Source organism: Acinonyx jubatus, chromosome D3, assembly GCF_027475565.1.
Source record: "Acinonyx jubatus isolate Ajub_Pintada_27869175 chromosome D3, VMU_Ajub_asm_v1.0, whole genome shotgun sequence".
Lineage (NCBI taxonomy): Eukaryota > Metazoa > Chordata > Mammalia > Carnivora > Felidae > Acinonyx > Acinonyx jubatus.
This window is the reverse complement of record NC_069392.1, coordinates 49,966,274-50,110,452: the sequence shown is the minus strand read 5'-3', so window position 1 is coordinate 50,110,452 and position 144,179 is coordinate 49,966,274.

Below are 144,179 nucleotides of genomic sequence, written 5' to 3'. Positions count from 1 at the left end.
TCAAAGTCGGAGGCTTAACCAACTGAGCCACCCAGGTGGCCATAAATGTTTTATATATTGTTTTATATCTATCTATCTATCTATCTATCTATCTATCTATCATCTATCTACATCTGAATGAATATTGCTACCTGCAAGGTCACCAAACTATCGTATGTTTAATATATTTTTAGTTGAGTCCTTTGGGCCTTTCAAATGAAAAACAATCAGATCCCTAGGAAATAGTGAAAACTTTGCCTGCTGCTTTCTAATATTTGTAACTTTTTTTGTTTAATTAATTGATGAATTCCTCCAGAGCAATGTAAATATCAGTTGCATGACATGTCATTTTTCTTTTCCTTTTCCTCCTTTTTTCTCTTCCTTTTCCTCCTTTTTTCTCTGCCTCTTTTACTTTATTGATTTAATAGGACTGTGTCAAGTACATTACTATTAAATAAAGATAAGAGCTTTTGCTTTCATGTAATTGTGTTTGTGTTTTCATATGTGAATATATGTATTTATGATAGATTTCAGCTTTGATCTGGACTCAAAGATGAATTATTTAATTTTATTTAAATATTTAATGGCTAATATAAATTCCTTAATACTAAATTATTTTTTTGTGTTTATTATTTTAATGTCCAGCGATTTTATTTATTGGCATTTATCTTAGATTTTTTGTATTGCTAAAATTGCTCTTGGTCTTTGTTTTTTGTTTGTTTTTTATAATCAGACCTTTAGCAGTTTGCTGTTTTAGCTTAGAAAGCAAAGTCTGAAAAAAAGGATTAAAATGCTGACACTTTAATTGGTAAGTGTATGTCCAATAGGAGTGAGGGAGTGAAGATAAATAGGCAAAAATATGTGACATGATGTCATGGATTATTGTTGGCCACTTCTTGGTGACAAACTAGGCAGAGACATGACAAGTAGCTTGGTCATATGTATTAGTTTGCTAGGATTACCATAACAAAATAGCACAGACTGAGTGGTTTAAATAATAGAAACATTTTCTCTCAATTCTGGAGGATAGTCATCCAAGATGACTATCAGATGATGTTGGTAGATTTGATTTCTTCTGGGGTCTCTTTCTTTGACTTGCAGATAGCCACCTCCTTACTGTGTTCTCAAAATGGCCTCTTCTCTGTGTATGCTCATCCCTGGTGTCTTTGTGTGTGTCGAAATTACCTCTTATAAGGATATCAGTCAGACTGGATTAGGGCCAACCCTAACAGCCTCATTTTGGTGTTATCATCTCTTTAAAGGCCCTATCTCCAAATTCAGTCACATTCTGAGGGAGATGGGGGTTAGGTCTTCAACACTGGAATATGGAGGGACACAGTTAAGTCCATAACACCATGCAAAGGAAATTTCATCTAAATAGTCTACAGAGAGAAGAATGGAAAAAGCATTTTTTAAAAATTAAAACCCCCTCATTTTTCATGGACCAAAATCCATCCCATATGAACCTACCTCTCCCAAATTGTGCCCTTTCATAGAAAAGGCAAGAGGATGACAGTCACAGGAATAGGCTTAGAGTGTGGGACCAGCTGGCTAAAAAACCTGGGGCTTCAATTTGTATTCTAGCCCAACCAGGAGTATCAGAAAACACTGTAGAAGTAGTGCAGTTTAGAATCTGAGGAGGATTTGTCTCTACATTGTTTTATGATTATGCTGACTTTGTGAAGGGAATTGGGAATCTTTCATTTTCTCTCTGAATTAAATTGTACCAGGATTATTTGTTCAATGAATTTGAAATTGTTCACTTGAGAAATCATGTTGATTGTGACATTTTAGAGAAGAACATTTTTTTGTCAACATTCTCTATTTGTTTTTAAAGAATCATCTATTTAAGGTTTTATAATTCTTCTGAAACCAATTTTAATAATGTATAGATTCCTAAACTTTTCCATTGCATTCATTTTCAAGTATATTTATATTGTTTTGTCATAAATTATACCTCAAAAGAGTAATAATTTCTTATTTATCTTTGAGTGTTTCCACTTTCTTGGGCTAATGTCTTTTAATCTATCATCTATCATTATTAATTCTGTTGTTTTTTATCTTTTCAATTCATTAACTTCTGCTTTTAAAAAAAACATGTATTATTCCCTTTTTAAACCTCTGTTTTAGTTGTTTTTAGCAAAAACAGACATAAACAAATGAAACGAAATAATAAAATCTTACTAACTTTTACCTTTGTCTCTTATTTGTTTGCATTAGCTAGTGTTTGGCATTGTTCCTTTTACTTGAGAACTTTGAGTCGCTGCTTTTAAATGTATAGCTATTATGCAAATACCTGTATTTTCAATTTGAGTGACTCTTGTTTTTATGATACTTAGTTCAAGGCTTTAAATGTATTGATGTTTATTATAATCAAAATGTTTGGTCTAGAATCTGCCACTTCATTTTATGAAATTGAGTATAATTCTACATACAATAAAACTAAAATATCTGAATTTCTTGCTTCAATGAGTTTTGAAAATTGTATGCATCCATGTACCCACAACTCAGAATCAGAGATAGAAATTATTCCAGACCCTTTTCCAAACCTGCAGTAGCAACCATGTTCTTACTTGTAACATCAAGTCTTGCTCCTGTCATGAAAGTGAAATCACATAGTATGCATTTTTTGTTTGTATTCTTTTAGTCTATATGTTTCTGAAATATATCCACCGTGGTATGTATATGAGTAGATTGTTTAATTTAGTAGTTGAATAGCATTGTGCTATATAAATATACCTAACTTTGTCCTTTCTCCTGTTGATAGGCATTTAATTAGGCTGAACCTAACCCTTAGCTTCAGAATGTGACTGTATTTGGGGACAGGACCTTTGAAAAGATGACTAAATTAACATGAGGTCACATGAGTGGGCTTTAACCCAATCTGACTGCTATCTTTTTTTTTTAAGTTTATTTGTTTATTTTGAAAGAGAGAGGAGCGGAGGAGAGGCAGAGAGAGAATCCCAAGCAGGCCTCACACAGTCAGTGCACACACGGGACTCAATCCCATGAACTGTGAGATCATGACCTGAGCTGAAATCAAGAGTCAGACACTTAAGTAACTGAACCACCCAGGTGCCCCTGACTACTGTCTTATAAGAAGTTTGGACATACAAGAAATATGATGGGTGCATATGCACAGAGGAAAGACCATATGTAGATACCATGAGAAGACAGCCATCTGAACGTCAAGGAGAGAGGCCTCAGAAGAAACCAAACCTGCTGACTCTTTGATCTTGGACTTTAGTCTCCAGAACTAAGAGAAAATAAATTTATTTTGTTTAAGTCAGTCTGTAGTATTTTCTTTATGGCAGTCATAGCAAGCTAACACCTGGATCAAGCTGCTTGACACCTTGTTTTGTTTTTTTGTTTGTTTGTTTGTTTGTTTGGACATATTCTTTTATCTTGAGTGAATACCTTGAATTGAGTTAGGTTTATGTCTAATTAAAAAAAATTGCCAGACTTTTTCCAAAATGGTTGTATAATTTTTCACTCCCATCAGTAATGTATGAAAGTTCCAGTTGTTCTACATTCCTGCTGATGTTTGGTGTCTGTTTCATTTTACATACCTTCCCAATGATTTCAGACTTCCAACTTTTATTATAAAGCTTTAGAAATAGTTGTACCAAGACATCATATGATATTTAATACTATTTTATTACCTACAATCTATTTAAAACTTTGTAATATTTGTTATTTAATATTACTTCAAAGATTTTTTTAGCCTTTTAAATTTTAATAAATTCAGTGATCACTGCTACATTTTTATAGTACAACTCATCATTACTAGACTGATTTTGAGGTCCCCCTTGGTTAGCTGGAATAATGAGTTGGAAATTATGTTAATTATTTTTTGGAAGAATATATAAGTGGCATATCTCTGCTCTATTATGTGTCAAGACTATTTTCTTAATGTATCGCAGAAATCACTCCATTCTTTTTGATACAAAATATTATTGGGGGTGGGGGGCAGGAACTAAAAAATATCACCTACCACATACACATGCACACACAAAAATCAGCTATTTTTTTTTCTTAGATACTTATTCTTTCTTTATGACTTGCATAGGATGATTTAGTTGCATACTTTAGTAATTTAGCAATATATACTCTTTAATTGTAATTTGTCGTATTTTTCTTTAATTTTTGTGTAGTATATTGGAGTGAGGGGGAGCACAGAACTCAAGATAAAATCAATCTATACATGGTGTTTCAAAACGTATTGAATTGGATCATGATTCTCACCCTGAGAATTGTTAGCAAATACTTTGTTCCTTTTCTTTATTTTTGTAATTTTTTTTCCCCTTTGGAAGTAGTAAGTTTTATTTCCCTTTATTTAATTGTACTTCCCTAGAAAATGTCAACTTTCTCTCGATAAAATACCAAATGTTGCATCTCTGATAGTAAAAACCAAAGCCAGAAAACACATATCAAGAATATGTATATTTACTTTTACTTAAAAAAATCAAGTTTAAGGGCACCTGGGTTGTTCAGTTGGTTAAGTGTCTGACTCTTACCTTCTGCTCAGGTCATAAGCTCATGGTTCATGAATTCAAGCCCCACATTGGGCTCTGCGCTGACAGTGTGGCACCTGCTTGAGATTCTCTCTCTGCTTCTCTCTCTGCCCTTCCCTGCTTGTGCTCTTTCTGTCTCTCAAAATAAATAAGTTAATAAATTTAAACAATTTTTAAAATCAAGTTTAGTATTTTGGCTATGTTGGTTAGTTTTATCTTTCAAACTTATTAAGAGATCTAGTTTGATGGGGAACCTGAGTGGTTCAGTTGGTGAAGCGTCTGACTCTTGATTTCAGCTCTGGTCATGATCCTAGAGTCATGAGATCAGGCTCCAAGTCCATGCTGGATGTGGAGCCTGCTTAAGATTCTTTCTCTCTTTCCCTCTGGCCTTCCCCACTCCTCGCTCTCACTCTCTCTCTCTCTCTCTCTGAAAGGAAGAAAGAGAAAGAAAGAAAGAAAGAAAAAAAGAAAGAAAGAAAGAAAGAGAAAGAAATTTAGTTTGAAATTCACCAAAACCTATTTCTCACTAAGGATAGTGAAAAAGAGCAAAAGCTTGCAATTTTTGAGACCTCAATTTAGTAATAACCTCTCAATACCTTATATTTATCACAGACTCCTCCTCACTCTTCCTTCTTGTTGAAAGAGCTTTAGTATTTTAGATACAAAATATGTAAAAAAAATACAATCTAAATATAAGGTACATGTAGAAACATTTAGATGGAGGGGGCTAACTGTGCATAAGTTCTATGAATACAATTTTTTCATAATTGTTGTAATCCTAGACTATTCTCTCAAGTACAGCAGGGATAATAGCCAAATTGGCTTAGGTATGTGTAAAAGATGCATTATTCATGATAAAAACTATGGAAGGTCAAAAATTCATCAGTTAAGAAGGGGGCAAAAAATAGTTATAGGTGGAACAATAAGTTTTCAATATAAGAACAAGAACAACATAATTTTTCTTGGCAGCATTTGGTATTTTAGCAGATTTCTGGCTCATAGTTGTATATCTTGCCACTCAGTTTCAACTTAAAAGGAATTGTAATTGATCCAAAAACAAGAGACAAATGTTGATAGTGTAATATTGATATTGATTTTTTTTTAAATAGAGAAAATGATTATAAAGTTTTCTTGACACTGGATCAAAAAGGCTGATGCTGAATTCTTCAATTCTTAGCACATATCTACTCCATGTCTTTAATCACACAGCATATATTACCACCTGAGAAAAGGTTATTTCAAATTAAAAAAAAAAACTGCCAGAATCATAAGTATGTATTTATATGAATACAACATAAGGCATGCATTTTTCTTTGCAAAGAGAAACATTAATGAAAACATTGATAAAACTATTAAATTCTACTGTCAAGTAAGTAGTGATTTCAAATTAGAAAAAAAATTTATGACTCCCACAACTCTTTTCTTTTTTCATTGTTTCTCTTGACTATTGCTAGTAATAATCAAATTACTCGTGTTACCAGATAACCATCTTTCCTAACAACCTCTTTTATGATGCTAGTTATTTTTAGAATCAAATAACAATTCCAAATAATATCATTTTTCAATATCTTATTTGAGATCTTTTCTAGTGTGGTAAATGTCATTTTAAACTTAATCTCACCTAATATACTACAATTCTCTAATAATTTTTAATTGTTTGATTTATTTTGATTTCCCACAGGTATATGCTTTTCCCTTATGACTTCAGAAATAAGCCAATGTACCTTGTTCTGGTCCTTAAATGTTCTGAGACTGCTTAGAAATCCTTAATTATAGAATGGATGGAAAATAAATTTCATGGGCTTAGTTACCTTTCCTCTCTTGTTTGTCACAACATCCCCAGTTCCTAGAATAGTGACTACCACATGGTTAATGTTCACTAAATATTTGTGGAATAAATAAATGACTGTGTGAACTCATATAGAGCAGAATACATTATTTTCATTCTAAATGTATGGGCAATTTAAGCCAGTCTCTTATAAAAGGATCCTCATTAGTTTTAAAATATTTTGATAATCAGGAATGCTTATTTATGAGTCACTCCAAAGTCAGCTTGTGGGCACATTTCCTCCTCTAAAGAGGAATGAGTAATAGCCACGTCCTCTCTAATGGCATGTAAGGTGGCCTCCTCACTGCATTATCTTACTCTTTTTAGTTGTTCTGCATTCGTATAAAACTCATTGGCAGTAACTTAGAGCAATCTGAGGAGTTGAATGCAAACCTGAGTCATGCAATTCTTTTCACATCCTGTATTTTTTTAAAATGCCGCTGGCTCTTTCTTCTCTTAAATTTCAAATGAGATTGAGTCCACTAGTATTAGTGAACTACAAAACTTAATTCAGCAATGCTAAAAAATCTATCGTAATGTCAAATAACTGAAACCTGTTGAGCTTTTTTCAAGAGTTAGAGTTATAATGTACTAGGCAAGGCAATGTTTATTCCAAAATAAATAATTTTCATTCCCTATACTCCATATGTATCTGATATAACTAAAAAACAGTGTTTGTTATGGTAAAGATCACATTGCACAAAAAGTGATAAAATTAGTAATATTAAACATGTCATTCAGTTTACATATGGATTTGGTATAGAAACTTTAACATTGATGAAAATTAAATAGTCGCTTTATTTTTCTTAACTGCTACTGGTCAGAGTGTGCCCGGAAAATATGTATTACTTTCAAACTCCATAAATTCACTTGAACAGAGATAGGAAGATAAGGATTGTTATAAATTCCCAAGAAATTTTTTTAGCTAACAATGAGCAAATTAGACTTTTTGCTACTACTGCTTTTCCTACTGATTTCAATTATCTCTAAGCAGATCCTATAAAGCACAAAGAGCCCTGTGGAAAAATAAACATCCAAAAATAGAAAGTGTATGAATGTGCAACAAGATCTGCACAAAGACCACAGGGGAGCATACACCTGCCAAAGGCCTAGATACAGCTGTGAGGTGGTGTCCATGTAATAAGAAAGGCATTGGTAATGGTGATGAGTTCTCCCTAGGAGAAATGAGCATGAAGTTAATGGCAGATGAGGGAAGACATTCATTCTTGAGGAGATTGAGAGAACAAAATGAGGGAGAGAGGCATCATTTGAATAATAAGTGGGATTTTAAAACTTTTTTGTTGGAAGCCTTAAAGGAGTAGTTACATCAAGGCAATTCTTGTCTTCTTCTATTTGCTAGTTGTGTGAGCTTGAGCAAGTTACTAATTCTGTCTAAAATTATTTCTTGTAATCATGACATCATTTATATTAAATTTTTAGAATTACTTGCTACATAATTAATGCTTAATAAACATTTAATAATTGTCATTCCTTTTGCTTTGAGCCATTCCTTTTCAATCAACTGACTGTCCAAGGCTTATTGGGAGCTTTATTGGAAGAAGAAAATATTTCCTCCTGACATATTAGACATATTTATTTGAATGAGTGATATTGTCATATTTTTAGAGCTCCGTAAAATGTTCTCATTTCTCCTTTGTTTATTGCCAGGTAATGGCTAATCACCCCATACAAAGTATTATGTGAAGTAAGGTATGAGATGTTCACACATGAAACAAAAGAACTTCTGTCTTGAAAAAGAGATAAAACATTAACGCACATATATGGTAAAACATGACATAAATGAGCTATAGAGTGCTATGGCAATATGTAGGAGAAGAAGATAACTTTGGGCTAGGAAGACAAAATGGGTTACTCAAGGAAGTTATTTAGGAAAACATTGCTGAATAACAGGAACTATTATAGGTAGACTTGGGACAGCAGATTTTCTAAGTGGAAGGATGACTATGAAAAAATACATATATAGGAGAAAAATAAAAAAAGCTCTCATACTATAAGAAACTTAGCTTTATTTGCTCACAGGAGGTCAATGGCTATAAAGAGATTATAGTGGAATATGGAATGGTGGCAGGGAGACAAAATGAGAAACTGATCAGGAGGCTACTTCATTAATCTATATCAACATGAAGTGACGGATTAGTGCCTGACAGGAATTTAAAAAGAGAAGAAATTTGCAAGAGAAACTGGAGGTGTAATTTGGTAAGATTTGACTACAAACAAAAGTATATGCAAAGTCAAAAGGTTTTTGATGATGCCAAGGATTTATTTCAGAATAACTGGAAGAAACCTTATTTAATTCTGTATTGGTCAACTTAACTTTTTAATCATACCTGTCATGAAAACCTCTGAATACATGTAATAGACATCCAGCTGCATGGATAAATACTTGAATCCTACTTTCTCCAATATATTGGCATTTCAATATACCTGAAGGCCAGGAAATATCAAGTTTCCTTTTCTCTGGACCATATATTAAAAACTGTAGCTTAACTTTTCTATAGCAAGATAAGTAAAGAAAAACAAATCTCTTAGAAAACCTTCAAAGTTATACTGAAGCAATATATTGCTATTTTAATTGAAAATTATACATTTATCTGGTTTTTAATTGACTCAAAGAACTTGTGTATATCATTATGGCATGACATATATTATCCCATTTTGCATTATTGATAATACTAAAATTCACATCTAATTAACATATGCCATTTGAATCCTGCATTAAGACTACCACTTAAATATCACAGTTATACAGAGAAAACATATTGGAGGATAAGACCCATGACAAATATAATACTATAACAGCCTTGCCTTTAATTTACGGAACTGCTTCAACTTCAAGAAGTGAAAAATTATTGAGTAATGATAGAAAAAATCCATTCCATATATTAACTCTTTGTATCCCTCTTATCTCTCAGAGACAAATTGTCTTAACTAAACATAAAAAATGACTGAAAATTATCAGACTCTTCTAATCATACCTTGCAGAGTTTTACCATCCTCAATCTCTAGAGAACAGCTTAAGTTAGAGCATATTATCTCAAACTGCCTGAAGATATTTACACCTCCTCTCTGGGTCACATATCCTCTATACCTGCATACCTTATCAGAACTGTAATAGGAGGATGTTATTTGATGTTACCTGAGAATTTCTTTGCATATCTACAGAGCATGCAGGGAGAGTTTTAGATTACCATTTTTCACAAACTTGAGGATACTTACCTGTAAATATGAGAAGTGTTTGTGTTCAGAATCTTTTTCAGAATAAGAAATACAATTTTTAAAATATATATGTCCTCAGAAACCCAGTAAGATATACCAAACCCTGGCACAGCTTATCTGTTTGGGAATATTAGACATTACAATTTGATCCAACCTAGCCACTTGTTTTTGTGTTGTTTATTAATATTCATTTTTAGTTTATGTTACATAAATATTTTAAATGCTAACTTCATGTAGAGAAGGCTATGAAAATAATTACATATTTATTTATGCATCCAATATGTTTGTAGAACTACTTACAAATTTTAGATTAATGTAAAATCTGTTAGCTATTTTCATTGACAGTGTTTTTCTTACTACTTTTACTCCTATTCATTTTCCTTTAATATATTAACATTTTAAATTTAATATTTATCAATCAAACGTTAATTACCATAAATGAGTATTAGAAAATGATAAAGGTCTAGGGGGTTATGTGCATATAGTTCTTTTTTCAAATGGAAGAAAGTCATACTCATATTATGCCAGTTTACTTCTCACAGACCCCCAGACCCTTCCTGATATTTTTAAACAAATACTATAAGTTGGTCTTTAATTCAAACATATGTGGACCAAGGTTTATATGCTTATATTTGTAACTCAAAGATCTCTAGGCCATGTTACACCTTCATGAAAATGATAAAACTTGTCTTATATATGACACAAGGTGCATCTCGAATTACCTTCCTAAGAGGCTTCCAGAATAACTTATTTTTTTAAGAATTTTGGTTAATTAGGAGTGCCTGAGTGGCTCAGTTGGTTAAGCACCTGACTCTTGATTTCGGCTCAGGTCATGATCTCGAGGTTCCTGAGATTGAGCCCTGCATGGGGCTCAGTACTAGCGGCACAGAGCCTGCTTGGGATTCTCTCTCTCTCCCGCTCTCTCCCTCTGCCCCTCCCCAACTCATGCCGGCTCTCACTCTCTCAAAATAAATAAGTAAATATAGAAAAAAAAGAATTTTGGTCAGTTAGAAACTATAGTGAAATATGTATTCAATTAAGGTAACTTCTGAGAAGTCTATGTCATGTATAGAGAGTTACAGAGTTTACCCAAGGGAATCTCCCAGGACAATTCTCAAGATCATATTCTGAAAAACAAGCTCTTTGAAACTTCCCATTTCAGGGGCGCCTGGGTGGCGCAGTCGGTTAAGCGTCCGACTTCAGCCAGGTCAGGATCTCGCTGTCCTGAGTTCGAGGCCCGCGTCTGGCTCTGGGCTGATGGCTCAGAGCCTGGAGCCTGTTTCCGATTCTGTGTCTCCCTCTCTCTCTGCCCCTCCGCCGTTCATGCTCTGTCTCTCTCTGTCCCAAAAATAAATAAAAAAAACATTGAAAAAAAATTTAAAACAAAAGAAACTTCCCATTTCAATTTTTAAGAGAGACTTAAAAATAAACTACAGCCAAGAAATTGAAAATATGTTCATTTTCCTCTAAGATATATCATCACAGTTATTTGACTTCAATTTTCATGTATACGTGTATATGTGGGTGTATAGATAGGTGTATCACACAACCAGTTGCCTTTGTTATAAATTTGAGAACCATTCCAAGAATTTTGCCTTTAACAAGAAATGTAAATGAACAGTAAGTTGTGTTGTACATCCATAGACAATTCCCTATACTGGGTTTTATGTTTACCTTACTCCCAATGACAACATTCGTTAACTCATGTTACTCAATAATAAGGTGGATTACTCAATAAAGTAGATGAAATGAGTACTATTATTCATAATAAACCAGTACTGTATGTGCCAATTTGAAAATTTTATATTTAGCTCTTATAATACACAAGCAATATTTTAGTTTTCAAAAATTTTACAAAACGTCCACCTGGCTGTCACTGGGAAGATGTTTGCCAGATATGTGAACTACTGAATTTCTAATAGATAAGTTTAAATATGGTGGTCAATGATTTGGGCTCTATAAATAATATTAATATGGAATAAGAATATAGATAGCATCGATACTGAGAAATTAGAAATATACATAGATTTGTAAAGCAAAAGTAGTTGGGTAATATTAGAAAATGTAATTTTTTGCTTATAAATTATTCACATTTTCTATCTACATTGATCAATTTTACCAAGTAGTGACCACTTTGACAAAGCCAGAGAATCTATGAGAAATCTGGCCAGGAAATAAAACCCTGGTGTTATTGTCACTGGTTTATTGTCATGAAATTGATGTGCTAATGAACAAGGCAGACACAATAGAGGCCACAATAAAAGTGAAGACTAATATTTATTTAACAGTATTTTAAATTTCAGCACCCATAATTTTGCTTAACTGCTGGGCTGAGAGCACATACTGTTGTTAATTTACTGACTGTAATTCTCATTACATAATGTAGTAAGAACACAAAGAACACCCAACATATCATCAATGTCATTTATTTGTCCTAAGCAGAAATACTACTGTATGGGTAAAAAAAAAAAAGTATGCTGTAATAAAGATATTCTGAACAACAAATGGTTTCACTTTAGGTGAGAACTCTATTCCTCAGAGTCTTTTGTAATTATGGGTCATGCTGAATTCTGAACGGAATGGGGTCATTGTCTCCTCTTACACCTCCTGTTCCATCTTCTACCCCACTGAGCTAGCTTACTAGCAGAGCCTTGACTGTACTATCACACCTGTATTTCTTCCACGTCTTCTCTGTCCAAAACATTCTCATCAAACTCTTTCATCTAGTTCAGTCTTATTTGTCCTCCAGTACTCAGCATAATCTATGGCATTTATCAGAATCTGTTGCTTCTTAGATACAATTCTATCATTCTGTTTACACCTTTAGAATGCAATTAATCATAGTGCATTTTAAATAATATTTAATTTATATCATTGTTCTCAATAAGCTCTCCAAAAGGAAGAGAAAGGTTCATGTTTGTATCCTTAATAAATTTGTTGTTTAAATAAATATGTGAAGAGGTGAGTTAATCCAATATAATATTCTAGTGCCTTATGTTTCTTGATATCTTGTTTAATATAAGTATAAACACAATGATTCTTCCTAATATTTTAATGCATATATTTTTTAATAATATTCTATAGTTATTTTTATTTTGGAGGCATTTGGACTATTCCCATCATCATGTTAATTACTTTACCTGCTTTATCTAATATATTCCTTTCAACAATCCCTTAAGATGGCTATTGTTAATTATCTCCATTTTAGAAATGATAAAAGCGGGGCGCCTGGGTGGCTCAGTCGGTTAAGCGTCCGACTTCAGCCCGGTCACGATCTCGCGGTCCGTGAGTTCGAGCCCCGCGTCGGGCTCTGGGCTGATGGCTCAGAGCCTGGAGCCTGTTTCCGATTCTGTGTCTCCCTCTCTCTCTAACCCTCCGCCGTTCATGCTCTGTCTCTCTCTGTCCCAAAAATAAATAAACGTTGAAAAAAAAATTAAAAAAAAAAGAAAGAAATGATAAAAGCGAAATTTAGTTTAAAAGATTTTATTAAATATTTCAAAACATGGAGAGTGAAAGAGCGGAACTAAATTCCAGCTCTTTCTGAAAACAAAGTCTGTTAGCAACTATAAATTTAAAATATCCATTCTTCATAAAATTTCACTCAGCTTTTCCGGCAAATCTTTTGGATGCCTGGTACTTATTCTATTATTTTAATATAGCCTTGTGGTGTCAGCCCTAATGGAGATGATGTTTGTTTTAAGGCTTTTATCTCATAACACCCCAAAAGCTACAAACCTTCAAGTTACCAATGTGTCATTGCATTATAAAAGAGTTCAAAGCACAAAAGCCATGGCTTCTTTGTGCAAAAGTAAATAAAATGCAACCTTCCCCCATACTTTGTTAACTGACCCTAAGTGAGCACTGCCTAAGTTTCAGTGTGAAAGCAGTTCTTCCAGGTTCTAATTACCGCTCCTCGCTCTTTAAGTCCCAGGCAGGTTTCTAAGGAGCTGGGTCAAGTGACAAATGTCTAAAAGTGATACCAAACAACCTCTCTCAGGGTGCCTGGGTGGCTCAGTCTGTTGAGCATCTGACTTTGGCTCGTGTCATTATCTCACAGCTTGTGTTTGGGCCCTGCGTCAGGTTCTGTGCTGAGAGCTCAGAGCTTGCTTCAGATTCTGTGTCTCCATCTCTCAATCTCTCTCTCTCTCTCTCTCTCTCTCTGCCCCTCCCCCACCTGCTCTGTCTCTCTCCCTCTCTCTCAAAAATAAATAAAAATATTGAAAGAAATTAAAACAACAACAACAACAAATCTTTCTCTTACCTCGTCATCTCAAACATATCCCTTCTCACTCTGTCTCCAAAAACCTTATTGGAAGTTGTCTCATATAAATTGACTTAATCGAATTTATTAACTCTGTGCAATCTCATCAATTCACCACTTATATTTGGCAAAGCTACATTTCACCAATGATTCATCAGCTCCTAAGCTCCTAAACTACCATGGATCACATTTTGGGTACTCATTAAATATTTGTTGAATGAATGGATGAGTGCATTTCTCACTCTTGCGTGACAACACCTTTGTTCCAGTTAGGGTACTCTTTCCCTCTTCCCTTCCACCAGCGTACTCTGTCTCTTTCTGACATTAGCACACACATGCATACACATAGGTATATATACTCTCAGAAAGTGATATATGGAAAGAGAAACTGATTTTGCACTCAGAGTTATTTAAATAAATAATAAAGTGCAAATAAAGTCACTTAAATAAATAAAGTCCAGCTGCATTTTCCTAACTTCTATGATTTATGTGCCATTGTTCATTCTTTTTTGAACACATTTCTAACTTTCCCTACCATATTACATATTTTTAAAAATAATTGAAGATATATATCATATATCAGCTTTACTTTAATGCACTGTCTGATTTCCCAAAAGAATAAAAAATATCTTGAAAAATGTCTAATTTTGAAACTCACCTGAAATTTGGATTTTGTCACTGAAGAGGAATGAGGCTAATAATCAACTCTGATTAGTGATAACTCAATAATTAGAACATTAGAAAGCACAGTATATAATCATTTTCAGGAGTTGAATTGAACCAGAGTTATCAAGTGTTAAAACAAGAAGCAGTGTATTTTTGATGATGGTGGTAGATAAGGCATAAGGAAATGGAGGGGTTAAATTGAGGACTATATTGTGTTCAATAAAAAACCAAACTTCAGAAGTGGCATGAAAGACAGTGTATGTCTGAGGAAGCCAGTGGATTAGAGAGAGCAAACTGATGTCTAAGTATAGCTAAGATTCCAGTAATATCTAATTAGAGTTCAGTAGTAGAAGCTTTGAAAGGTCTGTGAGTCAAAAGTCTGAATGTTGCTATAGTATTAGTCTTAAAGTCAACATCGTTTCTTTGGGGATTGTGAGAATTTAAAAACTGTCATCTAGAGGTGCCTGGGTGGCTCAGTTGGTTGAGCACCCAACTCTTGGTTTTTGGCTCAGGTCATGATCACGGTTCGTGGGTTCAAGCCCTACATTGGGCTCTGTGCTGAGTGTGGAGCTGGTTGGGATTCTCTCTCTCTGTGGTTCCCTCACTTGCTCTCTCTTTCAAAATAAATTAATAAACTTATAAAAAATAAACTATTGGGGCGCCTGGGTGGCTCGGTCAGTTGAGCGTCTGACGTCAGCTCAGGTCATGATCTTGTGGTTTGTGAGTTCGGGCCCGTATCAGGCTCTGTCCTGACAGCTCAGGGCCTGGAGCCTGCTTCCGATTCTGTGTGCATCTTTCTCTGTGCTCCTCCCCTGTTTGCACTCTCTCTCTCGAAAATAAATAAGCTTAAATTTTTTTTTAAAAATAAACTGTCATCAACTGCTGAATTAAATTTACCATTTTATGGTCAAAATTCTCAAGATTAAGAAAACATACTACTGGTTACTTATGTTTGGTCTTTTGGTGACTGGTTTTAGATATTTTTTTCAGGCCATTTTCTGGTTCCACAAGGATAAAACGACAATAAAAATCCATATTTTGGAAGTTATGCAATATCACCTCAACATGTTGATCTAGTAATTTTTCTTGACTTTAGCTTCTTTTATCCTAGAAACGAAGCCTTGTTTAGCCTTTAGCAGCACATATTTCTACATAAAAATTAATTTTATACAATTATTTTTGTTGTACTCACTTAATATAATGACTAGTAAAAATCAACATAAAGATACAGTGGGTGATCTGTGCACCTAAACAATGGAGGCTAGACGTCTTCCTCATCCACTTCCTGAAGAACATTTCAGTATCCAAATTTCTTCTCTCTAAAAATTGCTGGCCTACCGCTAGAGTCTTTTCTTCTTGAGAAGGTTGACAGACCCGTACCAAAAAAATAACTGTTTTAGGAATCAAGTAGAACTTCTGTTTAAAATTCTCCCTTAAGCTGGGGTGCCTGGGTGGCTCAGTTGGTTGAGTGTCTGACCTCGGCTCAGGTCATGTTCTCACGGTTCGTGGGTTTGAGCCCCGCATTGGGCTTTCTGTTGTCAGCACACAGCCCAGTTTAAATCCTCTGTCTTTCTCTCTCTCTCTCTGCCCCCCTCCTTTTTGTGCTCTCTCTCTCTGTCAAATTAAAAAAAAATTAAAATTCTCCCTTAAGAGTATAATCAACTCAGCTCTAAGGATAGCTCAGGAGCTATTGAAATGGCTTAGTTCTCCACATCCATAAATTTGGAAACTCTATTAAGAAACACCTATGAGAGGGGCACCTGGGTGGCTCAGTCAGTTAAGCGTCTGACTTCAGCTCAGGTCATGATCTCATGGTCTGTGGGTTCAAGCCCCGAGTCAGGCTCTGTGCTGACAGCGTGGAGCCTGGAGCTTGATTCTAATTCTGTGTCTCTGTCTCTCTCTGCCCCTCCCTGCTTGCACTCCATTTCTCTGTCTCTCAAAAATAAATGAATATTAGAAGAAAAAAAAAGAAAAGAAAAAAGAAAACCCATGAGAACATGCAACAATCATGTTAAATCTGAATATTTCTTTAGCATGATCACCTCCCACATTATTTTAATTTTTTTAACATTTATTTATTTATTTATTTATTTATTTATTTATTTATTTATGAGAGACAGAGAACAAGCAGGGGAGGGGCAGAGAGAGAGGGAGACACAAAATCTGAAGCAGTCTCCAGCTCTGAGTTGTCAGCACAGAGACCAATGCGGGGCTCAAACCCACAAACCGTGAGATCATGACCTGAGCTGAAGTCAGACGCTTAACAGACTGAGACACCCAGGCGCCTCATCATTTTATGAATTAATATTTGGAGTGTATTGGGGAATAGAAGGTCATAGCCAAGGAAACACCTTACAATGCAGTTCAAGTTTCAGATACAAAAGGAATTTTTAATGCAAAACAGCACTTTACCCTTTGATTTTTTTTAAATTTTTTAATGTTTATTTATTTTTGAGAAACAGAAAGAGACAGAGTGTGAGCAGGGGATGGGCCAAGAGAGAAAGAGGGAGACACAGAATCTGAAGCAGGCTCCAGGCTCTGAGCTGTTAGCACAGAGCCCGATGAGGGGCTGCTCATCAACTGTGAGTTCATGACCTGAGACAAAGTCAGATGCTCAACCAACCGAGCCACCCAGGTGCCCCAACTTTGATTTGTTTTAAGTTAATATATCTAGTTCATTTTGAAATGTCACATGTAACCATATGTGTGTAGCTTATGTATGTAAAAAAACAAAACAAACATAATTATCAAGGGTTGAGACTCTGTTAGATCATTGAAGATGTGAAGAGCTCTCTTACACTATCCTATGGAAATAAGAAACAAATGATTTATAACCGCTAATCAAAGCACAAAGGTATCCTCTGAATGTATTGTGAGTTAGTTTCCTATAGTGACTGTAACACATTACCATGAGCTTAAAATGATAGAAATATATTATCTTGCACTTCTCTAGGTTAGAGTTCTAGCATGAATATCGTTGGGATAAAAATCAAGTTGTTAAATAGGTGGTTGGGATTAAGGAGTGCACTTGTTATGATGAGTACCGGATGTTGTAGGGAAGTGTTAAGTCTCCATATTGTACACCTGAAATTAATATTACACTGTATGTTAACTGTGATTTAAATAAAAACTTCAAATCGAGTTGTTGGTAGGGCTGCTTTCCTTTCTAGAGAGCACAGGGAACAATCTATACCTTTACCTTTTCCAGTTTTTAGAGGCCACCTGCATTCTTTGGCTCATGACTTCTTTTCTACAATCACATCTCCTTCTTTCACTTCTAAGGACATCTGTGAGGTGCCAGGGTGGCTTAGTTAGTTAAGCTTCTGACTTTGGCTCAGGTCATGATCTTATGGTTCGCAGGTTCAAGCCCCGTGCCTGGCTCTGTGCTGATAGCTGGGAGCCTAGAGACTGCTTCAGATTCTGTGTTTCCTTCTTTTTTCTCTGTCCCCCCGCCCCCCACCCAGCTCATGCTCTCTCTCTCTCTCTCTCTCTCTCTCTCAACAATAAATCAATATTATTTTTTAAAATAAAAAATAAGAAAAGGATACTTGTGATTATACTAGGCCCACCCAGATAACTCAATATAAATCTTTCTGTTTTAATTGAGGCATTTTAATTCCACCTGCAATCTAAATTCCCCTTTGCCATGTAATACAACAGAGTCACACATTCCAAGAATTAACACATCAGCATCTTTGGAAGTCGGTATTATTCTGACTGCCACATCTTTATATATCCTTTTTTTTTCACTTTACCTGGAAATCAAACTAGAAGTTGATGTCTAGATCATTCCACATGTTAACTCTATTATGATTTCAACTGAACAGCTGCTAATCTCTTCTAAATTAGATAAAGTGCATCTTAATTTGAAAGTTTCTCTTTCTTCCCCTAAACTGCCTATGTTTCAGTTGTGGACAAAGAGGACACAATGTTGCCTTCACAACAATTGTGTTGTAATTGAAAGGGAAACTTAAATGTATGTTCAAAAAAGAAGTAGGAAGGTCCAGATTGACGTATTTGAATCTTTTGTGACGAAAGCAAGTGATCCAAAAGGAAACTTCTCTGGTATTCTATATGTCTTATTGTAGGAATGTTATAGTTGTTGTATAAAATATATTTATATATGAAGGAGGCTTCCAAAGAGAGATAGCATTATCCTTCTTTTTAAAGAACTTTTTGGAAATCTCTTAAAGAGTGGGTTTCTTGTTTGTGTCAGTTATGAGTGTAAATATAATGTTTCCTGGAGCAGGAATAGAGTGAAGGGTTGAGTCAGAAATGCATGTCTCTGAAACATCAGAGGTTCCCATTACCTCTTCCTGTTTGGATAAGTTGTGTTGATTTAAAGGTAAAAATGAGATTTATGATTAGTGTGAAGATTGGAAAGACTATGATAAATGTACTGAATTTAAAAAATAAAGTTATCAAAAACATATGGTCATTTATTATTGCTAGATGATGAGTTCACAATTAAAAAAATTTTTTCTAGGAATTCAAGATCTTTTTCAGTCCTTTTAATCAATGATTGCTTATCAGAGTCACCAAGAAACATTTTAAGCACCACATATTTTCCCCTCCATCCTAACCCTTCTCAGAAGTTTTCTGCTACATGGAGGATGAGAGTATGGAGTACAGACATCCTTTTAAATAAAAGTGTTTCAAAGTGATTTTCATATAGAAAAACATTAAGAATCATAGGTTTACTCATTCATAAATAAATATCTAATATAATGTGAAAAGTTTTGGCAGAGAGCCTGAAGAAGGGTTGAGGTAGGAAGCGCTCAAGGACCCTATCATAGATGATCTTACACATTAAATGCTATACCACATATATTTTATTCAGTTAACAATGGAGGATCAATGATGAGTTTTAACAGATGAAACTTGTATTGGTTATTGTGTTGGTATTACTCTAAAAAACCATTTTTAAAATACCACATGCTATCATCACCATCTGAATCTCAGTGGCATCCAATGGTCCCTGATTGGACTGGGAACTAAAGTGTGGGATTTGGATATGATTTTGAAATATTTTCAAGGAAATTATATGAAACATAGTTGTGAATCTCAGGTTTACTCATATATACACTAAAGTAATTCGTAGGAAATAACTGAGGATAGGTACTTTATCAAGAAGTTTGCTAGAGCACCTCGGTGGCTCAGCTGAGCATCTGACTTCAGCTCAGGTCATGATCTCACAGTTGGTGAGTTGGAGCCTCACATCGGGCTCACTGCTGTCAGCGCAAGCCCACTTCAGATTCTCTGTCACCCTCTCTGATCTTCCGCTGCTTATGTTCTTTCTCTCAAAAATAATTAAAATAAATTCAAAGTAGTCCTCCTATTTCCAATACAGAGATTCTGATCTTTAAATCAGAATGTTAATTCAATCTCCTCTGGAAAAGTGCTTTTACCTTGTGTTAAGCTGGTTCCATATCCTGGCTCTTCTATGCCCTTCCAAGTACCGTTTAATCAGAAAAACATCACAACAGGTTTTGCTTACTAATGAAGTAAAACTACACATATTTTAAACCAATAAGAATATCATTGTATGACTCTGATAAGTAGAAAAGAAAATACAGGATAGAGGGATATGTCAATGCTTAATTGTAGAAACATCAACCCAAACACTACCAATAATACCAAGATTCTCATTAATGTCACCTCAAAAACTTGCTAAATTAGATAATTGTATTCAAAATTATTTACATACTTTTTAATCTACCTTGGTCTGTCACTACTGTACTTGGTAAACTGGCAGAAATATTTTATACTTGGTTATAAATGTAAGTGTACAAATCCTGCTAAGTCCATATATCATGGATGGTAATTAATTCATTTAACATACATTCATTTAAACAATATATTGACATATATACATGTTGTTATATGCTTCTATACACACACACACACACACACACACACACACACACCAGATAGTGTGTGTGTGTGTGTGTGTGTGTGTGTGTGTGTGAGGGGGGTGTCTGTGTAGTGGATTCAGTGGTTAACAGAACCATTAGTTTGTCCTACTAAGTCTTTTCTGAGCAAGCAGAAATAATATTTTATGTCAAATGATTAAAAGTTGTTTAAAGGATAAAATATATAGATACATTTTAGGGTAGGACAGGATCAGATAGGATATTTTAATGCTGTGTGAAGGATAAAACGTAGAGAGGCAATATCTGAAGCCAAAAACCAGTTAAAAGGCTATTTTAATAATGTCAGCAAGAAATTTTGGTAACTGGGACCGGAATGTATTAGTAGGAATGGTAAGAAAAGCTTAATTCTGCTTCTGTATGTTAAAGTCATAACTTACAAAATTTGTTCATATATGGATGCAGTATTAGAGAGAAAGAAACATACAAAGTTGACTCCAAGGTATTCAATATGAACAACTAGAAGTATGGAGTTGTAATTACTAAAATGGAGAATATAGTAAGACAAGCAGATGTGTGTGTGTGTGCGCGCGCGCGGGCGAACGCCCGCGCGTGCTAAAAGTTCAATTTGTGTTAGAAACAGACTTATACATACAGAAAATAGTCCAGTGGTTGCCAGAGGGGAGGAGAAGGGAAGATGAGCAAAATATGGAAAGGGGATTAAAAAATACAAACTTCCAATTATAAAATAAATAACACATGGGGATACAAGGTACACCATAGGAAATGTACTTAATAATATGTAACAACTTTGTATGGTGACAGATGGTAGCTAGATTTATCATGGTGATCACTTTGCAATGTATGTATGTGGTGAATCACTATGTTTTATACCTGAAATTAATACAGGTGACTCTTGAGCAATACAGGTTTGAACTGTGGGGGTCCAGTTATACATGTATTATTTTTTTTAATACAGTACAGTACTATAAATGTATTTTCTCTTCCTCATGATTTTCTTAATAATAGTTTCCTTTCTCTAGCTTACTTTATTGTAGAAAGATAGTATATAATACATATAGCATATAAAGTATGTATTAATCAACTTTATGTTATAGGAAAGAATTTTGGTCAATAGTAGGCTATTAGTAGTCAAGTTTTGGGGGTGTTAAAAGTTATATGTAGATTTCTGACTGCCAGAGAAGGGATTGGTGCCCCAACCCCAAAGTTGTTCAAAGGTCAACTATGTAATATTGCATATCAACTACACTTCAATTAAAACAAGGAAAAGTTTAGTTTTGAGCATATCACCTTGGAATGCTTTTTTATACTTCCAAGCAGTTTTGGATATAGAAGTTTGGAGTTAAGGGAAAAAAATGGGGAAACAGACAGATATTTTAAAATTATTGTCATATAGGACAGGTATTGGTTTCCTGCTAGTTTTTCATGATCTATGTGATTGGGTGAGATCATCTAAAGTGAAGAGGGAAAATAATTCAGAAAAGTGAGCCCCTGGGGTATTCTCACATTTTGAGACAGGGAGATGAAAAGAAGAAGCAAAAGAGAAGGATTTGCCAGCCAAGGAGGAAGAGAATGGAGGGAGTAGTTCCCTACGAGGCATAAAGGAAAAAGCATCTCAAGAAGTTATTGATCATCTCTGTCAAGTGCTTTGATAAATCAGGTAATATGCAGAATGTGAAATGACCATTGGCTTTAGTAGCATGGAGGTCATATTTGGTCCCAAAACAGACAAGAACTATTTCAGTGTCTTGGTGGCTTCCAAAAAAGTATGAGATAAAACGAACAATATCTTAAAATATGAACACTTGAACTGATCTTGTATCAAGTGGAAACTGTCCACGTTAGAGGGAGACAGAGGCTTTCTAGAGCAAGACCCTTGAGTAGAAAAGAGACTGTGGAATCTAGAGAACATGTGAAGGAATTGGATTTGAACAGAACTACAGAAATGTTACTCATTGTAAAGATGGCAGAGACAAAAATATGAGTTGAGAGGCTTTGTGAAGAGAAATGTTTTAATTGCTTTTATTTTTCTTTGAAATAGCAGGCATGCAATTGGTTGAGAACTGGAGGAAAGGAGAGATGTTTTAGGCTTGAAGAGATTAGAGATGTGAGATGATTTGGAATAGTAACTAGATGGTTAACAAATGAAGAGAATGTGACAATAATAAAAATTAAAAAAAACCTCAAAGCAGAAATAAATTCAGAGTCCAAATTAGGGAACTTTGTTATCCAGTTCTACTTCTTATTTCAGGTTTAACAAGTATTGTATTTTGGTTTCTCATTTTATTGCTGAAGGAGTAATACAGAAAGTAAATACTGAGGTGAATTCAGGATGGTCGTCAGAGGCAGAAGGACAGGGAAACGGCAAATGGGACTTTAGGAAAATGTAAAGAAGAATAACCAAAAAAAGGCGGTTTTAAGAATGTGGTAAGGAACAAAAAGAGGAAATACAGATAGAGAAACTTTAGATGAACAAAAGCTGCAAAAGTAAACAACAGATAAGAAAAGAAAAAGGTAAACAACAGATGTCTCATGCTATCTTCAAAGTTTAATAAGAAGCATTGGAATACTAAATAAGTCAGACAAGAACAGAGAAAGCAAATCAAAGGTATGTGCAAATACCATCAGTCTTAGGAACAATAATTTAGAAATATAGCCTATGAAGAAACTAGAATAATTTTAGAGTAGAAACTTCTAGTATATACGAAGATAGTGGTATATAGTACATAATATATAAGCGTATATATTTTATGCTGTGATTTTTCAGTGGCAGTGTTTAGAGGAAATTCAATTGCAACAACTCAACAATATCTGTGCCCATATATTTCTCTTCCTTCAACTACTTTTACTTGATTCCTGCTTTTTTTCCCTTTTTTTCAAATAAACCATCTATTTCCATCCACACATATGGTACTAAGACCGTATGGATTGTTTTTTGACAGAATGAAGTAAGTTTAAGATACGTTAATATCAAATTCAATCTTTGTGTAATATAGTGCTTCTTCAGAAGTCTCCCTGGGGTATTGACATTTGGTAAGGATATTTTGAAACAAATGTGAGCCCCGCATCTTCCTCAAGATTTCTCTAGGTTTATACATCTACTGGGGTAGACTACTACAAAGCCACACACCTAGTCCATGACACTCTGGCCCCAACAGTGTTGCCTTTATGAGATACAAATCAATACTGGTTTCTTGATGTTGTTGAGGTGTGATGTACAAAACATTAGTGGTTGGGACATTTGTAGTTTTAAATGTTTCCTAACATCACTGCCAAGGATATCTCATTACATTAGTCCACAATTGAGGAGTGCCTCTCTGGAGCTAGAGGAGGAGGGATATTTCTAAGAGTCGGCCAAAAGGCCAGTTACTAAGAAGGCTGTCTAAAAATATCATACCCCAGGGAACACAAGCTATAAAGCAAATAATGAACAGAGTTCAAGAGCTGGAAATTTAGGTCAACACAAATGCCAAACCTGGAAGATCTGTAGCAAAACTCAGGCTGACTGATAAATGGAGAGGGCAACATGGAACAAAGATGATGGATTGATGGGCTGGTGATAAACAGTGATGACTCTGGATGGCAGTCATGATTCTGTCTTCTGTCCCTTGACCTCTAATCCAGTCTGGCTTACCCATGCTCTTGAGAAAGATGAGACCCAAATACTTTAAGGACTTTTCAGGCAAGTATTTTGAAGATGACCTGCTCTGGTTCTAACTGTCACATTAAGGTGATAGAAAAACTTGGGACCTATAATGGGTTATGCCTTTAATTGCTTGTAAATGTTGTTAGATTGGATTACCTTGATATCCAGTGGTTTGAGCCTGCAACCTGCTATTCATTCCTGCTCTGTACAGACAGAGCTTGTACTATTATGTACCTATTAGCCCTTAGAAATTCACATGTAATAAAAAATTAATGGAGAAGTTGGTATATATGACCCTATTATTACAGATTTTCTTCTCTTACTACCTTGGCAAGATGTATGAGGTCCTCACTACTCTCCAATTCATGGACACTGGGAATATAAAGCAGCAAAAGATAAGCAGAATCCAAGAGTAAGGAAATCATTCTCTCTGTCTAAAATATCAGAAACAAATTTGTAGTTATTTACCTTAAAATCTCAAGTAATATAGAGTAAAGCTGCCTAGGCATAAGTAGTTTCTCCTTTCTTTCCTTTATGGAAAAAAACAGGGCATATTCAGTAAAATCTTCAGAATGTATCCTCCTATTCTATTTTGCCACAAATAGTCAGTAGCTTCCCACTTAAGAAAAGACTAAAGTGACCATGCTTCAAGCATTCAACAGAAATTATCACACTAAGCTATCTTGTTCATGTAGCTTTATCCAAAGTTAATATCCATTATGGTTGGAATGCCTTTTTAGTTATTTCATACAGTTAATCAATAGGTCACAGAGTTCCATAAAGTAGTGCAATGACTGGGCTTGGATAATCTTTTGCTTTGGGAGCAGTAGCAGGATGGTGTCATGAAGTGTTTCATCATGAACTTTCAGACTGCAAGGAGCATGGAATTATCTGATATATACATATCTATATATATCTATATATATATATATCAGAAGATAGATAGATAGATAGATAGATAGATAGATAGATATACACAAAACTTGGAGCAAATAAGCCTAACTATCCCTCCCCTTGGCAGCAGCATCAGGACTCTTTCAGAGCAAGGTAGGGGAACCGTCACAATAGTTGGCTAAATGCGGTAGTATCTGCTGGTCCCAGTGCAATGAACATTTCCAGGCAGAGAAAGGAGGTTACATCACAGAGTGCTAGGGCATTTGTGTCCAGGTGTTGCTCATCTAAGCAGCTACATGTCTGATACAAGGAAAAGCCCCCAGATGGTGAATTATAGGACTGGAATTTATCTCATTGGAATTTTGCCCCACACAATCCTAACACATGCTAGTAACCTGGCCCTCACACTATGGCAGCCAGATTCAGGAGCATTAGGTAGTTTTGAGGTAACACCATGTCTTTGTCCCGAGAATTCAACTGCCTTGGCTTACAATGTCACATAGACAAACAGATGCTATGGAAATGAAATTTCTTCTTGGAGGCACTCATGAACAATTCCTCTGAGTTATGTTTTCGAGAATTTTCAAGAGGTGATTTTCTTATTCACTAAATATCTATCCTGCTACTTTTTCTTAGTTCATCACTTGGTGTCCCTTGTACTATACTTATCCTCTGTGTACTGTCACTGTTACTACCCAAAACTTTGGGAGGTTCTGCTCCACCCCAAATTACTTTTCTCAGCCTGCCAGAAAAGTGTTTTTACCAGCAAATGCTAAAGTATCCTACAGATAGGGAAAATAACATAAACTTAATGTTATTTGGCATCTGTTTTCTTTGACTCTACCAAGGCAGAAGATTCTTTTCACAAACACTTGGAAACCAATTCAAAATATAGACTCATTGTATGATTTGTATGATTCTCCTCCCTTGTGAGGACCCCTATCCTTTCTACAAAAAAACAGTATCTTAAGTATTATTAAGTTCTCTTAAGAATCACCCTTTTGTAAAATACTTTTATTCTCTTCTCTTGTTTCTTGCAAATAAAACCTTTTTTTTTTTTTTTTTGACACACACTCCAAAATAATCCTTTGGAGACTATGGTTTTCATTGAATCTATTTATTCAAATTATTATTTTTATTTTAGTATAGTTGGCACATAATGTTACATTAGTTTCAAGTGTGCAGCATAGTGATTCAACAATCTATATATTATACTAGTCTCCCCATAAGTATATCTACCATCTGTCACCATATAATGCTGTTATACTATTATTGACTATATTCTCTATGCTGTACCTTTTAATTCCCATGACTTAATCATTCCATAACTAAAAGCCTGTAAATTCTCCACTGTCCTTCACTGAATTTAAATTTGTCACCTAATTTGCAAAAGTAAGACATCTTAAAAAATCTCTTATCTTGGGGCGCCTGGGTGGCTCAGTCGGTTGAGCATCCGACTTCGGCTCAGGTCATGATCTCATGGTTCATGGGTTCAAGCCCCGCATCGGGCTCTGTGCTGACAGCCCAGAGCCTGGAGCCTGTTTCAGATTCTGTATCTCCCTCTCTCTCTGCCCCTCCCCCACTTGCTCTCTGTCTCCATTTGTCTTAAAAATAAATAAACATTAAAAAAAAACTCTTATCCAAAACTCTTCAGGCCTGATGTGTTTCAAAATTCAGAATTTTTCATCTTCTAGAGAATTAATATGGGACCTATGCTACATATGGCTTGTACAAATACTGTAGAGAAATTCTTATAATCAAACCTAGTGGTTTTGCTCTGAAAGGGAAGAAAAGAGCAGTAAAAAGGTTCATGCCACTTTATATAAGGATTTATCACTAAGCAATTTTCCAAAAAAGATTGGTATTTGGCAGCTTTTTGTATGGCAGATGAATGAGCACTTGATTTTCCATCCAGGATCATATAACATTTCTCCATTTTTCCAAAGGGGGAAAGCCAACTTGAAAAAAAAATTAATAAATATTGTAGTGTTAACACAGTTTCATACATCTCTCATGAAGGTTGTTCTATTTGTTTACCAATTAGGCAGCAACTGTAAATGTAAATGTCTGAAAATATTTTGCGTAATTATCTGTGTTCAGTCACATTACTTGAATTCTTATTAGTTCCAATGGTATTTCAGTTGATTAGTATTCAATAGGAAAACAATACTTCCTTTTTTTAAAATTTTGTTTCATATTTTTATTCCAATATTTATTGCCATTATATGAACATCTCAAACATTGTTAAAGAATAAAAGGCAGCAATGTATGTTTTCTTTAATTTCAATTAAAATACATGTAAATACGCATGCATTATATATATATTCACATATATAACATATATTATGCAAACCTAGATATATGTGTGTATACAGCCTCAAATTAATGAAACTAATCATTGCAAAGGAGGATTGTGAAAGGTGTTTGTATATTAAGAATTGTTGATTAAATTGGATTGACATTTTGACTTATTTTGAAATACTCGAACAGCTCATTCCTTTGACCTCATGAAGTGATGAAATGCATTGTGTTATTTTATGATATTAAATTGTCTTGTAATTTTTTCATCTTGTAGTATTTTAAAAAACATTTTACCAAGGTATCTTTTCTTTTATACACTCTCTATGATTTATTAATCTTTTTGCACTCATAGTAGCCACTTATGGCCATTTATTTGTCCTATTTTTGTTTCTGGTTGATATGAACTTCACATGACAGAGTGTAAAGATGTCTTCCTTTGTACTTTGGATATTTTATACCAAAAGGGATTTTTTTCCTATGTATAAAATACCTCAACAATGCTATCATGTGATATGACACTTTTGGGGAGATAATATTTTGGTTCATTTACTGACTTCTTTCCTAATTTTTATGTTTCCAGGTTTTTCTCTTTTCTTGATACGTTTATGACATGCATGTATTCCCAAGATATAACCGTTGTGAAATCTTAAATGTATGTTCATAAAGCTGTACATAGAACATAACTTTAATTTTGTGTCTGTGGTTTTTTTAAAATTAAATTTTTTTAATAAGCGTAGAATTAGATGTGCTGGAATAAATATCATTTTGTAAGGTATATATGCATAAGAAATTATGCATATTTTATATATGTAAGATATGATTATATAATATATATAATTTATAGGCATATATGTAAGAATGATTATATTATCTAGCTATATGATTCCATATTTGAATACAACCATGAAGCAAAATAAGTTTGGCATAATGACATCATACTCTCAGACCTCACTTAACATGTTGGCTCTGTCTGTAAAATAGAAATTATTTATTCAGTAGTGATGTAAAGTTCCTTATAAAATACTGACCCCAGAGATATATTCAGGCAAAATAAGAGTTTCCTGAACTTTATATCATCTAAAAGTGTTTTCCAGGAGGTGATTATATCATCTTTTAGAAATATGTGAACTATGTGTTGGATAATGAATATTCCAAGGTTTAATACATTTGCTATAAATGATCTCCCCAAAGATAATTGCTTTAACCAAAAGGTCAATATTTGCTAAATTCACTTATCACAACAAATCTATAATATTAAATGGCAAAACCTGGGATAAGGTTACGAATATTCACAAATCAATCTCTATCTAACCAAGAAGCCAACATAATGGCTTCATGATAAGCCCCAGTTAAATACTATGAGGAATTACTTAAGTACCATGTTTCTAATACAAAGAATCTGTTCATTCAGAACAGAATCATTTTTAAAATTACACCCTACAAAATTCTTCCAGACTGAGTATATCACTAACAATCATGGAGTTAATTTTACCTGAATTTCAGATTACTCAATGGAAAATAAAAATGCGAGTTTTTAATTTTAGCATCTTTATGTGATTTTATGCCATTGCTCATATTTCTAAATAACTACCAACCTGAATTTTTATGTAGTGCCATCTGGACCTAATGATTGGATAATATATATAACAACATAGAAGACAGAGGAGATGTTAATTCTGAGAGAAGACTAGTGAAATTCAAAATTTGGCTTTATAATCTGTCACTGTGGAGTTTCCTGCATTTCTTAAGTGTATGGAATTTTCAGTACTTGGAAGGCATATCTTCTTCAGTAGAAGGTTGATGTAATATAAAGATAAATTTAATTTTAGAATGTATTCCCTGGAAGATACTAGTATGCACCAGACATAGGTATTTTTTTAATTTTATATAACTATATTTTCATCAGCTGCATACTTTAAAATTTCACCCTGATATTCATAGTGTCAACAATGGTATAGACGGAAAGTGCTATATTGGGAAACAAGAAACTCAATAAATAATGGTATGATTAGTTGTAGGTCCTTGCTCAAGATAGCTAATTTCTTTCAGTCTCCTCATTAGTAAATTATTATGTGTAATAGGGAATCATTAAGAAATTTTTCTTCTAAATTATAAATGTTGAATAGTCTTTGAACTATAAACAGTTTGATGTCTTCATAAATGAAATGACTCCCATTAATTTTCATAGCTCTTACTACTTAAAATGGGAGCTTATAGATACAAACAAGTGAAGGAAGTGTCCGTGATCATAAACCAGTGGAGAATTAGCAGATTATTTGCAAAAATGAATGATAATTTGTTATATTTCCACAAGTTATAAAAATTAAAGCCTCCCCACCGAACTTACATTAAAATAAAATTCAAATATATACAAAACTTAAGTTAACAAAAACTAGCTACAAAAGTATTAGAAAATGCAAAACAGGGGTGCCTGGGTGCCTCAGCTGGTTAAGCCTCCCACTCTTGGTTTCAGCTCAGGTCATGATCTCACAGTTTGTGAGTTCAAGCCTCACATCGACTCTGCACTGACAGTGCAGAGCTTACCTGGGATTCTCTCTCTCTCTCTCTCTCTCTCTCTCTCTCTCTGCCCCTACCTAGCTCTTGCTTGTTCTCCATCTCTCTCAAAATAAATAAGTAATTAAAAAAAAAAGAAAATGTAAAATAACAATTATAAGAGGAAGCTATTATTTGAAGTGTATTTTGTGCTAGGGAAGAGCTGCGTGAAATAATTTCACAATTGTGTGAAATGCTAAACGTTATATTGGTAGCCTGACATGAGTTTCACATGGGCAATTGGTACTTTTTTGTGTGCTTTACACTATAAAAATTGGCAAATGCACAAGTGAGGATTTTCTCAATTTTGTCTGCAGAAAGCTGATTATTTAACATTTACTAGCATCCTGCTGTATGTACTTACGCTTACAATAAGTCTAATAACTAATCTGTTAGGTGCTACAGATGAGGAAACTTAAATACAAAAACTGGAAGTGAATCGATATGTGACTGGAAAACTATTTTTTTGAAAATTAAACCCACAAATGTAAGCACAGAGTATTGGTATATCTTACTACAAAAAGAAATTGTATATAAAAAGAATTGTTATTTTTATATGGTAAAGAGCTAATACAGTTCATAAGATTAGAATTATAATAAAAATCCAGGTACAGGAAATAGGCAAGCTAAAGAGAAGAAATGTGCAAGATCAAAATATAGGAAACAAAACATTCACTGAATGTGTATGACCCCACTTTTTTCTTATATTAGCACAACATATTAAATCCAAATATTTTATATGGCAATAAGTGTATAGAGAAAACACATTTCCTTGGTGTGAAAATACTGGACACAGATGCTTTATTACTGAAAATATCCATGATTCTACAGATGGTTATTGTGTATGCAAAGAATTACCAAAGGTGCTTATTAAGATGTGGACCCCTGAACTCCATTCCCTACAGATGCTCCTTCAACTGCATGGGAGTTAAGGTTGAGCATGGTCACAGTTACCCAGATGACATTTTAACACTGACTTGGAATCTCACATGCGAGGAATGTATGTAGGCACTATTAAGATTTAAGCACTGTCAATGGATAAGCATGAAGGTGTTTGTGTTCATTTTCATACAGTAAGTGGTTCACATTTCTCAGTTTACAAATAGTGATATTTTCCTTTTTAAGTGGGTACCAGGTGCTCTATGACTAATGAAAACACTTAGTTAAATGGGGAAAAAATGTTTAACAATGTCATCAAAAGTGAAGTATTTTCTATAAACTGGAAGGTTTTAAATGAAACAAAAGATATGTGTGCACCATCAGTACTTGTGAAAAGTAACTGTGACCTTTCTGTGATTTCTCCTTAATTATACAGATCTTAAAAGAAAATAATAGATTTCAATGCAATATATCCATGTCAAAACCCTGTGCAATAAATGCATAAGTACAGGTATAGTTTAAATTAATCTTTCATGAAACAAATGAAAATCCATCATAAATTCATAAATGGCTGTCTGACTACCTTCTGCTTAAAAAAAATCACAGCCTAGATAAGTGTTCTACTCTGGATAAAAACATTATGATGCCTGGAGGGATATTTTTCTTTCATAACTTTATTTCATAAGACAGTAAACAGAAAGGGTAAAAAAGTAAGGGTCTCTGGTAAAGTCAGAGAAAGAAGCTAAGAAATCTGTGACACTTTGGAAAATACTCTGGAGTAAAGTTTTGTGGCTGGGGAACCAATTATAAGCTAGAACAAAGGAATCGTTCCACACGTAGCTACTAACAAAACTGTCACCCAGAAACGGAGATCCAGGAAAGAGATTATCCATGAAGAAATAGCATAAAGCTATATAACTATATGGAATAATTCTGAAATACAGAGAAAAGAAAAAGCAAAGGCAGAGAAAGACTGACCATAAAATTTGATCCAGCAAACAAAAAATTAAAAACACTATTAATATGATGTAACAAAGCAAAGGAGACTATTAAGGACATAGGAAGATAATGTTAATAGCACTATTTTTAGAGGATAAAAAAGGAACACAAGGAGTTTTTTGTTTTTGTTTTTGTTTTTAGTTTTGGTTTTGGTGGGGTTTTTTTTGTGTTTTTTTGGTTTTTTTTTTTTTTTTTTGTATTTTTGTTGCTGAGCTATTCTTCATGAGTGGGCAAGAGCATGACTTGGCAATGGTCAAGCCAGGAGATCTATTTTTTTCTGTAACTCTCTCACTACCTCCCTGTCACCACCACTTTAGTCTTTAAAGTTTTGAAACAAATACCAGACATTGTGTCATCTCACCTTTGTGGTGTGTGTGTGTGTGTGTGTGTGTGTGTGATCTCACCTTTGTGGTGTGTGTGTGTGTGTGTGTGTGTGTGTGTGTGTATCTATAAATAAATAAATATATTACTATGTATGTGTGTGTATGGTTAAGTCTTGTTATTTTGTTTCATTTTGCTTTAGTGTTTTAGACCTTGCTTTTTAAATTGTGTAATTTTGTTCTATTATAGGTAAAATATTTTTTATGTTTCCCAAGTTAAATCTACAAAATAATCTATTTTCTGAGAAGTGCATCTTTTCTCTCTCCCCAGGAATATTCTGCTAAAATGCAGTTCCCATTTTCTGGACTGGAGCATGACAGGTATGTGATATTTTAATATCTGTGATGTCTGATGCAGAGTTGGAAATGGTGTCCTAAACTCTGATTTTCAAATATGTTTTTTTCTCTAAATACTAAATTTATAATAGATGAGAGAAATTTCTTTCAAGTACTTATTATATGCCATTACATCTGCAAAATTATTACCTATTCATTCTTCCTAGTAGGTGATATAATTATATTTTTGTGAACAAGAAATCTGAGACTCAGGGATACAATTTTCTAAGATACTAGCAAATATCAGAGGTGGAATTTGAAGTTAGCACTATCTGACAAGGAAAGTGAGGAAGAGTTGCCTACTCTGTGCCTGGCTACATTGAGAAACACATGCAACACACACACACAAAAGGTATTTTGATATGCTAAATATTTAATTAGTGAAAAGAGAATATAAGGAAATACTATACTTGTTACCAAATTATTATATCAGAATTAAGTCATATTTTATTAAGTATGCATTTGTTTTGAGAGAGTGAGAGGGAAAGAAGAGAGAGAGAGATTGCATGAGCACAAGTGGGGGAGTGGCAGAGAGAATCCCAAGCAGGGTCTGCACTGTCAGCCTGGGGCTCAGTGCCACAAACAATGACATCATGACCTGAGCCCAAACCAAGAGTTGGATGCTTAACCAACTGAGCCACCCAGGAGCCCCAGAATTAAGCCAGATTTTAAGGTAAACTCAATGAGATCAATTATTAATTATGTATGCAGTAGCAACCAAAAACAATGGGGAATTTGAAAAGGAAAACAAATCACAATGAGGCAATGTGCAAGAAATGGTACAAAACAGGAGCAAAGGTTCAGGTTTTTGGAAAATGCATCCTTGTTATTTTTTGTTCCATCATTAAGAAGAGGGAAGGAACTCTGTTTTAAGATGGTGCATTTGGCACAGATTGAGATAGTCTGTTTTACTTCAAATGCAATAGTAACAGAAAAAAATAATTAGTAATATTTTGTCATAATTTGTCTTCTTTAGATACTTCTGTCATTTAGTTAACTGGCTACCATAATCCTCAATATCTATTAGTTTTCAATGAATTATTCAAAACTCTGTCTTCTTTCATTGACCTGTAATTTCTTTCCTTATGTATGCCTTTTACGTACATGATTGTTTTTAATGGTAATTATTCTCCCTTCTGCTACTTACCAATATTTTATTTTTTTATGAAATTTATTGTCAAATTAGTTTCCATACAACACCTGGTGCTCATCCCAACAGGTGCCCTCCTCAATGCCCATGACCCACCTTCCCTCCCTCCCACCACCATCAACCCTCAGTTTATTCTCAGTTTTTTAAGAGTCTCTTATGGTTTGGTTCTCTCCCTCTCTAACTTTCTTTTTTTCCTTCCCCTCCCCCATACAATACTTTATTTTTATTCTGTTTTTGAGGGTTGCCAGACCTTCTTGGTTTGTCTTATATTATTTTCTTTGAATTTCCACCTATTAGAGTTTTAGTTTCTTTGTTTTCATAACATGAGTGTGTGTGTGTGTGTATGTGTGTGTGTGTGTGTGTGTGTGCGTGCGCGTGCATGCAAAACAGTCCTTTCCTATTTTAAAAAAGTGTTGAGTATAGAGGCTTTGGTCCCACACTGATTAATTTCTAGTAATGATTGTTCCTTTTTTAGGTTCACTATATATCCCAATTATTTAATATAAAGTATAGGGTGAGGAATGGTTAGGGAGTGATTGAGGGAAGTAATAGCTTAAAATTTGATTTAGTATCCTAGGTTACATTTTCTCACCCTGTGCCCCCTCAGCAGTGTAGATTTCTCACTCCTGAGTGGTCAGAGGCCTTTGATAACTTTGCATGAAGCCACGTGGACTATAGATTGTTCTTGTTATAATAGTGTTCATATGCTTTCTCCTGCCTGGATCAGTAGCCATTTATGTAACTGCTTCCCTGCAGCTCTCAATCTGTCCACCAGCTACCCACAAATTGTTCTTTTAAAAAATGACGATACATCTGTGGGGTCTCATGCACCACATCTTCTCTGTTTTTAACAAATGGAGAACTAAAGTGTTGTTTTCTTGTTTTATCTTTATTTCTTTGCTTAACTAATGTGGTTACATATGTGTTCTTTTTTTTATGAGACATTTATGTTTCATCTTTCCTGAAATGACATTAGTTTCCTTCATTGTATTGATATCCTTATGATTGTAAATTTCTTCACATATCTGGTATATCAGTTTGTCATAAACATTATGGATCATTCGTATTTTATCATTTTCCCTTTAATTTCTGTGGTTTTCTGTTGCCATTATGCTTAGGAAAGAAAATTTTCACATTGAAATGCAAAAATTATTTACTATATTTAGTTTACTTCTTTAAAATTTACTTTTATATGTGTATATTTGATCTGGATGTTATTTCACATCTGTGGCAAAATGTGTCCACAATTCACACATTCTCCAAATTTATTTCAAATATCATTGCACAGAGGACTCTTTTACAGAAATCATTGCCTGTAACTGCATTTATTTCCAAATATTGTTATGGAGTTTTCTTTCTATTTTTCAGTTTCTTTTTATTTTTGGTATGCTTACAAAAAGAAACATTCAGTTTTACTGTATTACATGTTCTAGTTATCTATAAGTCTTTCAATTATAAGTTATGCCTACATAAAATGAAGTTGGAAGAACTTCCTTTTGAATTATACTTTGAAAAGTTTTAGTCTTTGGTTTATCTTGTTAGGACAGAAACTTCTATCTTTCTTCTTTCAGACCACATCTCTGTATGCAAGGTGACAAGCTTATATGCAAGGTGACTGAGTGGTAGGACAGCATATTCACCACTCCTGTCATGTTTGATTTATTTTATTTTCTATTGTTATGAAACAAACTACCCTGAAACTTTGTAGCTTAACACAATGAGTTATTATTTTCTGAAGTTCTGTGTTCAGCAATCTGGATAGTCTTCTACTAATCTTGCTGGGATCAATTATATGGCTGAATTCCTCTGATAGGACTGGGGGGTTCAATCTGGCCAAATACACGTGGTTGCACAAGCTGTCAGCTGGGCACCTCAATTCTCCATCTAGTGGCTCCTCATAGACTAGACTGGACTTTGACAACATGGTATTCTCAGAGGAAGGTGAGAGTGGAAACTATATGACCTTTTAAGGCTTAGGCTTTAAAATTAGCATGCTACTTCTGTTATGTTCTATTGGTCTAAGTAACTTACACATAAAGTTCAGAGTGAAAGGGGTTGCTGTGGTCTGAATATTTGTGCTCCCCTCCTCCAAATTTGTATGTTGAATCTAACATCTAAGTTAATGGTATTAGTAGAATGAATGAATCTAACATCTAAGTTAATGGTATTAGTAGATGGGGCCTTCGATGCTTAAGTCATGAGAGTGGAATTCTTATGAATGGTATCAGTGCCTCATAAAGGAGGCTTCAGAGACATCCCTAGCTCTGTTCACCATGTAAGGACATAGGGAGAAACACTGGCTATGTACCAGGAAGAGGTCCTTCATCCAATCATGCTGGGCAAAAAGTGATCTCAGATGTCCATCCTCCAAACCGTGAGAATTAAATTTCTGTTGTTTATAGGCTAACAAGTCTATGATAATTTGTTATAGAAGCCTGAATGGACTAGATGGGTTGGATAAACTTCACCTTTTGATGGAAACAATGGCAATGCCACAGTGCAAAGAGACATGACCTAACAAGGCATGATATCAGAGGTCATTAATGTATCATAAGGCAAAATTAGAAAATTTTCTACTAAGCTTAGTCATCATAACACAAAATTATGACTTTTATATTATGTCATATCATTTTTTTCTGGATTTAGTAATCCTCTCACTCTGACAAAAGAGGCTGGGTTTATGATTTTAATTTTCAGAAATACTTCAAAGATGAAATCAGCCCATATTGTCAATGAGAAAGGGGCTAAGGGTGAACAGTAAATCACTCTATGTCATTCCTATTCAGTCCTATGACAAATTAGATTAATATTGTAACCATTTACTAAATGATTATTTAGTGCCGTGTTCTCAGATAAGCACTTAAAATAATTATCTCTTTTAAAATTTGCAGTATCCCTGTGAGATCTGTATTATTTCCCTTCCTTTGCATTGAGAAATATCAGACCTGGAAATTGATATAGCATCTACTGGTGATGATTTTGTAGTTATTAAATGTAGGACTCTGCTTCAATCTCAGGTGTCTGTGATTACAAAGGCTGTGCTGTTAAAGGGATTGCTTTAGTCACCAAATTATGTTAATATTAAAATTTCAATTTACCAGTAAGATTTTATTCATATATATATATATATATATATTCATATATATGTATGTATTTTAATGGTGAGTTAGTCTCTATTTCACCTGAGACAAACCTGTTTAAAAAATCTCAGAAATGTTTTAAATGAAAAATTATTCAGTAAAACTTTGCCTATAAGTAATAAAATGAAATAAAATGCTACACTAATCAAATGAATTTAGTACTCTTATAAGGTTAGACAGATTACTCAGGGAATAAAAGAATGCTTAGAAGTGGATTCTTCCAAATATAAGAAATCCATGTATAATTAAAGTAGGCTTTGGAAGAGTGGAGAAAGACGTATTTATTTGATAATGTTGATTAGCGTTTATGAGCATAATTTTTAAGTGTTTAAAAAATATAATTTATTTCACATATGAGATATATAAACACTAATTCTAAATAGATTTACATTTTAAATAAGAAAAAAATACAGGCAATAACCTTTAGGTTTCAGTATGGAGAAAACCCTTTTTAAGAATAAAACCAATTGTAACTGTTTCTACTAAAAATGAAAAATATATTTGTTAATAGATTTTACTGAAGTGGTTGTGTTAGGAAATGTGCTAGTTCATTAGCAATCAAAAGAATACAAAATAAAATTAGGTCTAACTTTAGGTGTTAAGTTTGGAAAAATGCAGAGGTATTAGAATTTCCAGGACTAGGGAGGGAAGGAGAAACATCGGTATCAGAAAAACTTGGTGAAAGATTAAAATGGTGTACGATTCTTGAACATGATTTGATAATATACACCAATATCCTCAAATGTATTTGTCTTGGAGCAAACCTGAAGAGAGTTTTCCTGAGGAAATTATAGACATTTAAAAATTTATGTACAAGAGTCATCGTGATGTTATGTATAAGACAAAAGAAATACATAACTTAAATGTCTCAAATATTGTTTAAATAATAATAACTTATTATGCCTCCAGATAAAGTACAACTGTTCATCCGCTAAAATTCACATTGAAGAATATTTATAGACAACTGTTGGTCATAACTTTTAGCAACAACAATAACAGCAACAGAATGTAAATAATTTTGTAATTTACTTTGTAAATAATTTTATCTTTACTTTCTAAAAATATAGATATTAATGTTAAAATATGCATGTTATTGAAATCTGTTACTTTATGGGTGATTTTTATTTTCATATTTATTTTTTCTTATTCTGTATTCGTCAAGTATTATACTGTAAGCATACATGGGGAATATTGAAAATATTTAGAAACCAATATGGCATGGGTACAGACTAACCAGATTAATATCACCAGTAAGAGTGGATATTGCTATAAACTAACACCAGCATTGCCATACTATGACTAATGAGCTCTGTGAGCACACTACACGTTCTGAAAACAAAAAAAAAAGCAAACAATGTTATCAAGAGAAACAGTGCAAGAGAAGATATATGTGGGATTGGGACTCATGGTCGGGGGGGGGTTGTTTAATTGGGAAAAAATGACAAAATGTAAAAGATAGATATAAAAATAGAATATTAAAAAATCAAAGAGGCTATTTTGGAAACTTAGGATCAAAATGTAAAAAAGGTTTTGGAAAGAAAGAGAGAAAGAAACAGAAACAGAAAATAGTGGAAGTGAATTATAAAATAAGTAATAGATGAAAATATTCTGGAAAACCAAGAAAATAAATTCAACATGTATCAGAGAGAAAATAGAATCCAAATAAACAAATAAAGGGAAAGGATCACTCTTTTCATTAATAGTGGCAGTCTTTTCATGAATAACAAAGAGTGGAGAAAAGAGTAGGTCAATGCCTTTGTATTTTAAAGAAAACTAATTTTGAACAGGAATTCTATACCTGATTAAATTATAAGAAAATAAGAATACTTCACTCTTGCTATAAATGAAAATCCCCAGACTCTTAATGAGAAAATCTGAGAATCTATTGCAATAAATAAGCATAAAAAACAATAAAGAAGATGTGGGATAAAGAAAGTGAAAGAGGTAGGCCAGAGATTCAGTAAAAAGGAATATCAATGAGGTATCAATTGGTACTAATTTGCACAATCTTTAGCTTAAAAATATACTGTCTTCAAGAAGGATGGATGGATTTCATGTACTATCTTAAAAAAGTTTAAAGATTAGGTTATATTAGAAATATAGTAAAGAAGGTATATATGTATTCTTTCAAAGACTGAAAAATGAAAATGAGAGAAAGGAGGAAGGGAGGGAGAGAACAAGAAAGAGAGGGAGGGAAGAATAATAACCTATCAAAAATTTCAGGAAAAAGCAAACTTGTATAATAAAGCCATGAAGTCAACTAAAATGTGGCATAAATATAATCCGTTTTTGAAATGTAAGGCTAGAGGTTCAAATGAACCCTGAAATGGAATAGAAATCTTAGTATTGCGTCTGTAAAGAAAGAAATATCCTAAGAAACCAAGTGCCTTTGTTCTGAAGAGTAGTTTTCATATTCATAATGATACAGATGATGTTCATCGGTTTTCAACTTTTAGAATCAAAGGACAAGTAAAGCATGGACAGTTTAAAATAGCAGAATTCAAATGCAATCAGCCTTGGAAATATACAGGTAAGGATGCAGCTGAAAGAACTGGGAGGTGGAAAAGGAGACAATAAAGAAAGGCTTTTGACATTAAAATGCTCACTTTACGTTGTGGGAGTCAAAGCTGATGGAAAATGTTGATCCAAGCATATTATCTGAAGTTACATGTGAAAGTAATGGAAGAGTTAAAATCAATTATACAAGAAACGATTTCCAGAAGGGATTGAGTAGAAATAGAGGCTGAGGACTGTGAATTAAATCTTTACCTTGCTCAACTGGTCATCAATCTTTGGACTTGAAAAAGTAATAATATAATAAGCCTTGATTTGCAACTGAAGGTGAAACTTAACAATGAAAATGTGTATCTCTGGAAAGTGTGACTGACAATGACTTTAGGGTGAGGAGTTGTTACTTTTCATTATAAGACTCTTTGTAAACTTTAGTGTTTGTCATGTGTGTGCACTATATTCATAAAGGTTTCAAAATTAAGTTTTGAATGGAAGCATGAAAGCACTTGCTAGCTTGCTTTTGATACTGGATTTGAGGGTTTTAAATACTTGTACAAGTACTAGTTGTTTTCTTCCCCCTTACGTTAAAGTTAATTCTTTTAACTTAAAATTAATACCATTTATCCTTGCCCTCCACTATTGTGTTACTTTTTACATATAATCAGTCATTTCAAATGCCCTCATTCTGACCTGTTTTAAAAATGGGACGAGACAAAACACAAAGGAACTCAAAGGGTAAAACAATATTTAAGATAATATAGTTGTACTATCATGCTTTTGTCTTTCATATGTGTTTCTGTAATATAAAGGCAAAATGAAGTTTACTCAGCTAGTATGGAACAAAATATTCAGTCTATGTAGGAGCAGTAGAGTTACCAATTAATGTACAACAACATTTATACAACATTATGTGTGTGTGTGTATGTATATATATATATATATATATATATATATATATATATATATACACATATATATATACACATATATATATGAACATAAAATGCATATTTCGCCCTAAAAGCAAGCACTCATGCAAAATAAAAATAAAGGATAGTCAGACATTTCTCTCTAAAATTTAATTGTGAAATGGTTTGAAAGTACTTGCCAATAATAGTTCTCATTCTGGAAATTTATTTCTAGGTCCAAATGTATCTCTCACTCTTCTCAACAGATTTAATAGACACTTTTTTTTAATACACACAGTTTCTGCAATTAAGTTACAACTATGAATTGTCAGTATGAAGCAAAATTTCCTAAGGGCATCAGTAAGTGCACAATTAGATCTCAATATAATGGCAAAACAGCCAAATATAAAAAATAATCAGCCAAATAAAGGGACAATTAAATTCCATGCTGTAAAAATGCAGGTGCAAAATATAATTCCACAGCTCAATCTCATGAAAAAATTGTCTCTTCATATTAAATTCAATTGATAGTTATTGTTTTTGGTATAGAGATGAAGAGCTTTATATTCTAGGAGAGAAACAAATTTGAGTTATAAATTTTTCCCCAGTAGGGGCCACCCTAGTGTCTGTTCACCATAAACACATTTGAAGAATTCTGCACTGTCTCAAAATAATTGTGTCAATTGAAATACCTTCTCATAAAGAAATACTTTGAAAAAATTGCTGGGTAAGGATGAATGGAAGAAGCAATTATGTACCTGAAATTGGAAACCTGATACAAATCATTTTTCATTATATTATTATAAAATCTGAAGTCCCTATTATATAAACACAGATTATTATCCCATTAACCAGACCTTTCTTTATTGGTTAACATGATACAGGAAATGTTAATGCTGAAGATAACAATAACAAAGACTTACGCACATTTTATAGAACTAAATTATTTCTTAAATTCAGTAAAATAGCTGCCTTCCAATATTATTGTTAAAAATAAGTGAAAAAGGACTTATTTACTTTAAGACATTTAAGCAATATTGCCTTAGGTTCTTTGGGCACCACTGAATATATATATACTCTTCTAAATAATTAATGAAACATGAAATACATGTTAATCTTAGATCATGATTTTTATTATCCTAAATAATGCTAGACCTAAATAACACAACCATTTTCTTTCACAACTGAGATATTAAAAATGCAACTTGCCTAGAGAAAGACTTTATAATTTGATTCAGTATTATATAGTTTCCTAATTTATTTTTAGCTATTCACTTCCTTTACAATTATTCACCCTATCAAACACACTGAAAACCTTAATACACTATAGATAAATTTACTGTAGATATTTTTCCTGGCCCATACTGTTTTAGATATCAGCAAATAGAATAGAAATGGCTATAAGCTGAGAGTTCCCATTCTCAAAGCAATATAAATTAGTATATATTTATCTGATAAAGGGAGAGCTTTTGACCATGCAAGTTTATGTAGAATAGAGTTTGATCCGTGGAGGAGATGAGAATAATGTAAGATACTGGTTAAAAGTTTCTTTATCCAGCAAGTAGCAATGTTGTAAAATAAGAGAATCTTCTACTGCATTCAGTAAATATTACTGATAGATCCTATGCCACAAATCCATAAAAATGCCCATGAAAAATCATCAGTGATACTCTATATGTGGATCTGTTGACAATAAGCATAAAAATTACCTTTTACAAAGGAAGGTAATATTATTTGTCTATATTTTCAAGGGAAGAAACTGAAGCATAGATAGAGAAGTAACTTAAGTTGGCAAAGATACACAGTCAGTAAGTGACAAAAATGGCCAGGAAGACTAGCTTTAGATCCTATGGAACTTTTCTACTAGTTTTTAGGTCCTTTTGTGAATAATATTAGAGGCCATTTAAAACATGTAATTTGCCCACTAGTAATGACACAAACATTCTTAAAATAAGTTTTAATTTGCCTGTCATAGTACTATTTTGACTAAAGACATTATAGTGCATTCTGAAATTTTAATAAAGTTGCAGTTTAACAGTTTAACACAATAGGCAGGCAGCAGGCCCTTTTTCTAAATTATTTTTTCTTTTGAAAGTCAGTTGAAGAGAACTGAATTTAAGAAAAGTATTAAAGATATAAAGATATTAAGTTAAATGTAAAATTATGGACATATGTTGATAAGACGTCTTTTCTATACTGTTATTCAACTGAACATGTCAAAATTTTTATCTTAAATTGGATTTATTTTTCTCATTTGTTGCATTATAGTTTGTTGTTGAGTTTCATTCTTGGGAATTATAGCTCTTAATTATGTCACAATTCACATCTGTGTATTTTTTTAATTTTTTGATTCATATTTTCTAAGCATTCAAATGCAATACATTATGAGATTCTACCATTTTGATAATTTCAATACTGAGAGTTTCTCGAGCTTAAAGTGTTAAATCCTCACTGGTTCTTAGGAAGTAATCATCAAGCTATCATGTGGTACATAAACCATCCTTTAAGATTAGGTCAAAGAACACCCCATACCTGTAAGCCTTATGAATTGTTCTTTATGACTAGTCTGAGGAAATAAACAAAAGAAAAAGCTTACACCTAGTTTATGGTTGACTCTTTATGCTATGCTGACATCATCTGGAAGTTGACTGCTGTAGTATCAAAGCCCCATTCAGGAATGTCCCTGAAGACAATAGGAAGAAATTTTTTTCCAGTAGGCAATCTTTCATAGTGTACATTTGTTTTTTTCTCTAACTGGAAGGGATTATAGCTAAAGGTCTTGCACTAAGTTGTAGGGAGTGGCCAACACTTCGGCCAGATAGTCAAGAACTTGAACAAGCTTGGAAGAATTATGATAAGAAGATCTGGACTAGAGTAATGTCATTTGATTTTTTGGAATAGGTACAGAACATGTAGATACTTATGCATAACATGAAGTTTTGCAAGAAGTACTCACTGCAAGAGATGCTAGAAATAATCAGGAGGATACAGTGACCCATTGTTTGGCTGTCATTTAACTTCTTTCCCTAACATTATAGTGCTTGTGCTGTACTTATTGTACAAAAAGACAATGGTAGCAGGAATGAAGATTTCAGGTGTATTTAAAAAGTTAGGATCCCCTTTCCTAACACTGATAAAGAGACCACCAAGTCACCTAGAGGCAGAGTGCTTGCATTTGACCTCTGAATCATAGTGATTTATCCTTAAATCAAAAACAAAACAAAACAAAAACAAAAACAATATTCATTCTGAATATCTTCCTTTCTCTAATACTATGCCAGACACTATCAGTGCATGTCTAGTATGTATTCATTGTTATGATATCATAACAGGTCTTGCTTCTATTGAAAAAAATCAGTTTTCATTAAAATAACTGGTTAAGTGGCCTCAAATCCATGAAATTTACTGTTCTTAAGACATACTTCATCATCTAGAAGCAACTGGCTTCATAAAATGTGAGAATTGTCTGTTGAGTACTCATTTTAGGTGCCAGCTTGCAGAAAACACTTTAAGATTGGAATACTGTTTCAAAGATGATATATAAACTTTGACACATTGACCATTTCTTGGTTCTGTTTCTTTTGTTGCCAGAATGCATACAGCTAGGAATCAAAACATGGATATTTATGAAAGATACCATTGCTCTTTATCAAATGTGTGCACATGGTCAGATGGATATTCTGCCACATTTGAATGGGTTACTTGCATTAACAATGAGCTAAAGGTGGAATTGATATGTGCTACCTCCAGGGAGAAGTTTTAAAGAGTCAGGTTTTCATAGCACGTTTTCACTTTTGCATTATGATCAGCAGTAATTGAGAAGATGGCTGCTCCCTCAGGCAGGTTCCCAGAGTGAACAGACAGAACAGCTCCAGCCAAGCTGGGATAGATGTGTAGAATGAGCAAAAAAATAAAGCATTGTTTTTGTTTTAGGCCATGAGATTTTTGAGTTCATACCTCATTATTACTTGGACCAGCCTGGAGATTAAAATACACTGTGATAATAAGTGGGCACTGCAAACTATACATGTACATACATGTACATACATGTACATGTGTTGTTTGGAAAATGTTGCCTTGATAATTTTGGAATTGAATCATGTACATAATGAACTTTAACTCTAGAGGCCATAAAACATGATGTTGGTACTGTGTATTGGTTGTTCTTGGCTAAATTTGACAAGGTAGCTCAAGAAAGAGATAAGCTCAGAAAAGATTAAGCATACAAACTAGAATAAAACAGAGCTCTAAAGTCAGTACCTTGGAATTCTAGAAGAAACAAATGTGTTGTTGTTGTTTGTTTTCTACTGCAGTTGCTGAAAGGTAAACCTAAGAAGGTCTTGAACAAAAAAATGGAAATCAAAACCAAAGGATCAAATCAAGACTATGTTGTACTGTCACTGTTAAAATTTCTGCATGTATTAATGTGTCCTAGAGTAAAGGTCCAACTAGGTACATGTTGCTAATTAAATCCATTGTATTGGATGAAATGATTAGGAAAAGAGGTTAAAGATGTAATTCTCTCACCAGTGCCTCAAAGTATAAATGCATCTGCAATTAAGCCAAGAAAAAGAGAAACAAAAAGTAGAAGGAGGGAAAGGAAGGGAAGGGAAGGGAAGGGAAGGGAAGGGAAAGTAAGGGAAGGGAAGAGAAAGTAATGGAAGGGAAGAGAAAGTAATGGAAGGGAAGGGAAGGGAAAGGAGGAGGGAGGGAAAAAGGGAGGGAGGGAAGAAGGGAGGGAGGGAAGGAAGGGAGGACAAAACTAAGAAATTTATCTAGAAAAGAACTTGGACATGATCATTGGTACATGGAACTTACTGCAGTAAGATATATGAGGCCAGTTAAATTTTTGAGTTTCTAGTACCAAAAAAATCCATCAACCTGGATTAAAAGAAAGGGCTTTTGAAATGTAACACAACCATTGGCTGGCAAAACTTCTTCAAGTAGGAAGCAGAATGAGATGTCAGCTTAGCTCTAAAAAAAGGCATGGAGAAACATGGAAAAAAAAAACCTCTGCAGAGCTTATCACAGCAGCTCATATACCCTGGCTCTTCATGGAGTAGGTATGTGGGAAAGTAAATTGTCTTTTTATTAGTATCTGAATCCAAAAGGCAATCTACTAGAAATCTGGTGCAGACATTTTTTCTATATCAGCCTATGATGGAAAGATACTCCAAATTTCTCTGAAATGCAAGACTTTGGGCAAGAAACCATAAATGGATGAAAATTTTGTTAAATGTGGAAGGGAAGGGGTACCTGTGTGGCTGAGATGGAGCCCTGCATCAGGCCTGCTTGGGATTCTCTCTCTCTCTCTTTCTCTCTCTGCCTCTCCCCTTCTCTTTCTCTCTCTCTCCATCTCTCAAAATAAACTTTAAAAAAAATGTGGAAGGGAAGATGAACCAAACATTTGGTTATCTAGGAGGGCAGGCTGTGGTAGTCCCCAGTTGTGTCTGCCATGTATTTATTATTTATCTTTTATTTACATAATGGGATTATACTTCCCTGAACCCTTAGAAAGTATGTGCAGCTATGCGATTTGCTTTGGTCACTTCTGGGCATAATCTTTAAAATCAGACTACCATTTACCATAGCTTTATTTTCTTTCCCTGTGTTGCTGCATATTTTAATATGACAGATTAGGCCCCAGAATGAGATAAGCATGAAATAGACCGCTAAACCACTCCATACCATAACAGAGATTTAAAATAGAACAATAAGCATGTATTGTTTTAAAACAATGTTATTTGGGGCTCTATTGTTTCCCCAGCCTGTCCCTAACTACCTAACTAAAGTGAATGCCTTATTGTTATACTTCATAAGCCATTCACAAAATATTTGCTGCGTAACACTTGAGCTCTGGTCTCTGATGGTTCAGAGGTCTTATACCCCAAAGCTTCTTCCAAGGGTACAGCAACAGTTCTTTTGGAATGGAAGATAAAATTGCCAACTGATTATATGAGCTCCAAAGGCTGAATTAACAGACACAGAGAAAGGTTCATTATACTGGCTAAGGAGCTCCATCCTACAACTGTAGTGAAATCGGGTGGTTTCTACAAAGACAGGCCCCTGCATGATTTTCTGCAGATTATTTCACTACTTCCGTGTTCAGTACCCAATTAACGAGAGATGACATCAACCTAATAAAATCAGGATGACCAAAGAGTCAGATCTTTCAGCATGAAGGTTTGGGTCACCTCACCAGTTCAAGAACTATGACCAGTTTGAGATATGTCTGAGGACAAAAAAAGTCATGAAAATAATGGTACTCTTTTGGGATACCTGGGTGGCTCAGTTGGTTGAGCATCTGACTTGATTTGGGCTAAGGCTATGATCCCAGGGTCAAGGGATCGAGCTCAGTGTTGGGCTCTGTGCTGAGTCTGGAGCCTGCTTTAGATATTCTCTCTCCCTCTCTCTCTCTCTCTCTCTCTCTCTCTCTCTCTCTTTCTCCCTCTCCCTTTGCCCCTCTCCCCCACTCTCTCTCCACTTCTCTCTCTCTAAAATAAAATGGTAGCATTTTAACTTTAAATATCAATAGTTTAATTGTTTCTAGTAACAGAAATGAAGAGCACGACAGTATTTTGGCTTTCTTGCCATTTTGGTATTCATTTGCAAACACTAATCATTTTCCACTCACCAGTTTTCCTTCTACATATATAAATAATGCTGTTCATGGTTAATTTTACAGTATATTTTTAGGTCACAGGCTATTCAGATATTTGAATAAGGGAGAAATTAATATCCCCCAGATGCAGATACAGTGACTTGTACACCTTTATTTATCCTACCAGGGCAGAAGTATTAGCACATCTTCATTTGCATGAAGGAGTGTTGCATCAAGCTAGACAAAGCAAATTATCATTGCTGTCATTTTTTGGAAGTTTAAATGTGGGTAGTAGCAGCAGACATAATATTGCTTAGTAACCAGAAATGCAAAGTTTAGTATTAATTTTCCTCTTGGCTCTCACACCAAAGTTTCCCTTACACTGTCTTCTCTGTACTTTTATTTTTTATTTTATTTTTTTTTTTTTAAACAGTTGACAGGAGCCAACTTTTTTTTTTTTTAATGTTTATTTATTTTTGAGACAGAGAGAGACAGAGCATGAACGGGGGAGGGGCAGAGAGAGAGGGAGACACAGAATTGAAAGCAGGCTCCAGGCTCTGAGCCATCAGCCCAGAGCCCGACGCGGGGGTCGAACTCACGGACCGCGAGATCGTGACCTGAGCTGAAGTCGGGAGCTTAACCGACTGAGCCACCCAGGCGCCCCTTCTCTGTACTTTTAGCGACAGTATAATGAGATTATATTAGACATCTAATGAACAGAGTCATCAGTCTATAAATACTGCCCCTTAGATTTCTGCACAGGTGTGAAGTGATAAAAGCATAAACCACAACAGCCTCAGATGTGAGTGTATTATTCCATTTTATGTGACACAACTTTCTTCCTTCTATTCCTCATACCCTAAGGCTATCGCATGTGAGCAGTATCACCATTTTCTTTTGGCTCTTCCAACACTTACAGCACTTTTATAACCAGTCCTGTATACCAGGGCCTTTCCATTTAAACTCCTAGTCGCTAAAATAGTACCTGTTTTTATTTTTCTCCTGGGTCATTAAACAATATAAAATATGCAGCACCTTTCCCTTTAAAATCACAAATGAAGCAAGGAGTTTCTAGTATCACTACTTTTTGTCAATGCTAATTAGAAGTTTTTACTAGCATAGTATGCAACAAAAAGTAAAAAGAATAACTAGAAATAAATCAAGATTTCATTACTCAAAGATAATATGATTGTGTGGAAACTGGACATAATATAGAAATAGTAACATTAGTAAGAAATTTTAACAAGTTCTGACTATTAGCCAAATAAAATCAATTGCAAGTCTGTAATCAGAAACAAGCTGACTTTTCTAAAATATATTTATGCTAGTAGCTAAGATTATAAATGGCATGAAAAGAAATCTAATAAGATATTTACCCTAACTTTATGGACAAAACCATAAAAAAATTTTTTTAGAGAGTCTAAGGATATGTAATTAAATGGTGTGTTAGTATCTTACTGCTTTTGTAACAAATCATCACTAGTTTAGTGGCTTAAAAACAACATAAATTTATTCTCTTACAGTTCTGGAGGTTAGAAATCAGATTTATTAGACTAAAATCAAGGTGTCAGCAGGGTGATGTGCTTTTTGGTGGCTCTGGGGGAGAATCTCTTTCCTGCCTCTCCCAGCTTTTAAAGGCTGCCTGTATTCCTTGGTTCAGGGCCCATAACCGACAATTTTATCACTTTGACCTTTGCTTTAGTTACCATATCATCTTCTCTCATGCTTCCCTCCTTTTTTTCAGTTATCTAGAACCCTGTGATTACTTTAGGATCATCTTTATAATTCAGGATAAGGTCCTCATCTCAAAATCCTTAACTTACATTTGCAAAGTCCTTTTTGACATATGAAATAACATATTCACAGGTTCCAGGCATTAGAGCATAGGCATCTGCCACTCATCATTATTTTGCCTACTGCACATGGAGAAAGAGTCTCTGTTCAAAGATAAGAAAAGTCAAGATAGTAAATATGCAATTACCATGAATTAAGACTTTTTTTTTTTTTTTGAGAGTAATTGCATTTAAGAGAGTGTTGCATGAGACCTGTGCAAAAAACTACTGAAGCAATTGGATTTAAAATATAGGGGAAAAAAAAACCCTGCATCTTATATACTATGTAAAATTTAATTAAAGAAAATTAAAGACCTGACTATAAAGCTTTAAGAAATAAATATATCTTAGCAAGAATTACTTAAGCTAGACATAACACACACACACACACACACACACACACACACACACACACACACCATTTAGGAAGAGACTGATTCAGCTACATTAACAGTTATAACTTCTGTATATCAGCCATTACCTTAAATGTTTTAAAAAGAAAAAAAAAAAACAAGCCAGAGGCTACAAGGAGATATTTGCATATGCATATATGATGAAAACATAGTAACCAGAATACATAGAATTCCTCCCTGATTACTAATAAGGACTTTCCAAATATTTTTGAAAATGTAGCCAACAAAATCTTCATACTAGAAATGAAGAATATGCTTCTAAATAACAATTGAGACAAAGAGAAAATCAAAACCATTATTACAAGTTACTTTGAAGCAAAATATATTGAAAATGCTATATACATTTTTAAAGTAAGAAAAAATGACACTAAAATAAAGAATAAGACATATGAATAAATCAAACTTCCATTTAAGAATGTGTATGGAAATCACTAAAAGCCTTAGGAAGAGGGAGAATAGAAAACAAAGAATTTAAAAATCAAGAAAAAACAACTATATAGATGTCATTACTACAATCAAAAGTGTTTCTAAGGGGAAAAAATAAAATGCAAAGTTCTGATCTCAGAAAGGAGAAAACAAACATATAACTTTCAATCAGTAAATGAGAAAATGCAGAAAACATTGATGATTACTAGGAAAATATAAATTGCTGAAACTGGATGTAGAATAGTAACATCTCTATGTATCAGTAAACATAGCACAAATAAATACTAATGATCTGCTTTCAAAAATACCAGCTAAACCTAGATAATATAAGAATTCTACAGAACACCAGTGATCTGAACATAGCTAACTAGAAAATATACACAAGATATTCTAAGAACCTGGCTTATAATATTAAACAAAGAGCAGAAATGCATTACTGAAGAAAAGATACTGATAAATCCAAATTCATTGATGAATAAGCTGGCACACGTTTCCTGTATTTAATCAAGGTATCACACAACAGAGGTCAACACAGAGTCAATGGGACCAGAAGGTTATATGATTTAGGGTGTGGGGGTTGGGGGGGGAGAATTTTTTTTAGAAAAAGAAAGAATTACAATACAAAATTAGGATTAAAGCCTTGAAGACAGTCTGTTCAGTAAAGGTTTCTGAAGCTTAAGCTTCGTTAGCTTCACAGAAAATAACCACTTTTGTGCAAGAAACCTAGAGCAACCATGACCCATCACATACAGCATTAGATGTAATCCCATTAAAGTCAGAAACAAATAAGATGTCCATTAACCACAATCATGTTCAACACACTACTCGCTGGTTTCAGTCAATGAATTAAATTTAGGTGAAATCCGCATAAGCTGAATTAACCATTTAAAGTGAATGATTCATCAGCATTTACTACACTTACAGTGTAGGCAACCACCATCTCTTTCTAGATCCAAACCATATTCTTGCTGTCATTGAACAGTTGATTCCCATTCCTTCCTCCCCGCACCCCCCCCCCCCCACGCCCGGTCCCTGTCAACTACCAATCTGTTTTCTATCTCTTAAATTTACCTATTATGAATATGTCAAAAACTGGAATCATGCTACGTATGATCTAGTGTGTCTAGCTTCTTTTACCTAGCATGATTTTGAAATCCATCCACATTGTAGTGTGTATCATTATTTCATTTCTTTTTATGGCTGAATTGTATTTCATTGTATGTATATATCATAATTTATTCATATAATGATGGACATTTTGGTTTTCTCAACTTTTTCGGTATTTTTATTATGAACATGCATATATATGCAATTATTTGTTTGAACTTATTTTGGTTATGGACTTGGCACTAGAAATTTTTAAAAGAAGATGACTTTCTCTATTAGATGGTAAGATATGTTAGAAAACTATGACATGACATGTCATATGAACATGAACATGACATGACAAATGAACAAATTGGTGAAAATAGGGACTACAAGATCAGAACAAAATTTATTTTTGCTTATATATAATATATTAAAAAGTGGTATTTTAATTCTGGGGGAAAGCGAAGACATTTTTAATATGATACGAAGGTTGGAAATACCACTGGAAAAAATAAAGATAATTTGTTTCGTCGGATAATTACCAAAAAAAAAAAAAAACAACAGAAAACAAAAAACAAAAACCCACAAACATTTCAAACAAATAACAATAAAAGCCAAACGATAAGAATAAGAAAAAAATATAGGACTTTCTTTGAAAAAATTTAGATCAATAATATATTTATAGCATTTAGAAAGTGAAGATATTTTAAAGTGAGAAACAATATACAAAAACACAAGTTAAAACCTTAATAAACTTAACCATATTATTTTTTAAATCACATATATGATGAAATACACCAGACACAGATTAAAAATATAAAAGATGGTGTGGGAGAAAACATTTGCATCACACCTGGATTAGTAGCCATAAAATATGGAGAGCTTCGATAAATCACCAAAATCAATAACTTAATAGAAAATTGAAAAACCTTAGGTATAGTATCTTTCATATACTTTTGATGACAATATAAGTTGATAAAAAACATTAGAGTTCAGTTGGGCAGTATTTGCTTAATTTTAAACATGTGCTTCCATTCAACAATTAATTTTGAGGCCATTAACCCTAAAGACAACCTCAACCCCCTGTTCACTAAGAAGCAACATTTTTGACAGATAATTTTGCATGTTAAAATATAAGTCACTTTTTATATGTATTCTTGTCATATTTACATATTATATTATGTAATTACAAATGACAAAATTAGATTGGATATCAGTTTGGCTACATATATGTTATTTAAACACACCCATATAAAATACATCTACGTACATATTTGTGTGACACTAAGGATCTTTTCCAAATAGTCAAATAGTGCCCCCTTTTGGTAAGGAAAATAACTTCGAATGTGATCATCTATGTACAGTAAAACCATGGTTTGCATAATTTATTCCAGAAACAAGTTTGTAATCCAAAGCACTTGTACATCAAAGCGAATTTCAAGAACCCTTGGTGCTCAGTTATGATCATGTGACATTCAGCATCACGTACTACTCGTACTTCAAGACATCTCTCGTTTATCAAGTTACAACTTAGAAATGTTTGCTTGTCTTGTGGAACACTTGCAGAACAACTTACTTGCAATCCAAGGTTTTACTGTATTTTTTTAAACCTCACTTGTATAATGAGCTTAATTAATTTATTTTTGTCCTTAGTCGTATTTTCAAATTTTACACATTTAACATGTACAGATTTCTTATGTCAGGATTTCTTATTTAAGTATGAAAAATATATTTTTAAATTATGGTAGTTCCAAATTAGTGCTGACTCCAAAATTCTGAAAGGAAAATGAAATATGAAACAAGCATCTTAACTCTTTCCTTTTCCTTATTAAAAATTTTTCCTGTAAGTCTTAAATCAGTGAATTATGCACAGAGATCTCTATCTGTAACCTGAGAGAAGGCGTTTAGAAAAGGGAGAATAAAGGGATTGGCCTTCTGAGTATGTTCTGACCAGCTTAGTTCCATTTTTAAGTGAACCTTTCATTTGAATGAAGGGCCCCAGGATGAAAAGAAAAGGGATAATGTGGAGAGAGGGAGAGAGAGAGAAGTAATTTCTGTTGAATAAATTTATGAATGACTAGATTTACTTCTCATTGTTCAGATAAACTGAAGAGTTAATATCAATGGAATGTGAATCTGTAAGACTAGATTTAATGACTACAACTGGATATAGGAAAGATTTGGACAGTTTCCGATATAAGTGGATTAATCTGTCAGGTCATTGTTGAAATAATTTAGTGGTGGATTTGAGCATTTAAAGAAAGCAAAGTACAAATAAGAACATGAATGCAAGCAAGTAGTTTGTAATTTGTACTGAAGAATACTGAAAAGGAAATGCCTTACAATAATATTCCAAAATAAAATGGTGGTACGATATTATTTAATCTATAGACCTACTGCATATTGAGCCGATGTCTTTTGTTTTTCATTTAGAACTAAACTAACTATAATTCACCTTATTGTATTAAAAAATTATTATGAATTCAAATACCATTTTGGACGCTAAAGTTGATCCTGGGCATATATGAGTTATAAAATAAGGAATTTAATTTTCTCCTTTCTAACAAATACCGTGCTATATTATATAACACTTGCAGTGTACCCTAAAGTAAAGGAAATGCCATTAGAAGAGGAAGATGATATCACAGGGCTTAGAAGTCTTCTGAGTCTAAATGGTAGGAGACCAGTACTGAAGGTCCATACCTGACAAATGGTAAGATTCTTATGAATACAGATTCGGTGCACAGAATATACTTTGATCAATCCAATCTGATAAACACACAAAAGAGATCTTTGTTTTAGGTATTTAGCTTGGTTGCAGATAAGGTTTACAGAATAGGAGACATTCAGGAAAATTGCAATCACTATTAAAAACTCTTACTTTACACTAGTTTTGGGATTAACTTAAGGGTTTCCTTATGCTTAAAAGCCTGAGAAAACTTTCTCATAAAGGAACTTCAAAATCCAACAATGTTACCTATTTTATTTAAAATCACAGTTATGAACATACAAGGAAATTATGTAATCTATTGATGACTTTTTTTTAACCTAACATACTGAGAAGAATATAAAACTTCCCACACATACATCCTCTTCTATTCACCAATGAAATAACTACCTATTTTTAGGGTAACATCACCCACCAATTACTCTTGACAAATAATTTATACAGAACACCTGAACACCTGTGCTAAAACATTCAGTAACAAATCATCACTCAAAGGTTATGATTTTTAAAAATCTAAATAAATACACCTTTCTGTAAAAATAGTGCTCTTTAATTGCAGGGCTTTGAGTTGTTTCTGCTTTTTTTTTTTCCCCTTAGAATAGTGAAATACTTTTGTGGCAGACCACACTTGTGCCCCTCTCTCCTCCCCTGAATAATTGCTATGTTCACTGCCAACATTGTAACCATTTTGTGTGGGTAGGGCTAAAGTACCCATATTTAAATGGCACTAACAAACAAATACTGAATCTGGCTAAACTTACTTTTACAATCAAAGCTGATGGAAAAATATTAGGTTTTATGTTCTTCTCCTCTGCAATCTTCCTGGCATAAAACTAATATATGCTTTTCGAAATCTCAAGTTTAAAAAAAATCAGCTGTTTATAAATAGATGATTTTAAAGGGGGAAAATGACCATATAAGTGCCAACTTTGACAAACAAATTGGGAGCATAATCAACAGTAACTTCACAGAAATCTTGCAAAAAATAACACTTCCTCAATTCAGTTGCTTCTTAGCTGTTGTTTTCCAACTTATTAAAAAAATATATACATGTATGGTGGCACCTGGGTGGCTCAGTCAGTAAAGCATCCGACTTTGGCTCAGGTCAAGATCTCACAGTTAATGAGTTCAAGCCCTGTGTCAGGCTCTGTGCTGACAGCTCAGAGCCTGGAGCTTGCTTCAGATTCTATGTCTCCCTCTCTCTCACTGCCCCTCCCCTGCTCACACACACTCCCGCTGTCTCTCTCTCCCTCCCTCTCTCTCTCTCTCTCTCAAAAATAAAGAAAATATTTTTAAAAATAGCACCAGTTCTATTTTGTAAAACTGCAAACACAGGAAAGAAATAGTGTTTCTAATCAAACATTTAGGGAGCCAGCTCACATCTCCTCATTCTTTAGTTTGCCTGTTATTTGCAAAATAATATTGACACACTATATCATTAATATTATTTTTTTAATGTTTATTTATTTTTGAGAGACAGAGACAGAGTGAGAGTTAGGGAGGGGCGGAGAGAGAGGGAGACAGAATCCAAACCAGGCTCCAAGCTCTGAGCTGTCAGCACAGAGCCTGATGAGGGGCTGGAACTCATGAACAGTGAGATCATGACCTGAGCCAAAGTCGGATGCTTAACCAACTGAGCCACTCAGGCGCCCCAATACTGTCAACCAATAACTCACATGAGTATCCTTTAATTATTGTTAAAAATTCAGATCCTCCAATCCAAGCCCAGAGCTCCATAAACAGAGTCTCTTTTGATTCTTATACATGGTATAACTTAAGAAATTCATTAGTTTAGTGGCTTCCAATGAAATGTACAGCATGTGGAAAATCAGTTTAAAAATTTCCGAAGATTGCAAATTGACAGAAGTGATGACAAATTGAGTTATATATCCCTTTTATATGATTTCTGAAAACTCCTCACACTAACTGCCTCCAGCTCTTTCTCTCAGCCACTGAGTATTTAGGATCTAGTATAATGGAAGCTTTCAGGAGAGATGAGTGGAAGGGTTGAGAATTATCAAACTGCCCAAAGTAATAATCACTAACTTCATAAAAAAAATTGAAATCACATAAATAAATTAGTAGGTATAGAGAAATGGGACTCAATAGATGCACCTAAAAACATCACCAGATGATGCTTACCTTTGGAATGGACTGTTTACTTATGTGTTATTTTCTACAGTATCAGTCCGTTACTTTGGAAAAAAATTTGTTGGAAAAATTTACATGGGCATTTGTGTTTATTATGTTAAAATTGTATAATTATAACTGAACAAAAAGTACCCAATGCAAATATATTATAATAGATTATAATCTGGTTATAATCTGGATATTACTTGTTTTTAGCATACTGACTCATAGATTTAGAGTTTTTTCAATGTGTGACATTGTTTGATGTATACATTAATCATGTGTGTGTGTTTGTGCATGTATGTATGTTGTATAGTTAAATCAACAAATATATATTTAAAATCACCCAGTGTATTCTAAACTTTGCTGTTTTACTCTATATATTGTGAATATATTTATATGGAAATATAATTCTAAAATATCTGATCTGTCATTATATCTCCACACAATATTTCAAATGACAGAAAAATATCTCTGTTGTTCTCTTTTGTAGATATTTTATTTTAATTTTGCCTATCACTCAGCACTGGTCACTAAAGTATTTCTTACTTTTGCTTTGCTAAGCAATTCTACATAGACCAACAATGAAGTTAAATGTTCTCATATGATATAGAAAAAATAATATTACTGAATTACATAAATGTTTCTCTTTTTTTAATGTTTATTGATTTATTTTGGGAAAGAGAGAGAAAAAAAAAGCACGAGTGGGGGAGGGGTAGAGAGAGAGAGGGAGAGAGAGAACCCAAGCATGTTCCAGACTGTCAACATGGAGCCCAACAGAGGGCTTGATCGTGAGATCATGACCTGAGCCGAAATCAAGAGTCAGTGGCTTAACCAACTGAGTCACCCCAAGTGCCCTTATAAATGTTTCTCTTTATAGCTATCATAGGAAATTTGAATTTGCTATTCCCAGCAAATTAAAAAAAAAAAACAAAAACTAAAAAAAGCAAAACAATGCTGCATGAAAGTAAATATTATACAACAAAAATACTAGATCTGATTAATTGAAATTGTATTTCAATGTATTTAGATTTCTGATGAATAACCAACCATTAAAATTCCTCTGCACATGACCACTATTCATGTACTTTATGTATAATTCATGGTTCAGTAAAGTGAATTCTTCATTTTTAACACTTAATAGTAACGAGTAAAGTGGAAACAATTTTGGACCATACCTTTTTGATACTTTTTTTTTCTCCTTTTTTTTCTTGAAATTTCTGGTTCATTTTTTTCTTCATGATATGTGTGCACCATGTTCTCACGTTCAAAACTGTCAATCACATTTTTTTTTCTTTGCTCAGACTTCTCTTTAGTTTCTCTTTCCAGAAGTCTAGGTTCTTCTGCTGTAATCTGGATTAAATTGCTCTCTATTCTTGCTGGACAACTATGATAATATTTGAACGTCATGCCTGGAAATGATTCAGTCAACATATCAGAAAATGATGTAACATGTGTTTCATAATTACGTTAACTTATAGGCCAAAAAATGTAAAGAAGGAAACAATGAGTATAAATTATGCAGTCCTTTTCCTTTTAGGAAGGAAGTTAAAACATGTACCACATCACAATATTTCAAGTCTTAGTAAAGGGAAAACACATAATTTAAGGGTGATACACAAATCATTCAAACATAGATCAAATAATTAGAAGTAACAGAATTGAGGAAAAAAAATATCAAGTAGTGAAGTCAAATACTTTGTTTACGTGATAGTCATTCTTCCTTTTGTTTCAACTGATGCTGGTTAAGTCTCCCTAAAATAAGAATAATCTGGAATTTGACTTGAACTTTCTTGGTTAGGGGATAATTATTAAGCCCATTGTACTTTGTACTTCTTTGCAAATCTTTTTTGATTTTGAAATTATTTGTCACCTTTTTAATTTTTGTATGATGATCTTCCTATGCATTATCATTTTTTTAAGTGTTGCAATGTGGACAGTGGAGGACTTTGAAGGATATGAAAAAAGAGCTAAGAGAGAATAGAAAGTATCACCAAATATCTCCCTTAGTAACAATCTTCATCAATACATTGATAACACACACACATATTACACATACACATGCCCCACAATATGGAATTATGGGCAATCTTTTTCATTTTCAGCCTTACAATAGGTTGTGAAAAACCTCTGTTTCCATTAATATGAATGAGGATTATCCTTTCAGATTGATGTAATTTATTTTATTATTAGATCATAATTTAAAACAGTAGTTCTCAAATTATAATGACAATAGCCTGCATCTACTGACTCTGTTATGTGCTAGGCTGTTTTCTAAGGCTTTTCCAGTATTCACTCATTTAAATGATAGATATGTATGCTGTTTTCTTTCTTTTTCATTAAAGTCAGGGAAAGATTAATATACTTCTATGTACACTTGGAACATTTTCTTGATTATAACTGAACACATTTATAGAAAGTTAAATGTTATTTTTGATCTCCATAATGGCTCTACTAGTTTATATTTCTACCCAAATGGTTAAGTTAGCCCATTAGAGAATCTGGTACTCATCTGTCTTTATTGCTAGTGAAATTAAGTGTATTTTTGTCTGGTTATTATTTATTTCTTCTTTTTATCCAGAGTATATTATTTTCACATTACTCTTTTGGGTAATTAATTATTATTTTCTTATGGATTTTCCTAAGGGTTCTTTTTATCATGAAGATTTGGGGGCCTGACTTTTTTTTTTTTTTTGCACAGTAATACTTGTGTATTGTTTAAAATGTCATATGGTGCTACCAGCTCTCTGCTCCACCCTTCTGAGTGGCTGTTTCATTTTCCCAAGGCAACCATTTTCAGAAAATTGACTACTGTGCATTCCTTTTAATCATCATGTTAAAATCAAAAGCTTGTGTATATAATGATATGTTCATATGTAACAATGTTGATGATATGTTGGTTTCCTATGAGAAAATAGCAAACTGTCACCTTCTTACTTCCTCCTATCTATGACCCCACACACAAAACATACCACTTTGCCAGAATTTCTCTCTTTCCATATCTTTATTATACTGAATGCTGTATCTTTCTTTTATTTAATACTATTCTTTAAGTACGTTCTTAATTTTAATGCAATACTTCTTTCAATAGCCTCTGAAAATAATTCAAGGAAGGTAAAATTTTTGTGACAAAACATATGAGAAATGTTTTTTATTCAACCCTTTCACCTGATTGACACCTGGACTAAGTGTGGAATTCTTTATTAGACATCATTTTCCTTCAGAACATTCCTGTATTTACTTCTATCTTCCAGTAATTTATTTTAAGAAGTCTGATGATATTCTCATTTCTCATTTTTAGCTTATATATTTTAGTATGTATTTAAATTTTTTCCTCTGTAAATATGCTTTATTTCTAGTATGCTGAAATGTCATAAAATGTGTATTTATTGCATTTTACATTTATTCATTTTATGGAATGACTACACCCTTTAACTACAATCTTACATTTAACTTCTATTGTAGTCATTATTAAACATTGAAAGATATTTTTAAAAATTTAACTTCAGTCACTACTATTTTTTTAATGTTTATTTATTTTTGAAAGAAAGAGGGAGAGAGAGAAAGAGAGAAAGAGAGAGAGCACGAGTAGGGGAGGGGCAGACAAAGAGGGAGACACAGAATCCGAAGCAGGCTCCAAGCCCAATGCGGGGCTTGAACCCACAAACCGCGAGATCTTGACCTGAGCCGAAGTCAGACACCTAACCAACTGAGCCACCCAAGCACCCCAGTCACTACTATTTTTATATTCTTTCTTGTCTCTGAACATTCTAGTGCTATGGAATCATATTATTTTCCTAAATGAAACAATCCTCTGTTTCTCTAAGTGTATTGATTATAATTGAATTGTCGTGATGAGAACCTGGTAGGTAAGTCTGATTATTTTCATAGTGGCAATAACACTGTTTTCAATTAGCCATGCAGACCTCCTTAAGTTTGCTTTGCAAACAGAGTAACACAGTTTTTGACCACTAAGGCTACAAAGTTAACTTGTCCCTGAAAACTTTCCTAACCCAACTTGGTTGAAACTTTAATATTGTCTATTTGTTATCCCAAGGCTAGGAAACTGAGGCCAAGAATTACTCTTTTGAATAAATTTTACCAGCAGCACTCGTAAATATGTATGAATTCACTCTCTTTTGGAGGTCCTTAAAACTTGCTTAGGTTTCTTTCCTCTCAGGAAGTGATTTTATTACCATTACCATTATTAATAAATAGTAGCAAATATAATTCATCAATATAAAAAAAGAACTATATACCAAATAGGGTTTATTGCAAGAATGCAAGGCTGGTCCAATATGTGAAAATCAATCAATGCAACCTATTATATTAATAGGCCAAAAAAATTACATGAACATACAGAATGCTCTTATAGAATGATGCAGAAAAAAACATTTTACAAAATTCAACAGTAATTCTTGACAAATACTCAGAAAAAAACAGATATAGAGAGAATCTTGCTCAACTTAAGAAAGAGCATTTACCAAAAAGATACAGCTAACATTGTACTTAATAGCGAAAGACTTAATGCTTCCCCCTATATTTGGGAACACAGGCAAAGATGTCTGCTCTTACTGCTTGTATTTAATATTGTGCTAATAGTTCTAGCTAATGCAACAAGCCAAAAGGGAGGAAAGGAGGAGAGGAGAGGAGAGGAGGGGAGGGGAGGGGAGGGGAGGGGAGGGGAGGGGAGGGGAGGGGAGGGAAAGAGATAAGCAAGGAGTAACTGTCCCTATTTGCAAAGGATGCCATTGCACATGTAGGAAGTAACAAAGATTTTATCAAAACCAAACAAAACAAAAAACAAAAGGAAAGACTCCTGGAGCTAATAAGTGAGTTCAGCATGATCACAGAATACAAGGTCAATATGCCTCCCCCGAAAGAAAATAAAATTATATTTCTGAATACTAGGAACAAACACATAGACTCCAGAATTAAAAATATAGTACCATTTACAATCAATCAAAACAAAAATACCTATGTGTAAGTCTAACAATGTATAGAACTTGTATGCTTAAAACTACCAAATGCTGATGAAAGATATTAAAACAATATTTAAATAAATGGAGAGACATACCATGTTTAAAGATTAGAAGACTTGCCACAATATAGATGTCAATTATCATCTAATTGAAATGCAGCTTTAATAAAACTCAAAATCCTAGCAAGAGCTTCCATAAATATATACAAGAATATTCTTAATTGATTTTGAAAAGCAAAGGAACTAGAATTGCCAAAACAAGTTTTAGAAGAGTAATGTGGAAAGAGTCAGTCTAACAGAATTCAAGACCCCTCAGAAAGCTACAATAATCAAATACATAGTAATTATATTTGGTCTGGTGAAAGGATAGACACATAGATCAGTGTGATAGAAAACTCAGGAAAAAGATCCGCAAAATATTCCAAACTGATTTTTGATAAAGAAGCAAAAGCATTTCAATAGAGGAAATAAATCCTTTCAACAAATGTTGCTAGAACAAATGGATATCTATTGGCAAATAAAGTAAATAAATAAAGCTCTATCGAAACCTCACATTCTGTACAAAAGTTAACTCAAAATGGATCATGGACTTAAATGTAAAATGTAACACTGTAAAACTTTTGGAGGAAAAATAGGAAATCTTTGTGAACTAATGCTAGTCAAAGTATTCCTAGACTTAATACTGAAAACAAGATGCATCAAAAGAAAAATTGATAAGTTGGACTTCATCAATATTAAAAACCTCTACTGCCTGAAGGGCCTGTTAAAGTGAATGAAAAGACAGTCTAAGGACTGGGAGAAAGCATTTTTAACCAACCACATATGTGACAGAAAATACTAGCAGCAAGAATATTTAAAAAAAAAACAACTCAAAATCAATGCTTAAAAACAGCTATCCAGTTAAGAATTCAGGCAAAAGACACACAGATACTTCACTCAAGAATATATGCATATGGCAAAAAAAAAGCACATCAAAAGATGTTCATCTTACCACTTTCTCTGATCATTAGTGATCAAGGAAATTTATATTAACCAAAAGGAAATACCATCACACGCTTATCAGAAAGACTAAAATTTTAAAAAATATTGGAAAGTATGTGGGGAAATTGGATTATTCATACATTGCTGGTAGGAATATGAACTGGTACAACCTGTCTGGAAAATAGTTTGCTGGTTCTTAAAATGAAACATGTAATCACTCACTATCCAGTGCAACAGTGGCACTCCTATGCAGTCAACTCAGGATAATGAAAACTTATGTTCACAAAAAAACCTGTGCACAAATGTTTATGGAAACTTTATTCTAAATAGCTCCAAACTGGAAACAATGCAAATGTCTTTGAACCAGTGAATGAACGAACAAACTATGGCACATTCATGCAACGTGGTGTGTCTGTATCACATTTGTGATAATTACTAGGAATGATGGGGCACCTGGGTGACTCAGTTAGTTAGCATCTAAGTCGATTTGGGCTCAGCTCATGATCTCAGGGTGAGATCGAGCGCTCTGTTGGGCTCTGTGCTGACAGCATGGAGCCTGCTTGGGATACTCTCTCTCCCTCTCTCCCTGTCCCTCCCCTACTCTCTCTCTCTCTCTCAAAAATAAATATATAAGCTTTAAAAAGATAAAAATAAAAAAGAATGACATAGTCGTACATGCAGTACCTGGATGAATCTCCAGAAGATTATACTGTGAGAAAAAGATCATTCTCAAAGGGTTACATGCCCTATGATTCCATTTCTACAGCATTCTTGAACTGACAGAAGTGTAGAAATGAAGAACAGATTCTTGTTTTCCAGGGATGAGAGTGTGCAAGGTAGAAATATATGTGGCTACCCAGTGGTCACATGAGGATCTTATGATGATGGGAAATGTTCTATATTTCAACTGTACCAATGTCAATATCCTAGACATCCAAAACTGCTTAATTATAATTTTTAAATAAGTAATGACCCTCACAAAGATAAAATTTACACATATGTTAAATATTTAGTTTAACTTATTTAATGAAGGAGCCAGTAAGGTGTTATAATCAGTGCAGATGAGATCAGGAAAAGAAAAAAAATACACTGACACACACATACACAATCAGGAATCCTGAAATTAACTTAATAATGGAGGCACAATTGGTTAATATTAAATGAAAATACAATGTTCGATGTCAACTTTTCTAAAAGTGGAAAATCAAATGTACCTTTATGAAATAACATCAGCTGTATTTTCATGGACAAAAATCTGTGTTGCTATTGACAGAAAACAGTTTTCTACAACTTAAGTTCTATTTCTCCAGATTTGTATGAAATAACCTAGATAATCAATAATAATCAAAGGTGCATTAGTCAGAAATATTTAATTTTCAGAGATTCTGCAAGACAATGCATAGGACTTTATTAAAAGGACAGCTTTAAGGTCTTTTACGCATTTCTACAACCATAGTACTTTTTCTTGAAATAGATTATTTTACTGAAGCAAACTATTTAGGATTTCACTTGATTGGAATTTTATTACATCTAGAGATTCATGTGCAATTAAGATCATCCCATTCGGCCATCAAGTATGTCTTTCTATTACATGTCAGTCATTTCTCTTGGTAGACTTAGAGGTTATCTTCTGAAGAAAAAAATATACATATTAAAAGAAAATAAAACTATATATTTTATTCACTTGAATGTATATTTTTATGTTAGTGGAAATATGATCATTTTCCTTTATAATTTCTATTTGCTTATTATTAGTAAAGGGAGTCTGGTATGTTTATGAACATATGTAAGTAATAGTAATCTGCTCTGTTATGTTTGCATTAAATATTATATATTACCTAATATTATATGTAATATTAGGTATATTATCATAAATATATGTACATCTTAGATTATATTAGACTAGATTATAAAAATGGTAAAATTATATTTCATGAATTTTACAGAATAAGCACGATTTTTGCGTATACACATACACACACATATATGAGTGTCCATGTATATGTATGATTTTAAATATGTATTTGTATCTCAATTGTCTTTTAATGTTACTGATAAATTTTTCACTATCTAATCAATTTTCTTAAACATTAAATTTTATTGCTTATCATTTTTATAGTGTTTTTTGGGACTGTGAGAGATCCCATATACACACTTACTTTATATTAAAGGATAAATTTTGCATGATCTTACAAATAGTAATTTTCCTTGTGCTGTCTAATATTTTCAAGATATTTTATGTATATAAAAGTATATATAATGCATTAATAATAACTTCACAAATTTCACCGTATTTTAAATTTTTGCATATGTATTTTGTGGGAAAAATAATTTATTTACCTAATCCCTTCTTTCTGGTGTAGCCTTAATAAAGAGAAATGACTTTGAAGTAAGACGTATAAGTTGGGGTTGCCATGACTATAGTAATTATGAAGAACCATCTGTCAAGGCAGAGTTCCAAGAGTGGAGAGCACTCTAGGTAGGTTGGCCTCACTTCACAGCAAAATCCAATTAAGGGAATTAAAGTTTAAAGCAAACCATCTCAAGATGCTACAACTCCAAAGATAATTTCTACCAGTAAGCTCTGTTAGGGGTCTCGTTGCTACCCACTTACTTGGCAACTGATGCAGAAAAAAAAATGTCCAAAGAGTTTCCACAGTCACACAGGAGTCTAGATCGTTGGTGTACGTGGTAAAAGCAATTGGTAAGCCTTTAATAAATCTTGAAAATCTTAATTTTAGTGCTCCCAGTTGATATGATTATAAATCCATTAAAATGTGCTGAGCTTATATTAAGTATCATAGATGAGTTGTTTTGAAATGAGTAAAATTTGACGTGATTCTGTTCATAGATAAAAATGTGTTACTTTCACTTTTCTTTTTTTTTTTTGGAAATGATATATTTTTCTGTATCAACCATTTTTATTAGCCCTTAAGAAAGCTACACATGCAAGATACTCAGGCTGTATCGTGCAATGAATATAGTGTCTGTCAGCTGGTATGCACAGCCCCACACCTACTACTGTTTCCACTTCTTTTCCTCCTGTCTTGAGATTGAAGAGAACTTTGTACGTGGTATCAACTGCATTGTGAGAATAAAACAGACTCTCATTTCTTTTTTTTTTTTTTTTCACACTAGCTTTAGGTTAAACGTTTTCTTTCTCGGGGCGCCTGGATGGCTTAGTCGCTTAGGCTCAATGCAGAGCCCGCTTTGGATCCTTGTCTTCCTCTCTCTAACCCTCCCCCCCACTTGCACAAGCTCGCTCTCTCTCTCTCTCTCTCTCTCTCTCTCTCTCAAAAATAAAATGAACATTTAAAAAATGTTTTCATTTCAGAAACTATGAAACTGTGGAATAGTCACCTTGAAAGAATCCTTTAGAAGAAAGAGAAATTAATTATCTAAGTCCGATTTTATTTATCATTAGAAATCTACCTATAGGGTGTTTTGTTTATCTGTTTGGTCTTTCTACTATGCCATGTAATGGGGCTGTTTTCTTATCAGATTTTAAAGAATGGTCAACTAGACACCAGTGAATTTGTTGTTCTTCTTGAAATGCACATGCTTTTACTAACATTCTGCCAACCTATTTAATTTTTGTAAATTCATATGGATAGTTTTCTGCTTATTTCAGCATTATCTAGCATCTTAGCAATTCTATGCCAAATAATATATAAGAAATTTAAAAGTGATATAAGAAACACATTTGAGAGTCTAACAGGGACTCAATATTATTTCGATATAAAAATAGGATAAGTTTAGGATAAGTGGACAATATACAGTAGACAATAAATAAAAAAGACATTGAACTTACCTGAGAATGACAAAGTCCAAATAATTTTCTATTTAATTGAATGATTATTTTGGTAACATGTAATTAAAATCTTGTTTTTCATTTTCTGTATTTTAATTTTATTGCTGGTTTTGTCTCTGTTAGGGAAGGCCTGTTCCATTTAGATATAATCAACTGAGGATCATAAAACTATAAATATTTCTGGTTTGAAAATATTTAATTTTATATTTATATCTGATTCTCAGTTCAGTGATTTTTTTCCATAATAAATCTCACTTAATCGTAACAACAGCTCTGTTAAATAAATACTATTTTACAGATGAGGATACTAAAGCATTAGAATATAAATGACTTGTTGAAGGTTTTTAATGACATCTGATAGTCGGGTCCTAGTAATTGTGTTTTGAGTTCTGTGCTTACTGCCGAATCCAAAGAGGTTGAAATAAAATTGTACATAGTACCAATTAATAAACACTACTACGTCTGTATCTGTAGATGAAGAAGAATTTTATTTCACAGCTATGATGTCATGTAAGTGAAAATTTGGACCACTGGAGTGATTATTGCAACTGTTGTCAAGATTAAGTCTATCCATACATCACTGTGTTAAATTCCTGATTACACCCTTTCCCCCCAGATTTATATAACCATAAATATGAAAGAATGGTCATAGCTTAAACTCCCTTTAATTTTTGACCCCCTTCACAGATTATTTTGACCATTAAACATCACCATATTGCCTGGCAGAAACTCATTTCATTAAAAAATATGATGTCTTATTGTGTTTAGCCAAAAAAGGATACTTGTCCAGGGCTGGCAAAACTTTCATACATTTCCCTTGGTCCATGCTTGTGTAAAGATTGCTCTTCATTCATAACACTCCTTTACAGTGAGCCTATATAGAATTTCTAAATATATCTCAATATATATTTCTGGCAATACTATCTATCAATGGATCAGAATTGGTAAATAGACTGAAATTCTCTTTCCATGTTTTCTCTCTCTCTTCTTCATAATGGCAAGACCTTGGTGTCAGCTCCATTGGAAAGGTGCATATGAAATCTATTAACAGCTCCAAGAGTATCTTTAAAATTTCCACACAGCAAGGCAATTCTTATGATGCTGGTAGTCTTTGACTTTTAGGTTTTAGGTATTAACTTCTGGTTTTAGTATGAACTGTTACTAATGATTCCTGTAGGTCTTTCCCTCTGTGACATCATTCTAAGTCTTCAAACATCTCCCAACTCAATGTTTACTTCTAAGCATCATGTTAGGAGAGAAGATGAGAAAATACCTCAGAACACTCAGGGATGAGTCTTTGTCTCACACTTTCATGACACGTGGTATACTACATTTAGCTTTGTGGTGTTTGCAAATAACTAGTTAACCAATTTCAAACTGAAATGTGTGCATGATTTTTTAAAAACATAGTGGATTCCATTTCACAGTCATGCACATTTGGATTGTTCCTTGGGTGGGTTAGAAATGGATGATATTAAAGCAGGAGTTCACAGAATTGCTTGCAATCCTATCTATCTATGCCCAGACCTGTCTATATCATCCACAATATCTGGTGAAACAAAATTTGAAGCAAACTATAATTTTGTGGAACTCTTTTAGTAGATCAAGACCTTTTTGGTTTGCTCGGTTTTGTGTTTGGTAAGATTTGTGCTAGTTATTTTTTTGTCTTAAAGTTTTTATTTGTTTATTTGAATAATTGTGGGAAAACCTTAGTCATTTTAAAGATAAAGCACTTTAGCATTGAATCATTTTTTGTCTCTTGGCAAAAAAATACAAGTAATAAATTATAACTGTTAATTACTATTATTAAGTAGTATTGTTTTTAAGTAAATCCTGAAATATGTGTACTTTTATAAAAACAAAACAAGCTGTTATCCTAATGTAATACATAAGATACAGAATGCTTGCAAAAATGATATAAGAATTTGTGAAGCTTGCTGTTTAATGTGCTTCTATGAGATCATGGAATTATGACTGACATCACCATTGCCAATCACACTGGCCACAGAAAAATTTATAAAGAGGCATGGAGCACTTTTCTCTTTGAAGCTGCATACCTGGTTGTGGGGAAAACCATCTGGACCCTCTAATAAATAACTAGGGGCATCTAGTTATGATCAAAGGAGTTGAACTACAAACAAAAGGCTAAAATCAGTGTGGTAAAATTTAAATATTGAGTAACATTCATATATGTAGAAAGTAAAGCGTTAGCAGAATAATCGTTTTATCTGTAGTAGTTGGCATCTGGAAATGTCCGTCTTACTGACTATTTTCAAAGAATTAAATATGAAGCTTTACTATGTTTGTGGCACCTAAGATGTGATTTTTTTCAAAGTACTCTGTGTTTCTTCAGGGTGCAGTTCTTGGGTTACCAGCAGTGGCCTGCTCCATGTTTGAAGGCTACACACAGTCTATTGTCTTCCTTAGGTTTTTTACTGTTCACTTAGCCACCGTTTCTGAGACTTGTGGTGAAGAATCTCCAGTCCCTCTGAGTGGTAGTCAAAATAAAATAACTACAGGACATCTAATAAAACAGGCACACATTACTATTTAGACTCATCATTCGTTTTATGTCATACAGAGATATTTATGCAAATCAGTTTTCAATAAATATTGGTTATTGCTGATTAACTTGGATAAACTTAATTTATAAACATTATTACCACTAAACATTTTTTTCTTGTAATTTAATCTATTCTTAGCTCTTGAGAAGTTTCAACAAGACATTTTATAGGCATAAAAGGAGATATGTGTGTTCTAGTTTGGAGAAAACACATTAAAAATATTTTTTCTCAGTTTTACTTTCCAAAAAGCTAAGAGAATATATATTTATTTGGAAAAATGCTATAAAGTATTTAGTATGCATATTCTAATCTCAGCACTGGCCCAAGAAATATAACATATTAAAGACAACTTACTAAAAAGTGGAAGCAGGCTTTATTTATTTAATTGAAATCTGGTTTTCTGGGAGAAAAAAATCTGCTTTCAAGTACGGTCTGCCTTCTCTCTTGTAGTTCCTTCACATAATCATCTGCCAATTTAAAAACTGCATAGCATAGAATTAATTATGTAAATTTTAACAGCTGATTATAGGGAGACAAAAAACAAGATTATTTTCTAGTAAGACTATAAGATGGAGATTCCTAATTGCTGGACAGCTGTCATCATTAGGATTTATTCAAATAGCTAACTAGCCCAAACCAAAAAGCAGAAACAGCAGCTGCAAACTGTTACACATGCGCACACACACACACACACACACACACACACACATTCTCACACATATTTGTAATAGATTATTTCAAATTATTCAAGAATCATACTTCTCAATATCAGAATCAACAAATGGAACTTTTACTATAGATCAAGGTATGAAGTCCATCCCAAAACAGCAGAATCAGATTATCAGAAAGTGGGTTCCAGGAATTAATATTTATTCAAAGCTTTCCAGATAATTTTAATGTAAGGTATATATATATATGCATATGCATATACATTTTATATTATATACATATTATACAACCACATATATACACTTAATATGTAATAACATAATATATACAATATAATATATATAGTAAATCAGCTAAATATGTATTATCACCCTTCAATCCTGGCCTTTAAGAAACTAGACTTGTCATCAGCCTTTTTATTTCTTGACAAAAATTCCCTCAGAATTCTCTTCACTTTTATTTTAGTATTCAAGAAATTTCTGTTTTCCATAGATAATATACCTATAGTTCTTTTGGTGAATCTGTATGAAGAAACTTATTTATTCCCAAAATTTTTTCTTTCTTTTTGTTCTGTGCAGCAAAATAATTCAAACATTATTAAAATAATTCAAACATTTACTATTAGTAAATTTCCTTATTACTGATTTGATCAATAGTATTATGACCAATTCACCCAAGGAAAGATCACTCAGAACCCAAGTTAAAACTCAAAAGCTGCTTCACAGAAAGTAAGGGCTTTTTTTACCGGTAAGGTTTTTTTTCAGTAAAACTAATAACAATTGAAGATAAAACATCAGAAAAATATTTCACTTATGAAGGAAATTGGCAAATAATGGCAAAGAGGATAAAGAAATAGTTAATCATAAATTTAATACCACCTATATCACCTATATCATTGTTGCAAAGGTGACAATATTTTAGAATTTTGCTCTTGCAAGATTATTCTGTTTAACATTTTTTCCAGACATATTTTCGCCTATGTTGTAGTGTAATGAAAGTAATTGAGTGTCCTATCATCAAATTATTTTAGCTCAAAAGGCTTTTTCCAGTGTGTGTGTGTGTGTGTGTGTGTGTGTGTGTGTGTGTATGTGTGTGTGCATATCTTTTTAAGTTTATAAAATTTATCTCAGAACAAATATCTTAGAAAAATGCTTGGTATTTTTGGGTTCCTGACATCAGTTGACACAGTACCTTGTTGAAATTAAAAACAAAGTAGGAGAACAGTAAGAGGAAGGAAAGCTTAATAGCTTAGATAAGTTGTAACTATATCTTTTTGACTAATTTTCCAGAGGAAGAAGGGAGATCCAGGTGGTCAGCTTGCTCTGAACCAGGGAATATTCCAAGAACTTCTGTTCTTTTTATCTAGTTTGTGACATCCCCTAAGAGTATTTCCCTAATTCATAGGGGAATTCCATGAATTTCCCTAATTCATGGAACCTAATGGGTCCACATGCACTATGTTGACAGTTCAGTGTCTGGGGCAGGGACAGTATATGTCTTTTTAAGGGCATAGTAGCAACATGCCATACTGAACTGCAAAAGGAAGCTGGGTAATGTGGTCTCCTGTCTCACTGGTTGTATACCTTATTAAAACATGGGGGAATTTTACTATAAAATGGATAATTAGAGTATGAGTACTGAGGGGTGCTTACCATTCCTTTTCATACATACAATAATTTAGTAAGAAACTGCTATGTGGCATGCATTTTTGATTCATTTCAGATATTTATATATCTAAACTTTCACTCCTAAGCTTACCAGGCTATTTTCCTTGGTCCTAATCAATGGGAGCATCAGAGACTTTCTCTGTAATATGTGAGTTCTGAAACTGTTCTGACTTTAAATTAAAGTTAAAATTAATCTGCTTCACAACTTCATGATACTTACTCTTTCTTTTCCTTTCTATATTGAACAAGTAGCTTATTTTAGCAATTCTTATTTTACTTACAATTTTGAATATTCTCTTTATTTAAGTGGATTCTATTCTACATCTTCATCATCGTCACTTATCCATTAGCTCTCATTTTTACTTTGCCATTTCTAGTTTCCTATCCTTTTGTTTTCTTCCCAGCTTCACTGTCTAATTATAGGTTTTAAGTTATAAAATAATCAATTGGATTATTTGTCACTCTAGATTCCAGCAGCAATATTGTTAGAATAAATATATTGTTTTTTATTGGTTTTTTTTTGTCACCAAAAGATCTTAGATAATCAGTTTGAAATGCATGTTAATATATAAATATAACTTTTTTATGTCACCAAGGCAACTTAAGTCCACCACATTCATTATAGCATTAAAACTCTTCAAGCTCTTTATTTGCAACTATCAGATGATATAGCCACAGAATTTTCTATATATGATTTTCTTATTGATGAGGAACTTTTACCACTACTATTCTTGCTGTTATATTTCGTTTGTCTTGTGTAACCAAATTCAAATTATATTTACTTTCATGGAAAACACATTTGCTACTGATTATGTCTTTAACAGTTTATTTTTTATTTAACTTCCAACTTCTTTGCAGCTGTCACAGCCGATGCAGCAAAGGAATGGCAGGGGAAAATATTGTAAGACACCATCCTTAAGTTGAGTTTTTAAACAAGAATAAAAGTTACACAGCTGACAAATAGAAAGGTAGAGGAAACGGTATTTTAGGCCAAGGCACAACAATTAGCAAAGTTCTAGACATATGGAAGAACACAGCATGTTCATGGGACTGAAAATAGTTCCCCATGGCTAAAGAAAATGTGCGTGGATATATATGGTAAAATATAACCCTGGAATATGACACCGGGGCCAGATGATAGAGAGCCTTTGTGTCAGGCTATGAGATTTCAATTATTCCTGAGCACCATGGAGAAATTTCACTTGGAAACACCAGGGGACCCACATACAGAGATTTCATTTATTTCTATGAAGAATGCATTGGGTATGTGGAAGAGATTAAAGCGGAAGACCGAAAAGGGACTCTATTAATATAATTCAGGAAAAAGAAAATATAACCTCAAATTTGGCAGTGACATAGACTAGGGAGGAGAATGAAGAACAGACAGATATTTCAGAGAATAGGTGACGTTATTTTTTGAGCAATCACTTTTGAAAGTAAGCAAGAAAGAGTGATCTTGGCCATTTTTCAGGCCTTTCTAACTGGCTTGGGGAAGATAGTATTACTTGAACAATGGCCTAGAGGAAGAATCTAAAATTTGGTTTTAATAAACCAATTTCTTAGGCTATTTTAAATGTTGTATAACACCATCAAAGTAGCAAGGATTTTGAAGGTATCTTACTAATACAATATGTGACTTCCAGTTCAAAAACATATTAGCTCTGGAATGTCAAATGGTTAATTTGTGTCCCCATGCTACACTTTTCTAAAATGGAAATGCTATCACTACTGAGTACTCATGAAACTTAGAAATAATATATGAATAATGTCAACTCAATGCTTCCCATGTCATAAGTAAGCAATAAGTAGTAGCAAATAGAATTGTTAGTTTATCATTATTCAGACATGTTAAGTCAGACATATCAGTAAAACATATAAGTGAGTTAAAGCTTAGGAGAATAAATGGACTATGTATTCCATGTAATACATGGACTATGAAATTTGCCACTTTGAGTCACTAAAATATAGATAACTGAAGACATGGATGTAAATGTAACCCCAGAAGACACACTATCTCTTCAGATCTTTTTGCACAGTTTTCAGTAAACTTTAAGTAAGTCCATCTTCTAATCCTATCATATATCAATTCAGGTTTTATTGACCTAATTTCAGTATATAGGTATTGAGAAGTGTATATAGATATGGAGAGGCAAAGGGAAATTGGAATCTTTAAGTGCAGTTTAAGGTAAAACAGTCTCACCATTAGCCTATCTGGGTGACATCTCCACTATTCTATCATCATTCTGCCAAAATTACTCATCAACAACTTGTAGCTTAATCTAATGAACAATAGTAGTTGTTGTTGTTAACTAAATCCTCCCAATAACACTCTTATCTTGTCTTCTGGAAAATCGTTATATCTTGGTTTTCCATTATCCACTCTTACCTCTTTTCTCTCTCTCTCTCTCTCTCTCTCTCTCTCTCTCTCTTTGAAGAATAATTCCAGACATTAAATTGAAGAATCTACTAAGGCTTACTTCTAACTCTATATAACTCATTGTATAGGAGTTTCAAATTTGTATCACCAGTAGAGACTATCTATATAATATCCCCATTTGAATAGCCCAGTCACACTTAAAATATAGTTAGATACAATGAGATATAATGAGATATCACCTAACACCAGTCAGAATGACTAGTATCAAAAAGATAAATAACAAAATTTTCTTGAGGATGTGGAGAAAAGGGCACCCTTGTATTGTTGGTGGGAATGTAAATTGGTGCAACCACTATGGAAAACAATATTGAAGTTCCTTAAGAAGTTAAAAACAGAAATATCATGAAATACACTAATTCCACTACTAGGAATTTATCCAAACAAAGTGCAAACACTATTTTCAAAAGAAATATGTATGTACCCTTATGTTTATTGTAGCATTATTTACAGTAACCAAGATATGGAAGCCACCCTAATGTCTAAGTGTTCATCAGTAGATGAATGAAGAAGATTACATGCACACACACACACACACACACACACACACCACAAATAATGGAATATTACATAGCCATAAAAAGACTGAGATCTTGCTATTTGTGACACTATGGATGGACCAAGAGGGTATTGTCCTAAGCAAAATAAGAGAAAGGCAAATACCATATGATTTCTCTTTATGAATCTAAAAGACAAAACAGCCGTCCAGAGGGCCAACAGACACATGAAAAGATACTCAACATCACTCATCACCACGGAAGTAAAAATCAAAACCATATTGCAACACCACCTCACACCGGTCAGAGTGGCTAAAATCAACAACTCAGGAAACAATAGATGTTGGTGAGGATGTGGATAAATGGGAACCCTCTTTCACTATTGGTGGAAATGCAAACTGCTGCAGCCACTCTGGAAAACCGTGTGGATATTCCTCAAAAAATTAAAAATAGAGCTACCGTATTGTCCAGCAATAACATTACTAGGTATTTATCCAAAGGATACAGGAGTGTTGATTCATAAGGGCACTTGTACCCCAATGTTTATAGCAGTGCTTTCAACAGTAGCCAAATTATGGAAGGGGCCCAAATGTCCATCAACTGATGAATGGATAAAGGAGATAGGGTTATATATACAATGGACTACTACTTGGCAATGAGAAAGAATGAAATCCTGCCATTTTCAACAATGTGGATGGAACTGGAGGGTACTATGCTAAGTGAAATAAGTCAGTCAAAGATAGATATCATATGTTTTCACTCATTTGTGGAACTTAAGAAACTTAACAGAAGACCATGGGGGAAGGGAAGGGGAAAAATAGTTTCAAACAGAGAGGGAGGCAAACCTATAAGAGACTCTTAAGTACGGAGAACAAACTGAGGGTTGATGGGGCGCGAGGAGAGGGGAAAATGGGTAATGGACATTGAGGAGAGCACTTGTTGGGATGAGCACTGGGTGTTGTATGTAAGTGATGAATCATGGGAATCTACCCACGAAAATAAGAGCACAGTGTACACACTGTATGTTAGCTAACTTGACAATAAATTATATTACAAAAATAAAATAAAACACAAAATAAACAAAGTCTTAAATACAGAGAACAAACTGGCAGGTGCCAGAGGGGAGGTAGTGGAGTGATGGATAAAATATATGAAGGAGATTAAGAGATAAAATTTTCTAGTTATAAAATAAATTAGTCACAGAGCTGAAAACTACAGCGTAGGGAATATAGTCAATATTTTAATAACATTGTATGGTGACGGATGATGACTGTGTTTATTGTGGTGAATATTGAGCAATGTATAGAAAAAGAAAGAAAGATGACAAGATAATTCAGTTCGTAATTTTGGCTCAAAGGAGACAACCAAAGTTAGATTTCCTCTGATATCCACATTGTATATAGTAACTAAAGCTGGTAATCTACTTCTTACTTCCTATCTCTGAAATCCATATCCACTTCTTTCTATATCCACCGCATTCTCCTTAGTTTAAAAAAATTCCCTGAAATGTTTAAATAAGTTAAAAATAGCAAGTTCCCAGTATCCTACACTCAGGTTCCCCTATTATTAATATATTAGATTAGCATGATATATTTGTCACATTCAATGAACTAGTACTAACATATAATAATTAACTAAAGTCTATACTTTATTCAGATTTCTTCATTTTTTTCCCAGATGTCTTTTTTCTGTTTCAGGATACCATATTATATTTATTTTCCTTAGATCACTCTTGACTGACAGTTGCTCAGACATGCCTTGTTTTTAATGACCTTGACAGTTTTGAGGAGTATGGGTAAGATATTTGGTAGAATATTCATTCATTATAATGTGTCTGATTATTGTCTGTACAATTATGAGTAGTGTGTGTGTGTGTGTGTGTGTGTGTGTGTGTGTATACTCACATCAGGAGTACATATTGTGGACATAAGTTATCACCTGGCTGAATTAATGTTAGTTAGATTTCTTCACTATAAAATTACTCTTCTTTTTTCTCCCTTTCCACACTATACTCACTGGAAGGAAGTCACTCTATGTAGCCAATACACAAAGAGTGGGAAGTAGTTCCCCCCTCCCTTAGGCCAGAATACTTTTATAAATTATAGGATTTTTTTTCTGCATAGGAAATGTGTCTCTTCCTTTCCCATTTATTTGTTTATTAAATTGTTTATTTGAATTAGTATGGACCTATGGATATTTATCTTATGCTTTGGCTTATAACCTAGTACTATTTATTAATTGTGTTGCTTAAATTGCCCCCACCTTGGGCCACTTCAGCACTTTCTGTTGGTTCCTACGTCCTTTTGACATAACCCATTATTATGTTTGTTTGAGGACTTCCTTTCTGTCATTGAAAGATGCTCCAGGCTCTTGTATGTTTCCTACCCCAGTCCTAGAACTAGCTATCTATCCAAGCTGTCCTGATTCTTTTAATTGTAGAATGGTATTAGAAATCAAGATCTGAGTGCTAGGGATACTTTTTTCTACTGGAGTGCCATTACTTCTAGGCCCTCTCAGTGGACAGACAAAAGAATATATGTGTATCTATTAGCCCATGTATATACACATATTTATAAAATATTTCTATATATATCATCTTTATTAAGCTTAGCATGAGTTTTACAGGTGTCTCCAAATCTAATCCATTACCACATGCCTCCTCCCCTTGCTTTTCTATAAATTACCTATCCAACTGTGAGAAAACCTGAGTTCCATCATCCATGATCTATTTACTTCATTGTTCAAGATATGTGGATAGCAGTATCACAATCTTTAACCTCTGTCTCTATGGGAAAAACTTTATCAACTGGAGTACAGTGTTTGTACATAGTTTATTTTGCTTTTAGTTTTACAGACTTGACTCACTTCTACAGTTACTTGGATGTGCATATCTGCCTCCACTCACTTCACTTCTCCAGGAAGGAGTTTTGTACATTTGTAATACAGTTAGATTGCTTTTTCACAGTTTTCATTCCATCTTGGGATTTCTTGATCTACTAAATGACATTTAAAAAAACCCTGCGTGTGATAAGATTCACTTTGTCCTATAAAGTTATATGAGTTTGAGAACTGCATAGCATCATGTGTCCACCATTATAATATACAGAATATTTGTTCCAACCTAAAATATCTACAGCTTTTCACTTATTCAGTCTCTCTGAATCTGTGCAACCACAAATCTATTTAACATCTCTATACTTTTACATTTTCCAGAATGTTATACAAATAGAATATTAGAATATGTTGCCTTTCAGGGGCAGCTGGGTGGCTCAGTTGGTTGTAAGTCCTATTTTGGCTCAGATCATGATCTCACAGTTTGTGAGTTCGAGCCCCACATCAGACTCTGTGCTGACAGCTCAAAGCCTGAAGCCTGCTTTGGATTCTGTATCTCCCTCGATCTCTCTCCCTGCTTGCATGCACGCTCTCTTTCTCAAAAATAAATAAACATTAAAAAAATTAGAACATGTTGCCTTTCAGACTGGCTTCCTTCACTTATCAATATACATATAAATTCATCCATATATTTGCATGTCTTGGTAATTAATTTTTTTGTAATCAAGAATAGTACTCCGTTAGATGGATTCACCATGATTTGTCTATCCATTCACCTACTGAAGGGCCCTTGGTTGTTTCCTCAACTAGTGTTTCATCTATAGTCAAAGTATCTTTTCAGGATGAAAACCTCATGCAGTCAGGACCACCCATATATAAGCCTCATGATAAGTGGGAATAAGGTCTACTGTTCCAAGGTTCTAGATCCCAAATAATTACAGTAAATTCTTGACTCCAGGGTCTAAACTTCTCTGGTATTGCAAGATCTTTTGCTTCCTGCAAATAGTTATAATGTGAACTGCATACCTTAAACATTCTTTCTTAAATTAATCCAAATTTAACTGCAAATTTGAAGCATCATTTCTGCTTAAATCTATTAGCACAAAACAAAAGCAAACTTATGAAAAGAAAATGCAGTGAGCCCAAATATGCTGTATGTAGAATTATCTTCTTGGCTTTTTTATGATATAATGTTGTTCCTTCTTATAACAATAACATAACTGATTTGCTTCTGTTGTGATTTTAATGTTTCCAATATTTTTCAGACCCTTCAAGGTGCATTTTGATGAAAGGAGAATAAGACTCAGGGGAGTTAAAGATACCTCTGTAAAATTTAACATGGCGCCATGTCAAATCCTAAAACAGAAATGAAATGATAGAATGACAGCATGAAAATTATTTTTCTATGGTACCACTTCATTGTGCATCTTTAGAAGATGAAAATAATAGTGTTAGCCGAAGTATTCTTGGGTTATATTTTCCCCAAAGAAAAGATATATACACTTTCAGTCTGCTTATTATATTTTACGATGCATAATTCCATCAGTTTGACTAATGAAATTTTAGTTAAATTTAGGTAATGCTTTGATCTTTATGACAAAAGGAAATTTAAGTTAACAAATCCTTTCTTTTGATTCTTCTGAAAATCTGAACCTAGAGAAACCACAAAGAATAATTGGAAAATTATTTTATTTAATGTTTAACACTCAAATACTTCTAAGTAAATAAGTGTCTTTAATGTATTATTTTACAATATTTTTCTATATTGAGGAAAATAAATCTATTTCTTCTTGGAAAATGTATTGTACATATTCATGTCAAATAACAATATATTATAAGACTTTCATCATATAAAATACCTATAATTTTCCTAGAGAATAGGTTTTTTTCTAGGACTCTATGATTAGTATAAATAAATACTGAAATCAGGTGACAAATACCTGAGGATTTCATGAACAATCAAAGATAAAATTATGCCAAACTGATTCTGGGCCATTGTTATAAATTAGCATTTTCTCAAAGTGTATTAAAGTCCTACTGTGAGTGCTCTATATAATGAGAATTCATGAATGATTCCAAACGTACATACACTAGTCACTAAAAATCAATTGCCTATCTTAGTAGAATTAATCATAAAAGATATTACTTCACAGAAAACCTAGAAGAACAGTGTAGAGTGAAGACACATATCTATTTGGGATATATATGTGAGCATAATTTATTTTTTGCGAAATATCTTATTAAATGCTATAAATGGAACTCCATAAATGGAAGTTCTAAGGAAATTGCCTAATAGACAAATCACTTAAGGACAATAAGAGAAAGTTTAGATAAATAGTCATTTAGTGGACGAGGATAACTATTAGTACCTTGATTTAGTTAAGAGAATAATATACATATAGTAAATTTCTAATTTACAGAAGCTAAGAAATTTAGGTATAAAATAAAAATCTGGAAGTAATTTCAGTATCTGAAAAGATCATTTCAAAGGTCTAATATAGTAGGTGATATTTGTGGGAAATATATGTAAAGCAGTAGGACTGCAATGCCAAGTAGCTCTTGGCATTACCTTGCATTTTTTATCATTTATGTGGCCACTTACTATAGCTTCCTTGTGAGATAGCATATGCTAGATAAAGAGGTCAGAAAAGTCAGAAATTACTTTTATCTGGTAAATGGACCTGAACAGCAAGCAGAAGATAGGATATGTAGTCTAATAGTAAGAAAAATATTTTTTTAAATACTATTTAAGATTCAGACAGTATAATCTAGAGGTTGGACATTAAATCAAGAACTAATAAATCAGCAAACAGAAGCTGATCTGGGTCACTATATAATCTTAAATAAATCTAGAAAATATAGCTGTCTGACTTTTAGCTACTTTTATTACTTTTCTGTGGAAAGCTAAAGCAGGATCTTGTAAGTGAGAATAATTGAGAACAGTTGGTTAAGTGAGGCAAATGTGCAGTGACTGAATGAAGATAGATTATTTTATCAGGAATATTTCCTTACTGTGAAAATTTAGGCCCTAACATGTAGGATTACATATGTGTTTGTACCTAGAACATATTGTTTTGGGTGGTAAAAACTCTATAGCAGAAAACAAATGGAAACTTTGAAAAATTATTTTATTTTTAAACATTGATGAAGGTTTTAAAAATATTTTTAGGGTTCTTATATTTCATTGCTTTATTACATTTTTATTTACATTTATATTGAGACTAAGGCATAGCCTTATGAATGGGGGATTAGGAGCTCTGTGAGAATCATCTAAATTCATATATATTTGGAGAGGTTGGCTGGGAGAATCATGACAATTTCATCCATGTGCCCCTCTTCCATATCCCACACTTGTCACAGACTGAATTTTTATGTGGGATGGTCTTCTGAGAACAAAGCAAAGAGAACGCTGGTAAGAAATAGTGAACATCAAACCATGGCTTTTTGCACATAGCCCAGTGTAAACATTTTTTCCCAGTTATTTTCATCCCTAGGGTCATAATTATTACTAAGGAAAAGCAATTTAGTGGTGTTAATATGTATAATTTTCACTGGAATAGTTTCAAGGACCATTCTTTTTTTTTCTTCTATTTTACAGTGGATAAAACTTACAGAAAACATTTTATATGCTTTCTTAGAGAAGCTGTGCATTATTTAATGAAGTAGCTAAAATATATTTGATCAAATCATGTCATAAAATATGTACTGTAATTACAGTTAACCCTCATCTTCTTTTATGAATATTATACATTTTCTACCTACTTTTAACTAAAAATAGAATTACATGCTAGCTGCTGGCCAATTAGTTTTAGAAGTATGACGTATTTTAGCCTTCACTGAATACATAGGGAAATTCTGATAATGACATAAGGGGAATTTAGTGGATTTATTTCTAATTTTTCACAAGTGATTAGCACTTATTCACCCCAAGGCAAAATGGCATATTTGTATATATTTAAATAATAATACTACACATTTTATACTTTATAGATAACATAATTTTAGTGAAATATTACACCATTATTCATTGAACAAGAAGAACTACTGATTATCTTCTTTTTATAACTTGATATGAATGAATATATGTGTTATATTAGATCTTCCTCATTTTGATGGTAATCTTCCCTTAAAGGTTTAGTCATTTCTTTCTAAATGTTTACCATAATATACCATAACAGCATATTTACCTAAACTAAAGAAAATGAAGTTGTACTATTTCTGAGAAAAAGTATGTCTGATTTTACTGATTAGTTTGACATTGAGATAAGCTTTGCTAATCAATTTGTGTAGCAAACACTTTTCACAGATTGAATGAAATAAAAGTGAAATTCCATGTTATTAACTAACATATTAAAGTCAATGAAATTTCATAAAAAATATTGTATTGATGAAGGTATATTGAAATTAACAGGGTTACTTTCTTGGGAAATTCAATTTCTTGTTTCTTGGGATATTCAGTCAAAAGTGGTTCCTTTCTGTCCAAGAAAAAAAAATAGCAAGCTTAATTAATAGTTATTTGGCTAGCCTTGGTAAAGCAATTTTCTTTTTCAGAAACTAAAAACAAATGACTCTAAATGACTTGATAAAATATGTTTTGCATGTTGGTTGTTTTAAGTTCTCTTTAAAATTTTTAAATCAAAATTTGATCAAATTGTCAACTAATAGATTACTACAAATAATTTTTAGCAATATATTTTCGTATGATTTTGAGGATATAAATCAAAAACAATTCAAGTAAATATGCGACATTGGTTTAACAAAACACTCTGTGAGTGAACTTTGCTCTAAAAAAAAAAACGGGCATTAAAGGTTCACTGAGGCAAATATGACAATATTCTAGCAACAGGAGTCAGCAACTATCAATCAGCACACCAAGAATTCTCTAAACCTCAGGTGCCAAATGACTATGACACATGACTATATAGTGATTAAACCTGGACTGTTATCCATAAAGGTACATGCTGCAGAGCCCATTAAAATTTTATATCTTGTTTTGTATGCTGTTCATGCTAGGGTGAAGGGAAGTCATGTCACTTTTCTAAGACAATCCACACATTTTGAATAATTGATTTACAAATAATAAATGTATAAATATATAATTTAGAAATAATTTTTGAAATAATATTTTGAGTAATTTCATACATACAAAGATAATACAAAGAATTCCCATACTCCCACATCCATTTCTCTGTAATGTTAACATCATACATTAACATGGGACATTTGTCACAACTAAGAAACCAATATTTATACAGTACTGGTGACTGAAAGTCAAGCTTTATTTAGATTAAACCATTTTCTAGTAATGTTCTTTTACTTTTTCAGGTGCCACATTCCATGTAGTCCATCATTTCCTCTTATGCTCTTGTGATTTATCGTAGTTCTTGTTTTTTTGTTTTGTTTTATTTTGTTTTTATGATATTGACAGTTTTGAGAAGTGCTGGTCAAGATGAATGTGTCTAAATTTGAGTTTGTCTCACGATTAGCCTGGAGTTATATATTTGGAAAAAGAACACCACAAAGGTGAAGCTCTGTCTTCACATCACATCAGGGGCACCATTTATTTACTGAGATCAGAGTACATTTTAATATTCTTTAATTGTATTTACACTCTCATTCAGGACCAGCTTCCTGGATGTGTGTCCTATGCAGGCATGAAGGGCCTTAAGCTCAAAAAGGCCTAACTTTGATCTCATATTCTGATGATTAACTGTTTTGAAATTCTTAATTTTTAAACAATAATCCTCCCCCCCCATTTATTTTGCTCTGGGCTCCACAAATTACATAGCCAGCCCTGATATCATAAAAGGAAATCCATTACTACCATTTGTAATGCTCATTAGCAAAACCCCAGTGTTGACAAAGAGATTTAAACATAAATAGCAGAACTTAGAACAGCCCTCCTAGTAGTAATTTTAATCAAAACTTAATTGCACTCAATTCCTGGAATTTCTTTCTTGATAATAGCTACTGGTTCATTTCAGATGAGTTTAAACCAAGCAGCAGATATAATACAGTATACTACTGTCTACACCAATATAGTTTAAATTCAAATCTAGGTGGTCAAATCCTAATCTTTTGAAACATCCAATGCAATAGTTTAGGCATGTCTTTTTGTTTAGTGCTGAATCTTCTGCATTAATTTGCCTAGTATTTCTCATTTCCAATTTCCTTGTGCCCACCTCTTCTCTAAGACGGTATCAAGGAGGTCCATATGAGTAGTGTGGCATAACTTTGTTGTGATGGTGCATAGGGTTCTTCAGTATTGTTTGGCCATATAGTGCAGGAAAAAATGTCTCTCATTCATTGGAGTATTTTTGTTAGGTTTGTTAAACTCTGGAAGCCTCCTTAGTTCATATTGAGGCTACCTATAGCCCACATGGAGTCTCTACCACACCCTCCTTCTTGCAACAGTCAGCTCATTGTTTCTCTGGTCAACTCTAAGTAGGGGATGAGGTGATGCAAGAGATCCAGAAGGTATCCAGGCTTTATAATAAGCAAGAGTTGCCCTAGAAGCAAGGTTCATGTTGCCTAATTGATGTGTACCATTGTGCTGTCAGTTATTTTTGCACTAGAGGTCTAAAATGTGAGCAGGGACAGTGGGGTCAGAAACTCTAAATTTCTGGTTAGCATTGTCCTCACTCATCTACCACAACACTTACCACCTCCCCTCTCTCCCTTTTCTTTCTTTTTTACACCCTTAATGTATCAGAATTTTCAAGGATGACCCTTTCTCCTTGGTTGACCTTAGTCTTCTGACTTGATCCTTACTGGCACAAAAGGGAATTCAATGATCTGAGTCTTCCAGGTTCAGCTCTTGCTGTGTGACTTTCACTCTGGAAGAATTTAGCAAACCTCTGTCTACCCAAACACTGAATTTCAAGCTTTTCCAGATTTTAAGGGTTGAATACTCACTCTTTACTTTCTTGGGGTCATCTACTTCCTGAGTATATAGGATTATCTTAAAATTGAGTTTATTGTTTTAGCTCAATACTATTTTTTAAAAATTTTTTGTTTATTTCTGAGAGACAGAGACAGAGCACGAGCAGGGGAGGGGCAGAAAGACAGGGAGACAGAATCTGAAGCAGGCTCCAGGCTCTGAGCTGTCAGCACAGAGCGTGATGTGGGGCTCAAACTCACAAACTGTGAAATCATGACCTGAGCTGAAGTCATATGCTTAACCAACTGAGCCACCCAGGCGCCCCTAGAGTTTATGATTTTAATATTTTAACATATCTTCCCACCTGTTATGTCAATGAAAACCTGTATGTGTCAATATTTGCAAAATTTAAATGTAACATACTCTATCATCTCGTGTTTCCAATTATACTTTGATAATAACGTGGAACCAAGACAAAAATTAGAATTTTTGGATACTCAGAATTCCTTATCAAAATGTGGTGCTATGGGGAAAGCAGTTCCCCTCCCCCAATCATTCATTGATCACTTTCTGTTTCCACTCATAATACAATCAAACACCACAGGGCCTTGCTCACTGAATGTACAGGCTTAGTCTATACCTTTCAAATAAACCTTGGGCCCTACAGACTTTTTGCTCTTGGGAATGGGACACAGTTGAAGAAGGCCAGACTGGGGTCTGCTAAAACATCAATAAGGGTCTTATCTTTGTCTAGGGGAAAATTTATGAAAATAAAATCTTATACTTATGAAAATAAAATATAATCACTATCCCTACAACCTCTAGAGGTAAGCAGTGTTAATAATTTGAAATATAGTCCCCTAGTTTGTATATAAATATACACATACATAGAAATAAATGATTATATTCATTTAATATATTCATACACATGCACTTAGAATGAAATGGTAAGTTTTATATACTTTTTATACTATACTGTAATATTTTAGTATACTAAATGGTATTTTATATTACTATAGTGTAGTGTTGTATAGTAAAGAGTATGTAGTACTGTGATATATAGTACTGATTTAATAAAATGTCATAGGAATTTCTTTGTCACCTATTACTTAGCTTTGAAAAGAGGTTCTTAGTAACTTCAAAATATTTAATTGTATTAAATTATGTATGTATGTATATAATAGGTATATGTATAAAATATGTGTTTATGTATATAATTTATTAAATAATATTTCAATTGGTGAGCATTTAGTTAATTCCAATGTTTTTAAATATTATAACCAATTATCTTATTAGTTCATTATGGTAGGGAGAATCATACTGCACCAAACTACATGAACATTTATATTTACAAACTGAAGCTCATATTCATCAGAATTATACTATAATTATATTTTACCAATAGAGTATATGTATCTATTGCACTCACTCTTTGCCAGTTAGAAAAATAAATTGTTATTTTCTTAAAATTTGTTTTTCTTTGATAAGTACTGAGGTTATATACTTTCAAATGTTGATTGAACATCTGCATGTCTCTGTTCATATCATACCTTTTGATTGAACTGGTATCTTAAATTTTTCAAAAACTTTATGTGTCAGGTTTGGCGATTGTTAAGGGATTATTTTATCAAAGCAACAGTCATTTGAATAGCTTGGACACCAACTCTGACCATAAGCCCTTAAGATTTCTAGTATTATTTAAGATGAGATATAATCTCGTTTAACATTTTTTAATATAAGTTTTAAATAGTATTTAAAAAAAGAAATAATAGCATAAATCTTTAACTTTAAAGCAGGATGATTCCTTGTAGCTACAGTTTCCTTCTTCTAAATTATTCTCTTTCCTTCATAGGAATTAAGCTATGAAACACTTTATATTTCATAGAGAAACTTTCTCTTGATTTAACCACAGAATCCTGTCCTCACTTTGGTCACATCTTACATGGCCAGTGTTGCACCTAAATGACAACAGATACAAGTTGGTGCTGTTCTTGAATACTTGTTCTTGAATACAATGTACATATGTATTTCATGGATAGTTAGGCAAACATTCTTCATCTAGTTATTTTTATTTTCTTAAGAAATTTCTATTTGTAAATGCTTGCTAGATTTTTAAAATAACTATTTGAAGTAAAGCACATGATAGAATATTTAAGAAAAATAAATTGGCAATCCCTATAAATTAATACTTTAGTGACTTTGTTTTAGATTGAATTAGCACTTTTTTTTTACCTTCTTAAATTTATTTCGCTCCATTGTAACCAATATTTTGGAAGTTGAGGGAAATATTAAAGTTATAAGAATCTGTTGGAAATTTAGCTATTATATTTAAAGGGACACTAATCTTTTAAAGACTTTCATATAAGTCAACTATACAAATGCAAGGTTAGGGGGTAGAAAAAGTCACAATAAAAATACAAAATAACGATTCTGCAAATTTGAAAGGTTGTTAATGGAAGTTGCTAAGCTGGTTAAGGTAACAGGTATAATAGTTATTACTACGATTGGGTTGTTATTTTTATATTTTGTTTTCTGAAATTGAAGGTCATGACATTGATCAAATTAAGAAGAATGTGAATGTGGACTACTATCCAGTAGCACTTACGCATTTTCACTGATCCCTTCACATGTGTCCAGATATCTGTTATATTTCTGATGATTAGAATGAAGTTGTGAGATAGCTAGCTGGATAGAATTAATTGCATAGTTTATGGAGGCCGTTAAATGGGCTAAATATTGTTGACCTAAATCCACAGTTTCAGTTTTATTTATATCTAATTTTAAACAACAGGGAAAACTAAAAATAGAAAAAAAATTGTGAACTATGTTATTTTATTTAAGAAAGTCATATCCATATCAGTTAAATGATATTTATATGTTGTTTGAGTTCTCTTATGAGAAAGAACAACATTCAAAGCCAATTTTGCCTTCTTTGCCATATGAGAAATTATGTAATATGCTGTTAAGAAGAAAAATCATATAAATTACTGTATGTATTCTTCATACATAATTTTATTTTATGAGTGACATTTATATGGTTTTACAACCAGGCGTATAGAGAGTGCACTGGAGAAATTAGTTTCAGATTTATAGACAAAACTTCTTTCACCAGTGAGCCATTGTATTTTCAGGAACGATGGCTCTTAATGAGAACACATATGTTTATGCTAAATAACCTGTAACACCAACTGAGGTGGCACAGTCACCTAACTATTAGGAAGATTGATTTTGCCTCAGTGTATCGCTTTGCAAAATAAGTACCCTTCAGGTAAGTTGAAAAGTTTTCAAGCATGTAGTTTAAATGAGCAGTGACAATTCCAAGGGAGGCAGGAGAATTGTAGCTTGCCACTGAAAAAGCATTTTAACTCCCTAAAGAAGACAAGCAGTCATCTATCAAAATAAAGTTGCCCACAATTTTTGACTATTGTTTTCCATTTTCTTAATCTTTTTACCTGTTTAATAACATTTGTTAATAAAAACACACTTCTATCTCTATTAAACATGAGATATTTTGCCAAACAAGACTATACTGTATTAGATGTTCACTAGAAGGAGCACTTCATTATCATTTTCAGAATAATGAGAGCATTTTCAAAAAATACTGAGTGTCCTTCAAATGCAAGTGGTTTCAAAACTATCATTATAAGTTAGATAATTACAATAACTTGGTCTTCCCATTGTCTCTTTTCTGCAAGTTTATTGATTTGTAGACTTCATTCACAAAGTGCTTTGCAACCCTCAAGCAAAGTTTGTATTTTTTTACATGAATAAGTCGGTTTATGACCACTCCCTCTTTTGTTTCCAGTATTTATTTAATCTCCACATTCAAGGCCTTTCCAAATAAATCAGAAATAATACTTACCTTTCCCTAAAAATATCAGCCTTTTTTTCCCTGAATGATTTTGGCAATAATTCTATAGTTAGCCATTTTAGCATCATCCAGTGGAATTTCTCAAAAAAAGATAAATCTCACATATAGAAAATAATACAACAGTAGGACCCTGGAAGTTATGGAGCAAACTGCTCAGGAAGAAATTCTTCTTACTGTAGATATTGGACTTATGAAATGCTTTTCTTCAATTTGTCCTAGTAAGTTTTCTTTTGATCTTGGGGATCCAAAGACAAATGAGGAGCAAAAGCAAGGAGAGAGATGGAGAGAGAAGAGAAAAGAGAGAAGAAAAAGAAGAAAACTGTATTTATTCCTCTAATCTTGCCTCCGAAGTCACATACAGTCACTTCCACTGCATTCTGTATTTGAATTAAGTTCACACAAAGGCTGCCGAGAATGAAGGGGAGAAATAAAATGCAAAATCTCATCACTGGGAACTAGTTAAGGAATTATGGTATATCTATAATCTGGAATACTGTGCAGTTATTAAGAAATGAAAATAGGCTACAAGAAATGTTATTGGTTAGTGAAAAACAAAGGAAAAGAAGAGTTTATATAATATACCTCTAAGGGGGAAAGAAAAATATATTAAAGTACTTGTATTTACCAGAAAAAAAATTTTGGAAGGAAGGTGATGACAGTGGATGACTGTGGAATGTAGTGTTGCAGAAAGAACTGGGTGGACAGAGAATGGAAGAAGAAGATTTTTAAGTGATATTGTTTACATGTTTTGAATTTGCTTTTTAAACTCATTACCTATTCAACACTATTTTATATAAAATAGCAAATGAAGCTCAGAGATAAGGAATAATTATGGTAATCAGTTATTTGTGCACAAGAATACTCTAGTAGTAAGTGTTTGAACATTTGGAAGGCAGTGATAACAGAGCAACATACAAACCATCCTTCATAAAGCCCTAAAATATATTACTGTATACAGAAGCCCTAAAAGTGAAAAATATTGTCTGCTAGCACTTGACAAGATATGTACTTTCACATATTTCTTTTCCTATGATTTTGACGTACAAGTTGTTCTGCTCCTTTAAAAAGTACAGTGTGAATTATTTTTTGAGGAGGAAACACCAAAGAATGAATAATCATCTGTGAATATGTCTTTCTCACAAATGGAGTGATAATAAATTTGGGACATTTTAAAATTTGAGTTTGGAAGGCATTTTGTTATGTCAGTCAATATGCCTGAGAGGATACAATGCTTTCATTTGTATGATACTTATATAATTATTATCTCATGAAATCGATGTAAAAGTTATTGTCAGTAGAAATGCTTATAGAGAATTTAACATCTAGCCTTTCTTTTGGAAAAGGATACATTTGTTTCTGCAAATATCTGGTGTTTAAAAATCATTATTAGTATATTATTGCATTTGCCTATATCTGAAAATTTTGTATAGAATGATATACAGATTTTTAACCTAAGTCTAAAATCAATTTTTATTAGATAAAGCAAATATGGCATTTAAAATATCTCTCATATTGCCAAAATAATATTTTAAATTGTTAACTAAAGTACTTTGTTTTATCACACTTATGTTTTAATTTGATTCTTCTCACTTTTAAAATCAAGTATTAAATTTCTCAAAGTGAGTTTTAGGATATGCACACAAGCTACATTAATATTTAACTGATACTATTATAATTCTGCCTCTGACTTATTGTTTGAAATATGAAGTACTAGTCTTTGTAAAAAAATAAAATAAAATATGAAGCACTGTGCAAAGCTAAAAGTTTTCCATACAACATTTTAATATTTCTTTAGTAGAATAACATTTACATTTAACACTAGACATATGCTGGATAAATACAATGTTGTAGACATATAACAGATAATACAGTGACAAAATATTGACAAAATATTTTACATGCAGCAGAATTGATTAAGGGGAAACAGAAGTGAATCTATGGATTTTCCATTTGTGTGTTTAAGGCAAGTACGAGGCTCTGTATGGTATACAGTAGAGATAATACTAGAGAAGAATAACAAGATATATGCTCTAGATATATCTGCTAGTAAAATTAATTGTTACCTAGAGTAGTCAATGTCACTGTACTTAATATCCTTGTTTCAACCATAAAAGAAAGCATTATACTAGAATGCCCCAAAACAGCTTTCAATTTTCTATTTCAATGGCTAAAGATTCAAAATGGAGAAAATAAATAAATGAAAAGAATCAAATATTATGGCATTGGTGTTAGTATAAATAAAATTCATAACAGTGGCATATGATAAAATGACAACAGTTTTTCATGTAGAGTCTGCTAACCATTAACTGTGTTTCGTTCATGATATAGTGATTTTCACTTGGCTAATAGAAATGATGCATGGGCTTCTAAACATTTCTAAAATTAACTCCTATCCGTACATGGCCATCAAAAGAATAGAGTCATTGGACAAGATTACATTGAAGATATTTCAGGGTCCTCTTACCTGCTCTTCTCTCACATAATTTTTCATCAAACCCTATTGTTGGAACATACTACTTACTTGTCCCATTAGATTTAACATAAAAATACATTATAAAGATATTAAAATGATGAGTGTTTAAAAAAGAATAAATGAATTATACACTATATTGTTGAAAAGTTAACCAAAGGAATGAATGAATCTGTCCAATTCATTTTCTACCTTCTGAAATGATATATACGATGAGATATATTAATCTGCAGATTTTTTACAAGGTAATTTGAAATTTCATTTTAAATTGGAAAAAAAAAAACCTGGCAATGTAGGAATGAAGGAGGCTAGCTGAAAACAGAATTATTGATTGGATTTGAGAAATTGATTTTGGAGATAGGAAGGTTAGGGAGGAATTTTCAGTGATCAATAATAGATTAAGGGCAATTAGCAAAGGAACAAAACTAGAGAAAAAGGCAACATAATATCACATCAAGGAGATGTAATTATAAGCCTAAAGCAAAATTGCTATTTAGCTAAGAATTCTTGTTAGTAATGAAACTAATTTATCCTTTTGACCCATTTTTCAGAAAACCTTGTGACACCAACCTGAATACTAAATTAGACAATTAGCATGAAACAAAATTTCTAGGTTTCTCAAAGATACTCATTTAATTTTTATAAAGTTAGACTAAGAAATTCCCCAATAATGCCTCTCTGAGGGCTTAGGAGTTAGAAATAAAAATTAAAGGATTTTAATCAACCTAGTTCCTAACCCTATGTTTTACTTATCTCTATACAGCTGACAGAGAGTAACCACTATATTCAAATGGGCAACATTTTCACTGTTCTAGTTCGTAGAATACTCTCTTTACATATTTGAATTCCTTAATTACTCCAAAAACATCCCCTTTGGATTCAGTCAACATATTTGTTCACCATGAATTTGATGCATTTTTTAATGTGTGGCAGAAACTATGTTAGATATTGGTGATACAACAGTGAATAATCATAAACAGTACTTCCTTCCTGCAGGAAAAAAAATATTCTTGTGGGGATACTACAAAGTAACAAAGTAAATTAATAAAATGTATGTTATTTTGCATTGTGATGAATGCTATAGGAGAAAAAAACGTTAACTGAGTGTAGAGTATATTGCCAATTTTATATAAACTAGTCAGGGAAAGTCTCATGGAGAAAGCAATGTTTGACTAAAGATAGGAAACAGGGGCATGTGCAAGCTATGAGAAGTATCCTGGGAGACTTTTAGGCAAGAGAGCAGCCCTGTGCTGGGTAGTGGGAGAATGCTCTGTGTGTTTGAGGAACTGATTTTTACACTGTAGTTTTAAATTTTATTTTAAATTTGGGAAAAAAAATCTAACATAAGGGCAATAAAGTAAGCTAGATGAAAACAGAATCATTGATTGGGTTTGAGGAATTAATTTAGGAGACAGGAAGTTTGGGGAGAGAGTGCAGGTTTGGGGAATAGATCAATGTGACTGGAGCCGACTGGCCAGCAGGGGGCGACGTGGAAGATGAAATCAGAGGAGTTAAAAGATGCTAGGTACCCTAGGGCTTTTTCACTGACTTTGACTTTACTCCTACGAATTGAGAAAAGTAGAGATATGATCTGACTCAGCTGCTTTATTGAATGTAAACTGAAAAGAGGTGAGGGAGGAAGCTATTGCAATAACCCAAGCAAGAAATTGCAATGGCTTGCATGACGAGGTAAAACTGGAGATAAGGAAAAGTGATTAGAGTTTAGATATATTATGAAAGCAGAGCCAAAAGAATTTTCTGTATTATTGGGTGTGAGGAATGGAAGAAGAAGTGAGTCAAGGATAGCAGTAAGTTTTCTGGTGTGGGCACTTTGAAAGCCTGGGTGGAATCCACCAAGATAGGGAAAGATACAGGTAAAGTAAGTTTGGATGAGGAGTTTGATTTTGGACAAGTTAAGTTCAATATACGTATTAAATATTCAAATGCAGTTTTCAAGTAGGCAAGTGGGATAAAGGTATGTGGAGTCTATGGGAAATGGCTCAATTGGAAATACAAATTTGATACAATAAGTTTCAGATTATGGTTTTTAAAGTGGGTTTGGATGAAATCATCTAGGGAGGGAAAATAGATGAAAACTCATGTTGAGACGCTATGTCATGGCACACTGCAATGTGACTAAACCAGAAATTTGAAAAGAAATGAGAAACAAACAGACAAAAAACCTGCTGAGGTGGCAGAGCGTAATAGAGTATGGGATCATGGTCAAAATTCTAAATTTGTTCTTTCAAAGGGTAACTAGCCTCAGATTTTGAAGCTAAATATTTTGTTTGTTTTTTAAACAAATGCCATTGCAATAGAAAGCTTTCTCCATTACTAATCCATTTTTGATTTTGTATGGGGCTCACCAAAAAAGATGCATTTTGATATTTTTTTTCTACTTGAAAATGGGTGATTTTAAATGGAGAACCAAAAAGAGGACCCTTAAATGAACTCTTATTTCTGCAGGCTATGAGGGATAGCCTATTAATTCTGCAAAGGGAGCTTATTAATTCTGCATCGTTCTAGGAAAATTGATTTCAAATACATTGTCCCTATAAACTATTGGCATTTTACAGGGGTTCCAATATGTAGGTACCAAAAACACATTTCCCAAATTTCCTTTCACACCCAGAAGTGGCACAAAGTGTACTTCTCCAAATGTATGCACTGCATTGATAAAATATCCGTGAATCTGTATCCCCATGTTTGAGAATCACATCTCTCACAGGTCAGTACACCTACACCCATATACTATGCATATTCAATCAAGAAGAAATTAACTATATCAGGGGAACAAAATATTCAATAATTTATTAGCCTGACTTTAAACAAAATCCTCATACCTTTGAAAGTTTTTCTGTCATGTAGTTTTCAAGTTGTTTGCCTATGGAGTGGTTCTCTAGAAAATAATTAACATGTTCCCAATATTTTTTTTTCTAAGAAACAGGATATTAGGGATATAAACTCAGATAATCATTTTAATTTTCTACCACACATAAACTATCATCCTATCTCATAATTAATGTATTTTCCCATGACTGTAAATTATTTATGTGCTACAAGGCAACAAAGTAAGTATTTTATTTTCTAAATAATTGGAAAGAAGTACATTATGGAAATATCAAACTGCATCTGCATGATTAATTTTAATTATTATTTAGTGCATAATATAAAAAGATGACACTTATCACTATCATTTTCATAAAGTGAATAAGCTAGGTAGGAAAGGCTTTAGAAAACAGCTAAGTCCTTATGTCTTCACATTTTACAAATGAAAAACAGAGGCCCATACTGATAAAGTTTACCTAATTTGACATAAAAACAGACATAGAGTTTGTATACCTAGCCATTATTAATTTTATTTTATCAGGGACTCTTCAAATTCAACCATATATAAATCCATAATATTATGTTATATGTGCATGCAAAATAACTTCAAGTTGTCTTCTAAAATAATTTTGATAATATTATGAGATACTTTTATTTAATAAATGTTTAAAGTTTTAGGATAATTCCAACCGTGTCAGGATCTGATCTAGAATGCCACATTGCATTTCGTCTCCTTATTTTTCATGACCTTGATGGTTTTGAAGATTACTGGTCAGATATTTTGTACAATTTTCTCAATTTTGTTTTTTCTGTGATTTTTTTTTAATGACTGGACTGGGGTTGTGGATTTTTAAGAATATAACAGAGATGAGATATCCTTATTAATCATTTTATTTTATTTCAAAGGGGATATATGAAATCAATATGATTTACCACTGACGGTGTTTAAGTTGATTACTTTGTTAAGATAGCTCCACCCTAAAACACTTCTGTCCTTTCCACATTATTGTTTGGAAAGCTGTCATTTAGTGCTGCTTCATTTCCTAGAGAGAGGAATAAAGAATTATTTAACATTTCTTGTTATTTATTTACATAATAAATATTCATTTACATAATTTATTATGTCAGTTCCATATGGGCTTATGTGTATTTATTTTATACTCCGACTTACTTTCCCAAAATATTTTATTTCATTTCTCGTTCAAATTATTCCAGCTTTGGCCATTGGGAACTCTTTCAGATTGGCTCCTATGTCTGTTTGATGTGCCCTAATCCTTTGCTTTTCAGTACTCTGATGGCTTTCTAGTACTACAGGACACCTGCTGTCATTTCACATTTTCCCTGCCCCAGCTTTTGAATCAGACATTTCTGCAAAGAGCTCTGATTTCCTTTCTTGGAGAGTGGTATTTAGAAATGAATCTCAGGGCTTTGGGCATGCTCCTTGCTGTCAACCTTGCCCATACTGGCTAGCCCTTGCCAGTGTCTATGCATCTGTATCTATATCTAGCTAATTATGAGTGAATACTGGTGTTTCCAAGCTAATCCAGTGTCACACAGTTCTGCCTGGCTTCCTCAGATATTTGTAATTCCCAAGGTGACCAACTGTTCTTGTTTGCTTGGGACTAAGGGTTTTCCTAGTATGCAGGACTTTCCGTGTTAATACTGTGACAATCCCAGTATGCAGGACTTTCTGTGTTAATACTGTGACAATCCCAGTCAAACTGGAATGGTTGTTCTCTCTAACTCTCTCTTCAGCATATAAAAACCTGACTCCACCCCTCAAAACTATGCATGGAGAAAGTTCACTGAAATGGTTTCAGATCCTACATTGCAACTAGCCCTTTCAAAAGTACTACCTGTTAACTTTTGGTGTGGTATCAGTGAATAGCCACAATTATCTAGAAAGGTTAGTAATAAAGCTTTTCCCTTTTCTAGCTGTCGGAGGCCAGAATTTTTCACATACTTCAATCAAAAACAACGTATCACAACACACTGAATGCAGAAGTTACAGTTAAAATTGTATCTGTCAGCTATTGAGGTAGATGAAAATACATCTACTAGCCAATAAAAGGATTTTTGAAAATTAAAACAATACCACAATTCACTATAATTTTTTGTTTGTTTTGGAAAAAAGTTATTTAAAAATTTTTTTTAACATTTTATTTATTTTTGAGAGACAGAGACAGAGCACAAGCTCAGGAGGGGCAGAGAGAGACAGAGACGGAATCTGAAGCAGACTCCAGGCTCAGAGCTGCTAGCACAGAGCCCGACGCCAGGCTCAAACCCACAAACTGTGAGATCATGAAGTGAGCTGAAGTCGGCCGTTTAACAAACTGAGCCACACAGGTGCCCTGAAAAAAGTTATTTTTAAGTAATATTTCTATTTATATTACTATGTAATGGAATTATTATTAATTTTATTAAATTATAACAAAATGTTTTCAAAATTGTTTGAATTTCTATTATGGTAAATATTGCTAGATAATATTCTCATATCCTAAAGGTCTCAGGATCTTTAATAATTGGTTAAGAGTTGGGGCACCTGGGTGGCTCAGTCAGTTAAGCAAGTGACTCCTGATTTCAGCTCAGGTCATGATCTCAGGCTTGTGGAATCGAGCCCTATGTTGGGTTCCATGCTGAATGTGGAGCCTGCTTGGGATTCTCTCTCTCTCCCTCTCTCTCTTTCTCTCTGCCCCTCCTCCACCCATGCTTTTTCTCTCTCTCTCAAAATAAGTAAACATTTACAAAAATAATTGGTAAGAGCTAAAGAGGGTCCCAGGACCAACATGTTTGAGGACAGTAGCCTTAAAAAAATATTTGAAAGGAGGATTTTATCCATTTAATACTAAAAACCAAAAAGGAGGTTGTATGTCAGCTACAGTTAAGTAAAAAAAAAAAATTGAAAAATAAGCCAATAAGGAAGAATTTTTCAAAACAATAATAAAAGTAGATTTGAAACTTGTTTTCCCCAGCTAAATTACAATAACAATAATAACAAAGTTTCTTAATTTAATCTTCTTAAGCATGTATCCTTTCATGTAAATTACACATTGCAGAATGTAGTCAATGTTAGTAGTTCTGTTATTTCAAGCATGATTGAACTATCTCCAAGTCAAATCCACTCCAAATCTAAAGTGGGTCAAGCATTTTATTCTAAGATAGAAAATGGGGGTCTTGACATATATTTTACATATATAAAAAAATATAGGTTATTAACTCACGGAAGTGCTTGTGGGAAAGTTTTGTCAGATCAATTACTAAATATGGAATAGCTGCAAGAAATAAAGAAGTTAGCAACTGAGGGTTTTGTTGGTATTAAGCCTAAAGATTTTGTATATGCAATGTTTTATTACTGTTATTTTTACAGGAGATATTAATACATAGGTTTTTACTTCATTAAAATTACGTTAAAAATACAAACCTGAAAAGAAAACAAATGCCCATCAATAGGAAATAGTTCAATAAATTGTAGAACTGAGTTCAACACAAAATAGAGCTAGTGTAGATAAACATTAAAATTTCAGCTGATTTTGGAAATGTAAATTGATTACCATATTAATGGGATGAGTTTACATAAATGACAGCGCAAAATATCATGGCCAAATGTCATGTAGGAAGCTGCAAATAGTAGATGTGGGCAATGCTTTGAAAAATGTGACTGAGAGAAAAAGTGGGAACAAAGGATGACTGAAGAAGTTTGTGGATTTAAAGGCAGACTTTGGTTTTTGTGCCTCTATCATTGATTTGCTTATTTCCAGACTTGTTCCCTATGAAAGCGACAAAATGTTTGTACTTCTGAACCATATTGGTTGAGAAAATAGGATCACAGACAGTACCTAAGGTGGGGGTAGGTGATAGAGATATATCAGAAATTCTACCATAGCTTTACACATGAAGATGAGAATTTTCAACTGGTCCCCCTGCTTTGCTTTAACCCAAACATATAATTTTAATCTTTATTGTTTAAATTTTATTACAGCTTTCATTTTGTTTTATTTGAGGTGACTTTGTTACTTTTCCCCCTAAAATTCAGAGTTTGAAAATTAATTTGTTTTCAGTCTTTCTAGTTTTTACTACAAGGAATAAAGTCTGCAAGGTTTCCTCTGGTTACTCCTTTAATAGTATGTGTCAGTTGCAGTATATCATGCTTTTATTTGTATTATTTTTAAAAATTATTTAATTTTGATGTTTTCACCTCCCTTTTGATTAAAGAACTATTTAGTAATATGCTTTTAAGTATTCAAATAGTCACAATGTTCAAATATGTTTTAAGTGAAAAGAGTTTTCATTTTTTAATTTTTTATTATATCATGATAAAACAAATGGGATTTTGATTTTTTTCATGTATCACGTGTATTAAATTTTATGTAACTAAGTGAATAATAATATAATGTAGTTAATTATAATCATACATACTTGTATCCCTCATAAGCTTGAAAGGAAGTATGTTCTATATATTTGACTAGAAGTATGGTATATCTATTAAATCTACTTTATTGATTATGTTGTTTACATCATAAAACACATATTCATTTTTTTTTCCAAATTTGACCTGTCTTGACTGAGGATGGTATTTTAATATTTCTTGTCATCATTAGATTTCATCTGTCAGCTTGCTTTGTCTGTATTTCTACCTTGTTTTATAGTGCTGTGACATTCACAATTTAACTTAGTTGTGTGCTATGGTATTGGAAGTTTAAACATGCTTTTTGTATCATTTAATGCTTTTGGGCTTGAATTGTATCTTGTATGACCATGGTCATCACCCTAGCTTTCTTGTTGCTTGCATTTTTCTCATAACATTTTGTCCACACTTTTATTTTTATGATTTTTGTGTGAATATTTGTATTAATTTTTAAGGCTTGTCTTTTGTACAAAAAACAAGGCTGAGCTTATATATTTTTGTACACATTTTATACATCTAATCATATTCACTTATTGCTTTAGGTTTTAATAATGTTTCTTTTCTTAGTTTGAAGCTTTTAATATGCATTTTTAAGATGCATTCTTTTGGGTATAATTATTTTTCTTCCCATTCTTTTGGGTCTAATTATTCTTCTTCCTCTGTTTTAATGTTTTATTTTCCTATAATGATTTTGTTCCTCATATGTATCATTATTTTTGATATTTTTTAAAGGAGTGTTGGCTACTTTGAATCAATTTGCCTTTATTTTAGGTAGATATGTAGAAACTATTGCCCCTGGGTTAATGTCTGTGCTACTGCATTCAGGGAGTCTTTGTTGTTGTCAGAGCTAGACTGTTCCTGGCTTTGCTGACCCCTCCCGATGTGACTCTGCTCATCAAGGAAGTTCCATGGCCCTCCATCCTTATAACTGTTCTTTCTAAAGTCTAGTCTCCCCTAGTTATAATATGTTTATTTTATATGTATGGAGTGGGAAAGCAGAAAGTGTAAGACCAATCCATCTGTTTCTTTTGTCACCCATTGCCATCCAGACCTGCTTCTGATATCCCTTATGGCTGTTACTGGGTTAGTGACCAATAATGTGGACATGTAAGGCAGAAAAGGGAGCATATAGGACCACACAGGCTGCTTGTGGCATCACAGAAACTTAAGACATGTATGTAAGACCATTTCATAAGAATATTCATGTGACACGTATGTAAGACCCTCTTCCTGAATATGTATGTAAGATCACATACGAATGTGACATGTATGTAAGACCATCTTCCTGAATATGCAGGAAGACACCACTGGTGAAGTAAAGTGTTCAACCACAGTTCTAGTGATAGAAAAATACTCAGTAGCTTGGCAGATTGTAATGAATGGAGTAACTGCCTGGGATTTTCATTCCAAAATGTTGGAAAACTTGCAGCATCAGCAATAGTAGTTGTTGTCTTTTCCTTCAGATTGCAGTCACAGTGGATATGTATAGGTCTATAGGGGAGAGAGTTGAGAAGATGCAAATAAAGCAACAAGATCAGTAAATAAGGAGATAAAGTCTCACCCGAAGTCAACAAGATTGGTGAAGAGGCAACAGAATGCATCACACAGAACATGATGCTCTCTGGGTGATTTGTAGGAAGCTTTTCACTAGGAGCTATCATGGGAGATAAAACAGTGACAAAAGCAGTTGATGGGGTGGTCTCCCAATCTTTATTTGTTACCACATCCTCTAAAGCAGGGAGAAACAGCTACATAGTTGGAAATAGAGTCTCAACTTATTGTTTCCCCTTCTTAAGGTTGACAAACTAGTATCTTCTGTAGAATAAAACTTATGGTCTATTTATAATAGCACTTAGGAGCAAAATATGACTATCTGTCATAATTTTATAAAAATGTACATCTATTTAGAAACAGTCTATCCTAATTGGATATCAATATGAAGAGAAAAAATAAGTTTGCTGAATTATTCTCCAGTGAAATAATACCCTTTTTATTTAAATAAGATGTCCTTGCTTGTGTTTTATTATAGTATAGTGTCCCAAATTAAAACCTTGCATTGTAATGCAAAACCATAGCTTAACACAGAACTTATTTTATTTTTTTATACTATTTAATTTATTCTTTTGTATTTATATCCAAGTTAGCTAGCATGTAGTGCAACAATGATTTCAGGAGTAGATTCCTTAATGCCCCTTACCCATTTAGCCCATCCCCCTCCCACATCCCCTCCAGTAACCCTCTGTTTATTCTCCATATTTAAAAGTCTCTTGGCTCATTCGGTTAAGTGTCCGACTTTGGCTCAGGTCATGATCTCGTGGTTTGTGAGTTCCAGCCCCGCATCAGGCTCTGTGCTGACAGCTCAAAGCATGGAGCCTGCTTCATATTCTGTGTCTCTCCATCTCTCATCCCCTCCCTTGCTCACGCTCTGTGTCTTTCTGTATCTCAATAATAAATAAACATTAAAAAAAGTTAAGTCTCTTATGTTTTGTCCCCCTCCATGTTTTTATATTATTTTTGCTTCCCTTCCCTTGTGTTCATCTGTTCTTTATCTTGAAGTCCTCATATGAGTGAAGTCATATGATATTTGTCTTTCTCTGACTGACTAATTTCACTTAGCATAATATCCTCTAGTTCCATCCATGTCCTTGCAAATGGCAAGATTTCATTGTTTTTGATTGCCGAGTAACACTCCATTGTATATATATCCACATCTTCTTTATCCATTCCTCCATCGATGGGCATTTGGGCTCTTTCCATACTTTGGCTATTGTTGATAGTGCTGCTATAAACATTGGGGTGCATGTGCCCCTTTGAAACAGCGTCCCTGTATCCCTTGGATAAATACCTAGTAGTGCAATTGTTGGGGTTGTAGGATAGTTCTATTTTTAATTTTTTGAAGAACCTCCATACTGTTTTCCAGAGTGGCTGCACCAGCTTGTATTCCCACCATCAGTGAAAAAGACATACTCTCTGTCCTCACCAACATCTGTTGTTGCCTGAGTTGTTAATGTTAACCATTCTGACAGGTGTGAGGTGGTATCTCATTGTGGTTTTGATTTGTATTTCCCTGATGATGAGTGATGGTGAACGTTTTTTCATGTGTGGGCTGGCCTTCTGGATGTCTTCTTTGGAGAAGTGTCTATTCATGTCTTTTTCCCATATCTTCACTGGATTATTTGTTTTTTGGGTGTTGAGTTTGATAAGTTCTTTATAGATTTTGGATACTAACCCTTTATATGATGTCTTTTGCAATTATCTTCTCCCATTCTCTTGGTTGCCTTTTAGTTTTGTTGATTGTTTCCTGCAGTGTGCAGAAACTTTTTATTTTGATGAGGTCCCAATAGTTCATTTTTGCTTTTGTTTCTTTTGCCTCTGGAGACGTGTTGAGTAAGAAGTTGCTGCGGCCAAGGTCAAAGAGGTTTTTGCCTCCTTTCTCCTCAAGGATTTTGATGGTTTGCTGTCTTACATTTAGGTCTTTCATCCATTTTGAGTTTATTTTTGTGTATGGTGTAAGAAAGTGGTTCAGGTTCACTTTTTTGCATGTTGCTGTCCAGTTTTCCCAGCACCACTTGCTGAACAGACTGTCTTTATTCCATTGGATATTCTTTCCTGCTTTATCAAAGATTAGTTGGCCGTATGTTTTTGGGTCCATTTCTGGGTTCTCTATTCTGTTCCATTGATCTGAGTGTCTGTTTTTGTTCCCAGACCATACTGTCTTGATGATTACAGCTTTGTAATACATCTTGAAGTCCACAACTGTGATGCCTCCTGCTTTGGTTGTGTTTTTCAAGAGTGTTTTGGCTATTCGGGGTCTTTTCTGTTTACATAGACATTTTGGTATTTGTTTTAGATCTGTGAAGAATGCTGGTGATATTTTGATGAGTATTGCATTGAATGTGTAGATTGCTTTGGGTAGTATTGACATTTTAACAATTCTAACAATATTTGTTCTTACTATCCAGGAGCATGGAATCTTTTTCCACTTCTTTGTGTCTTCTCCAATTTCTTTCATAAGCTTTTTTGTAGTTTTCAGTGTATAGATTTTTCACCTCTTGGTTAGATTTATTCCTAGGTATTTTATGGGTTTTGGTGCAATTGTAAATGGGATTGATTCCTTGATTACTCTTTCTGTTGCTTAATTATTAGTGTATATGAATGAAACCAATTTCTGTGCATTGATTTTATATCCTGAAAATTTGCTGAATTCATGGATCAGTTCTAGCAGGTTTTTTTTGGTGAAATCTTTTGAGTTTTCCATATAAAGTATTGTGTCATCTGCGAAGAGTGAAAGTTTGACCTCCTCCTGGCCGATTTGGATGCCTTTTATTTCTTTGTGTTGTCAGATTGCTGAGGCTTAGACTTCCAATATTATGTTGAATAACAGTGGCTAGAATGGACATCCCTGTCTTGTTCCTGACCTTAGGGGAAAGCTCTCAGTGTTTCCCCATATGAGGATGATATTAGCATTGGGTCTTTCATATATGACTTTTAGGATCTTGAGGTATGATTCTTCTGTCCCTACTTTCTTAAGGGTTTTTATCAAGAAAGGATGCTGTCTTTTGTCAAATTCTTTCTCTGCATTTATTGAGAAGATCATGTGTCTCTTGTCCTTTCTTTTATTGATGTGATGAATCACTTTGATTGTTTTGCAGACATTGAACCAGCCCTGCATCCCAGGTATAAATCCCACTTTATAATTGGTTGTTATGAATAATTTTTTAATGTATTATTGGATCCGGTTGGATTATATCTTGTTGAGGATTTTTGTGTCCATGTTCATCAGGGAAATTAGTCTATAGTCCTCCTTTTTAGTGTGGTCTTTGTCTGGTTTTGGAATTGAGGTCATGCTGGCTTCATGGAAAGAGTTTGGAAGTTTTCCTTCCATTTCTATTATTGGAACAGCTTCAAGAGAATAGGTGTTAACTCTTCCTTAAATGTTTGGTAGAATTTTCCTGGAAAGCCATCTCGTCCTGGACTCTCGTTTTTTGGGAGATTTTTGATTACTAATTCGACTTCTTTACTGGTTATGGGTCTGTTCAAATTTTCTATTTCTTCCTGTTTAAGTTTTGGTAGTGTGTATGTTTCTAGGAATTTGTCCATTTCTTCCAGATTGCCCATTTTATTGGCGTATAATTTCTCATAATATTCTCTTATTATTGTTTTTGTTTCTGCTGTGTTGGTTGTGATCTCTCCTCTTTCATTCTTGATTTAATTTGGGGGTTCCTTTCCTTTTTCTTTTTGATCAGACTGGCTAGTGGTTTATCAATTTTGTTAATTCTTTCAAAGAACCAGCTTCTGGTTTCATTAATCTGTTCTACTGTTTTTTGTATGTTTGTTGTTGTTGTTGTTGTTTTGTTTTGTTTTTTGGTTTTGATAGTATTGATTTCTGCTCTAATCTTTATTATTTCCTGTCTTTTGCTTGTTTTGGGTTTTATTTGCTGTTCTTTTTCCAGCTCTTTAAGGTGTAAGGTTAGGTTGTCTATCTGAGACCTTTCTTCTTTAGGAAGGCCTGGATTGCTATATACTTCCCTGTTATGACCAACTTTGGTGTGTCCCAGAGCTTTTGGGCTGTGGTGTTATCATTTTCATTGGTTTCCATGTACTTTTTAATTTCCTCTTTAATTTCTTGGTTATCCCATTCTTCTTTTAGTAGAATGTTCTTTAGTCTCCAAGTATTTATTATCTTCCCAAGTTTTTTCTTGTGGTTTATTTCGAGTTTCAAAGCATTATGGTCTGAAAAATATGCATGGTATGATCTCAATCTTTTTGTACTTGTCGAGTGCCAATTTGCATCCCAGTATGTGATCTATTCTGGAGAACGTTCCATGTGCACTGGAGAAGAATGTATATTCCACTGTTTTAGGATGAAATGTTCTGAATATATCTGTTGAGTCCTTCTAGTCCAATGTGTCATTTAAAGCCATTGTTTCCTTGTTGATTTTCTGTTTAGATGATCTATCCATTGCTGTGAGTGGGGTGTTGAAGTCCCCTACTATCATGGTATTATTATCAATGAGTTTCTTTATGTTTGTGATTAATTGATTTATATATTTGGGTGTTTCACATTTGGAGAATAAATGTTTACAATTGTTAGATCTTCTTGGTGGATAGACCTCTTAATTACTATACAATGCCCTTCTTCATCTCTTGTTACAGTCTTTATTTTAAAGTCTAAATTTTCTGATATAAGTATGGCTACTCCAGCTTTCTTTTGTCGACCATTAGCGTATAGATCATTCTCCATCCCCTTGCTTTCAGTGAAGGTGTTTTTAGGTCTAAAGTGGATCTCTTGTAAACAGCATATACGTGGATCTTGTTTTCTTATCCATTCTGTTCCCCTATGTCTTTTGATTGGAGCATTTAGTCCATTGACATTTAGAGTGAGTACTAAAATATATTGAATTTATTTCCATTATGTTGCTTATAGAGTTGGAGTTTCTGGTGGTGTTCTCTGGTCCTTTCTAGTCTTTGTTGCTTTTGGTCTTTTTTCTTTTTTTGTCTTTTCTCCCTCAGAGAGTCCCCCTTAAAATTTCTTGCAGGGCTGGTTTAGTGGTCACTAATTCCTTTAATTTTTGTTTGTCTGGGAATCTTTTAATCTCCTTCTGTTTTTAATGACAATCTTGCTGGATAAAGAATTTTTGGCTGCATGTATTTCCGATTTAGCACATTGACTATATCCTGCCACTCCTTTCTGGCCTGCAGTTTCCGTGGATAGGTCTGCTGCAAACATGATCTGTCTTCCCTTGTAGGTTAAGGACTGGTTTTCCCTTGCTGCTTTCATGATTCTTTTCCTGACTGAGTATTTTGTGAATTTGACAATGATATATGCCTTGTTGATGGTCGGTTTTTGTTGAATCTAATGAGAGTCCTCTGTGCTTCCTGGATTTTGATGTCTGTGTCTTTCTCCAGGCTAGGAATGTTTTCTGCTATGATTTGCTCACATTACTCTTCTATCCCTTTTTCTCTCACTTCATCTTCTGGGACCCCTATGATTCTGATGTCGTTCCTTTTTAATGAGTCACTGATTTCTCTAATTCTTAAATTGTGCTCTTTTGTCTTAATCTCCCTCTTTTTTCTACTTCATTATTCTCCATAAATTTGTCCTCTATATTGCTGATCTACTGCTCTGCCTCATTGATCTTTACTGCTGTGGCATGCATTCTAGATTGCAGCTCAGTTATAGCATTTTTTATTTCATCCTGACTAGATTGTACTTCTTTTATCTCTGCAGAGAGGGATTCTAATCTTTTTTTGACCCCAGCTAGTATTCTTATTATCAATGATTCTACATTCTGGTTCAGATATCTTTCTTGTATCCATGTTGATAAGTCCCTGGCTGTCATTTCTTCCTGCTCTTTCTTTTGGAGTGAATTCCTTCATTTCTTCATGTTGAGGGAAGAAAATGAATTAATAAGTTAAAAAAATAAAATTAAAAAATTAAAAACAACACACACACACAAAAGAATCAAATAAATGATGCTAGATCCTAGGTGTGTTTTGGTCTGGTTGTTGAAAGGAGCTTGACAGATTAGAGAAAAAAGGGTGGGGGGAGGAAAATATTTGAAAATTTGAAAAAAAAAATGAATGTAATGAGATAGAATAAAATGAAATGGTAGAAGTAAAATAAAATTTAAAAAAATTACAAAAAAGTAAAAAAATATAGTGGAAACAAATTAAAGAAAAATATTTCTAATAAAAAAATAAAAATAATTTTTCTCTTTGTGTATTCAAGAAAAAGAAAAGAAATGAAAAAGAGAAAAAAAAGAAAGAAAATTGAGTAGATGGACCAGTGAACAGACTGAAATATAATTGAAATAAATTGATTCCCCTAGAAATCAAACTATGAATCAATTTATAGTCCATAAACTAAGCAGGCAGAGAGATGTGTGGTGTTCCTGAAGAGCCAGGTTGCCCCAGCTGGGTGGGGCTTAGTGTAATGGCTTCATTCTCCACTATATGGCACTGCTTAGCTTACTGGGGTGGATTGTTGTGGCACTTGTAGGTGTGTAAGCACATGTGTGGGAGGGGTGAAAATGGCATCATCCAGCTACCCAGTCTCTAGTATCAGAACTCTGTTCTCCCTGATCAGCAGTCGTGCACCCATTCTTTGTCTCCAACTTGCATCCACTCCCTGCTTATACACTGTCTGTGGCCAAGCCGTCAGGTTGCCAGGTGGCACCTCCCTCCTGAGTTTTATCTTAGCTGTGCTGTGTTTCCCAACCCCTCACTTCTGAGGGACTGCAGCTTTGTCCTGCTCAAACCTTCTGGGGGACAGTCTCACTGAGCAATGGCCAGGTGCTGGCCACACCCAGGAATGTTTACAGGACTGTGCTGCTGCCGATGCCCAGATTCTGCAGCTGGTGCCAGCCCACCCCAGAAAATGTTCACTCGATCATGTAGCAGCAGTGTTTTAGGGATTTTGGAAAATCTCAACACACATCTGTCACCAGCCTTCACCCTTAACAATCTGGTTCCAGCACCAGAGAATGTGGTTGTTCTTTGGGGTCTGCTGACACCTTAACCTCTGGGGGGATGAGCCACACAGCCTCTACCAAATGTCCTCCTAGCAGGGGAACCACTTCTCCCCTGTGACCCGAGGACACCCAGATGTTACTTTGCTCCTGGGGATTCGCCCTTCCCACAAGAGCACCACCAGGTATGGAGCTGCAGAGTTTGAGACTCTGCACTCCCCCTGTTTATAGAGTCTTAATGGAATTTAAACCCTCTCCTTTCTCCTTTATCCCTTTTTAGTTCAGTCCCCGTGGCTGTTTTCACTTTTCCACTTTTTCTCCAGCTGCTTTTGCATGGAGGGTGCTTTTTCTGTACTCTCCCCCCATCTCCATCCTCTCTCTGCAAGCAAAAACAGCTCCCTGCCTTCCACAGCTCCTCTCTCCCCAAGTTCACCTCTCTGCGTGTTGTACCTGCTGAGTTCTGTAGTTCAGGTTGTGTAGATTGTTGTGTTAATCCTCAAATCAGCTTTCTAGGTGTGCAGGATGGTTTAGTGTTTATCTGGCTGTATTTCATGGACACAAGACATGAAAAGAACATCCATGCTGTTCTGCCATGTTTGCTCCTCCAAAGAACTGATTTTTTAAAAAGAAATGTTTGCAATAAAACTGTAAAGCCCTTTTGTATACAGATTTAGAAGTCATTAGTAGAACTAAGAATGATATTAAACAGAAGAAAATAGCATGGTAGAAATGCCTCCTCATGGTCTATCACTGTCCATAGCTCTCAGCTCTTTACTTAACCAGGTTGTTTCCTGCCTTACACCTCACTCCAATGAGATTCTATCACTTTTTTTTTAATCTCTTCAGGTTTTCACGGTTTTCATTTTGAGTTCTGAACACCACTAATGTTTCAAAACCATTTCCAACAAAGCAGAGCAGGAATTCTCATTTGTTCACCATATTTTAGTGACTTCCCTTCAATCTGAATTATAGATGAGTGTTTGGTTTCTATGACAAAAAAAAAAAAAAGGTTTTTGAAAGGTCCAGAAATACTGACCTTCCAATAATACATCATCAAAATGTGTTATCAGCCAACTGGATGCATTATTAGAAAATTCAATTCACATGTACTTAGAGAAGGAGCTTCTGTGATAGTTAATTTTACCTTCTGAAGATAATTACACATTAGTGTGTTCATGTAGGGATGTTTAGTCATGGGTAATTATCAGATCAAGTGAAACATTTGAATGTATATCATCCATTCCCGAAGATGTAAGAGCAGTTTTTTTTTTCTCATACCACTTTCTCCACTTATATTATTAGAAGGAAAAAAAAAGCAATTGCTTAAAAATTAATCTGATAAGTTCCACTGGAAATGAAGTTGATAATAAAACAAAAATATTGGCAGTGTCCACAGTTAATGAACAGAACATAACACATTTTTCAAACATAATTTATCAGTTCTAGAGAATGATGGCACTGTTAAGTACTTAATAGAAAGTACTGTACATTCTTCCCAATAATTCACGTTATAGACGCTTTGTTTCAAATTCTACCTTGCCTTATACAAACTTTATCTCGTCATTAGCAGAATATACACACCATCATACATATGGGTAAAATTGCTCTTAGTGAGATTCACATCCAAATTGATTTGCTTTTGGCCACATAGTTTAGCATTAAGAATAACAAAAAGTAATGTATACTTCTTTTACATTATACACTCCAAAAGATCACAGCAGGAACTTGATTATTATGGTTTTATAGTTCTGAGAACAGAAGAAAGAAAAAAAAGTGCAGTTATCCAATTTACAAAGCAAACTGTTATTTTGCAGGATGGTCTTATTCTGAGTATAGGTCCTTCATGGGGATTCCAGCATAATGATATCCCTACAATCCATTTCTACAATTCTAGCTATTTAATAACATTCTGATTGTAATAAAATAAAATGATGCAACTGTCTGGAGAACCTAAGCTTCTTCAGAGTTTAACTGAGTTAACACATTTGAAATTAAGTAATATAACTTCTTATTTACTAAGTTGATTATTCAACTAGACTCTCAGTACAGATTTATGCTGTGAGACCTGAAAAAAATATTTTGACTTTCAATCTATGTTCTTCTTTATACAGAATCTGATGTGGATCTCTCCTGTTGTCAAGTATTACTTAACAGTAACTGGTATTCAATTGAAATTATGTCACTAACTTAGGTATAAATAACAGCAGGCATGATTTACAATTAATATTGAGCTAAAGCATTTTTACTTTGCAGCTCATTCCTTTACTTGCATTCTGTGACTTCTTATGTAGGATTATTCACTTCCTACTGCAAAGAGCCATAGTGAAGTTGATGTCACTTGAACAGGTATTACTATATTTAAATCAAGTCACTTATGGAACTTGTTTCTTTTTCTCCCCGCTTTCTTCCAGTACCCACATTAAATATTTGTAATGATAACTGAAATCTGATCATATTTCTCATAAAAGATTTGCCAACCATAATGTGTGCAAAGATCAGATTCAGCAAACATTTTTTTGTTTGTATCTATCTTTATAAGCATGTCACCCAGTTTTAGGTATAAAATGAGGTTGAAGGCCAGCCACTCGGAAAATATATCTATTTAAACTAGAACTGCTCATTGCTTTGTAAAATATGATCTTACTATTTATTTATTTTTCATAGTTGGTTGAATCTTGACCTACTGTGTAACACCGCATTCCTTCACAGTAAGGTGCCCATTTCATAACTTTCTTTGAAACCTGAAGAATGCTAACACCTGCTGAATAAAATACAAGTGGAGATGAAAACCCATGAGGAAAGAAATAAATGTTTATGAACAAAAATTTGGGGATGAGTGAGAAAAAAATACTATTTGTGGGTTAAAGCACTTTCTTTAGACTCAATTTACATTGTAATTTAACCAAAGAATATCAGCTTTTTCTCTCTAGCTATATGTAAGTTAAAGAGATTTCAAAGAAATATTTAACATTCTAAATTTTTTAAAAGTTTACTTATTTTTGAGAGAGAGACAGAGACGGGGAAAGAGACAGAGACAGAGTGTGAGAGACAGAGGGGCAGAGAGAGAGGGAGACACAGAATCCCAAGCAGGCTCCAGGTTCTGAGCTCTCAGCACAGAGCCCGATGTGGGGCTTGAACTCACAGACCGTGAGATCATGACCTGAGCCGAAGTCAGACATTTAACTGACTGAGCCACCCAGGAGCCCCTGTTTAACATTCTAAATATAGCAAAAGCTCATCTTATCACTGAAGCCAAGTATGACTATTAACTTCACATTCTTGTAAAGATTCAGAGACATTAGACAAGTTTGATCTTGGGGAGAATTGGAGGAAATGGGAAGTCCTAAATGACAGGATATTAAAGCTAGATTAAGAAGTAAAATTAAAAGGGAAAGAAATAGTAATAAAGTATTTAAAAATGTGAAGACAGCAAAACAATTATAGTGCCAAATACATCCTAGTAGGGAAGCTAATTGATTTGTACGTTAATATTATACAAATTGTCATACAAAGGTGGTAACGATGGTTTTGTTAATCAAGTGAAAGTTTTTAAGTGCCATTTTGAGGCTGAAATGTATGTTTTCATTTTCATATGTAGATTTCCATAGAATAATATTTTAATATTTGATCTTCTGAAAACTCACTTAAATAATTTTACTCTGTAACTAATTAATGATTATAGGTGAACATTTAAAGTATAAACTGGCATGTAAACATGAAATAATAATGCCAGAATTACATGTGAAATATAAAGTATAATGAACTTTCTGGTTTATAGTATGCACATTTGTAAAATTAGTTATAAAATATAATATGAAAAGAGAAAGATGAATCATAGAGAATACGCTAAAAAATAAAAACATTAGTGATTTGGGTTTAGGCATAGAAAAATATTATATTTCTGGATATGCACAGTTTCATATAAGTTATTATCACTTCAGAATAAATTGAATCCACTACAAAACCAGGTCTAATAAATTAAGTCCTCTCTATGTAGACAGATAGATCTGATATATAATAATTTGCTTCAACTAGATGTTAAATCACAAAATCGGACTTGGCTAGGCAGGTATTCTTGTACTGAACATTGGATTTATGTATATTTTATACATATGGATATTTAATTATGCACTATTATGCTTCTGCATCCATTACTCATAACGAACACGTTGTAAACATATTCAATATTTATTAAAACCCTCTTTTCCTGCAGCTAACATTATTGCATAGTGACCACTATGGAGGATTTAAAGCCTCTTTTAACACAAGGAACTTTCTTCACTCTGACCTTATCCTAAACCCCTTTCATCTACTTTTTAATCTCTCACTGCATAGAAAATTATATTCTAGAAAATAATATCTTAATTATAAAAATTAAAATACCTAATTATGTTAAGTTATTTAATTATTATATCGTTTCATTCTCACACAAAGTTAGAATGGAGGTACTGTTGTTACCACACTCATGTAACAAATGAAGAAGCAAGATTCAAGATGGATCAAAAAAAAAAAGGCAGATTAAAGAGTTATTATTATCATCACTATTATCAAAGTATAAAATTCATGTAGACCCACACATGTACCATATATTTACAGGGAATTTCAGAAACTTACAAGAATTCATTAGTGAGACCATCTGGGATTTTTCTATGTGAAAAGGTTTTTAATTATGGATTCCACTTTTTATATATGTAGGATTATATCTATTTTCTATTTCTCCTTCTACTATTGGCTTTAGTGAATTGTATTTTCAAAGACTATTTTTTAAAATTTCATATCCATATGCATAATATATTCATAAATCCAATGTTCAGTACAGGAATACCTGCCTAGCCAAGTCCAATTTTATGATTTAACATCTAGTTGAAGCAAAATATTATATATCAGATCTATCTGTCTAAACGCAAATCACTAATGTTGTTATTTTTAGTTTATTCTCTATGATTAATCTTTTTCTTTTCATATTATATTTTATCCCTGTGACTTTTCATTCTATAACTGGAGGCTTGTATTTCCTACTCCCCTTCACCCATTTTGTTTATCCCTCATCCTTCTCCCATCTGTAAACTATCAGTTTGTTCTCTGTATCTATGGGTCTGATTCTGCTTTTTGTTTGTTTATTCATTAGTTTTATTTTGTTTTGTTTTTTAGATTCCACATATAAGTGAAATCACATGGTACTTGTTTTTCTTAGTTTTACATATTTCATTTAGCATAATACCCTCTGGGTCCATTCATGTTGTTGCAAAGAGCACAATCTCCTCCTTTTAAAAATTGTAGTTGTACAGCCTCCTGCCCAATTAGATCCTAAAATCTAGAAAATTTATTAAAACAAGAGACTGTTGTATATTCAAGGAAGGCCACTCGCTGGAAGATATCTGGTAAGGTCCACACGACTTTTAGAGATTTTACTCTGCCTTTTTGCAGTTTACATTCTTGTTCTCCAGCCTCCTGTGCAAATCAGATTTTATTAAATGTCCCAAGGGGAAGCTGACCATGTGTTTCTGACCCTCAAGTTTGCTATTTTATCATGCCTGTCACACGCATTTGCCAAAATGTGCTTTTTTCTAACAGAAGTTTTCTTTCTGGGCATGACACATTTGCAACTTACTTCCCAAAACGCTAAAAAGTACACTCTTCCAGGACTGAAAATTATTTGTCAGTTTTAGAAAGTTTTTCTCCTTTCTGGCATTATAATTTATCCAATTAACAGCACTTCTATGTCTGTGGTTTTAGTAATAATATATGTTTGACTTCACATGATTTTTGTAGCTGTTATAAGAGCATTAGTTACTGTTGTCTATATTATGTGGTAACTACTATGCATATGTTATTGGGGAACAGAATCTAGATAAAGAATATTAACTTGCTCTTATCCATTATAAAACACTGCTTAATTATACTGCTTACCTGCTACTATAACTTTAAAGATATTGGTAAAGTTGGGGCACCTGGGTGGCTCAGTTGGTTAAGTGTTCCACTTTGGCTTAGGTCATGATTTCACGGTTCATGGGTTCGAGCCCCACGTTGGACTCTGTGCTGGCAGGTTGGAGCCTGAAGCCTGCTCCAGATTCTGTGTCTCCCTCTCTCTCCTCCTCCTCCCCCATTCTCTCTCTCTCTCTCAAAAATCAATAAAAACAGGGGCGCCTGGGTGGCCTCAGTCGGTTAAGCGGCTGACTTCGGCTCAGGTCATGGTCTCCTGGTCCGTGAGTTCGAGCCCAGCGTCGGGCTCTGTGCTGACAGCTCAGAGCCTGGAGCCTGTTTCAGATTCTTTGTCTCCCTCTTTCTGACCCTCCCCCATTCATGCTCTGTCTCTCTCTGTCTCAAAAATAAATAAATGTTAAAAAAATAAATAAAAACATTTTTTAAAAGCTATTGGTAAAATAGATGCTACTATTATTTCAGTTTTGCAGTTGAAAAAGATGAGGCACAAAAAGTAAAGCCACTGTATAGCGTTATATGGTTGGTGCGTGATAGAACCAGGTTAAGTGTTAAGAAGTATTCACTCTAACAATAACCAATCCATGAGTATGGAATATTGCTTCATTTGTTTAGGTCGTCTTCAATTTATTTTATCACTGTTTTGTAGTTTTCAGAGTACAGGTCTTTGAACTCTTTGGTTAAGTTTATTCTCGGGTATATAATTCTTTCACTTACTAGTGAAACTGCTCTCTTAATTTCTGTCTGAGACTTTGTTATTAGTGTATAGAAACGCTACTGATTTCTGGGTATTTATTTCTTATCCTGAAACTTTCCTGGATTTATTTATACTACTTCTAGTGGTTTTTTGGTGGAGTCTTAGGGTTTTCTACATATAGTATCATATCATTTACAGATAGTGAGAGTTTAACTTCTCTCTTGCTGATATGAATAAGACATTATTTCTTTTTCTTGTCTGACTGCTATGGCTAGGACCTTCAGTGCTATGTTGAATAAAAATGGTGAGAATGCATATCCTTGTCCTGTTACTCATCTTAGAGGAAAAGTTCTGTTTTTCACCATTAAGTATGATGTTATCTGTGGGTCTTCATACATGGCCTTTATTATGTTGAGGTATATTATGTCTAAATTCACTTTCTTGAGAGGTTTTTTTTTTTTTATCATGAACAGATGTTGAATTTTGTCAAATGCTTTTTCTGCAACTATGGAGATCATATAATCTTTATTCTTCATTTTATTGTGGTGTCTCACACTGATAAATATTGTAAATATAAAACCATCCTTGTATCCCCAAAATAAAACCCACTTACTCATGGTGAATGATCCTTTTAAAGTATTTTTGAATGACGTTTTATAATATTTTGTTGAAGACTGTTGCATCTATGCTTATCAAGGATATTGCTCTGCAGTTTTCTTTTTGTGTGGTATCTTTGTCTGGTTTTGGTATCATGATAATGCTGGTCAAATCAAAACCACAGTGAGATAGTTCCTTAAACCTGTCAGAATGACTGAAAAAAATTTTTTAAAAATAAGAAATAATAAGTTTTGGTGAGGATGTGGAAAAAAAGTAACCCTTGTGCATTGTTGGAGGGGATATAAATTCATACATATGCTGTGGAAAATGTTATGAAGTTTCCTCAAAAAAATTAAAAATAAAATACCATATGATTTAGTAATTCTACTACCAGGCATTTACTAGAAGAAAGCAAAACAAACCCCACAAAAAACTAATTTGAAAATAGATATGCACCCCGTGTTTGTTTATTGAAGCAATATGTACAATAGCAAGATATGGAAGCAAACTAAGTGTCCGTGTATAGATGAATGAATAAAGATCGATAAATAGAATATTACTCAGCTTTTAAAAAGGATGAGATTGTGCTATTTGCAATAACATGGATGGACCTAGATGTATTATGCTAAGTGAAATATGTCAAACTAAGAAAAACAAGTACCATATGATTTCACTCATATGTGGAATCACATAGGTGCTTCCTTTCTATCATATGCTTGGACTTTGTCAGCATTTTAAAACCATAAAGAGAAGTAGTTATAATTTTGAGAAATGAAAAGATTGAAAAAATACTCATTTTTAATCATATCATTAAGTGTCTTAATTACCAAACTTCAAGCAGCTTTATTTTAGTATTCCTTACTGCACAGAATTTAATATATATCTACCTCAGTAAGAGTTACCGGTTCCTTGAAAAAGTATACTTAAAATTTATACTGCCGTATGCGTATGTTTTCCAAAATTAAATGTGCAGCTAATGAAGTTAATATCACCAATTTAGTCGTTTAAATTGTAATGACTTTTGTAATACCTTTACCAAATGAACCTGCAGTTTTTCTTTTGTTTGTTTTCTTTTTTTTTAATAAAAAGGTATATAAGTAACATATACTAACTGAATAGTGCAGCAGTATTTATGGTGCTTAAGTTGTTGAAGATTGTGTGTGTGTGTGTGTGTGTGTGTGTGTGTGTAACATATAAAATAGAAAATACATAAAGACATTCTCTATGGAAGTTTTTTTTTTCTTTTTTACAAAGAAACATCCCCATACTCTTCAACAAAGAATTCAATTGATGATAAAGATTAACTCTGAATATTTTAAAGTTTCTTTATTTTGAGAGTGACAGAGACAGTGCCAGTGGGGGACGGGCAGAGAGCGGGGGAGAGAGAGAAAATCCCAGGTACGCTCTGCACTGTCAGTTCAGAGTCTGTGCAGGGCTTGAACCCTGAGACGAGCCATGAGATCATGATCTGAGCAGAAACCAAGAGCAACACTTAACCGATTGAGCCACCCAGGCACCCGAGATTAACTGTATATTTTGGATAAGAATTTAAAGAGAACTTGATAATAACTCTCTAAGGATACGTTAAAACTGTATTTCTAGTTCAGGGTAAAAATTATAATCTACTATACAAATTTAATTCTTATTTGTAAACATAACTAACTCATAATATTTTCAAATTACAACTCTCTTGCTTTAAATTAATAATATTAAAAGTATTAAAACATATAAAGTGCATATATAGCAAGCAATCAATATGTACTTATTCTTAATATTTAATATAAAGGAAAATTTAATAAATATCCTTTTCTGGTTGAACCTACACTTCTGACATGAATGTGGTATATGCCTAAAACAGGATATGTATAAAGCAGGAAAATATTTTAGAGGTGATCAGTAGCATCGAAAGATTGTTGGGATAGAAAGAAGCAAAATTATTACAACCATATCACACTGGTAGAGAGTGTCAATATTTTGAAAATTACTAAAGGCTTATTAAAACAAAACAAAACAAAAATCTGCGGTGCCTGGGTGGCTCAGTCAGTTAAGCATCCAACTTCAGCTCAGGTCATGATCTCACGGTTTGTGGGTTCAAGCCCTGCATCAAGCTCTTTGCTGACAACTCAGAGACTGGAGCCTGCTTCAGATTCTGTGTCTTCCTCTGCCCCTCCCCCACTCTGTCTCTCTCTATCTTTCAAAAATAAATAAATGTTAAAAAAATTAAAAAATAAAAATAAATAAAACAAAAAAATCTAAGTAAATGGAAAGACATAGTGTCCATAGTTTAAAAGACTCAATGTAGTAGATATGTTAGTTGTAGCCAAATAAACCCATAGGTTTAAATCTATATCAACCAAAAACCCAGGAAGTGGGATACTTGGTGGCTCGGTTGTTTAAGCATCCGACTATTGTTTCTGGCTCAGGTTCATGGGTTCGAGCCCTGCATTGGCCTCTTTGCTGAGAGTGTGGAGCCTGCTTAAGATCCTTTCCCTCTTTCTCTTTCTGCCTTTCCCTACCCTCAAAAACAAACAAACAAACAAACAAACATTAAAAAAATCCCAGGAAGAAATATGTAGACAAAAACAAATTCTAAAATGTATGTGGAAAGGCACAAAACAGCTAAAATAATCTTGACAGATAAGAATAAAATAGAAGGAAAACACACCACCAGGCTCACTATACAGCTATAGTATAATGACAGATGGACAGATGGATAAAAACTTAGCTCAATTGTACAGATTAAAGAATCCCAAAACAGATACATACAAATAGGTTCATCTAATTTTTGACAAAGATACAAACATATTTCATATGGAGAAAGAAAATGATATCAGAGCAATTGGACATCCATTAGCAAAAGTATAAAACAACCCAAACTTCATACATTTTATAAAAATTAATTTAAAATGGATTATAGACTTACATGTAAAACATAAAATTAAGAATATTTCAGAAAAATAGACAATTTCAAGATCTAAGTCTAGACAGAGTTCTTAGACTTGACAACAAAAGTATGTTACATAAAAGGAAAAAAATAGTAAATGGAGCTTCATCAATATTAAAAATGTTTATTTTGCAGGAAACCATGTGAAATGGAGGGAAAAAAGCATGTTAAAACTGGGATAAAATATTTGTAAATCATCAATGTGACAAAGACTTAATATTATTTCAAAACTCAACAATAAACAACAGTCTAATTTGAAAATGAATGAAGACATAAAGAAATATTTCATTGAAGAGGGTTTGTAGATGGCAAATAGCATATTAAAATAAAGAATTTTGGGGGTTTGTGGGTGTATCAGTTGGTTAAGCAACCTACTCATGATTTCAGTTTTCAGGTCATCATCTCATGTTTCATGAGATGGAGCCCCGTGTTGGGCTTTGTGCTGACGGCACGGACACTGCTTGGGATTCTTTTTCTCCCTCTCCCTCTGCCCATCTCCCACTTGTGTTCTCTCTCTGTCTCTGTCTTCCTCAAAAATAAATAGGCAAAAAAAATTGAAAAAAATAAAGGATTTTCTCCACCAATTACCATCAGAGAAATGCAAATTACAACCACAATGATCTGCCAATGCACATCTATCAGATTGGCTAAAAAGATTTTTTTCGTTAATAAAAAAGAGTTAATACCTATTCTCTTCAAACTATTCCAAAAAAAGAGAAGAGGAAAGTTTCCAAATATATTCTATGAGTACAGCATTACCCTGATACCAAAACCAGACAGATACCTCCAAAAACAAAACAAAACAAAACAAAGCAAAACAAAACAAAACAAAACAACAACAAAAAAGGAAGAAAACCACAAACCAATATCCCTGATGAACATGGAAACAAAAGTCCTTAACACAATATTAGCAAATTGCATACACCAATACATTACAAAGATATTCACCCACAATCATGTGGGATTTATTCCTGGAATGCAACTGTGTTTCCATATTTGCAAATCAATCAATGTCATACACCACATCAATAAAACTAAGGATAAAAATCATATGATCATCTAAATAGAAATAGAAAAAACTTTTGAAAAGATTCAATATCCATTCTTGCTAAAAACTCTCAACAAAATGGGGTTAAAGGGAATATACCTCAACAAAATAAAGGGCATATATGAAAAAGCCACAGCTAACATCATATTCAATGATGAAAAATTGAGAGCTTTTCCTCTAAGGTCAGGAACAAGACAAGGATGACCACTCTTATTTTTGTTTTAATGAAATTCATTGTCAAATTGGTTTCCATACAACACCCAGTGCTCATCCCAACAGGTGCCCTCCTCAATGCCCATCATCCACTTTCCCCTCCCTCCCACCCCCCATCAACCCTGTTTATTCTCAGTTTTTAAGAGTCTCTTATGGTTTGCCTCCTTCCCTCTCTGTAACTTTTTTCACCCTTCCCCTCCCCCATGGTCTTCTGTTAAGTTTCTCAGGATCCACATAAGAGTGAAAACATATGGTATCTGTCTTTCTCTGTATGGCTTATTTCACTTAGCATAGCAATCTCCAGTTCCATCCACGTTGCTACACAAGGATGTCCACTCTTGCCACTTTTATTCAACATAGTACTAGAAGTCCTAGCTATAGCATCAGGGAAGAAAAAGAAGACACCCAAATTGGTAAAGAGGAAGTTAAACTGTCACTTTTTTTGCAGACAACATGATGCTATATATAGAAAATTCTAATGATTTCACTAAAAAAATCTCAAACAGCTCAGAGCCTGGAGCTTGCTTCAGATTCTGTGTCTCCCTCTCTCTGCTCCTGCAACTCCCCACTCACACTTTGTCTCTCTCTCCTTCAAAGATAAATAAACATTAAAAAATTAAAAAATATGTGTATATGAAGAACTCATACAACACAACACCAAAGAAACAAACAATTGAGGTAGAGTACCTAAATAGACACTTTTTTCCGAAGAAGACATACGGATGATTGATAGATACATGAAAAGATGTTCAACATCACTAAGCATCAGGGAAATGCAAATCAAAACCACAATTGGATAGTAACTCAGGCCTATTAGAATGGCTAAAATTAAAACATGCTCACACACACACACACACACACACACAAGGAACAACAAGTGTTGGTGAGGATGTGGAGAAAAAAGAACTCTCATGCATTGTTGGTGGGAAAGAAGCTGGTGCAGCCATTATGGAAAAAACAGTATGGAGCTTCCTCAAAAAATTAAAAATAGAGGGGTGCCTGGGTGGCTGAGTCAGTTAAGCGTCCAACTTTGTCTCAGGTCATGATCTCACAGTTCATGGGTTCAAGCTGCGTGTTGGGCTCTCTGCTGGCAGCTCAGAGCCTGGAGCTCACTTCAGATTCTGTGTCTCCCTCTCTTTCTGTCCCTCCTCCAGTCACACTCTCTGTCTCTCTTTCAAAATAAATACATAAATAAACATTTTTTAAAAATTAAAAATAGAGGATTTGTTGAGCATGGTCCACAGAGAAAGATGGTGGCATAGGAGGATGCTGGGCTCACCACGCGTCCTGCTGATAACTTAGATTCCACCCACACCTGCCTAAATAACCCAGAAAACTACCAGAAGACTAGCAGAACGGATTCTCTGGAGCCAAGCACAGACGAGAGGCCCACAGAAGAGGGTAGGAAGGGCGGCGAGGTGGTGCGTGCTACACGGACTGGCAGGAGGGAGCTGGGGCGGAGGGGCAGACTGCTGGCTAAGCAGAGCTCCCGAGTCTGGCTTGCAAAAGCTGAGGGGCTGGACAGAGTGTGTTTGGACAGCAAGCAGGACTTAACATCTGGAAGGTTATAAGCTAACAGCTCTGCTCGGAGAACATGAGGGCTGGAGGACAACGGGAGGGAGAGTTGTCGAGCCCCTGACAACAGAGCACAGGTTGGTGGGGAACAAAGGTGCTCGCCAGTGCCATCTCCCTCACCCATCCCCCAAACAAAATCCCAAAGGGAACCAGTTCCTGTCAGGGAACTTGCTTGCTCCTCACAAACACCCAACGCTGTGCTTCTGCGGATCCATCCCTCTGGCGGAGCGTCTGACTCCCTCCAGGTGCCGCAGGGCCCCTCCTGAAGCAGATCACCTAAGGAAAAGTGAGCTAAGCCTGCCACTCCCCCCCTTCCCCCACCCCACCGTGCACCTTGCCGATCCACCCCAACTAATAAGCCAGATCCCCAGCACCACAAGCCTGGCAGAGTGCAAGTAGCCCAGACAGGCCACCCAACCCCACAGTGAATCACGCCCCTAGGAGAGGGGAAGAGAAGGCACACACCAGTCTGACTGTGGCCCCAGTGGTGGGCTGAGGGCAGACATCAGGTCTGACTGTGGCCCCGCCCACCCACGCAAGTTATTCAAGACAGCACAGGGGAAGTGCCCCGCAGTTCCTCACCACTCCAGGGACTATCCAAAATGACGAAACAGAAGAATTCCCCTCAAAAAAACCTCCAGGAAATAACAACAGCTAACGAACTGATCAAAAACAATTTAAACAATATAACAGAAAGTGAATTTAGAATTATAGTCATAAAATTAATCACTGGGCTTGAAAACAGTATAGAGGACAGCAGAGAATCTATTGCTACAGAGATCAAGGGACTAAGGAACAGCCTGGAGGAGCTAAACAATGCTATCAATGAGCTACAAAATAAAATGGAGATGACCACAGCTCTGATTGGAGAGGCAGATGAGAGAATAGGTGAAGTAGAAGATAAAATTGGGGAAAAAGAGGAAGCTGAGAAAAAGATAAAAAAATTCAGGAGTATGAGGGGAAAATTAGAGAACTAAGTGATGCACTAAAGAGAAATGATATACGCATAATTGGTATTCCAGAGGAGGAAGAGACAGGGAAAGGTGCTGAAGGTGTACTTGAAGAAATAATAGCTGAGAACTTCCCGGATCTGGGGAAGGAAAAAGGCATTGAAATACAAGAGGCACAGAGAACTCCCTTCAGACGTAACTTGAATCGATCTTCACGACATATCATAGTGAAACTGGCAAAATACAAGGATAAAGAGAAAATTCTGAAAGCAGCGAGGGATAAACGTGCTCTAACATATAAAGGGAGATGATAAGACTCATGACTGACCTCTCTACTGAAACTTGGCAGGCAAGAAAGGAATGGCAGGAAATCTTCAATGTGATGAACAGAAAAAATATGCAGCCGAGAATCCTTTATCCAGCAAGTCTGTCATTTAGAATAGAAGGAGAGATAAAGGTCTTCCCAAACAAACAAAAACTGAAGGAATTTGTCACCACTAAACCAGCCCTACAAGAGACCCTAAGGGGGATCCTGTGAGACAAAATACCAGAGACATCGGTATAAGCATGAAACCTACAGACATCACAATGACTCTAAATCCATATCTTTTTATAATAACATTGAATGTAAATGGACTAAATGTGCCAACCAAAACACATAGGGTATCAGAATGGATAAAAAACAAGACCCATCTATTTGCTGTCTACAAGAGACTCATTTTAGACCTGAGGACACCTTCAGATTGAAAGTGAGGGGATGGAGAACTATTTATCATGCTACTGGAAGTCAAAAGAAAGCTGGAGTAGCCATACTTATATCAGACAAACTAGACTTTATATTAAAGGCTGTAACAAGAGATGAAGAAGGGCATTATATGATAATCACAGGGTGTATCCATCAGGAAGAGCTAACAATTATAAATGTCTATGCACCGAATACGGGAGCCCCCAAATATATAAAACAATTACTCACAAACATAAACAACCTTATTGATAAGAATGTGGTAATTGCAGGGGACTTTAACACCCCACTTACAGAAATGGATAGATAATCTAGACACACGGTCAATAAAGAAACAAGGGCCCTGAATGATACATTGGATCAGATGGACTTGACAGATATGTTTAGAACTCTGCATCCCAAAGCAACAGAATATACTTTCTTCTCGAGTGCACATGGAATATTCTCCAACATAGATCACATACTGGGTCACAAAACAGCCCTTCATAAGTATACAAGAATTGAAATCATACCATGCATACTTTCAGAACACAATGCTATGAAGCTTGAAATCAACCACAGGAAAAAGTCTGGAAAACCTGCAAAAGCATGGAGGTTAAAGAACACCTTACTAAAGAATGAGTGGGTCAACCAGGCAGTTAGAGAAGAAATTAAAAAATATATGGAAACAAAGAAAATGAAAATACAACAATCCAAACGCTTTGGGATGCAGTGAAGGCAGTCCTGAGAGGAAAATGCATTGCAATCCAGGCCTATCTCAAGAAACAAGAAAAATCCCAAGTACAAAATCTAACAGTACACCTAAAGGAAATAGAAGCAGACCAGCAAAGACAGCCTAAACCCAGCAGAAGAGGAGAAATAATAAAGATTAGAGCAAAAATAAACAATATAGAATCTAAAAAAAACTGTAGATCAACAAAACCAAGAGTTGATTTTTGGAAAAAATAAACAAAATTGATAAACCTCTAGCCAGGCTTCTCAAAAAGAAAAGGAAGATGACCCAAATAGATAAAATTATGAATGAAAATGGAATTATTACAACCAATCCCTCAGAGATACAAGCAATTATCAAGGAATACTATGAAAAACTATATGCCAACAAACTGGACAACCTGGAAGAAATGGACAAATTCCTAAACACCCACACACTTCCAAAACTCAATCAGGAGGAAATAGAAAGCTTGAACACTCCAATAACCAGCGAAGAAATTGAATCCGTTATCAAAAATCTCCCAACGAATAAGAATCCAGGACCAGATGGCTTCCCAGGGGAGTTCTACCAGACATTTAAAGCAGAGATAATATCTATTCTTCTCAAGCTATTCCAAAAAATAGAAAGGGAAGGAAAACTTCCAGACTCATTTTATGAAGCCAGCAGTACTTTGATTCCTAAACCAGACAGAGACCCAGTAAAAAAAGAGAACTACAGGCCAATATCCCTGATGAATATGGATGCAAAAATTCTCAATAAGATGCTAGCAAATCGAATTCAACAGCATATAAAAAGAATTATTCACCATGATCAAGCGGGATTCATTCCTGGGCCGCAGGGCTGGTTCAACATTCGCAAATCAAACAACATGATACATCACATTAATAAAAGAAAAGATAAGAACCATATGATCCTGTCAATCGATGCAGAAAAGGCATTTGACAAAATTCAGCATCCTTTCTTAATAAAAACCCTCGAGAAAGTCGGAATAGAAGGAACATACTTAAAGATCATAAAAGCCATTTATGAAAAGCCCACAGCTAACATCATCCTCAATGGGGAAAAACTGAGAGCTTTCCCCCTGAGATCAGGAACACGACAAGGATGTCCACTCTCACCGCTGTTGTTTAACATAGTGTTGGAAGTTCTAGCATTAGCAATCAGACAACAAAAGGAAATCAAAGGCATCAAAATTGGCAAAGATGAAGTCAAGCTTTCGCTTTTTGCAGATGACATGATATTATGCATGGAAAATCCTATAGACCCCACCAAAAGTCTGCTAGAACTGATACATGAATTTAGCAAAGTTGCAGGATACAAAATCATTGTACAGAAATCAGTTGCATTCTTATACACTAATAATGAAACAACAGAAAGACAAATAAAGAAACTGATCCCATTCACAATTGCACCAAGAAGCATAAAATACCTAGGAATAAATCTAACCAAAGATGTAAAAGATCTGTGTGCTGAAAACTATAGAAAGCTTATGAAGGAAATTGAAGAAGATATAAAGAAATGGAAAAAACATCAGTGCTCATGGGTTGGAAGAATAAATATTGTCAATGTCAATACGACCCAAAGCTATCTACACATTCAATGCAATCCCAATCAAAATTGCACCAGCATTCTTCTTGAAGCTAGAACAAGCAATCCTAAAATTCATATGGAACCACAAAAGGCCCCAAATAGCCAAAGTAATTTTGAAGCAGAAGACCAAAGCAGGAGGCATCACAATCCCAGGCTTTAGCCTCTTTACAAAGCTGTAATCATCAAGACAGCATGGTATTGGCACAAAAACAGACACATAGACCAATGGAATAGAATAGAAACCCCAGAACTAGACCCACAAACGTATGGCAAACTAATCTTTGACAAAGCAGGAAAGATTATCCAATGGAAAAAAGACAGTCTCTTTAACAAATGGTGCTGGGAGAACTGGGCAGCAACATGCAGAAGGTTGAAACTAGACCACTTTCTCACACCATTCACAAAAATAAACTCAAAATGGATAAAGGACCTGAATGTGAGACAGGAAACCATCGAAACCTTAGAGGAGAAAGCAGGAAAAGACCTCTCTGACCTTAGCCGTAGAAATCTCTTACTTGACACATCCCCAAAAGCAAGAGAATTAAAAGCAAAAATGAACTATTGGGACCTCATGAAGACAAAAAGCTTCTGCACAGCAAAGGAAACAATCAACAAAACTAAAAGGCAACCAACGAAATGGGAAAAGATATTTGCAAATGACATATTGGACAAAGGGCTAGTATCCAAAATCTATAAAGAGCTCACCAATCTCCAACCCAAAAAACAAATAACCCAGTGAAGAAATGGGCAGAAAACATGAATAGACACTTCTCTAAAGAAGACATCCTGATGGCCAACAGGCACATGAAAAGATGCTCAACGTTGCTCCTCATCAGGGAAATGCAAATCAAAATCACACTCAGATATCACCTCATGCCATTCAGAGTGGCCAAAATGAACAAATCAGGAGACCATAGATGCTGGAGAGGATGTGGATTAACAGGAATCCTCTTGCACTGTTGGTGGGAATGCAAACTGGTGTAGCCACTCTGGAAAACAGTGTGAAGGTTCCTCAAAAAATTAAAAATAGACCTACCCTATAACCCACCAGTAGCACTGCTAGGAATTTGCCCAAGGGATACAAGAATACTGATGCATAGGGGCACTTGTACCCCAATGTTTATAGCAGCACTCTCAACAATAGCCAAATCATGGAAAGAGCCTAAATGTCCATCAACTGATGAATGGATAAAGAAATTGTGGTTTATATACACAATGGTGTATTATGTGGCATTGAGAAAGAATGAAATATGGCCTTTTGTAGCAACGTGGATGGAACTGGAGAGTGTGATGCTAAGTGAAATAGCCATACAGAGAAAGACAGATACTTTCACTCTTGGATCCTGAGAAACTTAACAGGAACCCATGGGGGAGGGGAAGGAAAACAATAAAAGAGGTTAGAGTGGGAGAGAGCCAAAGCATAAGAGACTCTTAAAAACTGAGAACAAACTGAGGGCTGATGGGGGGTGGGAGGGAGGGGTGGGTGGTTGTGGGTATTGAGGAGGGCACCTGTTGGGATGAGCACTGGGTGTTGTATGGAAACCAATTTGACAATAAATTTCATATATTAAAAAAAATTAAAAACAGATATACCATGTGATCCAGTAATTACACCATTGGGTATTTACCCAGGGAAAATAAAAACACTAATTTAAAACATATATGCACCTCTATGTTTTTACCATTATTTACTAGAGCCAAGACATGAAAGCAGCTTAAGTTCCATCAAGAAATGTATAGGTAAGGAAAATGTGGTATATATACACAATTGAATATTACATAGACATAAAAAAGGATGAGATTATGTCATTTGAGATGACATGGATGGACCTAGAAGGTATTATGCTAAATAAAATAAGTCAGACTGAGAAAGACAAATATCACATGATTACAGTCATAAGTGGAATCTAAAAGAATGAATAAACACAGAGCAGAATTATAACTATACACAGAACAAATTGACGGTTGCTAGAGAAGTTGGAGTATGGGAGGGGCAAAATGGGTGAAGAGGAGAGGGAGATCTAGGCCCCCAGCGATGGAATGAGTAAATCATGGGAGTAAAAAACAGAGCATAAGGAATAGGAATACAGTCAATGATATGGTAATAGCAATGTAGTGGGACACATGGTAGCTGCACTTGTGAACATGTATAAACTTGTCAGATCACGAATTGTACACCTGAAATGAATGTAACATTGTGTGTCGACTATACTCAAATAAAAAACAAATAAATATAATCAAATCAAAAATTGCTAATAAGCCCAAATGTTGGTAATGCAGAAAAATTGGATAAGTCATACATTGCTGGTGAAATTAAGTTAGAGTACAGATACTTTTTTCAGTTTCTTCTAAGTTACCAAATGCATTACCAGAGGACCCAGAAATGGCACTCCTGCACATCCATCCCAGAGAAGTTAAGACTTATATTCACTCAACAACCTGTGAATTAATGGTCATGGAAGTTATCTTTGTAATAGCCAAAAATTGGAGACAGTCCAAATGCCCTTCAACTAGTGAACGGCTTAACAAACCATAATACACCCATCCTATGAAATAAAACTCAGAGGTAACAAACTGAAATTGATAACATCCAAATTGATAACTTGGATGAACCTCCAGGGAATACTGCTGAATGAAACCAGCTAATCCCAAAAGGTTGCATAACTATAAGATTTTATTGCATATAACAATTTTATTTATTTATTTATTTATTTATTTATTTATTTTTATTTTTTATTTTTATTTTTTTATTTTTTATTTTAAATGTCCGTTCATTTATTTTGAGAGAATGAGAAAGAGAAAACAGGGGAGAGGGGCAGAGAGAGAGGAGGGCAGAGAATCTTAGTCAGGCTCCATGCTAAGTCCCACAACCCTGAGATCATGACCTGACCCAAAATCAAGGGGCAGAAACTTAACTAACTGAGCCACCCAGGAGCCCCTATAGAGCAATTTTTAAATGAAAACATTTTAAAAATAAAGAGCAGACTGCTGTTCTCCAGAGGTTAGATAGGGAGAGGAGGCCAGGGCATAGGAATTCTATAAGATAGAATTGTTCCATATAATTCTCTATGGCAGTGCATAATCAAATTTGCCTGTGTGATAAAATTTCATTGAACTAAATACACAGGCACACACACAAGTACAATTAAAACTGGGAAAACTCTGAATGAGGACAGTGGATTTCATCAGTGTCAATATTCTGGTATGGTAGTGTATGATGGTTTTGCAAGATGTTACCTTTGAAGGAAACTGATAAGCTGTACACAGATCTCTGTGTACAGATGATTCCACAACCATGTGTGAATCTATACCTATCTCAATAAAAATCTTAATTAAAAATTTTTTAAATTTAAGTTTATCCTATCAAAAAGAAACAAGGAATATTACCTCTATTCTTTCAAATTCAGAAAAATATTTATACAAATTATCCTTAGATTGTCTGGTTAGATTTTATTAGGTCACATACTGAAATTCATCTATTCAAGGGTTCTATCATTCATTCTGCTTTGATATTTTGCCAATGGACTATATGTTTTCACTTAAGTGGTTATAATGAGAAATTATGTCAACATTTACGTATTGAAGACACTTGATAAATGTTTATTAAATTATGAAATAAAATTATATACAGAATGTTTACTTTAATCATGGATATTTTAAAAATTCTATAAAAATATGTCAATGGCAATCTTTACATATAAATCTTTGAATGTGAGTATATTATGGTAAATCTCAGGGGTACAAATTAAACAATAGAAATTTCTACAGTGTGTGGAGCAGGGGGGAGCAGGAACCTTTGTTCTGTTGGCGCTGCGCACTTCCAAATCTGCAATCTGTTTCAGTTCAGTGGTGCAACTTATTAAAATATTAAATAATTTACTTTTACTTGTATTTTCCATTGACAGGCAAATGACTAAAACTACTCTATTTTGAAGACATCATTAAATTTTGATTCTGTAAATGTTCAAAAGAGATATAGGACAATAACGTAACATGTATTTTGTCCATCCACCCACCCGCCCATAATCATATTGTCAGTCAGAATTTTCCCCATAGGCATCTGAAATTAATTGCAGGAAAGGGCACTTACCAATGATAATTTCCTTTACAAACATCATTTTAGTGTATGCCTATTATTGCATTATACTTCAAATAAATACATCATGTCACAAGCCTATTTTCAAATTGTTGACAAATTGCTATTTTTTGGACAATCTCAGAGATTCTGTTGCCCAAAAGAGACGAGTATTTAGAAACATCTGAAAACATAACTGCATTTCAGGACTTTTTTTTTTTTTTTTGCACAAAAAAGCCATGACATTATAGCTGGTGAGAAGTGACCTGTGAACACTGGGATTGAAGTTTAACCACTGTTTTGATGTTCCGCCTATTATTTATGTCATTTAAAACTAATACCAACTGTTACTCCTTTCATGCTTATTCAACACCCTACATTTATAAGCCAAACCTAATGCCAAAAATGCTCCATATATGCACAGCACAATTGAATAAAGACATACAGTTATTACTAAGGTGATAAACAACTGTGCTATTTATTAGTGTATGAATTTTTTTTAACTTTAGATGTTTGTAACATTTAAAAAAACAAGCATAAAATAGATTAAATATACTGTACAGAAAGTAAGAAAAATAATTATAAGTTGTATAATTTTATTAAACTTTTAAAAGAATGTTAGAAACAGATTTATTTAAATCAAAAGAGCTGAGACTAGTACATATGACTCAGTGAATAGTAACTGAATATCATTGAAACAAGGAACTTAAACAACTAAAAGCAGAGACCCAAAGTTTTATTTATTTTTATCTGTCTTCTGGGACAAGAAAAGTGATGGGAAAGACATATGAATTTGGTTGCTGCTTTTTAGTCCTTGCATTTTGGAAAATGTATATATTGTTAGCTAAATCTTTTTTTTTTATTTTTCAATGTTTATTTATTTTTGAGAGGGGGGGGGAGACAGAGAGAGAGAGAGACAGAGCACGAGCAGGGGAGGGTCAGAGAGAGAGAGGGAAATACAGAATCCAAAGCAGGCTCCAGGCTCAGAGCTGTCAGCACAGAGCTCCAGATGGGGTTCAAACTCACAAACTGGGAGATCATGACCTGAGCCAAAGTCAGACACTTAACCAACCAAACCACCCAGGCACCCCTAAATCTTTTTTTAATATAAAAAAAATTATTCAGTCAGTTATAAATGACAGGACCTGAATTTCCCTTGCCGTTGACATTCTTGGTCAACTGACTGGTTTGTTAACTATGATAATTTACTACCTCTAACTATTTTTTTAACATGTATTTATTTTGAGAGGGGATGGAGGGGCAGAAATAGAGAATCCCAAGCAGGCTGCACACTGTCAGTGTGGAGTCTCTTGCAAGGCTTGATCTCACAACTGTGGGATCATGACCTGAGTCAAAATCAAGAATAGATGCTTAACTGACTTAGCCACCCAGGTGCCCCACCTCTAAATTATTTAAAGTCAAAAGAAAAATATTACAAATAAATACAGGTAGAAAAACATTACCTGGTTCAGCAATGTTTATTAGTTCAGTTGGTAAAAATTTAGTTCTGCTGAGAAAGTAATAATTTTAGTCTCCAGTGGGCCTAAATCCCTTTCATCTATAATTCCAAAGTAAAATGTAGATCTGTGACCATTATTATCATATTGTAACAGCATCAAGTCAAAGTTCACTTCCATTTTGTATACAATAATTAGATTTCCTCCAGGTGCCAGGCAAAAAAAATCTTGATAGACACTGCAGTCATCCTGTAATGTGTGATTGGCCGTAAGTGTATCTATTCAATGTCTTATTAATTTCTACGTGGATGCTTATGGACACCGGTGTCTATGCCTTAAACTGGTTTTATCATTTGCCTCAGACACGTTCTTTCTCCTAGATTTCCTATATCTCTGCCAGGCTTTCTAATCTAGGTCTCATCTAAGAGATTGGGAATTCATGTCAAGTCTAATATTTCAATTATCCCTTACATTTAATCTCAGACCATCTCCTGTTTATTCTATTTCCTTAATTTCCTCAATGATTCATCGTCTCTCATTTTAGCTGCTATTCCTTTATTACTTGTAATTATCATCTCACTGGTCTCATGGTCAGACCTTTGGATCTGGCCTCCTTAAAACACCTGTATTGTTCTCTCTTAATTGCAAACGTGTTTTATATTTCTCCTTTGCTTAAGACACTTCACAACACCCCATTGTTTACAGGATGAAATCCAAATTTCTTACCTAATTATTTCCTCTATTTACCTTACAGGTCTTATAACTAGAAACAGGCTTCACGTGGGCTGGGATCAGTTATTTAATTCACCACTTTATATCCAACACATATACTAATGCCTGACACACTGTAGATGCTGAAAAAAAATTAACCAGTGGAGGAAAATACCTTTTGCTTTGTTTTTCTCACTACCTATGCTCAAACTGAGCTGTCTTTGCTCATGCAGCTTTCTCTGACAGGAATGCCCTTCTTTTGCTATGTTAAACTAGAATAATGTGTATGTGTATAAATATATATATAAATATATTTCCTTAATATATATATGTATATATATGTATACATATATGTGTGTGTGTGTGTGTGTGTGTGTGTATATATATATATATATATATATATATATATATATATATTAGGACTTTCCTTTTGTTGTTTCCATTGTTCCTCATTGAATTGCAATGGTTTCTACTATAACATTTGTTTTACTTATTTTGACATGCCTCTCTTGTCAGTTAGCTTTTGAAATCAAAGATTCGTTTCGTTCAGATTTCTAATGCCAGTTACTAGTTCAGTGCTTAATTTTGCAATGGGATTAATGGATTGGGTAATTGAAAATTCAGTTAGAAATTCATTCACATATTTACTTTATTCAATATTTTTATTCTTAAATAAAAGGGCCCAACATAATAAAGAAAAATGTAGAAGTGACTCATGGGAAAAATGTTTTAGAAAACAAGAAAAGGATATGGAGAACAGTATCTTGTACTTTGTAGTGCAAAGAAAGCCATGGGGAACAATTGAAAGGGTTTCTAACAAGGAATCAGTATGATTGATTTGTGTTTTAAAAATATGGCTGTGGGGGTTCCTGGGTGGCTCAGTCTGTTAAGCATCAGACTCTTGGTTTTGACTCAGATCATGATCTCATAGTTTGTGAGTTTGAGCCCCTCATCAATCTCTGGGCTAACACTGTGGAGCCTGCTTGGGATTCTCTGTCTCCCTCTCTTTCTCTGCCCATCCCCTGCTCTGTCTCTCTCAAAATAAATAAATAAACATTAAAAAAATGGCTGTGAAAGCCCATGGAGTAACTAGTAGAAAAATCTAAAATTGGAAGCTAAGAAACCAGTTAGGAGAATATATCTAGAGACCAAGCAAGAGGTGATAGCAATTTGTACTTGTGATTTAACGGGATTTATAAAAGTAAATCAAGAATAGGAATACATAAAGTGAAAAAGGAGAAAAATTTCAAAACATCAAAATTTCAAAACATCAAAAATGATTTCTACTTTTCAGCTTGAGCAAGTAGGTGGATTGAAATGGAATTTACTGAGACAAAAAATACAGGGTGACCGATAGACACATGAAAAGATGTTCAATATCACTCATCATCATTGAAATGCAAATAAAAACTACAATGAGATATCACCTCACACCTGTCAGACTGGTTAAAATCAAAACAAGGACCAACATATGTTGGCGAGGATGTGTAGGAAAGGAATGCTTGTATACTGTTGGTGGGTATGTAAACTGATGCAGCCACTGTGGACAACAGTGTGTAAGGGTTCCTCAAAAATTAAAAATAGAAATACCCTAGGATTCAATGATCACACTATTGGGTATTTACCAAAAAAAAAAAAATACAAAAGCACTAATTTGAAAAGATATATGTACCACTATGTTTACTGCAGCATTATTTACAATAGCCAAATTATGGAAGCAACCCACATGTCCATTGCCAGGGGAATGGATAAAGATGATGTGATACACACACACTCACACACAGACACACACACACACACACACACACACACACACACATATCACTGGAATATTATTCAGCCATAAAAAGACTGAAATCTTACCATGAAACAACATGAATACAGCTAGAGAGTATAATGCTAAGAAAAATGATCAAAGTCAGTCAGAGAAAGACAGATACCATGTGATTTCACTAATGTGAAATTTAAGAAACAAAAGAAATGAACAACAAAAGAGAGAGAGAGAATGAGAAAACAAGAAATAGACTCTTAACTATAGAAAACAACCTCTGATGGTTACCACAAGGGAGGATGGGAGGGGGCAATGAATGAAATAGGTGATGGGGATCAAAGATACACTTATCATGATGAGCACTGAGTAATGTATAGAATTGTTGAATCACTGTATTTTATACCTGAAACTAGTATACTGTATGTTAGCTATTGAAATTAAAATTTTTTAATTAATAAAAAATAAAAAATAAAAAAATAACTGTGCTAATGGCACAAAACTAGATATAAACAAATGTGATAGACTAGTATAAACTGAGTGTTTTTAAAACAAGCCATTACAAATCAGTGAGGAGTAAAAACCTATTCAATACATGATATTGAGACAATACATTAATTATGTGGGATAAAGACACTATTTTTTAAAAATTCCCATAACATTATAAATTTTAAAAATCTTGTTGAATAAATATAAAATAAACATTTGGTAAAAATAGAAGAAATGAAACTGAGTGTCAAGTTTATTAAGAAAAAATACTAAAATTCAAAGTAATCAAAGAAATATGGAGCACCTGGGTGGCCCGGTTGGTTGAGCATCTGACTTCGGCTCAGGTCATGATCTTGTGGTTTGTGGGTTCGAGCCTCACATTGGGCTCTGTGCTGATGGCTCAGAGCCTAGAGCCTGCTTTGGATTCCGTGTCTCCCTGTCTCACACAAAAATAAATAAACATTAAAAGAAAGTGTCAAACTAATTAAGTAAATATAATTGAGAGGGAGACACAATTGTTTTTTGGCATCATAAGATCTAAATAAATTTAGTATATAATATGTTATCCAAATTGATTTTCAAATAAGAAACCTGCTTGTAGAATAAGACTACAGTATTAGGAACGCATTAAAAGAATAAGAATAAGTCTTATTCTACAAGACTACAGTATTAAAAGAATCGCAAGACTACAGTATTAAAGACAATCAGTATTAAAAGAATTGCAAGACTACAGCATTAAAAGAATCGCAAGACTACAGTATTAAAAGGAATGCATTAAAATAAATTAATAAAATAAAAATTCATGTTTAAATTAGATAAAGTATTTGATCATATAATTCATAAAGACAGAAGAAATATGTGTTCATACTTTCTAATAACTAAATTAATATAAATTAAGTTTAGATGTACTTTTTGACCAGTAAATTACCACATCAGGGAAAAAAAATGGTGGTCTAGTTTAATTCCAATGAAAGAGTCTTTCATATATTGACAATGGCAGTATAAATGGATCATCGATGTGATCTTCTGATATTTTCACAACACCAGAAATAGACGATATACACAACACCATAAAATGATTCAGTATATTATATAATAGTCATTTGATGGACTACTATAATTGCTAGGATAGTTTTTAAGATGGAAAAGCTTGTGATACACAGATGATACAAAAGTTTATGCACAATACCAGTACAATTATCTTCTAAAGCAATCTAAATTAAAACACTCTAACATTTAAAAGTCTATCCTAGATATTTTAGAAAGATATTTTGAAAAGATCTTAAACTATAAAACAAATGAAATCTTGCATGGTGGGCATAATTTTTTCTTGTTTGTAAAAATTCAGGTTTTTCAAATTTAAGAAAATTAAATAAATATTTAGAAACTGTTTAAGTATGACATTAACTATGAGTCTTTCATGTATGGCCATTATGATGTTGAGATGTTTCTTCTATCCCTACTTTTTTGAGGGTTTTTATAAAGAAACATTGCTATATTTTGTCAAATGCTTTTTCTGCATGTATTGAGAGTATCACAGGGTTCTTATCCTTTTATTAATGTGATGTATCGTGTTGATTGATTTGCAGATATTGAACCACCCCTGCAGCCCAAGAATCCCCACCTGATTGTGGTGAATAATTCATTTAATGTATTGTTGGATTCAATTCGCTAGTATCTTGTTGAGAATTTTTATATCCATGTTCATGAGGGAAATTGGTCTCCAAATCTCCTTTTTAGTCAGGTCTTTGGCTTTGGAATCAAGGTAATGCTGGCATCATAAAATGAGTTTGGAAGTTTTCCTTCCATTCATTTTTGTTGAAACAACTTCAAAAGAATAGGTATTCACTCTCTTTTCTTTAAATGTTTGGTGGAAATCCCCTGAGAAGCCATCCAGCCCTAGACTCTTGTTTCCTGGGAGATTTTTGATTACTGATTCAGTTTCTTTACTTGTTATGGATTTGTTCAAATTTTCTATTTCTTCCTGTTTCAGTTTTAGTAGTTTATATGTTTCTAGGAACTTGTCCAGATTCCCCAATTTTTTGGCATATATTTTCTCATGGTATTCTCTTATTATTGTTTTTATTTCTGCTGTGTCGGTTGTGATCTCTCCTCTTTCATTCATGATTTTATTTATTAGGGTCCTTTCCTTTTTCTTTTTGATCAGTCTGGCTAGGGGGTTATCAATTTTGTTACTTCTTTCAAAGAACCCATACTTAGATTCATTGATCTGTTCTACCATTTTTTTCTTTTGATTTTAATATCATTGATTTCTGTTCTAATCTTTATTATTTTCCTTCTTCTGATGGTTTTGGGCTTTATTTACTATTCTTTTTCCAGTCTCTTTAGATGTAAGGTTAGGTTGCATATTTGAGACATTTCTTCCTTCTTTAGGAAGGCTGGGATTGCTATATACTTCCCTCTTATGAATGCCTTTGCTGTATCCCAAAGGTTTTGGACCACTGTGTTTTCATTTTCATTGGCATTCATGTACTTTTTTATTTCCTGTCTTTGATTTCTTGGTTAAGCCAAGATTGGTTTAGTAGGATGTTCTTTAATCTCCAAGTATTTGTGCTCTCTCCAAGTTTTTTCTTGTGGTTGATTTCAAGTTTCATAGCATTGAAACTTGAAAATATGCAGGATATGATACTCATCTTTTTGTATTTGTTGAGAGCTGACTTGTGCATCCTCAATGGGGAAAAACTGAAAGCTTTCCCTCCTAAGGTCAAGAACACGACAAGGCTGTTCACTCTCACCACTATTGTTCAACATAGTACTGGAAGTCCTAGCCTCAACAATCAGACAACAAAAATAAATAAGTGGATCCAAACTGGCAAGGAAGAAGTCAAATTTCACTCTTTGCAGACAACATGATACTCTATATGGAAAAACCCAAAAGACTCCACCAAAAAATTGCTAGAACTGATACATAAATTCAGCAAAGTGACAGGATATAAAATCAATGTACAGGAATCAGTTGCATTTCTATACACCAATAATGAAGCAGAAAGAGAAATAAAAGAATCAATCCTATTACCAATTGCACTTAAAACCATTATACCTAGGAATAAACCTAACCAAAGAGGGAAAAGATCTGTATGCTGAAAAATATAGAAAGTTTATGAAAGAAATTGAATAAGACACAAAGAAATGGAAAAACATTCCATGCTCATGGATTGGAAGAACAAGTATTATTAAATGTTGATACTACCCAAAGCAATCTACACATTTAATGCAATCCTTATCAAAATAGCACCAGCATTATTAACAGAGCTAAAACAAACAATTCTAAAATTTGTATGGAATCAGAAAAGACCCTGAATAGCCAAAGCAATCCTGAAAAAGAAAACCAAAGCTGGAGACATCACAATTCTGTACTTCAAGCTATATTACAAAGTTGTAATCATCAAGACAGCATGGTACTTGTACAAAAACAGACACATAGATCAATGGAACACAATAGAGAACCCAGAAATGGACCCACAAATGTATGGCAAACTAATTTTCAACAAAGCAGGAAAGAATATCCAATGGAAAAAAATACAGTCTCTTCAGCAAATGGTGTTGGCAATATTGGACAGAGGCATGTAGAAGGATGAACTTGGACCACTTTCTTACAGCACACACAAAAATAAACTCAAAATGGATGAAATACCTAAATGTAAGACAGGAAACCATCAAAATCCTAGAGGAAACAACAGTCAACAACCTCTTTGACCTCGGTTGCAGCAACTTCTTACTAGATATGTCTCTGGAAGCAAGGGAAACAAGAGCAAAAATGATTTATTGGGACTTCCTCAAGATAAAAATTTCTGCACAGCAAAGGAAACAATCAAGAAAACTAAAAGGCATACTACAGAATGGGAGATGATATTTGCAAATGACATATCGGGTAAAGGGTTAGTATCCAAAATCTGTAAAGAACTTACTAACTCAATACCCTAGAAACAAATAATCCAGTGAAGAAATGGGCAAAAGACGTGAACAGACACTTTTCCAAATAAGACATCCAGATGGCTAGCATACACATGAAAAGATGTTTAACATTACTCATTATCAGGGAAATACAAATCAAAACCATAATGGGATACCAGCTCACACCTGTCAGAGTGGCTAGAACAAACAACTCAGGAAACAACAGATGTTGGTGAGGATGTGGAGAGAGGGGAACCCTTTCACAGTGTTGGTGGGAGTGCAAACTGGTACAGTCACTCTGTAAAACAGTATGGATATTCCTCAAAACTTAAAAAATAGAACTACCTTACAACCCAGCAATTGCACTACTAGGTATTTACCCAAAGGATACAGGGGTGCTGATTTGAAGGGGAACATGCACCCCAATGTTTATAGCATCATCATCAACAACAGCCAAAGTATGGAAAGAGCCCAAATGTCCATCAACTGAGGAATGAAAAAGAATATGTGGTATATATACATGATAGACTACTACTCAGCAATGAAAAACAAGGAAATCTTGCCATTTGCGACAACGTGGATGGAACTAGAGAGTATTATGTAAGCAAAATAAGTCAGTCAGAGAAAGTCAGAGATCATATTATTTCACTCATATGTAGAATTTGAGAAACTCAAACCATGAACATAGGAGAAGGGAAGGAATAAGTAAGATAAAACAGAGAGGGAAGCAAACTATAAGAGATTCTTAAATACAGAACACAAACTGGGGATTGCTGGAGGGGAAGTGGGTAGGGGGATGGATTAAATGGGTGATGAATATTAAGAAGGGCACTTTTCTGGATGAGTACTGGGTATCATATGTAACAGAAGAATTAATAGGTTTTACTCCAGAAGCCAAGACTACACTGTATGTTAACAAACTTGAATTTAAATAAAAAAATATATATATATTTAAAAAATTCACAATCAGGGTGGGTGGTTTCAAAATTCCCCTCTTAATTATTTATAGCTTAAACACAACAACAACAACACCAACAACAAAAATGTTGTAGAATATTCACATAGCTTAATACGTTTGATTGGTAGTAAGGGGCACTTAAACATACTGCCATCAAGCCTGGTGAATCCACATTATTCTTGAATATGCAAAGAAAATTTGTAAATGAATAATCAAATAAAAACTTTTAAAGAATAAATATTAAAGAGATACTTCTGAATACAATACAAAGTAAAATTAGCAATCAATAACAATAAGACAAAATTTGCTTAAGAAGAAACACCAAATCTCTTAAAAAATAGTGATGATGAAAAATAGGCCAAAGCTCTGGGCACCTTACCAAAGAATACATAAAGATGGCAAAGAAGCATATGAAAAGATGAAACAAGTTAAAACAATAACAAGATACTACGAAACATGTATTAGGATGGCCAAAATCCAGAACACTGACAACAGCAAATGCTGGCAAGAATGTGGAGCTTCAGAAACTCTCATTCATTTCAGATGCAAATTAAAATGGTGTAGCCACTATGGAAAACAGTTTGGCATTTGTTACAAAACAAAACATACTCTTACCATATGATGCAGTAATCATGCTCTTTGGCATTGACCCAAAGGAGATGAGAATTTATGTCAACACAAAAACCTAAACATGGGTGTTTATAGTAGATTTACTCATAATTGCCAAAATTTGGCCACAACCAAGAATTTCTTCACTAGGTGAACAAATAAACTGTGGTACATCCAGACAATGAAACATTACTAAGAGCTTAAAGCAAAACAAAACAAAACAAAACAAAACAAAACACCAAAGAGCCATGAAGCCCTAAAAAGACATGGAGGAATCTTAAATACATATTACTAACTGAAAGAAGCCCATGTGAAAAGCCAACATACCAAATGATTCTGACTATATGGAATTCCATTCTGGAAAAGCAAAACTATTGATACAATAAAAGTTTAGTAGCTACAGGAGTTGTGAGGAGAGATGAATAGACAGAACAAAGAGGATGAAAGGTAGTGAAAATATTATGTATACATGATATTTTAAAGATGGATATATGCCATTATACACTGATCCAAAATAGTGCTCATGCATGCAGAGAATATATATGCATACAAATTAAATTTATTTGTTTATAAAATGTATACATATGGGAATATATAATTTCAGAAACTATATTCTTAGCATTTAGATTCATAACCTTAGAACAGAAAAGGACCTTAAAAGCCTATTCAATATTCACATTTTATGTCACAAAAATAAAAGTTAGTTATTCGAATTCACACAACAAAGATTTAGGTTAGAAGAATTAATTATTCATGCAGGAGTTACCTGTGTACTTTGGCCAGAAAATCTTACCTTTCTGCTATATATCTCTACCTCTACCTGCACCTGGACCCCCACTTCTAATTCTGCACCTATACCTGTATCTGCACGTGTACCTGTACCTATATCTGTGCATCTATCCATAATTGCTTACCTTACGAGGTTTGGTTGAAATGATAGCCGATGCTCTTTTCCAGCTTGGATAGTATGTGTCTCTGTGTATGTAACACAACTAATTAATTGCGGAACTGAATCTTTACTGAACAAAATTTTTTACTTCAAAAAGTCAAAAATTAAGCATTCTTTCCACAGTGTAGTCTTTCTACACTCTGTGCTCCCTGTAATGAGTTACACTATACATATAAAAACAGTAATTAATTTTAAAATGATTATAGGCTGGTAAAATTAATATAGTTACATGCTAGACAGAACCATTTTTCACTTATAAAACACTACTATATTTCATACATCAAATATTATAAGCCTTTTATTTATTTTTAACAAGAAACAAAAGCCCTTTTCAAAATTCTTAGTATGTCCCTATAGTCTGCTATCTTCATATATTATTTAATAGATTAGTCAGTCCAATTAAAAAATTCCACTAATTTTGTTTTTAAATATTCCTGGATATGTAGAGGGTAGGGCTGGGAGTCCATCTGATACTAAATGACTCAACCATACAAAAAGAAATATAAAATATATATCTATCCGTGTTAACATAAAATAACTAAAACTGGTTTTAACAATTCAAGTCTCACTTCAGGAAAAGAAAACAAATAGGGGCTAGTCAACCCAACACCAGTTTTCTAGCCCACTTGATTATAAAAGACTGAGACATTAAATTGTGCAAACTAGAGAGAAGCTGACAGTACCTTAATTAAATTGATACTACTAGTGACACCCTGATAGTGTACTTGTCAGGAGATAAATTCTTATAACATCAAATAAAAGTGACAAACTTCCCCAAGGACTCAGCATTAGTTCTTCTAGGGGGGATTAGTTTACACAAATTACTCGTGAGATGTTTCATTTGGATTACTTAGAGTCAAAGTGAATTCAGACCAAACCATTTGTCCCACCTGCTGCATAGGCAGAGCCAGAAGAAAAGATAAAAGGTCTCATTGTGCAAAACTGACCAGAGATATAATTTGGCATAGTTTTCTTTTTACATTACTTTTAGTGTTATAAGTAAAGAAATTTTAAGGGATACCATAGACATCCAAAGGTTACTTTTGTAGTGACGGATAGTTAGTTTATAATAAAGAAAGCTGTTGTAGTCACGTGGACCCCACTGAGAGCTTTGCACCTTTAGCAGATTATACATAACTCATAAGTTTAGTCTTTTAGTTTTTGAGTATAATTTCACCTTATTTTCCACTTCTCTGTGAAATGAGATCTAGCCTTGCCAGGCACAACATGTGTCAACCAAAAGCAGGAGGGCTCCTGAGCTACCAGGAAAGTGATTTTTATAAAACCAAGTGTTACTGTAATTTTTGCCCCTCACTACCGAGGAGATGTGATGGCCCAGCTGGTAGTGTAAAGAGAGTGATCACCAGAATGACAGTGAGAACGAAACACTGTCAGGCAGCCAGGCTTTCAGACTTCAGAAATTTATACTGAACAAAGCTGACAGCTTTTAAGAAGCATACCAAATTCTGGCTGCTTCCCTCTGAGCTAGCATGCTCATACCTTTAAAAGATGTGAATGGGGTCAGAGCTGTGCTGAGAGTTTACCTAGGGAGACCTACTTTGGCAGCAGGTTCAAAGGGTGTAAAATAATAAATATTTATACAAGAAATCGGGACTGTCTATGTGACATAATTTAAGACACACTAGGCACCATCTGTCCTTAAAACATGACCTCCCGTAGCTTTTTAAATTGCCAGTAATGACCACTATTTGGTATGACTTCTCTTTAGCTAGTGTCTTCCAAAGACTTTATAATGCCTACTAACAGCAGAAGCATTGACTTTGCACCCAACAATCATAATAGAGATTCTTTTATAGGATTACTTAGTAGGCCCCCTCCCAGATGCCAGGTCCAATAATAAAGAGGAAAATAGACATTGAGACTTAAAAAAACCTCTGACACACAATTGTGTCTAGTCATTCTGCTCCACTTTGTACAGGGTCCCTTCCCACTGGAAACTCTGTTTTACCACATTCACAAAATGCTGTGGAAATAAACTTCCTCTTAAACCATATAGGATTAAAGACAACTTCAGCTTCCACCTTGCCTCATGAAATGCGAGAAAGCAAGTGCTGGAAAGGGTTGGAATACTCCTTGAGTTTGACAAGTAGAAGAGGATGTTAGTGAAATGTTTTGGAATTATCACCAGATTATGGATCATTTATTCTATATGGAGGAACACAGGACTCCTAATCTCAAGTCGGGAAAGCACTTCTACAACTCTCATGGCATAGAATCCTTCTGGTTGTTCATTCTTTCCAAAGTCCATATTGGAATTTTTCTCAGAGGTATATAAAAATGTGTGAAATAAGACCTTCTCTCAAGCATCCTAGATTCAGTGTATCCATTAGTTAAATGGCACAACCATTTAAAATAGTATTTAAAGCAGAAAAAATCAAATAGTTCTATGTCAAATCGTATAAAGTAAAAACTAGTGTCACATTTCTACCACCATCCTGTTTACTCTTTAGGGATTACCCTAGTCACTTAATATGGGAATGTCTCTTCATTTTTACTGCTCTCCTCCTTTTCATTTCTCTGTGTTTTTATCATGTGCTTCTGTTTCAGAAAGTATCCCTTCCTTCAAGGTTAAGTTTTCCACTTATACCTCTGTAACCAGACTGTTGTAAAAGAATATAGTATCAATTATTTCCTTATATTATCAATGTTTCCTGTTCCAATGTCTCCTTCCTACTTTGTCTTTACTTATGATTGGCTCTCCTCCTAAAACATCACCCAAATAACAAACAAAAACACGTCTTCTTTCTCATTTATCCTCCACCCCTAGCAACTTTAAAGCACTTTCCCTTTTCTCTCACATAAACTTCCATCCTCAAATCCTGTCAAAATACATCCCATAGTTGACTATTTCTCAGCACCTCTGTGACCACCACCCTAAATTAAGCCATACTTATCTTTCTCCTCATAGATTAAAAGAATTACTCACTAGTTTCCCTGCTTTTGCCCTCTTCTCCCAATTCCACATTATAAGACATAGGAAGACACACTAAATGTTTCCAATCAGATAGTTCATGTTTTAAAACAAAAATAATTAATTTCCCATTTATGCTCAGAACTCCAGTGGTTTCCCCTCTCATATGAGAATAAAACCTAAAACCCTTAGAGTAGCATGATTTTATTTTCTATTACGTCTCTGATTCCATTTTCTATCATCTCTTCAAGATTATGTAACACTCTGGTCTCACTATCCTCCCTCGGCATACCAAGTGTGCTCTTACCCTGGGAACTTTGCCTTGATCTTTCTCTTCTCCCTGAAAACTCTTATCCTGGTATTCACATTGCTTGCTTTCTATTCTATTCACATCTATGCTCAGATGACACCATATCAGAGAAGTTATCTTTGACTACCGTCATGACTCATTTTATGTGTCAACTTGACTGGGCTAAGGGTTGCTCAGGTTGCTGGTAAAACATTATTTCTGGGTGTGTCTCTGGGGCATTTCTGGAAGAGTTTAGCATTTGAATTAGCAGACTGAGTAAAGAATATCCACCATCAGCAATGGGTAGGCAGTTCCAGATCAGCTGAGAGACTAAATAGAGCAAAAAATGTGAAGGAGGGCAAACTTTCTTCTCCGACTAGGGACATCCATCTCTCCTACCCTCAGACATCACAGTTCCTGGTTCTGGGGCCTTCAGACTCAGACTGCAAGATACACCATGGGCTTTCCTGTTTCTGAAGCCTCCGTGTTCAGACTAAATTATACCACCAGCTTTCCTGTTTCTTGCAGATGGTAGGTTGTGGGCATCTCAGCTTCCATTAACAACATAAGCCAATTCCTATAATAAACCTCTTCTCATTATCTATCTATCTATCTATCTATCTATCATCTACCTATCATCTATCTGTCATCTATCCATTACTTATTGGCTCTGTTTCTCTGGAAAACCCTAACTAATACAACTACCATCTTGCTACTTTCCTTTAAACTTACTTAATTTTTCTTTATAGTGTACAGCCCCTCTGGATATACCTACACATGTATAGTCTTCCATGATATTTGATTCATGGTGAGCAGGTTTGTTCATTGCTTTATCTAAAGCAATTAGAACACTGCCTGGCACATGGTAGGTGCTCAAAAATATTTGTTGAATAAATAAATGAAACCTTTGAGGTTCATTCTAATTATACCTATACTCTTAATGAAGAAAGGAAAATCATGTTCTGCCAGGAAAACTGAATTATGCTTGGGAATTAACCAGCCTTCTTAAGTGAATTCATTTAAAATGTGAAACAATTTTCAAACTATAAAGAACGTGAAAAAAAGGTGTATTGGGAAGCTATCGAAAAATTAAACTAAACATATAAAATTAATTTTTTTACAGTTTTTGGTTTTTTTTGAAGCTTATTTATTTATTTGGAGAGAGAGAGAGAGAGCATGAGCAGGGGAGGGACAGAAAGAAAAGGAGAGAGAAAAATCACAACACACCAGACACAGGGCTGGAGCTCATGAGCCGTGAGATCATGACCTGAGTCTAAATCAAGAGTCAGACACTTAAATGACTGAGCCACCCAGGCGCCCCTAGTTTGCTTTATATTTTAACGTTTGGAATTAAAATAACAATACACTGCCAGTCTTAGAATCACACAAAAAATTAATAATGAATATTTTCAAAGAAAGGACATAATTTATTTATCTATATTGCATGCGTTATCTTCTATACTTTACCATTTTGAAACTGACTTTTTGAAGGTTATTTTTAACAACAACAAAAAAGTAAAGTTTCACCAATTTTCAAAGAGCTCGATAGTTTTGTACTTAGTTCCCTCGTTTTGGAAACTTCCTATTGATTTTCTTTCCTTTGAGTATTAATAGATCAAACTGTCAGATTCTAAGTAGTGATGAGCTTGAATATGATTTATAAACTACTCAAAAGTCACCAAATGAAATACTGAATCTTTTAAAGGATTTGTTTGTCCACTTTACCATATATATATATATATATATATATATATATATATATATATATATATATTTACAGCACAAATATGTGTGAAACCAACAAAAATTCTAATATCTTTAGACATAATATGCCCTAAAGTAGAAATAAGTGACAAGAAACTTTTGAGAGCAAATGCTTTTTTATGTTATAATGACTTTTGTTTGAAGATTGTGATAACTTTTGTTTTCTGTGAAACTCTATAAGGATTCAGGTATAAATACTCAGCAATGAAAAATGATTGTTTTATAAAAATAGATCAGTTAGCTTAGAAAATAGGGTTGAACTTTTTAGCTCTGAGTTCCAGCTCTATCCCTTACTACTACTAATAACATTTTCCAATGATTTACAAAGTTATCACCTGATTAGGTCTGCAAAATACACACCTTCTGACTGTATGAATGATTTCATATCAGTGTGAATGAAATTATGCCAGCAAGGATACCAGCCATGGAACTTAGCATGAAATCAGTATATGGCAATGTGTTATTTCATTCAAGATGACCTAAATAGTAGATGCCCTTTGAAGTTAAGTGGCAGATCATAGGCACACACACACACACACACACACACACACACACACACACAGACAAAGAGTAAAACAAGAAGTGTCAGCAATTGTATCTAAGTGATGAGTTCTCCAGGGCGCCTGGGTGGCTCAGTCAGTTGAGCGTCCAACTTTGGCTCAGGTAATGATCTCACAATTTGTGAGTTTGAGCCCTGCATTGGACTCTGTGCTGACAACTCAGATTCTGTGTTTCCCTGTCTCTCTGTCCCTCCCCCACTCATGTTCTCTCTCTCCCTCTCTCTCTCTCTCTCTTCCTCTCTCTCAAGTAAATAAACATTAAAAATTTAAAAAATAAATAAATAAGTGATAAGTTCTAGACAAAATGTCAAATTGTGAAGAATACAATTATTCCTGGAACACGTGTACAGTTAGAGGCAAAGGAGGCATAAGGTGATATAAATCAAAATATAGGTACTTGGGCTTTAGAACACTAATAAAGGGCACAAGATTTTATTATTGATATTTTAGATTTCTATGGTAGGTGATTCCCATAGACAGGACACTGTATTGGATCAATACTCTTCTATAAGTCAGAATTTCTTGGGGAGCCAAACTGTTTTCAGGATATTAACACATTTTACCTAAAAAGTCCATGATCCTTTCTTTAAATATAGGAAACAGTGAATTGAACAAAGGCTACAGATTTTTTTGTTTGTTTGTTTTTTCCTTGTTTGCTTATTTTTGTTGTTGGTGGTAGTATTTTTTGTGGTGGTGGAGATGAAGGGAGGCATAAAAGAAATTGACTTCATTTCTTCTAAAAGTTTGTGTAGACAAGTATACAAACATTTGAATTTCTTAATAGGGAATATGAAATATGGCATTACTAATATTTATCTACAGATTGCTTTAAAAAATCAGAAGTATATTTTAAAGACAATTGTGTGAAAAGTTACTAAATCCCTATTGTTCTGCCTATGTAGTTACCAAGCAAAGGTCTGAAAATAAATTGTCTCCCTATTTCCATTTTCCATACAAAATGGGACATGTTGGCCAATCGTATTCTAATCTCCTTAGAAAGTCCCTTTTTTTCCTTTTGTTTTCTAGGTCATTGGTCCATCATTAGAAGACACTGTGCTCTACTTATATATTAGCATACTTTTAGACTCAGAAAACTGAAGTTCCAAGTAAAGTGGACTGTACATAATGTCCAGCCATCCACTTTTTTGAGCATATGTTCATTAGTAACATAAACATTCCAAACCAGCTATACTTAAGGATATAAATCAGGTAAAACAACTTAGTTCTAATTATTAAAAAACAAACATGACCATCTCTCCTCGATGGATGGTTGTGTTGATGCAAAGATCACTGTGGTAACCATGTTGCTTACAACTGTCAAAAGATATTAGGTATAAATCAAATAAAGTTTAATGACCTCCACTGGCTGGTAAGCTAATTCAGAGGGAAGCTTTGTGACCTCATTCTGAATTTAACCATGGTTTATTTTGTGTGTAATTGTTAAGCCAGGAGTGCCAAAAAAATTGTCCATCCTTCTCTAAAGAATGTCTTTGAAACAGTTTCTTCAACACCAGGAATAAAAAATATATAGATCATGCAATAACTCCCCATTTAACACAAAACTACTTCCAAGTAGTGATAAGTAATGTTGAATTTAGTATATTCTTTATCCAAAATTCAGCCATTCAGAAAAAAATGAAAATGTTCCTTATAGTGAAAATAGCCACTTTGGGAATCTTTAGTTCTTTATACACATAACATACTCCATTCCCTACCAAAAGAAGAAGAGGGAGAGAGAGAGAGAAAAGCACACACATACACCCCCCCCACACACACACAGAATGAGACAGAGAATATTGTTTGATGTGAATTAATCAGCAATTTGTGAATTAATCAGCAATTTGTTAATTTCTTTTTATTTAGAACATATATTAACAACTTCATAAAATGTACATATTCACTAAGGATGGATCTTCTAGACTATTTTAGTTGCCAGAGTGTTTTTCCCGTAATGACTCTTATTTTACATCACTAGTTGTAAGAAAGCATGACAAGGAGGCACTAAAATTAGTGAAAAAGCTGACAGAAGTTCAAGAATATG